At 42.4% G+C, this 144,179-nt stretch overlaps 5 protein-coding genes across 9 annotated transcripts in view; 4 read left to right on the top strand and 1 right to left on the bottom strand.

Moving 5' to 3' along the window:
- Positions 1–8,268, top strand: part of usp48 (ubiquitin specific peptidase 48) — a 22,106-nt gene extending 13,838 nt beyond the window's left edge. For all 4 annotated transcript variants that reach the window (XM_066690469.1, XM_066690470.1, XM_066690471.1 and 1 more), the window contains 11 exons: positions 446–568; positions 1,759–1,820; positions 2,145–2,255; positions 2,643–2,776; positions 2,934–3,040; positions 3,212–3,316; positions 3,529–3,711; positions 4,614–4,739; positions 5,441–5,489; positions 6,898–6,924; positions 7,510–8,268. In XM_066690469.1, coding sequence (XP_066546566.1) covers positions 446–568; positions 1,759–1,820; positions 2,145–2,255; positions 2,643–2,776; positions 2,934–3,040; positions 3,212–3,316; positions 3,529–3,711; positions 4,614–4,739; positions 5,441–5,489; positions 6,898–6,924; positions 7,510–7,532 — 1,050 coding nt within the window. In that variant the 3' untranslated portion in view covers positions 7,533–8,268. The remainder of the gene's footprint in view (positions 1–445; positions 569–1,758; positions 1,821–2,144; positions 2,256–2,642; positions 2,777–2,933; positions 3,041–3,211; positions 3,317–3,528; positions 3,712–4,613; positions 4,740–5,440; positions 5,490–6,897; positions 6,925–7,509) is intronic.
- A 7,992-nt stretch (positions 8,269–16,260) lies between these two features.
- LOC136713952 (mucin-5AC) lies at positions 16,261–21,216 on the top strand. Its single transcript, XM_066691206.1, has 8 exons — positions 16,261–16,437; positions 16,720–16,823; positions 17,415–17,586; positions 18,085–18,188; positions 18,416–18,596; positions 19,055–19,164; positions 19,992–20,169; positions 20,967–21,216. Exons 1-8 carry the CDS (start codon positions 16,337–16,339, stop codon positions 21,094–21,096), a joined length of 1,080 nt encoding a protein of 359 aa, XP_066547303.1. The 5' UTR covers positions 16,261–16,336; the 3' UTR covers positions 21,097–21,216.
- Positions 21,217–31,687: 10,471 nt separating this feature from the next.
- Positions 31,688–50,608, top strand: tmem269 (transmembrane protein 269). The gene is made up of 7 exons (XM_066690964.1): positions 31,688–31,741; positions 39,283–39,338; positions 44,713–44,860; positions 45,812–45,909; positions 47,721–47,864; positions 48,529–48,729; positions 49,825–50,608. Exons 2-7 carry the CDS (start codon positions 39,314–39,316, stop codon positions 49,932–49,934), a joined length of 726 nt encoding a protein of 241 aa, XP_066547061.1. The 5' UTR covers positions 31,688–31,741; positions 39,283–39,313; the 3' UTR covers positions 49,935–50,608.
- A 3,140-nt stretch (positions 50,609–53,748) lies between these two features.
- LOC136713874 (tyrosine-protein kinase STYK1) lies at positions 53,749–67,228 on the bottom strand. 2 transcript variants are annotated; one of them, XM_066691099.1, is made up of 10 exons: positions 66,906–67,228; positions 64,478–64,557; positions 63,462–63,602; positions 62,785–62,994; positions 60,848–61,029; positions 59,969–60,052; positions 59,019–59,236; positions 58,493–58,533; positions 57,989–58,085; positions 53,749–56,493 (listed from the first exon to the last, which is right to left on the bottom strand). In XM_066691099.1, exons 2-10 carry the CDS (start codon positions 64,524–64,526, stop codon positions 56,322–56,324), a joined length of 1,194 nt encoding a protein of 397 aa, XP_066547196.1. In that variant the 5' UTR covers positions 64,527–64,557; positions 66,906–67,228; the 3' UTR covers positions 53,749–56,321. The 2 variants fall into 2 exon arrangements, with proteins under 2 accessions (XP_066547196.1, XP_066547197.1); XM_066691100.1 differs by having other exon boundaries at positions 67,082–67,227.
- A 6,213-nt stretch (positions 67,229–73,441) lies between these two features.
- zbtb40 (zinc finger and BTB domain containing 40) lies at positions 73,442–94,207 on the top strand. Its single transcript, XM_066690854.1, has 18 exons — positions 73,442–73,556; positions 75,364–75,968; positions 76,732–76,859; positions 78,490–78,676; positions 79,413–79,555; positions 80,023–80,215; positions 80,324–80,460; positions 81,302–81,491; positions 82,874–83,010; positions 83,698–83,869; positions 86,476–86,883; positions 87,124–87,330; positions 87,435–87,599; positions 87,846–88,060; positions 88,509–88,671; positions 89,015–89,101; positions 90,720–90,937; positions 91,147–94,207. Exons 2-18 carry the CDS (start codon positions 75,371–75,373, stop codon positions 91,339–91,341), a joined length of 3,543 nt encoding a protein of 1,180 aa, XP_066546951.1. The 5' UTR covers positions 73,442–73,556; positions 75,364–75,370; the 3' UTR covers positions 91,342–94,207.
- Positions 94,208–144,179: the final 49,972 nt, after the last annotated feature.

Here is a 144,179-nt window from a genome sequence, read left to right as displayed (position 1 = left end):
GAAGTGACATGTTCTGAGCACATGCTTTGAGAACGGAGTACAATTCTGACATCCTGCAGAGCTGCACGATTTCTTTTCTGTTAAATACTGTTGTTATCCGATATTTGTATATTTGATTTTCTAATAATTCTCGGTCATGGCAGAGATTTGAGCACAGCTGCATGTGGGATAAAATCTAAATAAGCATACGGTTAACAAAAATAAGAAAATTATACGGAGTTAACTGTCCATTTAAAACACAAAGCAACCACTGTTGTCTTAACACATCTGACTTTTCCAAAGTGCGTCTCATGTTTTTGGGCCCTTAAAGATTTTTGGGGGGAGGTGTTCGATATAACCTTCCTTGAGTGACGACACATAAGTAACTGTAATCTTGTTATATTGGCTTGATGGTGCTGATATCCAATTTGTGCTGCTTACACGAGGTATTCGACTCTGTTTCCAGAGTCTAGAAAGGGAGGGGAAGGAGAATGAAGCCCTGAACAGGATGATGGCCCACGAACAGAAGACCTCTCTCCTCAACCTCTTTCATGATAAAAACAGACCGACGCTCCAGAAATGGCCTCAGGTAGGATCCCTTAAAGCCTCTTTCTGTGTCCAGTTTGAGTGTGTGTAAAGGGTCTACATAGATCAATCAATATCATGTGAAATAACCTTTGCTCACTTGGCCGGAACTTGATCTTCTGCAATGAACCAAATTTTCCTTCTGAGCAATTTTATAATCAAACATTAGGGTTTGTAATCTATCATATGAAATGACTGGGGAACATGACAAAGCCTGGACGTGTATTATATTGCCAGGTTGTTGTGAACCATGGGAATCCTCATTTCCATGTGCTGCTGTATCTTGACTGGAGGGTCAGTGCAAGTTTACAGGAAAGACTGTTTCCGTGAAATGCATCTGAACCTGAAAGTGACTGGGATGGGGGTCTCGGGAGGTCTCGGGCTGAGGTCACAGGGTTGTTTTCACAACATGAAGAATGAATGCTGTCTCTGTGCTGCAGACAACACGAACAATCGCTCTTTGTGTTAATACAAATGTCACAGGGGTTTTTATTGTTTTATGAAACATGAAACCTCTGTTAAAGACTTAAGTAGCATCAAATAGAGATACTGTATTCAGAGCACGAACCGAAAAATGAACCCTTTTCCAAAACAAACACTGATATTTTTACACGAGTATCGAGCGGCTTGGTATGAATTGTTGCTCGACGTTTTATTTCAGGTGTTTCTGTGCACGTCTGTATGTGGTCTATACTGGAAGTTTTGTGTTTTTAAGTGTTCTGCCTCTCATCAACCATTGAACCAGCATGTTGTTGAATTATGAAAACTATAGCGTTTTAACTCCCATTCCAGATTTGCAGAAACATGAGGACCAGAGCTCTTTTAGTGTATTTTTATTGCTCCCAGGCCGACCCCCATCGTGTCACAGGCGGCACAGAAGCCAAGACGTCCGTCGTCATTTAGTTTTTCTCCAGGGGCTGATGGTGCCTCTTCTGTACTGGCAGCTCAGTGTGTTACAGAAAACATGGGTGACTTCTTGGCACCTGCAATGTTTGTTTGTACGGTGACAGAATTTGGGGGCTCTTTAATTTGCAAACTAGTTTAAACATGGAGCATGTCTTAAAACTGAAACACCCTTGTTTTCTGTAGGTATACAGTCTCTCTCCGCAAACACTGCTTTGAAACTAGATTTTATCTTTTTTGATTATATTATTGTTCCTTTGTTTTATTTTATCGTTTTTTTCTTTTCTGCAGGAGACTGATGTTCTTTACATTGTTTCCCTGTTTTTTGTGGACGAATGGAAAAGATTTATTAGGTAATTTACTGCTTTATGCATATATACGTGTTTGAAATATGCTACAAGACTTAAGTGTATTGATTTTCTCATGTTTTGATTTCAGATTTAAATAAATGTAATACCTTTCTGTACTTGTTCCTTAGTTAATCCTAATTACATTTAAAATAATCTAAGGAATTCTCATAATAGACCAGACACACAACAGATATTAATCTTAATGCATGTATTCATTGAAACACCATATTTGTGTAATGTGATTTTTAATTGATTATTATTATTCTCCCAAATACATATCGAATATCATCTAATCTGATCCTGTATCTTGCGTTGATCCTGACACAGGAGACCGACCCGATGCAATCCCGTGTCCAATGTGGGGAACAGCATCCTGCTCTGTCCACATGGGGGCTTCATGTTCACGTTTGACTCCATGGCCAAGGGAGATGCCAAACAGTGAGTGTTTCATCCATCCGTGTAGCTTCAGAGAGTATACAGGCATCCACAGGGTTCACTTTAAAGCCCGCTTATGTCTGAATAAAGGCATTCATATCTGGCAATCTCTTTCCAGGCAACTTGTATAGTAATAATGTTCAGTCAATCTTTAGTGTTAACATCTCACCCTGAGCAGTTTAAAGTTCAATAGTCTGTTTTGTGTCCTTATTACGAGGGTGTTTTCATTAGTTTTATTTTAGTTTTGACTGAGTGCTGAGTGGATAAATGTTGGAGATTAATAACGATAGAACTTTGACATCGATTGTTGTTTTTATTATGAACTTCAGGTCTGGGTTTTGTGAATGTTGTGATAATGTCTGTCATGTCTTGCGTCTTTCCTTCGCACAGTATAGCTCTGTTATGGCCCAGCGAGTGGGAGGCCGTGACTAAGCACTTCCTCGTGGATGAGTCTATCCGCGTTTACAGGCTGGTAGAGAAATGCCAGGACGACACGGTGAACGTGGAATACAGAACGGATCCAGGTCAGTGCAGTTCCTCCGCCATTGAAGTGTAATGTACTGTCCAGGCATTTTACAGGTTTTGTATTCAATTCCTGCATTGAAATATGAGATGCACATCTAATATATAATAAGACTGGTTCTGTGATTTTTATTCGTGTTCGTTTGTGCTTAACTTCAGAGCTGTGTCTGGATTGCAGAGAAGGACTGCTGTTTCAGCAGCAGAGAGACATGCGTGAATACACTCAGGCCACGGTGTACGTGCGCAAAGTCCTGGACAACAAAATGGTGCGTTTGAAATAAAAACGTTCTTGTCCAACGGAGATTTAAAAGACCCGAACATCTCTAGTGTCTCTCTCTTATGCGGTTTCACTGCCCATATAATCATGATGTCCCTCCTGAGCGGTTTGGGGCCGTGCAGGTGGCTGCCTCTGTGGCTCTAACTCCCTCTGCCTGCAGGTCCTGAAGGAGGCCGCGCCGGAGATGAACGCCAGCGGCTCCGAGGCAGAGGATGAGAGGGAGGAGCCGAAGGTCGAGGGAGAAGGCGATCCTGATTTCAGCCAGGTTAGCACCTTTCATTTGTGTTCGGTACTTCCCATCACTCCTGCAGACACTCATCAGGCCCTGTATGCCTCTGCCCAGACTGTTCTCCTGTAGTCACGACAAAATGCATTAATATCCTCTCTTCACTGATGTCCTGTGAAACAAACTGAACTCGTTGCTGGTATTGAGAAGTAAATTTCTTTTCACAATCAACATTTATCTTCTGCACGCAGTCGAGCGACGGAGCGAAGCGTCAGAAGCTGTGCGACTCCGGCGTGGGCCCCGGTCTCCACCTAAGCACCTTCGTCATCCCTCAGAAACCCGGGATACGCAGGAGCACGCGGCACCGGAAAGTGCGCGGAGAGAAGGCTCTCATAGTGTCGGCTAATCAGACACTCAAAGAGCTCAAGATACAGGTAATGCGAGCAGAAACCCCTGGACTGAGATGTTTGTTTATTCCTTTTACTTCTCAATCTGAAATGAATATTGTGAGCAATGGCCTTTTAATTCTGTGTGGATTAATACGTACATAATGCAAAACATATATTTCTGTTAACAACGAGGATGTAAAACACAATTGCAAAATAACCTCCACTCACATCACCCTTTCTGATTGGACGGGTTGAGGATCACCACCAGTTTTATCATCATTAATGTTGCATTGTTGTTTTAAACCGATTCCCCTCAGCTTTTTTTTCCATGCAGTATTTTAGAAATTGTGGTTCATCGCTTGTCCTCTTGTGCAAATGACTTCACTGTCTGTGCCCAGTCGTTTGACAATGTGTTTGTCTTCTCCTTTTACACAGACGTGTAGCAGCTGAATAAAATGCCACTTTCCTGTTCTAGATGTGTAATCCTTGTTGCTGTGTCAAGTGCATCTCATTAATCAATTGAGTGTCAAATGGGGAGTAATGTTTTAAAGTGTTGAATCAAGCAATAATGATCATATCAGCTCTAGAAGCGGTGGGATCATTCTGATTCAACACTTACCGTGGTCTACAGAGAGGTTTTGTACCACTGCTCATTGGCTGCTCACGTTTTGAAAGGGTTATAGAACCTTCCTTTGCTCTTGGAAATTTAAATGTTTCTGCATACCTTCCCCTCGTTGGTTCGTGTTGTATTCCTTCCCTTGGGGCTCCTGTGTAATCTAATCAGTCTGTGTTATCTAAAAGCAAGCGCACTGCATTGTCATGGATGATAAAGGTGGCTCCTAGTTGGGGAAATTAAAATAACCCCGGAGATTGAATAACACTGGACTCCCAGCTATGCGTACGAATTGAGAATCAAATCCATGTGCCCGTTTCTGCTTTCCTTGCAGATCATGCACGCGTTTTCTGTGGCTCCGTTTGACCAAAATCTGTCTGTAGACGGGCGCTGTCTGATGGACGATTCGGCGACCTTGGGGAGCCTTGGAGTCATTCCTGAGTGTGTTATCTGTCTAAAGGTATGTGCACCCAACCCTGGGGTCTCAGTCTGGGGCCACAAGTTCCCATTTCCCATCCCAGTTGGTTTGGCTGTCTTATAAAGTGGATGAATTGAATGCGTCTCTTCAGGCCACAGATTGTTACAGGAAGCGCAGTTTGAAGCCATGACGTGTAAAAGACCTTTAAATAATGTTATTTGTGACTCATTGAAATAACTGCGTTAAGAAATGGGGCGTTCCAGTTGGAATAAACCCAGGAGACGTAGTGGCCCTCCAGGAAGTGTATCCTGGTAGGTTTCTTAAGTTTCCTCGCCCTGAGATGTGTATTGTGTAGCGCAGCTGTTGTGTAACATTGCCCGATCTCAGAAGAACAATGTGTGTAAGAGTAATCAGAGGTATTGTGCAGCCGGAGAATTGGAGAGCAATCACAACATGTTGAGGCGGAGGGCAAAAGGGTTCGTTTGAAATGGGGTATTGTTCAGATCCAAGACACAAATCCTGTTCTTTATTTAATCTGTTACATATATTATAATCCTTCTATGCTCTATTGTTAAAGTAACCCTCGTTTTCTTTGTAGGTCACTTCCTTGCATATTATGTTTATATGCAAATAATTATATTATGATGATGATGTTCTTGCATGCAATAGTAATACGATGTTACCCAGAGATATTTTGTACGAAGAAGGACATCATGGAAATCTGTCTTTGTGTTTTTCTGAAGGCTGATGAACCAATAGCTGATTACGCCGCCATGGACGATGTTTTCCAAGGTAAAGCCTTTCACTTCATATTGGCATTTGCGCACAAAAAGACTTCAGACTGGTGCTATGTTGATCTGTATTTCCTAGGGCTGCCACCATCGTTCTGAAAAGGCACTTACTGAACAGAGATGTGTACGTCAATATTAACCCTCAACACAGTTTCACAAACCTTCCAATTTTCACCTTTCTGTGGATGGTCACGGAAATGCGGTTTAAATGTCTGGCGCTCACGGGTGCAAAGTGCTGGATCCTAATTTCACTCCGGCTAACACAGGATTCTGCGCCACCACAGTCGGTCCAGATTAAAAAAAATACCAACTGCAGTCTAACATACCTCTGAATAAGTAGCGCAGCACAACAGTTAATAATCGTACACCGTTAATAATGCACAGAAAGTGACCTAGCTGTCGACTCGCCATTGGAGGTCCACAGAATAATCCAAGTCAATGAAAACTGTTTTTACTGCAGATTTGTCAAATTATGTAACGGTTTATACATTGAAAAGTCCAAACTTGGCAATGTTTACTTTTGCAGCACCATATTAAAACCGATATTCAGTTCCACTATTCATGTATTATGCCAGTTTTTGGTAATTAGTTTGAGGACTGTAGTCATTTGGTGATTTTTCACTGCAATTAGTACCCATATTATACGGTAGTATAATGATTTGAATTGTATTTGTCCAGCTGATATCAACCGTCAGCACTGTTTGAATGACAGCTGTAAGACTTCGTATCCAAACAGAAAGTGAACGATCTCAGAAGAGCCAGATTTAAAGAAGCGCAGCCGTCCCAACTCTCCCTTTTGCGCCACTTTCGTGAAGATAGACAAAATCTGTGCAATTGAACGGCGGGTTTGTTTTGTGAGTTATAAGGCATTGATGATCAATTGTTTTTGAAAGGATCCCATTTTAAAAAGTATGGGTTTGTGTTCAGAACTCCAAATAATATTATAGCTCTGAGGCATTAATCTGCATTAATTAGCTTTCAGCCTCGGTCTTTTATGGACGTTTCCTCCTGTTCTTTCATACCATGTCGTTGAGCAGGGATTACTTCAAACTACTCAATTTTACTCACTCTTTAATGTATAGACTATGGACATAAAACTAATGAAGTTACATTTCTGATTTCCTCCCATGACTTGATCTACTGTGTGACTTGAAGTACTGTCCCATGATTTTAACGAAATTAAAATAAATCCACAGTAAACATCACGTGACAGTCATTGTTTGGTGTGAGAAACAAACAACCCTTGGACCCGTGGAGTGTCTCCTGTTTCCTTGTTCTAGAGAATGATTGATAGAGGGCAATTAAACTGAGCCACGGCTGTTTAATAATAACCCTACAGATAGGCAGGAATTAAGTTTTATATTATTTTAATCCTCATTAATTTCTTGTTTCTGTTTTTCCATTTCCAGTATGTATGCCTGAAGAGGGGTTTAAAGGTAAGCATTTTAATTGATCATTTCCACACCTCAGACGAGATTCAGAGAGAAGATCATTGAAATACACCAGCATTCAGAGTTAGTGTTTATAGGGATTCCAGAACCCAGAACCCCAAGCCATCGTTTCATTTCACTCAATACGAATCGCAATCCTTAACGTTTCTCTCAGTGCCTCTGTGAAATAGTGTGAGATCTACTTCCTGCACTGCTATTGGAGACATTTGAGCTTTCCTTGTTGTTGTCAAGGATAATATTTTGTCTCCAGCAGGCAAATATAAGCCTCTGATCTCCTCTTTTCCTGTAGCTGTTTGCTATCAATATTTGAACATGTTTTTGAATTGTTCATTTGAAAATGGTAGCTCAGTCTCAATAGACTGATTTCAAGTTAAATTATATAAATTCATACTTCATTCATTCAAGTCTTCCCAGGTGACTTACATGATTGTCCAATACTAGCATATAATGTCGTGGATACAGAATTTGATAATGATGTATATTTAACAGACTTGTATATTGATTTTCGTGTAAAATGTCAAGACCTGTAAAACCTCTTCACTGGGTAAGACAATGCAATGACTCTTTTAGGTACCGGCCTTCTAGGGCACTGAGAGAAAACAGTCTGCAGCCGCGAGGAAGAGGAAGGATCGTCGCACAAACCAAAACGCTTGGCCTGGCTGAAGACGGCAGGACGCTTAGTTATTTTCATTTTCTTTGTGTCTGTATTTTGCACTCCGATTAATCACAACTTCATAATCCGCTCGCTTTTAATATTTAAAGACGTTTGTGCATTCTCTCAACGGGCCGGAGACACTCGCCGCGGCGGGACGTGCAGCGAGAGGGTCCTCGCTCTGGATCGGAAGCAAGCGAAGCAGTTTTTAAGAAGAAATCATGGTTTTTGTGTTTGTTCTGGAGAAACCGATGGAACACCCCCCCACCCATCCGAAGGTCAGACTGGCTGCAGCTTCTTGGAGATTCGGAGAACTTCAGTAAACTACGCATTCGCTATTAGTTGCTCATAGCAAGTGCTTCATTCATGTGACAAGTCAGAAATCTTCATTTTTTATGACACAGAATGCATGAGCAATTTTTAAATATTGAAAATGTAACTGTTTCTGGGGTCTAAAATGCGGGTTACACCCCCATCCCCAACTCGCCTTTTAGGAACTTGGTTAGGAAAAATAAAGGTATTGGGTTTCCTCTGTTCTCGTTCTCGTTTCCTTGCAGACATGGCGTAGACGAACACTGCGATCAACAATAGGAGTCGGGCATTTGTCTTCTGTTCTGTTTTTTTTTTTTCTGTAATTTCTTTCATATTGGCAATAAATTTTGTTCTCCAATTTTAAACGTATATCGGCTTGTTCTTCTTACAATAATCTCTTCTATTCCTGATCAAGCTGTTTATGGATCTCTTAGACCGCCTTCCAGTGAGGAGTAATATTTCACCGAGTATTTTACAGATCGTCACACCCCTGAGGATGGTAGGCAGACATCGCTGAGATCGACAGCATTTCTTTCGTGATCGTTTATTGTGATGGACTATGAATTATACATAATCTTAAGAATTATGACTTCATAAAGATTGACTAATGAGAGGCATGTGTAATATACTTAATTTATTAACTAAATAGCATGTTTAAAATTCACCGACAAAAACAAATTTGCCAAATTGCAGCCAGTTGGATGTGAATGACTGCAGCCCTGTCTTTGCGTTCCTCGGAGTGAATCCTTTGGTCTTAAATGTTTATCATTGATTGCGATTAGGAATGTTGCTTGTTGGCTTGAAGCCACTTTGAAAGATGAAGGAAGTCCCAATTCAATACGCTGTTGTTGTTTTCCATGTAACACTTTCACCGCAGTCTTTCCATTCACCTGAAAGTGAGGGATGATATTCCAGACCTTCGCTGTTTTCACAGGTTCCTCGGTACTTAAGTGGGGACAATAAGGGGCCTGAGTCAGTAATTGCCTGGTTCCATATCACGCTGGAAACTGGATGCTTTGACTGTGAGGTATTAAATTCATATCCAACGCCCTCTATTGTGAAGTATTGTGAATGCTTTTTTAAACCCATCTGTATCGATTTCCCACCCTGTTTACACATCAGTGTCCCTCGCATGGAGGTCGGGCAGCCATGCCAGCTGTGACATCGATACCCACGTCGGAAGGATGCGCTGTGCATCTCTAGGTAGGTCACGACTGAAGTCTCTCGTCTCTGCTTTGGGTTCGTTGTGCTCTTTAAATGACAGATCTGTTTGTTTTGTGGAGCCCCTGGCATTGGCTTGCAGCTTGTATTACTGGTTTTATTTGTTTATACATTTCTGGATAATGTGGAAAAAAATATTTAATTATTTACTTATGTATTACTTGGTTTCATTTTAAATTTTTGTAGCATGCATTTTTTCTTTTTTCCTTCTTGGTGCTGGAAATGCAGGCTGAATTCTCACTGGTGTGTCGTTCCTGTGATTCCATTTGGAATAGTTATCAAATAGTTCGCAAAGCATCGACTGTAGCCGTTCCTGGTAACCTGCTCATTAGGGACGGTTTGAATCCTAGTCAGTCCTCAGTCCTGTGTTCGTGTTGCACGCGTGCTTCTGACACATTTCTCTTTCCTAATGCGTAGGTAGTGGGTGACCTGATAAACGGGGAGAAACTTTATATTGATGGATACCAGTAAATCTTGACTGTAAGTCCACAAGCACAATACAACAATGGTGCAGGAATTTAAAATGATTGTGATCAGGCTTGCCCTTCATCAGAGCAGAGGCTGGGTTACAAAGCAGCAGAATGAACAAAGGGTGGATTGTACATGGATCTGAAATGAAGGTGCGGACACCCCAGCACTCGTGCACTGCTGTGTAGGACCCGTGTTTGATCACATAACCCCGACAAACTGCCATAGAAAATTAAACGGACAGACGTATTTCATAATTAAAAAGGAAATGAACAATCATAGAAATGAATCCTTGTTGTGTTTGTGTGGCATTATTTTAATCTGTTACCCCATAACATTTGTTTTAAATAGTTTTTTTTTTTTTTTTTTTTTAAATCCCAGCTGACTCTTTGATCCAGTGTTGATTTATCCTAAAAGGAAACCTTGGGTTCCAACAATATGTAACTGGTGGATACTTGTATGTACATTACTGCCTATCTGTGTGTGTTTGAATCTGATCTCTTAAATTGACTTAATCTTTTTTACTGATCCTTCAAACAAACTAATCAAAGTTAAATGAATAAAACCCTGAGCTTTAAATGCTGAACAGTCACTTTTTTTATTTTTTTATAAATCTATATATTTTAAGTGAAGAGCTTTTCTGAAGGAAGTCAGTCGTGGGACTCCAGGTTGGTGTTTGTGAATATTTGGCCTTTGGTAGATGAGATTGTGATCCTTGCTGGCCAGGGGGGCTTTTTTCTGAACCTCATGAATATGTAAATAAGTGCATTTTCTCTCTGCAGCCCTGGTCCCCTGGTCTGTGGAACCTCTGCACCTCTACTCTTTAACATCTCCAAACCCACCAGGTACATTAGCAGCCATTAGAAGAAACTGCGGGAGACCAAGTGAAACCAAACCGCCTCTTGATCTTCAGGGGTTAGTGTTTGTAGCGAGAGGCAGGTGAAATGAAATGAGGCCTTCCAAACGGCCACAAACCGATTTTTTTTAAAAGTCAAATGTTTTAAACCAGCCAGTTCTGTTTAAAGCAAGACTACATTAACATACAGTTAGAGTTGTATAGGAACCTGAACTACAGGAGAACTGTTCTGGGAGGCGATGATGAGAGGACTGAAGCATCCGTGTTAGAGGTTCCTCATGTCAGGGTGTGGTTACGAGCCGTCCATCTATGAGCCAGATCCATATAGAGTTACTCCCCCTGTAGCGCTCCAGAAATGTCATTGGTCCGCCTTGACACACAGAAATGTCATTGGTCGCCTGTTGACACAAAGAAACAAACCTCTATTAAACATTAGAATTAGCAACAAGATCCATCACAGGTTTGTGAAAAACTGCAAATAAGCTGAAGCCTTTATTTAGGTTCCACACATCTCTGGATCCTCCTATTTCTTGTGAGTATGAATCTGCAGAAATCAAGTGTTCCAACAAAATGTATCTTGTTTTTATTTAATTAAATATGCCTATAATTTGGAGTGTATTTTCTTCGGTTTGGAACACTTAAAATAGAGGTCAGAAACCAGCTATTTCGGAATGAAATTATATTCAAGGGCAATATATTCTGTCAAAGGGAAGTTAAATTCTCTTTGGAATGAAGTTATAGAAATATAGGAGTTTGTTTTTATTGGAAATATTGTTCTTAAAATCATCTAAAAATGTGAAATGTTTTTTTCCTAAAGGAAGTATTTTCCAAATTCAGTCTCTTCTGTGGTCTTGACATGGAAAATCGGAGAGAAACAAGAATATCTCCCAAGCCTGGGCTATCCTTCTAATTCTTTATTTTTCCTGAAGAGTAACTCGGTTAGTGTTCCAGTTTTTATTCGTGAAGAATATGGATTAAAATACGATATTGACATTCTTAATTCGGTGAGGATGAGCTGCATTCTTAAGTGCCATGTAAATTTGCTTTGACCTGTTCTTTTGTTATCTGAACTAGATTTGTTTGTATCTGAAGTCATTGCAGACTACTGGGACGTTCGGCACTAGAATTGTCGCCGATTCCTCCTAAATGATCAAATATGGTTTTCTCTCTTGGGTTGGGGTGTGATGCCAGCCTAACGGTTATTACAGATGAGCTGCAACAGAATTGAGACCTTTGAAACCTACTTCACGTTTCTCCTTCCAAGGGGCTCCTCGACTCTGCTTGTCCTGGACCATCCCTCCATCCCAGTCCCATTGTGTATCAGTGGGCAGTCCTTAACTGGTACCTATGAAAGCAAGCCTATTAAAATAACCATCGGGAAGCTTCCTATTATAGGTTTCTTGTCTGCAGTGGTCTACAGTCCTTCAGGACAGACATACAATCATCTGTTCTCACCTTGCTAAATCTGAAAGGCGAGAGAAGGCGAAGGAACCCTATTGAAACCCCTAGTGTGAGATGTTCTTTTCTTCACCCTTCAACTGTCAGGATCTGTTTTGCCCTTTTTCAGGGAACAGTGGTCCAGGAATCCCTGACGGCCATGATCGCGCAGGTAGGGATCCACAGAGCCGATATTTGTGCCATAATTATGCTCTGGTCTGTAACCAGGAGGGACGGTGTGAGAGAAATCCATTCCTAGGTATTAGATGGGTAGTAACGGTTGTTTTTTACAATTCGCTCCCTGCTGAAAGAACAACTGAGAAAAACTGAGGAAAAGTCTGAAACCAATTGAATCTCTTAGTTGTGTGAGTATTTCCCCAAAGCACAGTTGTTCTTAGTAAGAAAAGAGTACAATGGTGTCGGTTAGTGATTTTGTGATCTGACCTGCTGAGGGCTAGAATGTAGTTGCCAAAACTGCCCCCTAGAGATTTGTACAATTATATACAAGGTTTTAGGTTTCTTAGGAATTTTTTCATCCTGTAAATCTGGGCTCCACACTTCAAGAAAGATATCGCTGCTCTAGAGGCAGTTCAGAGGAGAGCAACCAGACTTATTCCAGGTCTGAAGGGAATGTCCTACTGAGAGACTGAGGACCTGAACCTGTTCACCCTGGAACAGAGGAGACTATGTGGGGACTTGATCCAAGTCTTCAAAATCATGAAAGGCATCGACCACATCAAACCAGAGGAGCTTTTCCAGATCAGCAGGGACACACGCACCCGGGGACACAAATGGAAATTGGGCTTCAAGGCATTCAAGACAGAAAACAGGAGACACTTCTTCACACAGAGAGGTGTCACAATCTGAACAAACTCCCCAGCGATGTGGCTGAAGAGACAATTTGGGATCATTCACAAACAGACTGGATAGGATCCTTGATCACTTAGTTATTAATGGACACCAAACGAGCACGATGGGGCGAATGGCCTCCTCCTGGTTGTAAACTTTCTTATATTTCTTAATTTACAATTAGTAACTTATTCAGGTCTTTAGCAGGTGGTGGGTTAAACTGAGCTCTAGGCTGTGTGACTTTTTCTTCCTACCTAAACAGCAGATTTCACCAGCTCTGCTCTGGGAGGATTACAGGGTCTTTGTTTCTGTTCAGTTGAGACCTTTATTACTTATCTGTTTACGGAACCATATACCGATTTAATTAGTTAAGATCAATATTATCCACAACCACTTCCTGAGGACGCTATTAAAACGCAAAGTAAGGGGTTTTCCATGGCCAGAAATCGAAACCATGCTAGACGATGGTCAACCTGGGCCAGATCTTGTTGTTTTCACCCATTTATTGAAGCTGAATATAGTTAAAAACTGTTATTAACTCAATAGTGTCTCATTTGTGTACTCTTAAAGCAAGTAGGTCCATGCCAAACTCTGTGTGTTGTAGTGTCACCTGTTAAGCATAGTTTGGGCACCTATAGGTGAGCAATGGATCCTTCGCTAAGCTGAGGACAGACTGAACTGGGTTTTCTTGTTTGAATTGTGTGTGGATTATGTATAATACACTAAGTATAGGTCGTGTAACAACAATATAATCATACTGTTAATTAAAGCAATACTAACAAAAGGTTCTATTCTGATGGTTAAGAAGAATGTCTTAACTGTCTTATATACGCAGCGCTTTGTCAAACTGGTCGTGGGTTTTTCAATGGAAATTCATTCATTCATTCATATTCATTGCCAAGTTCAAAATGTTTAATTGTAGTAATACTATTTGACAGCAGGGGGTGATATTGTACTTCTCAACAGCTACCACATAGTACAGAGCTGGGTTTGTTATGCATTTGGGATGCTTTGATGGGGGATAAATATGTACTTTTTTATGTTTTCATATGGGAAAAATCATATTTTGTATTTTCTATCTCTGTTTTTGCAGATTCTTTTAGTTTCCCTTCTGGTACCCTTGGCAAGTAAGTATAACTTTAAATTGCATCAACTGTTGAAATAAAACGGGTTTACCAAAAGTCTGGCCCTGGAAATGTGTGGTTTAGGTTGTGTAAGTCTCTTCAATCACTAGCAGAGATCTGTGAATAATGCAAATGTTAACCATTTAACTAAATAACTTTAGCCAGTTAATTGAACAAAATAACAAGCAGTATTTTTGCCTTGAAAAGTTCAGATTTTGAGAGTGCCTGATATAAAATCAGCCTTTTGGTTACTGGGAAAATGCTGATAAGTGGATACTGATGTAAAACACAGTGCCATGGAATAGAGAATACTGCAAAGCGTGCTTATAATGGGTGCGTAACTCATAGCATGGCTTTCTGTGCAGTGTTGCCTGTTGCTTGTTTACTCCAGTGCCTTTGTTGCATATCAGAATGAGGTCAACGGCACAGAGACGGCAGACACATGATAGTCACTTCAGTCTGAGCAAGAGAATTAAAAATGTAACGGGGGTGATTAACTAAACACAAAATGAATAAATGAGATTAAGCTGTTACAGCATTACAGCAAGACCCACATCATTTGACATGTTTCAAAAATGCATCTGTTACTTTTTATTTTAACAGATTTGGTGACAGTCAGTCCTGTGGAAGAAAGTAAGTATGATTCCCTTTTACAATGTTTAACTCTTCAGTATCGGTCTTAGTATTTGATATTCTCTCATCTCGTTTCTTGTATCCTGTAGGTCAGTGGTTCCCAAACCGGTCCTGGGGGACCGCCTACCCTGCTGGTTTTTGTTCCAACTGAGCTCTCAATTACATAATTGAACCCTTAATTGAACTAATAATTTCCTAAATCAGAGCCTTTTCATCATTTTAAACAGTAGGGGTTTTAAGTATAGAACCTTAATTGAAGTAACAATCTGCTTAGATTTTACTTTTTAAATTGTGTAAGAAAATAGTTTTCTTCAATACGTTTTTTTAATATAATTCTATACTTAAAACCCCTACTGTTTAAAATGATGAAAAGGCTCTGATTTATGACATGTAGTTCAATTAAAGCTCAATTAAGTAATTAAGAGCTCATTTGGAACAAAACCCAGGGCCAGGGCAGGGATCCACTGCTGTAGTACATTTTGCTGAATTGCTCTAACTTACAATTGTATTGTAAAATTGCAACTGTACACATGCGACTGTCCGTTTTCACAGCTCCTATGCGAGTCGAGTCCCGCAAAGTTCGAACGCTACATCCTTTAAAATGTTTTGTTTGTCTATTTCTTTGTGTCGTTCTATAGTTTTTCTTTGCTAACCCTTCACGCTGTGTAGTGTTTTACAGTGTTTGATGAATGAGAGATTCCTTGCAAGAACACATCAGGCAAATGTACTACTAATGTGACTCCATCCTCATCAAATAAAAGCCAGTTTTCAGAATGCTAACTTTCATTTACTGTGTTTTTGGAAATCCTTTATATGTTTAGGCTTCGGATTAGGGTTTTTCTAAAACAACAGGAACTGGAGCAGTCTGGGTACTGTACTGTTCTCAAGGGCAACATCAGTGTCAGCCGGGATGTGAACCCATGACAAGGCAAGCGCCCTAACCGCTGCTCCGCACTGTGCCAAGAAGGGGTCCAGCACATCATCTTGCAAGAGATGTTATCATCTGAGGGCTAGCTAATGCTAAGAGGATACTGATCACAATATTTTTAAAAGATTTTATAGGAGATGATGGAGTTCTGCCCCGTGCTGTTTTGTAGCGCATATGAACACACGATGGAGAATGAAGCAGATGTGGATCCCACAGCACTGATTGAGGGGAGATGTTTTCTGTGTCACAGGGACCCCAGATCCTTCATCTCTGCTGCAGCAGGATTTTTAGTCACCTATGAAGTCATTTCTGAGGGCTTTGAACATCTTACATTTGACCACCTGATACTTAAATTCAGTCATTTGTGAACAAAAACCTAACTAGTCTTCAAGGATCACAGCTCCCTTGAACGAGTGATTCATTGTTTAATTGATCACTGACATGCTTTCGCAGTCTTCAGAAACTCCTGATTCTGAAATGTGACCATTGGGGACCCATAAGGAATTGCCCATCTCACTATTGTAGTGTTTGACATCATCTGGTAACCCTTGAGGATTTGTTCAAACAGGTTTCATAGAGATTACTAAACCCAGTTCTGTAAGATTAAAGCTGTTGCAATAACACGCCTGAATGAGTGAAGTGTCTTTAAATCCAGGGGGGTATTCAAAAGAACATGTGAAGGAACTTGTTCAATTCATGGTTTGCATAATTCCAATCAGTTAAGTTTAGTTGTAATGAAAACCAGGAAGGGACCAGGATTGACAGATCCATCAACAGAGCTATAGTAAATTATCTTAAATGATTTTAAATGAACAGGGTCTGCACTAACTCACAGGATTCGTTCAGGTTGCCGGACAGCTTGGTTTGACGATGGGGACGTGACCAGTGCAGGAGACCAGGAGCTCCTGAGTGACCTGATGAACAACCACAGAGGTGGCATCTGCCAGCACCCAGTGGACATGGAGGCTCAGACCATCTCAGGCATCAAATCCAATCACACCAAGAACACCTTCTTCAGGTGTGTGCAGTACACGGTCATACATGCTAAAAATAAAAGACAATATCAAGAGCAGGATGTTATACAAACATGAGATACTGTTGTGAGGGGGCAGCACATGTCAACGACTCGAGGTTCTCGCCAGTAAGATCTCCAGACAGTCCTCAGACTGAATCTCATACACACCTCTTCACAAGTGTGACTTTCATAAACGTTGACGTTGGATTGAGTTAAATAATAACTTTTCTTAAGATGCTTGAATTCCTTATTATTTGACCGATTCTTTTCCATTTCATCTTCTAGTTATAACCACATCGTGGGCTTGGTGTGTCTGAATTCAGAGCAGACGAAGAGGCTGTGTGAAGACTATAAAGTCATGTTCACTTGCACAGGAGGCTTCTGCTCAGGTATATTCCCACTGATCTGTACATGCAAGGAGCAGCTCTTTATATGTGCCTGTGATTAAAGAAGAAACTTTATTGGCACCAATTGAGCTTATTTCTGAGGTGGGAGGAGGGCAATCTATACAGGCTCTGTGTGTTGAAGGGAATATCAGAGTATAAATCCTGCTTAGATGAGTGCTGTTGCTCTTGTGTAGACAGTAGCCTGATTTTAGTTTTGGCCCCATGATTAAGATCTGTTTTGTCAGAGTTCATTGTCTATCAGCATATAAACCTCATCAGTAATAAAGGTCAGTATATACAGCTATCCCCTAAAAATGATACAACTACTCTACTTTCATATATTCATTTATTCTGGTTGATTCTATTTTCTTAGTTTTTGTTTGCGTTTGGTTTTCTGTTGTTGCTTTTCCTAGTTTTTGTGAGGTTGAAAAATTTAATAAAAATACAAAATACATAATAAGAAAATGGCCAAATAGGAGTAGTTATGATCCCTCTGAAATCCGTTCTATTCCCTTAGACTCGAGCACCTCGCTGCTGGAGGAGGAAAGTAAAGTGGCTCTCATTGCTCTAACAGCTGTGTTGTGTGTTGTATAGACTGTCGGACAGACTGGTTTGACATCGATGACCCTTCGGGCAATGGAGACTACGAGCTCCTGAGTGAGCTCCTCGCTCTGTCCCCCAGGGAGGTCTGTGCCAGCCCCCTGGCCATGGAGGCGCAGACACTCTCTGGCACCCCCGCCTCCCTCACTGGGGACATCTTCCAAGTGTGAGTCTCCCCTTCAGCGGCTTTTGGCAAGATCAGGGGGTCTTACAGTGTGGCCGCCGGACCGCTTACATAAAACACTGTGCCACCCCCTTTATAGCCAGCCATGCTTACTGCTGGTTTCTGAGTCTGTCCCAGACGTGGCAGTCTAATGAGACAACAGAGTAATTGTGTGGATCTATAGATACAGGACTGATTTATGCAGGACTGCCGTTTAGTTTCTGCTTCCCTGTACTTCTTGATCGATTAATTTTATTTAGATTGATAGTCTTTCATTGCACTGTTAATTCTGTTTCCAGCCCAATTCCTTACAAAATCTAAGGGTTTCTCTGTGGGTTTTGGCAGGAATCTGCAAAGATTGTACCCCACATTATTTTGCATGTGTGTGTAAGGGGACATGCATCTAACGGAACAAACAAGACATCGATGGACGTGTTGAGGGATGACAGCCGGATGATTCTCGGTCCAGTGAATGATCGTGGTGTGTTTTGTGTTTTATAGGTATGATGCCACCTATGGGTTTGCGTGTGTGAACGCAGATCAAAGCAGTGGCAAGTGCAAGGACTACAGGGTGCGCTTCACCTGCCCGGCGGAGTTTTGCTCAGGTACTTCACGCTGCTTGATGACTACAAGTTTAAAACATACTGTGCAGAGACCAGACATACAAATCCCTCTTTGTAATGATCTTTTCCCCAGTATGAGCATCAACATTTCGGCTCAGGAGGCGGTGTTCACGGTGAACAGGAATGCTGTTTTGACAGGGGTGAGGTGTGACACAAAGAAACCATTTGGTAACTGACAATAAGGCTGCACTGTTTCTTTGGTCTTGCAGTTTCCCAGGAGTGCCGGACCGGCTGGTTCAACAGCGACAACCCATCTGGTATAGGGGATGTCGAGTCCCTTTCCCAGCTCCTTCAGACATACCCCGATCGCATCTGCCACAACCCCATCTCCATCTTTGTTAAAACTGTGGCGGGAATATCTGCCGAACACACGGGAGACAAGTTCCTCACGTAAGCCATGCGGTTAGGCTTCTTAATGAGAACTGGCATGATTGGGTGAGGGGGGTGAGGGGAATGTGTGTTTTAGGGTTGTGCTATTCTCAAAGGGACATCTGTTTTGTAGTGTCTTTTGTGTATTTTGCCAGCAATCATCCCATGTTTCACTACATTAAGCAACATATTTCTTAGTCGTATTGTTGCCATGTTTTGCTGCTGACTAGAGAGAACTGCAAAGATTGTACCTGACTGAACGGAGTTAAGACCTTGTCAGGGTCTTACTCAGTGGCATGAAACAATGTGTAAATACTGCAGGATGGGACTCATTTTGTTTCCCAATTGTATTTGACAAAATCAAGCTATTTTCTGCTTCACTCACAGCACCCTACATTGCAGTTGTGTTCCCTTCTCTAAACATACATCTGGAGTTCCTTAAGCTCTTCTCTGCTGCCACTGCATCTTTTCTTTTTAAGGAATGATGTCACTTTTGGATTCGCTTGCATCAACGCTGACCAACGAAAGCGCAGCAAAATGTGTGAGGACTACCAGGTGATGTTCGCCTGTCCTTCAGACTTCTGTCAAGGTAGTGCTGGCCTTCACAAAATGCCTTCCTTTTATCATGTGGTTTGATGCCCGTAGCATTTTTTTGGGCTTATAATTAAAAATTTGATCTATATCACAGAAGTTGGTTGGAAGCAAAAACACGTTACCCTAGATACCCTAATAGGAGGTTAGTAAATCTTACACAACAAGACTTACAGGGTACATGAGCCTGTTATGGAGCCGACAATTACCCTGACCTGGTAGACTGTTACCCCCTGTGTCTGAGGATTGGGCTTTTCAGACAGTCTCTGAGACAATGGGGTCTGAGCACAAATGCTACACTGACTCATTCTTAGCATGTAAGTTGTAACAGAAAAACATAATTAAGTGAGTGGGAGTTCTCCCTATCGAAGCTCTGAAAATGGGAGTAATAGAACTAGATGAAGTATCGCCAGACGAGCACGATGGGGTGAATGGCCTCCTCTCGATTGGACACTTAATGTTTCTGGTGGGGCATGCTGGCTGATGTGATTGACACTTCAAGTTCCAGCTGCAGGAGTCTGCACTGTGGGGAGAAAATTAAGGAAGGTGTCTCGTTTTCTGGGGGAGGAGAGGATTGTCCGATTGTCAGCCTGTCCGCGTGAATTGTGGCATGCTGGGTGTGGAGTCTTTGATCACGGCCGAGAAGTTGTTGAAACCGCGCAGGGCGCTATACACTTGAATCCCAGGCATTACAGTGCTTTGAGTCCCAGGCAGAACAAATGGGAGGTATTATGCCCCGAATGTTTTATCAAGCGAGCTTTGTGTACATTGCTCCAAGGGAAAATGTCGTTTATTGTTGATCTGGTCCCTGATTGTGCGGTTCAGTCACAGGCTGTAAGACCCGCTGGTTTGACTTTGACAACCCGGACGGGAATGGAGACTTCGAAAGACTGTCCCAACTCCAGAGCGACTTTCCCGACGAGATCTGCTCAGAGCCTCTGGGCATCGAGGCCGTGACCGTCTCGGGGACCCCAGCCCTGCAGACCAAGAACGTCTTCCAGGTGTAAGTAGTGCATTAAAGGTGACGGACCTGCGATTTCACCTGCTTCCACAATGGGAACGTCAGCCAATCCTCCTCAAAGGATCAAAAAGAAATCAAATCAATTGGATTTTCTGATTGGCTGTGAAACTCTGTACAATATTTAATTCTATTTCGGAGACTGAAATAATAGTCTCTTCCCCCACCAGTAGGGTTTTAGTGGCAAGCCGAGTTGACTGAACAACTGCGGTTTGTCATGCTCTTGTCATTATACAAGAACAGACCCCTCAAAAGAAAGATGGAGCGAATTATAAAAGGATAACACTTTACTTTAAGCATCATCTAACTATTAGGCATGTTTTTCTGGTTAATGTGTGACTGATCAGCGCCAGCAGTGTTAGGAAATCACCAACAGTGTGTTGAGTAAGAATTACATCTGTACAGGAAATGGTACGAAGACCGATCTAGATCAAAGTGATTTATTACAGAATACACAGTATACATGCACACTGGGCACAACACGGCAACGCTGGTACACAATCTTGATCGACACTCCCAGTATGTTTTGTTTTTTATTAACATTAATGCCTAGGAATAAGAGCTTAATTATTTCTACCTTTTTTTTTTTCTATGATTCCTTGCAGGTATTAATTCTTTGTCAAATGTGATATCAGGCCTGAAATATGACCTAGGAGATCGCAGTTCAAGTGAATGCCCAGCGCTGGGTTTATACGTGCCCTGGGATGTTTAAAATGAACAGTCACTCTGAAAGTGAAGAAGGCGGTCGCTTTCCCATGACGGCTCTTCTGGTTGTGTTGCAGGTATGACGCGACCCACGGGTTTGCCTGTGTGAACAGCGAGCAGCGACAGCAGCCCTGTGAAGACTATAAAGTGCGTTATACCTGCCCACCCCAGTTCTGCGCACACAAGCCCGGCCCCATGGCAGGGTGAGAACAGGTGACCCAAACCATGAGGGTCCCGCTGTGCTCCTGCAGTCCACACCCCCCCCGAACCACCCCCGACACCTCTGCATGTGGGAATGTGCATTAAAAAGGGACTCTTTACTCCTTCGCTATGAGCTGTGTTTTGTTTCAGTAGAGCCCCATTCCAGCAGGCTTGATCAATCGCCCTGCATTCATCCATTTCTAAAGAGCAGTGAGGTTGGGCCATTAGTTACTCATGCTCCTGAGGAGTGGATACATGCACGCCTCAGGAGAAGCACCTGCCTATCTCAAGCACTTCCTCTCAGTCCTGATGTGGATCACAGGCAGAGCAGTGAAGATTGGGCTTAGGGCCAGGGCCAGGGGTTGGGTTACAGATGGGTGTTGGGTTTAAGGCTTCTGTACGCGATCGGTATCAGAGCTCAGGTGTAAGAGATGATCAGGTTGTTCCTGGGGTTCACGCCTTCATTCAATCCATCCGGAGGCTTTGGCCATTTTTGTAAAGTTCTTGTTGTCAATTTTAGGTAGGAGTTTGGGTAAATTAGACACATGAATACACTTCACCCGTTGTGCACAAAAGATCACCCTTGTATCGAATCGGCCATCTCAGATTGACTTAATAAACTACATGCTTTTTATGAATGTTGCAAAATCAGTTTGCAGGATTTCTTTACAGATATGGTTTCCAATGTTTTGGACTTTCTCTATGGAAGTATGTGGTATATAAGCAGTTGGATGTTCCCACTGTTTACACTCATCTTTACATGACAGAGTTTCTCCTACATGCTGTTAAATATGCAACATGTTGCTCGCTTCCCGCTGGTCATTGGAGATCAGTCAAAGTGTGTTGGAAGTTCCCTGAAGCCCAATATGTATTGTTAGACAGACTGTAATGTCTTCTTCAGACATGGTATATCATATTTTTAAATATGGGGGTCTTCATTCAGGGTGATGCGTTGGTGCAGGCTGGATATTATTGGTCACCTCAAGCTGCTTTGTAATTTCACACTCTTCTAAAACCCTGAACAAAACTGAAGGCTTATCATCCAGTGACCGGTATCTGCTTTTCTTTTAACCTGTCATCATGTTTCAAGTCACACCAGGTCTCCTTTTACGGATGTGTTTTCATATTGGGAATATGCCGTTTACGTGACTCAGAATCGGGAACTAATTACTGTGTTAATTAGAATCATTGACTAAATTAATGAAACTATGCAGTTTGAAATAAATTTCTTCATTCCTTTGAACTCTGATTTATGAAAGAGGTTCATCCCTCCTGACAGTAACTAGGCGTCTCAGGAGCCGGACATTTCTTGGAAGAATAACTTGTAGCATCCTTTATATGATGCTGATCAGTTCTTCTTGTCTCTCGATCGTATGAAAAGAGGCCCTGGGCTGGGCTGAAAATCGTGTATATTTCTTGATTCGTATTCTTGTCCGTACCAGGGAACCGCAGTGTATTGACCCTGTTAGAACAGAGTAAACCCAACAGGGTAATACAAGATAAGACTAACTGTGGATTTTAAACTCACTGGAGGCTGGGAAATACAATTCTGCTTCCTTAAACAAAAGCTCATATAATCATGCAGAGTTTTATACATCACCCTTAAATAAACCCCTCTATAAAGAAAACTTTAATTCCTAATTGGTTTCACAGGTGTTTTAGTAAAATAAAATAGAGATAATTTGAAACCACTGCAAATACTTTCATCCCTCAAGGACCCGAGTTCCCTTGAACAAGTGAATTGCTTCTGGATTAGTTTCTAATATGCGTTCCTTGTCCGTTTAAGAATGATGGAAAGCTAACCGGATTGGACTTTCAAGACCAGGGTCGGAAACCACTGTAGTAATGCATACATGAACGTATTAATCTACAGTACAAATCAATGCAATAATGAATTGTTTATGTTGTGCCTTGTGCTAAAGCATCCCAGATGACATGATGGATTTTAAGCAGATGTTTTGAGCCTGATATAGCCCTGTCACCAAGCGGCTAAATTACAGTCCACTCAATAAGTGTCAATAAGAATATATAAATACAGGGGTGGCAGCACATCAAAGCTGTGGAGTCAAAGCAAAGCAACATGTCTTATGTTCAGTTACAATGTATATACAATATTAAGATATGCAAAAAATACATTAGATCATAAATGTCTTGTACAGGTATATGATCTCTCAATTCTTTTGGGAAACGTCCACATGGTGATTTTACTGCACCAGTAAGAGAAATACACTGTGGTTTCCTTTCCAACAACACTGGCAACTTCTCGCTGTGATCAAATGGTTCTTTTAAATAAGCAATGCGGTTGTTTGTCATTTCTTTTCAAGTTTAATCAATAACAGTCATTTTGTCAGCAAGTTTTGTCAGTAATTTCGGTGCAAAAACCGGAATGCAGATCCCACAGCGCAAGAAAAGAGCTCTAACAAGATAACAAGAAACCACGTTATCAATCCACCCCAACCCTGGACTTTCTCCAACAAAATGGAAAAACCGTCCACAGATGGAAAATACCCACCCCTGTAAACAAATTGTGAATTTGTACGAAACCCATCTACAACAATACAGGTGCACATCTTTGGGCATTTGTTTATTAAATGCACATTCTATGGCAATTTGAAGTTCTCCACATCCATATCTAAATACCATTGCTCTCAAAACTGGCTAATTAAAGGTGAGTATTGAATTGCTCACAGTCCAACCAGGGAACGGTAAAGGACCTCCGTGAAGTTGATTCCTTGTTCCTTATTTAAAAATAAGGGAATGGTTACTTATTCCTTATTACTTTCTTTAAAACATATATTAATGGTTATGTATTCCTTATTTCTGATATTTTCATAAATAAGTTATTACTTATTTTAGTTTTTCCAGGTTAAATAAGTAATCGATACTTATTTCTTGTTACAGTTTTCAGTTTTTCAGTAAAACAGGTTCTATGCTTCTTGTTTCTGAACCACGGTTTCCAAGAAATGAATGCCTACTCCTTTTTCATCTTTCCCTGTTTCTGAACATAAGTAATGATATTTTTAGATCTCACTATATGTTATTTTTTTGCTGTTCCCGGGTTTTATTTAATTAGATAAGTAATTGTATGGGCTCAACTTCTGACACAGTGCCAGACTGATATAACTCACATCATGTAGCAAGAGGCAAATGGAGGGGCATCGTATTCATTAAGAGCATGTGATGTCCCAGTTTGTTTAGGTAAGAAACACACACAAGCACACGCACACACACACACATATACAGACAGGTGACAAATTGAAGAAAAAGACCTGAATAAATGAGTGGAGGATTGATGCCTCCAAACAGGAGTACTGCATGATACAATTAAGCAATTAACATCCCATCATGCTCTGTGGCATGTATACAACTGCTGACCAGGTCCAGCTGACCTCGATTCTGGATCATGATGGCGAGAGGAAAGGATCTAAGTGACTGTGAAAGAGGGGTCATTATTGGGGCATGAATGGCAGGAGCTTCAGTCACAAAACTGGCTGGTGTTTCAATAGGAACAGTGACTAACGTGACATCTGCATTGAGATCTATGGGAGAGACATCAGTCAATTGGGTTGGACATTGAGGTGGAAAGTGCACATTCGATGACCGTGATGTTCGTGCATTATTGCGATATGTAAGGACAAACGGAAGAGCAGCTCTTTCCCACTTGACTGAGAATGTCAATGCAGGACGTAATCAGACTGTGTCAGCAAGAACAGTCCATCAAGAATGACACCGAGAGGGATATTATCGTAGGGTTGCAGTGGGTAAACCCTCAGTGGGTGGGATATATTAGGCAGTAAGTGAACATTTTGTCCACAAAGTTGATGTGTTAGAAGCAGGAAAAATGGGCAAGCGTAAGGATCTGAGCGACTTTGACAAGGACCAAATTGTGATGGCTAGACGACTGGGTCAGAGCATCTCCAAAACTGCAGCTCTTGTGGGGTGTTCCTGGTCTGCAGTGGTCAGTCCCTATCAAAAGTGTCCAAGGAAGGAAAAGCTGTGAACCGGCGACAGGGTCATGGGTGGCCAAGGCTCATTGATGCACGTGGGGAGTGAAGGCTGGCCCGTGTGGTCCGATCCAACAGACGAGCTACTGTAGCTCAAATTGCTGAAAAAGTGAATGCTGGTTCTGATAGAAAGGTGTCAGTGCGTCGCAGTTTGTTGCGTATGGGGCTGCGTAGCCGCAGACCAGTCAGGATGCCCATGCTGACCCCTGTCCACTGCCGAAAGCACCTACAATGGGCACTTGAGCATCAGAACTGGACCACAGAGCAATGGAAGAAGGTGGCCTGGTCTGATGAATCACATTTTCTTTTACATCACGTGGATGGCTGGGTGCGTGTGCGTCGCTTACCTGGAGAACACATGGCACCAGGATGCACTATGGGAAGAAGGCAAGCCGGCGGAGGCAGTGTGATGCTTTGGTCAATATTCTGCTGGGAAACCTTGGGTCCTGCCATTCATGTGGATGTTACTTTGACACGTAGCACCTACCTAAGCATTGTTGCAGACCATGAACACCCTTTCATGGACACGGTATTCCCTGATGGCATTGGCCTGTTTCAGCAGGATAATGTGCCCTGCCACAAAGCGAAAGTGGTTCAGGAATGGTTTGAGAAACACAACAATGAGTTCAAGATGTTGACTTGGCCTCCAAATTCCCCAGATCTCAATCCAATCGAGCATCTGTGGGATGTGCTGGACAAACAAGTCCGATCCATGGAGGCCCCACCTCGCAACTTACAGGACTAAAAGGATCTGCTGCTGACGTCTTGGTGCCAGATACCACAGCACACCTTCAGAGGTCTAGTGGAGTCCATGCCTCGACGGGTCAGGGCTGTTTTGATGGCAAAAGGGGACCTACACAATATTAGGCAGGTGGTCATAATGTTATGGCTGATCGGTGTATTTGATTTTGAATTCGTTACTTATGGTGCTAATTTGAGCCCATATAATTGTTTATTATTTTTGTATTTGTGTTTCTATTTTGCATATTTTTTTTATAAATAGTGGAGACCGGGGCTGCTTGTCACACTTTTAACTCAATCTTATATTTCTCTGGCCCCGTACATCATATGCCAATATTTTCAATGAACTCCTTTATTCTTTTACTGGATGTGAGCCGCAGCTAAACCTAGCAGACACTGGACTGTGAGGCAGCAGTGCTACTGTGCCAGCATGCCACCCATTTATTGAACATGTTGAATTTAATAACATTTAAAGTCAAGACTTTAGTGGTGCAACCACACCAGAACATAAACGGTGCCTTGTTGCAGGTGGGTGGACATGTTTTGCAAGTAAATGTAAATGTACCTTTTTCAAAAGTAAGTCCCTTTATGTAAATAAAATATCAAATTAAAGAGAGTACTAAACTTAGAGCATACCACAATTACGTGTGTTAAAATGTATGTCATAATGACAATTTAGGCTAGTTTAGCTAATCTAGGTTTGACAAACTCTATGTCATCAGCAGACAGCAGCCCCGTCTCCAGCAGAGATGTGCGCTGCTTGTGCATCGCACAGAGGCCATCCCAGGAAACAGGCTCTGTTGCCCTTCGTGGCAGTATGTCTCAATGATTCTTTGCTATAACATAGGAGAAATCTATGGCAAGCCAAATTATCATATATATCTAATTAATGTGCTTTTTTAAAGATATCTCTAAATGATTTGCAGATATCTTTAAATGATTTAGAGATATCTTTAAATGTTTGAAGATATCTTTCAATTAATTCAAGATCTCTAAATGATAATTTGGCCTGCCACAGTATTCACCTTCTACTGCCTCGCTTTAGAATCATTTACTCTGTCAATTCTGTCATAGTTTGCGCTTCCTTTAAAAATATTGGTTCACTTCCACAGTATAAAAAGGAAAATGCACGTTGTTTAATATTGTTTTATCTAATAATGACAACGTTTCAACGTTTCAGGGTGGCAAAAGTGCGAGAGCCGGCCCTGCCTGTATGTCCTACACTGAACTTTTTGCCATTTTTTCATGTGACAACTTCTCAAAAATAAGTGATGGTTGGTGTTGGGGTAAAATTGCCCCCTATGTATTGTATATACCCACTGTATAACTGTTAGAAAATATAAGCAGACTTATCTGTGTAGCAGATTTCTGCTGCTGTGGCCATTCTTTGGGTAAGGAACCGAAATTATCTATAACACGTTCTTATCAGTACAGTGTGTCATTGGTACCAGCGCTTACATGTCTGGACTAATTACAAAGAAAACCTTATGAAATATTTTTTCCCATGTCTTGGAACTGCCCCGGGACATATGCCAAGAAAATATCATCCAAGTTCGGGACGGCCCTGAAACTACTTTGAAATACCGCTTGTAGATGTATAAAAGGCTGTGTGAAACTTTCAATAAAAGTGTCGGTGACTTTTTCTTCCCGAATCCCCACCCCATGCTGAAAAGTCTCCACTGTAGCTGGAAGCACTGACTGGGGTGCCTGATTCACTGGGACCTGAAGGACCTGAAGTGTTTGTACCTTAACAGTTGGTAACTTAAAAGAACAATCGTCAACGTCAAAGAATAAGAAATTAGAAGTGTGTTTGCCATTGCCATTTTATCCATGCGTAAAGAAGGTGCGTGTGTGTACGTGTGTGCGTGTGTTGGGGTCCTCCCCATAAATTACATTTATGCTTCTTATACAGCTATCATAAATAGCCTAAGTAACCCTTATGTACTGAAAAACAGGGAAACAGCAATAAGGAATCAGTAACCATTACTTATTTATTAAAACAAAAACTAGGAACAGTCAATTGTTGAATCAAAAAACAGGGAAACAGATAAAAGTTACCAACCAGGAAACCTTTGAAACATAAGGAATCCACAGAGGTCACCAACAGCCCGATTCAGAGATCTTTATACTGATGACTTTCATTTATGAGAACTCCACCTCAAGGGCTGAAATTATGGAGTCTGGGGGCCACAAACTCAGTACCCCTATCCTGAGAGCCATTTTGAGGTGACCATTTGAGAACTGATTTAAGTGGCTCATGTCCACAGGCACAGGACTAAAGCTGCTGGAGCAGAACGAGTCCTGGTCGGGCACCCAGTAGGAGTGAAGCTTGTGTGATTACACCGGCCTAAAGCATCAGACTCGTGTGGGATCTGCACCTTGCCATCGGGGTGTCTAAAAATGGAAAGTTGTGTCACGTGCCTGAAATTCTTTGGAAATTTGGGGATTTAACAGCACAATGCGCTGACTTCATGTGCGGAATGCGTTTGTCTTGTCCCGTCCCGCTCCAAAACAATCGGGGCTTCCTGAATGGGTGTCATGCAAATTATCCTGTCATGTCATGTTTTTGTTGTTGTTTTGTTTTTCAATGTTTTAGCCATATAGCTGATGCAATGATTTCAGTGGGATCATCGGCCCGTGGAACAGCAGTGGTTACTGCTGAATGCTGGTATACGGCACAGTGTGTGTTTGTATGTGTGCTTCATGAATATTAGCGCTGCTTTAGAATAGCGATCATATTTCTTGCTCATCACAACAAAGCACCACATTTCTCTCATGCAGTGGAGAAAAGATCTAAAGACTGTGACTGGAGAGGCCTTTTTGTATCATCAGAGATGGACAATAGCTTGCAATCTTGACCTCTCAGAAGTGACTACATCTTGTTGAAATCCACTCATACAAAGAGAATTAGCATATGAATAATAATGAACACATGTCTGAGATGATTTATTACTGTTGTAGTTGTGTGTGAGGTGTTGAATGCTGTTTATGTGGCACTGGTCAGAATCAGCCTTTACTGCTGGTCAGCACACTGAGGTGAGGCAGCAGCCAAATAGCCTCCAATAAACTAATAAAATATCCACAGAAAGAAGTACAAACTAATGATTGCTTTATAAATGAAATAAAAAAATGAAACCATTACTAATATAAAGAAAATTAAACATACATTTTCCACTACACACTATACATGTATAAAAACAACATTTTCAGGTATAAATGGTGCAGATTGTTTTGTACTAATTTGACCTTGAAATAAAGGTTTTGCGACCCTCTTATTCCCTGTGGGTTTGTAGTTTTCACAGCAAAAGTTAATCACAGGCTGTAGCTACACAGGAATACTGAATTAAAAATGAACTTGTTTAAAATGAAGTACAGTTGCTTGTAGAGGCTGTAGATGTCAATAATATATATTATATATATGATCTTTATATAGTTGAAACGAAGTCAGTGTATCCTTTTGTGTGATGGCCTTTGTTTTATGAATGAAAAATGGACTGATACACTCACCTAAAGGAGTGCAGCAGAGGCAGCAGAAATTGTTTCCATCTGCCACACAGATAAGTCTGCTATATTTTCTAACAGTTATACAGTGGGTATATACACTCACCTAAAGGATTATGAGGAACACCTGTTCAATTTCTCATTAATGCAATTATCTAACCAACCAATCACATGGCAGTTGCTTCAATGCATTTAGGGGTGTGGTCCTGGTCAAGACAATCTCCTGAACTCCAAACTGAATGTCTGAATGGGAAAGAAAGGTGATTTAAGCAATTTTGAGCGTGGCATGGTTGTTGGTGCCAGACGGGCCGGTCTGAGTATTTCACAATCTGCTCAGTTACTGGGATTTTCACGCACAACCATTTCTAGGGTTTACAAAGAATGGTGTGAAAAGGGAAAAACATCCAGTATGCGGCAGTCCTGTGGGCGAAAATGCCTTGTTGATGCTAGAGGTCAGAGGAGAATGGGCCGACTGATTCAAGCTGATAGAAGAGCAACTTTGACTGAAATAACCACTCGTTACAACCGAGGTATGCAGCAAAGCATTTGTGAAGCCACAACACGTACAACCTTGAGGCGGATGGGCTACAACAGCAGAAGACCCCACCGGGTACCACTCATCTCCACTACAAATAGGAAAAAGAGGCTACAATTTGCACAAGCTCACCAAAATTGGACAGTTGAAGCCTGGAAAAATGTTGCCTGGTCTGATGAGTCTCGATTTCTGTTGAGACATTCAGATGGTAGAGTCAGAATTTGGCGTAAACAGAATGAGAACATGGATCCATCATGCCTTGTTACCACTGTGCAGGCTGGTGGTGGTGGTGTAATGGTGTAGGGGATGTTTTCTTGGCACACTTTACACCCCTTAGTGCCAATTGGGCATCGTTTAAATGCCACGGCCTACCTGAGCATTGTTTCTGACCATATCCATCCCTTTATGACCACCATGTACCCATCCTCTGATGGCTACTTCCAGCAGGATAATGCACCATGTCACAAAGGTCGAATCATTTCAAATTGGTTTCTTGAACATGACAATGAATTCACTGTACTAAACTGGCCCCCACAGTCACCAGATCTCAACCCAATAGAGCATCTTTGGGATGTGGTGGAACGGGAGCTTCGTGCCCTGGATGTGCATCCCACAAATCTCCATCAACTGCAAGATGCTATCCTATCAATATGGGCCAACATTTGTAAAGAATGCTTTCAGCACCTTGTTGAATCAATGCCACGTAGAATTAAGGCAGTTCTGAAGGCGAAAGGGGGTCAAACACAGTATTAGTTTGGTGTTCCTAATAATCCTTTAGGTGAGTGTATATCCTGTTATACTTTGTCTAAAATTATGAGCAGAAGTAGGAGGGAGACCAATTTACCTCTTTTTCAACACCCCTTCACGCAGTGCTATATTATGTTGACTGTTGGATATACAGCAGCGATTAGTGAGAAATACCCCGTGCTTGTGCTTGCAGAGGCTGTAAATCATGCTTTTGGGACGGCAGTTTATTGCTCTCCTTGCTATTTTGGAACAGACGCTGTAAAACTGAAAAAAAAGGCAAACGCAGAGAATAACGTTTTCGCTTTTTGGTTTAAGACGTTACACTATTGTATTAATTATTCCATTGTGTATATTTATTTAAATTGTACACTGATGATACGCAAATAAAAGTCAGTATTTGTATGCAATGGAGGTGTGCAGTGCACTGGACTGTGCCTTTCATCCTTCATGAGTGAGTGGTTTGATTTGTCTGTGCAGCCTGTGTCTGCTTTGAGTGGCTACCTGTGCCTTGTCTCCCTGATTCTGGGGAATTAAATGAATAACGCATTAAAGCGCAGAGAGAGAGAGAGAGAGAGAGAGAGAGGGGGGTTTGTGTAGTGGTGATAATAAAAGGCATTGGTTCCTTATTGAACCTTTCGCACAGTATTTCGTCGTCCAGTAGCCAGGAAGGAGCAGCACTGTGTGCTGCGGTAAACGCGTGATGAATAGTGATACCCTACGGTCAGTGAGGTGAACTGTGAGATGCCATTGTGCGCATCAGTCTCATCCAGTGTGCGTGAGCGGCGAGGGGGTTCAGTGCCAGGACTCTTAACAGCGACACCACTCAATAACAGCGCCACGTCCTGCCCTGCGGCCGGGACACCCTGCAGTAGCGGTGCTGCTGTGCCGGCGAGGCAGGAGCAGCGCGGCCCGAAGTCCCACTCCAGGCCGGCATGCCGTGCCGACGCGCAGGCGCAGAAAGCGCTGGAATCCTCCACGCGCACGAGAGCGCGTTTAAAAGCGCCGCCGCCGCCGCGCGCGCACAGAAGGTTCCAGCTCCGAGCTGCGCGCGCATCCCGATCCGCAGACAGACAGACAGACAGACCCTCTCTCTGCGCTCATCACCCGCTCTCATCCTCAGCAGGTAAGAGACGCACTCCGCTGTGGCGCTGCTGCGGCGCGTCCCGCACAGCGACCTGGCTGCAGACGAGCCTCTCCCGGGCTCGGTGCGGGGGTCCCGGGGCCCGTGTGGCCCTTGCACTCTCTGTAGTGTGTGTCGCTGTTAACGTCGTGCGGCGTGTGAGTTTGTGTGATGAAGGACGTGCGCAGCTGCTTTAGTGGCTCGTCTTTGGCCCCAGCGGTCAGGCAGTGTCGGCGGGTTGGGACAGCCGGGCTGAAGGCGCAGGTGTAGGTGAGCTGAGCCCGGGGGGCAGTTCCTTCACTGAAGCCCCCAGTGAGCTGCCTTTGAGCTGCCACTGACCACTTGACCCCTTCGTTCTGTATACAGTTGTGTACTTAAAAGCCCTCCTAGGTGTCATCATTAACGGGCCCTGGTTCAGGACAGGGTGAGTGAGGGGAGGTTAACGAGGGCGCTGGGAGCTCGGGGTGGGGGATGCACGCACTGTCCCGCAGTAACTGCGAAGGTCCCGCAGAAATACCGTCCACAGCGCCCCCTTGCGGCTGCGGGATCACAGGTGAAACGTTAGAGACGACAGGGGACTAGAGTCGGTCCATCTATCTATCCATGTGTGTGTGTGTCTGCACGGTCCTGCATCTCAAGTTTAATTGCAGTGATCCGATTAGTCATTGACTTACCGCACGAACAGCGAGCATTAGTTCTGCAGGGACGGCCTCTCCATCAGGATACAGTGAGCGCCTTCGTTTTACATGTCAGATGAGTGTCTGTTCGTTGGCAGAGCCGCTGTCCGTGTAACTAACCCGGCTGCTCTGCCAGTGTCGCCCTCTCCCTCAGCGCTAGCGCTGCGGGGTCGTGCAGCTGTCTGTCTCTCAGACTGACCAGACTATAATGTGAGCGCCCTCAGGGGCAGTGTCGCCGGGGGGGACTGAAGCGCACTGCCGATCTAGTCACACCTGGGCCGGACCAGGTGCGACCAGATCCCTGCGCTTATCAGTCCACCGGATTACAACCACCGTCCCACGACTCTGTACTGTGTGTCCAAGCGGACGTGCCGTACTGCGATGAAATCCTTTGTGAGACACCAGCCAATCACAGCCGCGCAGTCAGTGTTCGCACCGCTATCCGTGTTATCAGCCGCAGGAGAAGCAGGCGATGCGCAGTGATCCGGCTTCTGGACCGCAGAGGAACCAGGCCCGGGCGCCAGAGCCCAAAGCAGGCCCCCTGTTGTGTGCCTAACCCCACCAGAGCGCCGGTTCGCTCCTTCAGCCGCCAGCGACGCGGCCGCTGTGCTGACTAACAGCTACTTCGTGTGAATGAGTACGCGTGCGCAGTGAACACGCCCATAAATCTGCTGGTAATAATTATGAACATTTAGAATGATTTTGACCGTGTTATTTCATAGTGACCAATTTGCTATTTACGCATAGATGACAGGATGAGCTGCATAGGGTCTGAACGCTTCTAATACAGTAATAGTGTTGAAAAACGGAAGCCCATTGTGACGGGTCCCTTCTGTCCGACAGATGAGCTGCCCCGGATTTGAAGTGTTAAAATACAGTAACAGTGCTGAGAAACAGCTGGTAGCGCATTCAGACGGTGCTTTATGTGAGACGGGATGAGCTGCTTAGTATTTTCAGCGGGGCAGCCCATTGTTTTCAGACACCGGGCAGCCCATCCTGATCGGGAAGCGCAGTGTCAGAACACCGGCCGGGGGCTCCTGGTGCCAGTGTGTGCGGACGGGCGACTGTTTTTAATGCGCAGATTCGCCTGACAGCGAGGATACACGATGTAATACCGCCCGTGTGTGTGTGTGTGTCTGTACTGTGTGTGTGTCTGTACTGTGTGTGTGTCTGTACTGTGTGTGTGTGTGTGTCTGTACTGTGTGTGTGTGTGTCTGTACTGTGTGTGTGTGTGTGTCTGTACTGTGTGTGTGTGTGTGTCTGTACTGTGTGTGTCTGTCTGTACTGTGTGAGAGAGAGAGCCGTGTGTGTCTGTACTGTGTGTGTCTGTACTGTGTGTGTGTGTGTCTGTACTGTGTGTGTGTGTGTGTGTGTGTGTGTGTGTGTGTCTGTACTGTGTGTGTCTGTCTGTACTGTGTGTGTCTGTCTGTACTGTGTGAGAGAGAGAGCCGTGTGTGTCTGTACTGTGTGTGTGTCTGTACTGTGTGTGTGTGTGTGTCTGTACTGTGTGTGTGTGTGTGTGTCTGTACTGTGTGTGTGTGTGTGTCTGTACTGTGTGTGTGTGTGTGTCTGTACTGTGTGTGTCTGTCTGTACTGTGTGAGAGAGAGAGCCGTGTGTGTCTGTACTGTGTGTGTCTGTACTCTGTGTGTGTGTGTGTGTGTGTGTGTGTGTGTCTGTACTGTGTGTGTGTGTCTGTACTGTGTGTGTCTGTCTGTACTGTGTGAGAGAGAGAGCCGTGTGTGTCTGTACTGTGTGTCTGTCTGTACTGTGTGTGTGTGTGTGTCTGTCTGTACTGTGTGTGTGTGAGTCTGTCTGTACTGTGTGTGTGTGTGTGTCTGTACTGTGTGTGTGTGTGTGTGTGTCTGTACTGTGTGTGTCTGTCTGTACTGTGTGAGAGAGAGAGCCGTGTGTGTCTGTACTGTGTCTGTCTGTACTGTGTGTCTGTCTGTACTGTGTCTGTACTGTGTGTCTGTCTGTACTGTGTGTGTGTGTGTGTCTGTCTGTACTGTGTGTGTGTGTGTGTGTGTGTGTGTGTGTACTGTGTGTGTGTGTCTGTCTGTGTGTCTGTCTGTACTGTGTGTGTGTGTGTGTGTGTCTGTCTGTACTGTGTGTGTGTACTGTGTGTGTTTGTGTGTCTGTACTGTGTGTGTGTGTCTGTACGGTGTGTTTGTGTATCTGTACTGTGTGTGTGTCTGTACTGTGTGTGTTTGTGTGTCTACTGTGTGTTTGTGTGTCTACTGTGTGTTTGTGTGTCTGTACTGTGTGTTTGTGTGTCTGTACTGTGTGTGTGTGTGTTTGTGTGTCTGTACTGTGTGTGTGTCTGTACTGTGTCTGTTAAAGAGAGAGCCGCCCGTGTGTGTCTGTACTGTGTGAGAGAGAGAGAGATGAGTGAGGGTCTGTCTGTCTGTCTGTCTGTCTGTGTGTCTGTGTGAGAGAGAGAGAGAGCCGCCCCTGTGAGTGTGTGTGTGTGTGTGTGTGTGTGTCTGTGTCTGTGTCTGTCTGTACTACTGTGTGCGTCTGAGAGAGAGAGAGAGAGAGAGAGAGAGAGAGAGCTGCCCGTGTGGTGGATTTGCACGTTTACACCCTGAGAGACGCTGTGTCGCGCAGTCTGTGCCGCCGGAGCCCGTCTCTCGCAGGACGACCCCGGTGGGTTAAACGGCCACACCTGCGAGGATTTGCTGTCGTGCAAGTGTAACAGTTTGAGCGCTTTTCCAGGTCCATTATATCATATACACAGCTTTTAAAATTTCACATTTCAGACTTGCCTCACGCCACACTGTTGCAGGGATGCGCTTTCTCTGTGTGTCGTGTTGTGATGTCATGCCTCACTGGATAACAATAGAAACACAGGAAAAACTGCAAAACTGTGTCAACTCCAGTTATTATGTCAGTGATGCTGAATAATCGAGTGATTTATGTACAATCACCCAAACTTAATATAATGAACATAACCAATACATTTGTTTTTACCTGATTTATTGTATAATAACATTAATGGGATTCCTCAATGCCATGTCACTGCCCATCTTCCATACTGACCCATGTTTTCTTCCTTACGGTTTCTTGTACTGGTCTGTCAAAAGTGGAGCAAAGGCCTGCTGTTCTTGGCAGAAGATCCAGCGCTGCTTCACCCAGAGGCACGGAGTCTGCAATCTGAGAGGATTGTGAAATGCAACACATCTAGTGCTAGATATTACACTAAGAGCTGATGAAAACCCTCCAATAAAAACAACCAAAACCTGCTGTGGTTTCCTGTGTAGTACAGAATAACAACAAAAAAATCCTGAAAAAAGCATTTCAAAAAAGTTATAAATTGATTTGTATGTTAATGAGGGAAATAAGTATTTGACCCCTTCCACTTAGTACTTGGTGGCAAAACCCTTGTTGGCAATCACAGAGGTCAGCCGTTTCTTGTAGTTGGCCACCAGGTTTGCACACATCTCAGGAGGGATTTTGTGCAACTCCTCTTTGCAGATCCTCTCCAAGTCATTAAGGTTTCGAGGCTGACGTTTGGCAACTCGAACCTTCAGCTCCCTCCACAGATTTTCTATGGGATTAAGGTTTGGAGACTGGCTAGGCCACTCCAGGACCTTAATGTGCTTCTTGAGCCACTCCTTTGTTGCCTTGGCTGTGTGTTGTGGGTCATTGTCATGCTGGAATACCCATCCACGACCCATTTTCAATGCCCTGGCTGAGGGAAGGAGGTTCTCACCCAAGATCTGACGGTACATGGCCCCGTCCATCGTACCTTTGATGCGGTGCAGTTGTCCTGTCCCCTTAGCAGAAAACACCCCCAAAGCATAATGTTTCCACCTCCATGTTTGACGGTGGGGATGGTGTTCTTGGGGTCATTCCTCCTCCTCCAAACACGGCGAGTTGAGTTGATGCCAAAGAGCTTGATTTTGGTCTCATCTGACCACAACACTTTCACCCAGTTCTCCTCTGAATCATTCAGATGTTCATTGGCAAACTTCAGACGGGCCTGTACATGTGCTTTCTTGAGCAGGGGGACCTTGCGGGTGCTGCAGGATTTCAGTCCTTCACGGCGTAGTGTGTTACCAATTGTTTTCTTGGTGACTATGGTCCCAGCTGCCTTGAGATCATTAACAAGATCCTCCCGTGTAGTTCTGGGCTGATTCCTCACCGTTCTCATGATCATTGAAACTCCACGAGGTGAGATCTTGCATGGAGCCCCAGACCGAGGGAGACTGACAGTTATTTTGTGCTTCTTCCATTTGCCAATAATCTCACCAACTGTTGTCACCTTCTCACCAAGCTGCTTGGCGATGGTCTTGTAGCCCATTCCAGCCTTGTGTAGGTCTACAATCTTGTCCCTGACATCCTTGGACAGCTCTTTGGTCTTGGCCATGGTGGAGAGTTTGGAATCTGATTGATTGATTGCTTCTGTGGACAGGTGTCTTTTATACAGGTAACGAGCTGAGATTAGGAGAGTCCCTTTAAGAGAGTCTCAGCTCGTTACCTGTATAAAAGACACCTGGGAGCCAGAAATCTTGCTGATTGATAGGGGATCAAATACTTATTTCCCTCATTGATGCAAATCAATTTAACTTTTTTGAAATGCGTTTTTCTGGATTTTTTTGTTGTTGTTCTGTCTCTCACTGTTAAAATACAACTACCATTAAAATTATAGACTGATCATTTCTTTGTCAGTAGGCAAATGTACAAAATCAGCAGGGGATCAAATACTTTTTTCCCTCACTGTATATATGTATACACATACACACACCTACTAATATGTACGTGTGTGTGTGTGTATACATATATATATATGCCCAAACTTATGCACATGCCACATTTACGGTTTTATTTTTTCAATCTGTTAAATTCAGCAGATCAATAGTAACTGCATTAAAATGTGCAGGCGTATGTCAAGTTCAGGTTTTTTCGCTGCAGAGGTTAACATCTTTTCACTTAGAAAATCAACAAAACATGTATACTATAAAATGTTTATTGCATTTTTTGCTTTTCTTGTTTTCAAGTTGGTGTATTTTTTTGTCACTTTTTTGGTTATTGTAATATGGAAATTAAGTGTAACATTTTAAAAACAAATACATAAATTTGCAGCTGGGTAACTTCGTTGTGTGCTTTTTGTCTTTTTGAGTTCCTTCAGAAGTGAAGGTTTTTATTTCAGTTTGGACAAAAACACTAAACATTGATATCGACATGCAATAATGATAATCATGGTCAGGTGGCACATTTATTTTTAATTGCTCCCTGTCAAGAAAAGACAAAACAAACTACTTTGTGCAGATTGTACTGAAATAAGTTACTATTTACCTTGTGAACACATTTGATTCTGACTATTACATATTGTAACATACATCACTATCATATATCACTGATTCATAGGACCAGTGTAGGTGAGTGGGATCATTCAAGTGATGCCAGTGTTGCAATGCACTGCAATCAGAGTGATCGCTGCACATCGTTTTCCTTTATTTCCTTTACTTGAACAATCAGTCTCCACTACATACTGATCTCCTCTCTTTTTGGAAAGGAGAGAACTGTCTTCACTGATCGTCCTGCAGCCGTGGCCACATCAACACTTCATGTTTATGGAGTAAGACCTTGAAACACTAACACTCGATTTATTTGATAATGACTCGAGTTGCCGCTGGGAAGACAAATCCGGAGGTTTGTGTTTTTTCCTGTATTTCTGCACCCCAGGAAGTTAGGCCACCACACAGACTTGTTCTGAAAGAGCGAACATGCTGGCTTTTGACAGCTGCCATTATTTGGTAAGTTTGAAACGTTAGGTTTTATTAAGTTGCTGATATGATAGAAATGAACTGGAAAAGTGCTAAACACCTTACTTATACACGATAGCAACACAAAACCGTGGTGTTCCCCTTGATCAGAGTCTGATGGGCTTCAATCAGTGCCTGCTTCCACAGTTATATTTCAAAATGTGGAATAAACCTAACGACACTAATATAATGTTTTTGTTTTCCTTTTCTGTGCATGTGTTTAGTACTGCTTTGTTTAATGTGGTTTATTAATCCTTTCAGACCTGGTGTCCATTACAATGGACATCACATGTTTGAGCTTTTTTTATAGTATATTACATCACTGACTTCTGATTGGTCATTAGTAGACTCTGAAGACTCTAAAAGACCAATCAGAATGCAGTACTGCCTTACTAGTTGACATTTGAACAAATAACATTACACTAAGCTTCAGCATGGCAGCACAGCGCCCTAGCCGCCCAAGTAAGGAACATTTTTAACAGTTAAATACGTATATATAGACATTTATATCCTCATTTGGTTGATTTAACATGATGTTTAAACATTATATTTGTTAGATCCAGTGTTATATGTTGAGTTCGAAAATAAGTTTTTACACAGGATTTTTTTAGAAATCATTGTCCATTACAATGGACGTTTGGTCCAAAGAAATTAAATCTAACCAAATCTATTAGTATTGCTAAAATCTGCTAAAAACAGCTGGCTGGAGTACAGAAGAGATGCACATAGCAACACATTCCCTAAAAAGTACAGCAAAGCCCATCTAGACACTATGGTAAAGACCTGTCACTGTAATAACATTGCAGTAATTCAGCCCAGGTAAAGGAAACTGGTATGAAAGCTCAGTCACTGACAATTAACATGAGTGGCCAACCAGAGCACATGTGTCTTCCAGCTGTTTTCCATGTTTTAGACCGAAAATGTGCAAAATCAATGTGTCCACAGGAGTTGAATAAACTATAACCTGCATGGAAAACATCAGGATCCTTTGTGCCTCTAAATATGGACAGTCTTGGTAGACTTTAGTGCTTTCTTAACTGGATTTCAACCATTGCCTACATTGTTGATTCATCTCTGTATTCCTCTTTTTTGCAATAGCTGTGCCCAAGACGCACAAAAAGAAGCCGAGATGATAATGTTGACTCCCTGTTCTGGTAGGCTTCTTTATTTTATTTATTTTGTGTGTGCATTTGCTTGTTTTCTTAAGAGTAACTATGTTAGAGTTGTTCTTTGGGTCCCAGTTTCCTACCCAAGACTTTAATAATATGTGTTACAGTAGTCTTTTGCCTCTAGAGCACTGATTGAGTTATGTGAATTGAGACTTTGATATGCTTTTAAAGCTAGCCATTGTAAGATGACAAACTCGAAGCTGCGTTGTGCAGTTAGGCTAGATCCCAACCCCCAACTTTCTTGGTTGGCTGTGAAGACATATTGGAAGTTGAACAGTGACATAAAGATCTACAGAAAACGAAAAACATTTGACAACAGATCCTAATTTTACCTAACATAATTTCACATACTTTTCATTTACTCCTGTTAATTGCAACTGTTTAATTTGATGTTAATGTTCAGTTATGTTTTGATCTTGTTAGTAGAAAAAAATGCTTTTATTTAATAGATCTATGAATTATTCAGCTTAGTTACAACCATATTTATTTATGTGTATATATATTTTTACTTGTCTTTCATTGTTATATTTATTAGAAGTATTGCTGGTGTTTTTCCTCATAGATTTAGTATGCCTTCAATAATGATTCAACACACATTTTCCTAAAACATTAATACAAATTGTCTTTGACTTTAGAAAAAGGACTTGTAGAAACTCAATGCACAATTCCTGAGATGATGTCTGTCTTTGTTTCCCCCCTTCGAAACAGTTACCAGGTAGCCAGCAAGTGCCATTTTTGCAATGCAAAGCTATTTCTCTCTTATTAGCGGCCCTCCGGGAAAGATGTGCAACACATTCTTTTTAGCCATTAGTATTGCTGGCTGGCACTAAATCTGACGAGAGAGCAACTTGTTTGTACCTTGTGGAAAGACACAGCACGGCAGAGAACCAAGAACTAAGGACAAATAAAATGGCAGTTAACACACTGAGATCTCCTTCCTGCATTATTTAGGCAAATTTTGATTTATATATATTTTAACAAAAAAACTATAGAAATACCGTAAACCAGTTTAGACATCAACTTCAAATGATGTAATTTAATTTTTTGTGAGATCTTTTGGAATAAACCTAATATGGCGACGATATTTATGGTGATGTGTTTATTGCTAATCCACCAGAAACTGATTGACTTTGCTGAACTTCCTCAATCGAACAGCTTCACTTCTTCACGTCCTGTCTTCACTATATTACACTGACACCAAAACTCAAGGCTCTTCATTGGCTACAAACCTCACATTGATGCTGTGAAGTAAAAATCTCATCAGTTAGTATCACACCAGCAATGATCTGAGCAGTGCTGTGTTACAATAAATAGTCAAGTTGGATTTTATAGTTATGTCAATGCATGCAATATATATGTTTATATAAGTGGAGATATACCTAGACTTGCCCATCGCAAACTTGCATGTCTGTGGGCACAAATATCAACGGCAAAGGTTGATAAGTCTTTCTTTTGACCATTATTACGATGTATTCGGTTTGTTTTAAAAAATAATAATCATGTCTCTTTGATTGAATTAAATTGAATACAATTTAAGTTGAGGTAAGGCAACCTTTTTTCTTCACACTTTTCTGACAATATATTGAAGTTGTTTGTACTGTTTCTTTGCAGGTTTTCTTTAGGACTAAACAGTTTGGCCTTTTCCCCCACATTTGCAAGAATCAAGCGGTTATTTAAAGCTTTCATGATTAAATGATTGGATGTCTTGATTTGAGATTTTATTTTGTATTCTTTTTGGGGGTCAAATTGAGAAGTCTGCTAGGAAGTTGAGCAAGGTGAACATTCAAATGTTATACTGGTCTTAAATGTATCTTCTGTACCAGAATTGAATATTTTCTACATTTTAAAAATCTCCTAAGTAGTCTGAATTGGAATATAAATGATTTGACCCTAGACTAATCCTCCTCTTTGTTTTTTGTTTTAATCCACTGATTCAAAATGTTTCTTCTGAACAGTTTTCTGGATTGCACTTTTGTATCCATTTACTTATAATTTACTTGCTTTCCTATTTCTATTACAATTAGGCACATTCTGTTGTCCCTCTGTGAAGCTCAGCATTAAGTAGGCTCAGTTCAGAACTTATTTTGGGATCCACAGATTTCCTGAAGTTGCCTTAAGAGTTTGGCTCAACTGGAGGCAGCATTATAGGAGCAAAAGGCATGTCAGACATACAGAACGATTTACCCTCCCCCTTCCCTCTCTCACGGGCTACCAGGGGGACACATTGGCGCAGGGTGGGGGTGGTGGTGGTGGTGGTGGTGGTGGTGGTGGGGGGTACAAACAGTAAAAACAAACACAAGTAAAAATGACAACAGACTGAACTTCTAAAAGAGAAGGAAGCAAGATCTGTTTGAAGTGTCTTGTGCTGTGTCTCACCTGCTGTTTTCTTTCAGATGAAGAGACTCTTGCAATCGGTCAGCTATGGAATCGCGCCAAGTTCAGGGTGCAAAACAGAATAGTAGGAACATGACTTTAACCCTTCTTAACACATAGACTTTAGGTACTTAAGGCCCTCTTTGGGTTCTGCGGGGGGAAAGGGGGATCAGACATGAGCATGTTTGGTTTTATGTCCAGAATAAGCTTAGAAATAGCAAGTTAGGGTTACAGTTGGCCTCTGCGCCCACATCCCACTGCACACAGGGCTTCCAGGACAGGGTTCCAATTCCAAGCATTGGTTTATCAGTAACGGTTCTGGAACCAGTTTACCAGTAAGACAATGCTTCTTTTTCTCTGTTTCTCAGTGCTTTGGGTACATGAGTTTTGGGATGTTTCACTGCCTAATGATTTGGCTACACTTCTGTTAAAAAATAAAACAATTACAAATGAATACCTTCTTTCTCAGACAAAATCGAATTTAAACTCAGGCTGGCTTAACATTTTTTTGTACTTATTGGGTCCAACTTGAAAAATCTGTATTTGGTTTCTCCAGTAGCCCGACTCTGTTGCTCAGAGTCAAGTTTGTGGTTTGTGCTCAGGTACAATACTTAATGTATTTTGGATCCTATAAAAGTTAACCAAATCATAAAAACATGTGCACAGTGTTGAAACCAAAGCGCTGAGCAAATATTTTCAACCAACTGTTGCTCAACTGCACCTGCCTCAGTCCAACAGGGTTATGGATCACATGGCCATAAAACATAGCAAAAGTAGCAAAAGCACCGCAGCACATGACCTCTAGTACTGATTCAGTAATGGGTTAGATGGATGAGTAAATTTTTAAATATATTATACTGTCCTTCAGCTTCAATAATAGTAACAATTCATAGAAAGGTTTGTATCGGGAGATGCTTCTGCATTGAAGATCACAATCTATGAAGCTTTTGGTGCTTTTCAGGGCTGGTGGGCATGGGTTTCATAACAACTGAAGGAGGTCTGGAACACTGGAGATCGAATGGGTGGGATTTTTTATATCTATATAAAATGTTGTCACTGGCTGATGCATGACACTCAGTTTAGTCTACATTAAGGACTGCAGCAGAAATATGAATATGTTGACCAATTTTCTTTGTCTTAAGTAATTAGGAACAAATCCCTAAAGATCTTATCGGATATTCTCATTCAACTTTTCTTTACCCTCAAAAGTACGCTTTAGAGAAATGTGACATTCTTTCTTACCCCACGATTCAGTGTCGGAGCACAAAAGCTGCACTTTGACATGCTGATTTAATTGGCAGATGCCCCTGCATTGTAGTTTTATGGCCAGAGTTTGAAAGACGATTTGCAGGCTGAGGAGTTTTCAGTGAGATGGGGTTGATCCAGTATTTGCTTCCTTATAGAATGAGTGCATGAGCAAGAACAATGCAATGGCTAAAGCCTGCAGGTCATACAGGTTTTTGTTCCCAGTTTCCATGGCACAATAAGTATTGACCATTGCCTGGATATGAGGTTAGAGTATCACACCTTGGCCCATTAGCTATAACAGTTAGATCCGTGTTCACAGCTGTGTGGACTGGGGTAACTGGGACGTATCAATTTCCCAGCGATCACAAGCGTTAGGCTACTGTGTCGCCCCGTTCCAGCAGCAGCTTGAATCTCCTCCTGTCGTCTGACGAGTTCAGGCTTCAGAGCAGTATAGCAAATGACTAGAGTACAGTAGGAGACCGATTTGTGCCCCTTGAAACAAATAACAGGTGAATAAATGTAGCCAAACACAAGAGCCGATATTTAAACGGTCTCTGTGACAGACACGAGGAGAAATGCATTTGTGTTTATCGGTATCAAAGACTCATGCCACAGGAATGCCACTCACAGTGGCCAAAGCAAACAATAAATCTGTGTTCTGGGCAGATGATCAACTGAATCACAGGTTCCCAGCCCCGGCCCTGACGTTCCCCTCTATTCTCGCTACTGCTTCCAACTTAACTGTGAATTACTTCTGCTTATTGATGCATTAGATCAAAAGTCTGCTTTTTGTGTGATTTGTATTTATAATAATATAAATGTTTTCTCTCAGACCTTTGGTTTCAGAAAGCCATACTTTCTCAGTCCTTAAAGTAAACAAGCTGTTGCTTATAAATGTCAAAAGCTCCCAGTTTATTTATAGTGGTGTTGGACTCCCATGGTGCATTTTATTTGGGCCCAGTTTGTCCTGATGCCTGGTCATTGAAACAGTATATTTAACATTTATAACTTCTGAAACATGGGATAGTGTGAATTGAAAACAAAATAAAGAGCTGATAAGTTAATACAAGTCTTATCAAACAAGAAGTTGAATTACAGGCAAGGAATTAAAGATTAAGGTGGAAAAATGAAGTGACTGCTCACCAGGCTGAACCAGGGCTGAACTTGATTTGTTCTTTACATTTTATATGTGCCATTAGATTTGTGACATCCTGCAGCGATTCTTCAGTATTCACAAAGTAAACGCATGTTTAAAAAAAATATATAAAAATCTTATTACATGTTTTTAATATAATATTAAATCCACAAATCAGTTTACCTCTATCAATGCCTTTTTGGAAGCAAACTCTCGTTTAAATTAATAAATAGTTCCCTGATTCGCTTCTTTGTTTTTGTTTTATTTTTATTTTGCAGAACAGTCAATATTCATGATCACTTTTTTTCTGCAATACATCAAATTAACTGATGTGCATTATGAAATGCACAGAAGACTGAAACATTTTTAATTTTTTTTACACTGCTTTTTCTGGTTGCCATTTTTGTTTTTATTTTTTATGATTGTTTTCTTATGACCTTTCACATTTTGGTTAACGATCACCACTGTCATGTAGTCGCTTGACTCCCTCTCTTGTGCTGTCCTACCGTCATTATACTCTACAGCCTGGTGTTAGTCAGGCTGATCCCTACCTCCCACTCCAACCCCAGCCCCCCGCTGATCCCCGACTCCTGTTGATCGCAGGTGTTTTCCAGCTTGTCAAGACGCTGCTTCTGAGCGAGCATGCCGGTCAAGTCCAGCTCAAGGAGTTTGCCCGGAAAAATGCCGCCAATGCCCTGTCTATGGCCAACATGATCATGGGTCTGAGCTCCATCATGTGCAGTTTGAACGGGTGAGTCGGCTGATGTGGTGTTGGTCAATTCGACATCGTTTTAAGGGTTCAGATGAACCCACCAATCCGTTATTAAACAGTTTAGCTTGGGATACCAAAGTGATTGAATCCTATTTGAACCTTTTCCTTAAATGCACTCTGCCTGGAAATTGTAATGACTTGATCATTGTTTTATAATTGTAAGCATGCGCTTTTGATACTGGAGACTGGACACTGGTGCTGAAATGTCAATGACTTGCGCTCTTGATCTCTAGCAGACCCGATGGATTAGAATATGCTGGCTTCAGATTTCCTTCAGCTGCAGTGATAACGATGTTGATAATATAACAACAATAACAGTGGAGAGTGTAGATTTTCCTTTATAATTAGACTGGTTGTCTGTCACAAGGTCAAATGACCTACTTGCAGCAAGAGCCAGTGTCTCGAGTGTCTGCAATCACACGTGTATGTTTACATTTATAAATCAGATCAAACTGGTTTTGGGGAAGATTTAACGGATCATAACAAGCAAGTAAATGTCCTTATATTTACTTGCATTCCTTATCTGTTATCTTCTGGGATACACAGAGTTAACTGTTGTAAATAGGTTACTTATGACTGACAGTGTCTAAATGTGAGCATGTCTTCTGCTCCGCACTGATTTTATTAAGTTACAGAACTGTTACAGACTTTGCATGCATGACATGGAACGCCAACGGCGTTGGCTCAGTGATACATGGGCACTGTGTCTGTGTGTCTCTGCGTTAAATGTTTTCTAATGGTCCATCTAAGGTCAAATGCAGTTCCTCTACAGCAGGATTAATTGGGAAATCTGTTCTGAGGGGTGTCGTAAAGAAAAAAAAAAAAAAAAGGACCAGGATGGAAATGTCCTTCCCGAATGGCCGCTTTGTTCACAGGGTTTGTTTTGTTGTGACACAATCAGTTAATCTTTTCTCTCTTTCCGTCTCACAGCTACCATTACTCGGCATGCTGGCTGGTGCTCATCGGCTATCTGCTGGACCTGGCTGACGGCGCGGTGGCCAGGCAGCTGAACGCCTGTTCGGCTCTGGGTGGGTCAAGTGTTTTGCAGTTGGGCATCAACATGAGGAGACATTGATTTGTTTCCTTCCTCACATTCAGGAACTTGCTTTTATTGCTTCAGAATTAGATCAATGTCTGAAATGGTCCTGGTTAGTTTCCTCCTGTAGTCTGTAGCTGATGTTCCTGGAGGGTCTTCTGGAGCTCTCCATTACTTCAAATATTTTAACAGTAGTGTAATTATTGTAAGGGGGGGGAATGCATTGAAAAGAAACAATCTGAGTAATGTAGAACTACACCTATGAAAACAATTTGAAATGTAATTTAAGTCCAATTAATTTTCACCCCATTCACTGGAATCGAGTTCCTGAACTCGGCTCACCCTACGACACATTTGATGTGTGACATGTCTACACTAGCAGCCACATAAAATATTAATATTGGAAATAATCGTCTCGTACAGTCATTCACAGGGGCACTGAAACGCCCCCCGACCAGACGTCTCTCAGCGGTCGGACATCGAGTATTTTTGAACGCATGACTTTGTCAATTGCACAATCACTTTCCGATTAACCTGACTAATTCTGGGGGGATTACGTGTCAATTGTTCATGTAATACCCGTGCTTATGGCTCTCCACATATCTGAAATTGCTTAAATCTTTGACCCTGAGTTGTGGAATGTACCCTAGCCCCCCTCCCTTCACTTAGCGCAGGAGTTGGCGACTACCAGCTAGCCAAACCTCTCACTGCTCGGATAATGAGTTGCCAACACGGGGGAATGTTGTTTACAAAGCAAGATGGCCCGCTTCGAATCGAGGTGGAAATTTCCATCGAGTCTCCCTACTGTTGCCATTTTGATTTATGCTCGGTAAACACAAACAAAAGAGGAAAGAAAGAAATGGGAAAAAAAAAGGCAGGGGCAGTGTGAGGTAGGATATGGGAACTTCTTCACAAAGAGGGACCTGGACTCTTCCCAAGAAATGGAGCCAAAGCTCTAGTTTGTCCACAGGGGCCACAAGGATCATGGGTTTTATACACAGGCCTAGAATTGTCCAGGAATGTCGTGGCGGGAGCCCAGATTTCACCAGCCTAGAAAAAACGACTGTATATAAAATCACAGGCTCTGCACTCTCCAGTTTTTTAATGCTTAAAACAGCTGGTATGAGCTGCGTTTCTTTTGTGTGTTCTGTATAGAGTTTTGTGTTTTGGTCTCCTGTAACCAGGTGGCCACAGTATGGAGAAAACACTCAATATCTGTTAAGTGAATTTCATAAGCCTATAAGAAAGCCTACATACCTTCGCAATAAATACTTTAATGTGAATGCATTGCAATCCCCGGAAAAGAACATTGTGTTGCCTGTTACACTGTGTTTGAGTTGTGCTGTATCTATACTAGTGTAGCTGTATGAACACACACTCAGTGCCACAGGGGATAAATAACTGCTCATCGTTTTTACTGCCGACGCGTTTATCAGCTTTCAAGAAGTAGTAAATGGTTGTCTAATGTGCGTTACAGTGAACGGTCGCGCTGTGCGGCTCAGCTTGCCACTTTTCCACTGCTGTTTATACCTGCCTTTAATGTACTTTTTATAAACAATAAAGGGATCTGCTCTCAATAAGCTTTCCTTTTTTTGTGAAGGCAAATTTATCTGCCCTTTATTCACCTGATTATAGTTGAAAGGGATGAAAAGTAAATATTAAATTCCTGATTCATCCTCCGATCTCTGAGTTGTTTGAGAGGATAGATGTGGATCGATGACGTTAATCACAGCTTTAAAGGCAGGTAGGGAGCACTTCGTCAATTTGTGTCTATTCACTTTCCTGTCCGCTGCTTTGTTTCAGGAGCCAAGCTGGATGATTTTGCAGACTTCACCACCTTTGGCATCGCAACCGCACTGCTTCTGAAAACCAGCAGTTTCCTGGACAGCGCTTTGTGCATCTGCTACATCCTGGCAGTTTTCATCCGCCTCTGTTTCTTCTCTAGCGGTAAGAAGAGGCAGCTGCAGTGCAGTGCTTTGGTTAAAGAGTTCAGATAAACCTATCTATATATTGCTTATTTGTCAGAATCCCAAAATTACTAAATGTGATTTGGCCATTTTCCATCCATGTAAATGTGCAGCCGTCTTTCACAGGTCATCACACAGTCACTCTTTCCAACATTTATAACCACTGACCATGTGAGCGCTAGTGCAGACTAGAGGAGGACATCTCAGTACCGCTCTGGTGGAGCTGGCATAGACCATTGTTTATTAGCTGTCAGAGAGACCGTCAGGGCAGCCACCCTGCACATCTGTTTTCAGTTTTAGTTTGATACCTTACCAGCTCACAATGTTTTTAACACACGTTGTCATATATTGGGGTTTCTGAAGAGCAACTTGCGTGTTTTATTTTTAGCAAGCCATTCCAGTACATACATGCTCAGCCTGGAAACTTTTCCAACTTGTTTCATTAACAATGTAGAGAGGCACATCAACATTGCCTTGGGGAGTTTGTTCAGATTGTGACGCCTCTATGTGTAAAGAAATGTCTCCTGTTTTCTGTGTCTCGAATGCCTTTCTCTCGCCTGGGCCCGGCGTGTCTGCCCCTGTAAAGGCCCAGAGCCCTGAGCGCTGCGTCACACTGAGGCCTGGCTGTGTGTTTACATCCCCAGGCATTCCCTTCATGTACCGCGGACTGCCGTGCATCTACTCCTCAGCTATCTTGGCCTGCACCTCGCTGCTCACGGGCGCCAACATCATCATCCTCCGGGTTGCGGCTCTGGCCATGATCCTCTTCATGGTGGACAAAGGCTTCTACCCCCACGACCGCGTGCTGGAGTCTCAGGCCTGGAAGAAGATGGTCTATGTGGGAGGTAAGAAGCAGCTCGACTCGAATCCCGAGAACCGCACTTGAATACGACCCGACAAACGAAACAAAAGCACAGTCATCCAGTGCTGTGTTTGTGCTGATTTGTGCCGCACAAATGAATGTTTGTGCTGGTTTGGTGTTTGAGATATTAAGCATTATTTTTTGGGCTGTGTGACGTCACTCTCCACCCCATCTCGCTCAAATCGCTCCAAACTGGTGTCATTCGTTTGTGCTCGATTTGTGCCGGTTTGTGCCATTAAAATGAACACTTTATCTATAGAAATAACACAATTATCTCTCGGATCTGTCAGTCATGCATTTACCCCATCTCGTCCAATGCACTCATTTTCTGACTCGTTCGTTTGTGCTTTCGGTGCAGGTTTCTTACCGTTGCTGTCATTGTTTTTTCCTTTAAATATTGACAGTTTGATCATTGGCAGTAACTTCAAGTTTCAAATCCAAATCACATATGCCCTGTATTTGTACTCGTGTAGCACATAAAAAAATATGCTTAATATCTCAAACACCAAACCAGCACAAACATTCATTTGTGCGGCACAAATCAGCACAAACACAGAACAAATGAATGGAATAGTTTTGGTGATTATTTAATTATATGGGGTGCCAAGTTCACGGAGGTCCCTGGCCACCGTATTATAAGACCTGCTACAACAACTTGTGCTCTTATTTTTGTGTACCCTCGGTTCTCTTCCCTGTTCCACAGTATGTTAACCATAATTGAGCATTGAAGGATTGAGGACAGGCACCGCCATGAGATTGCCATTACGCCAGCCACTCTTAATTGATTAAATGTGCTTCCTGCTACGGGGCTACACCTATAAAGCAAACCAGGTCTTAATCGATTGCTTATTGATCTATAAAACCTGCGGAAATCAGGGCCATTGAGTATTGAATTGCTACCCTACCTTAAACAAATCAATAGATGAACACTTGCCTTTGAGAAACTTTGAGAGTGCGGAATGTGTATTTTACTTTACTACCAGACATAGAACGGCCCACTTCATTATTTGCTTGTGTTGATCTTATTTTAATTGGCTCAATGATCAATCCTAATTCGCCCTCTTGTTTTCCATTGCAGGGGTCCTCATGGTGCTGTGCTCCTCTTTCCCTCCAGCCTGTGTTTACTACCTGGTTTGGTCAGTCTCATATATTCTCTTTCCATCGGCCTTATGGAGCTCCAAGGTGTGATCCCAATGGAGGGTCTGGGTCTCAAAGCCACTTCCCCTGACCCCCCCAAGCTGGTTTTAACCTGGTGTTCAAAGGTGGTGTAGTTTCTTATTTTCTATGTATGTGAGGGAGTTATTCACACTTCTTTTAGCAGTGTTATATTCTGAAATGCAGTCATTTCTCTTTGTATTGTCAACATTCATAGGACAGATCCTCCATTGTTGGCCTACAGAAGGACATGTGATCACACCTGCTATGTTCCTGTATTCCTCAGTATTGATTGAATGCGTGTCCTGCTATCAGTGTGTGGAGTCTCCCATCTCTATGCAATAATTTCGCCTCTTCACCGCTGTTTCAGATTTCAGAGTAATGGGGAAACTAATGTCCCTTTAGGGCAAGGGTGTTTCTCCTGTAAACAAGAGTACATGAACCACGACCTTCTGACTTGCAGTTTGTCAATCCTCAGATGCTGAAGAGATGAGTGTTCACCTGTGAACCAGACTCGTCTCCAGTGTGCCGCAGTGCTTCAGTCCTGCGTGAGAACGAGTGTCTGTTGATCCTCATTTCCATTCTGGATCTCAAAAGACTGAACTGTTTACCCCAGTCTTTGCTTTAGACCACAGACCCTTAGGGACCTTAATGACCGCTTGAACTAAACTTTGGTTTGGTTTTGTATCTCCTCTTTATTACAAATCTGTCAATATATATATATATATATATATATATATATATATATATATATATATATATATATATATATATATATATATAGTGAGATAATGCATAGTTGCAATATACAATTGAGAGGTTATTTTTGAAGAGGTTAATATATTTTATAAATTGTGAGAAGGGAAGTATGCTTGTTGTTCTTTGAGGTGCTTTTTTAAAAACTGGAATGATCGATTTATGCAAACCAAGTCTATTGGAATCTTTTAATATCCTGTTGATTTCTTTCGACCATGAAAATGGGGAATAAATGTTCAAGGAACACTTTCAATGTTGATGGACTGAAGCTGTCTTCGGTCTTAGCCCTCATCCTGGAGTACATTTGTCTGTGGGTCTTTGGCCTAGCTGAGCTGTAAATTACTTAAATAATTTGAGACATTATCAAATTATAATTGCTTTATTGGACATTTGAATGGTTGATTTGAGATATTTCAGGTGAGTTTAATTTTGTAATTGAGAGCTCAGCAGGAACACAACCCAAAAGAGAGAGTTACTACAGTCCTTAATTAAAAAAAAAAATACAATTGTTTTATAGATGTCTAGAATTTAAAAGTAAATCTTGTCATAGAGGATTAGTACTATATAACTGACAGGATGGGGGATTAAATGGGACACTTGACAAACCATAAGACATGACTATATTGATGACAACAGCTTAACTGTCTAAGCATCGTGTCTTTCTTCCAAATAAAACAATTGTGAAATACAGCCATTCATTGCTATTGTTCTCTGTTTTACAAAACAAAACTAATGCTCATTTATTATGACTACCAGTGTGTTGCTGATTGAGCAGTGACTTCAAAGACCAGGTCTTATATATACATACACATACAGCTATGTATGCCAGATGATATATACAGCTCTGGGAAAAAATTAAGAGACCACTCCAAGTTCAGAAATCAATGTCAATTAATTTATTTCAGGGTTGTGTGTGTGTGTGTATATATCTATCATATGACACATGCACACAACTCTGGAAAAAATTAAGAGACTACTTATATATATATATATATATATATATATATATATATATATATATATATACAGTATATCATATCATTATCATTATATATTATATGGCGTACGGGAATCCCCCAGGATCGGAGCGCGATTCACCCCCACCCCCCCATTTAAGTTTTATACGGGACATTACCACCAGGGGATCGGGAAAAAAATATTTTAAAAATACGTTTTATGGAATTAAGGGGAAACATTATAATTATTATTATTGTTTTGATTTATTTATAACTTTTTTTATTAAATGTTGGGTGAGGCCCTTACATCTCTGTGGGCCCCCCCACACCACATGTCGTACGCCTCTGATATATAAAGATGTACATAGATACAGGATAGGTACATGGTTTGCAGCCTTGACAAGACACACCTGACAGCCGGAGGGAAATTATTTAGAAACCTATGAAGTGTTTCTTAAAGTGTGTTACAGCTTGTTTAGACTGTATTCACACAGTTTCACAAATAGTGTGAGGGGAGAACAGCTCAGTTTTGGGTATGTTTACAGTTCAGAAATCATGTGGGCAAATCATCAAAGGACACGCAAAGGGACTGTACCAGTTCAGTGACCACGTCATTCATTTCACCTACAAACTGATTTTTAGTTTTAGCGGTCTTGCAGTGTCAATGTCGACTGTTCAAGAAAGGCGAAAGAACTGAGATGTAAATATGTGATGATTATGTTGTAAGTTGCCCTGGATAAGGGCGTCTGCCAAGAAATACAAATAATAATAATAATAATAATAATAATAACCATAATCAGAGACCGAAGTGCGGAGAACTTGAGAGCCTCAAACATCTGCAGCCGAGGAGAGGGTGTGTTTTAGCTTGACTGGAAAGAGGCTTCTCTGCTGTGACGCGTCAGTGTTCCTTTGTACAGTAGCTTTACAGTTGTATAGTGTCTTGTAAAACCCTGAACAGGTTAACTAAATGCTAGATTTGTTTGCCCTAGTTAATCTAGAAAGTCCTCTTTTCAGGAAGAGAGTATGGAATAACTAGGTTGTCCAACTCCTTCCCCGTTGGCAGCAGTGTCTTCCTGTTGTCGCTGGAGCTCTTGTATTAAAGAATTGAATCCAGAAAATGGAGAGTCACTTCAGCAGAAACCAGTGTTTCTTATCTGTAGCGTCTAAGATCGGAAGTTGCATGAAGTTGATCTTCACTTCCAGTCGTCCAGTTCGGCCTTGTTTCACAGTTGAATGTGAAGTTGTCCCCAGGCTCAACTTTTTCCACCCTGTTCAGTATTTTGAATCCCTTTGATTACTACAGGTACAAGAGCATCTCTGTTTCAGGAGACTGCGCTCCGGCAACTATTGAGATATTTGATCAGATATTGGATGAAATGCAGTGACCGCAAACTAGCTTGATTTTGAAAGCTAGTCCTCCAATGTCTGGGTCGACCAGTTTGAAGTGTCAGTCTGCTCCCAGTCGCCCCCACTTCATTACAGACCATTACAGTTTCACCAGCTCTTAAATGGTTCGATTCATAGAGCATTCATAGATTTCTATAAGTAAAGAGCTGTTGTCCTGCAATTGTCAGGAAAGGCAGCCACGTGACCCCCATGCTGTGACACAAAGTGAGCACAATTTAAATGACACACTCATTTTTTGTGTTTTCTGTAATGTTAGCATGCTTTTCATAAGGTGGTGGTGGAGTGGTTAGTGTGCCACGATGTTTTTCATAACACAATTGTGCTGTTACAATTGTGCTCCAAACTTTTGCTAATAAAAGATGTTGCTGCTGACAGCTCCCTCTTTAGTCTTTACATTTAGATTAGTACATTGCATGTGTGTTTGTATGTGTGTGCTCATACAAATGTTTACAAGACGGTGGGCTTAAGCCTCTGTTAGTGTGATGTTGTGCCAAGTGGGCTACAGTGAGGGGGCCCCCCCAAATCAAATCCTGCTTCGGGCCCCAGAAGGTGAGAAACGGCCCCAGCGATCAAAACCTGTACTGTCAGACGATTTCCACAGCGCTCCTGTGTGGCAACCTGAGGAATCACTGGGCATGCTGGGTAATAACAGCATACACACAATATGCACCCAGTTGCATCGAAACAGAGAACAGATAAGTGCAATACATCTCAGACATCAACAACAATACTGGAGGATGTGTAAAGAGTCACACTTTTATTTCTGTAAGCATTTAAAGCTGAAAAATATACAGGCTTCAGAGCAGAGGAGAGTGTGCTAAGCAGCAGGTGCGTGCAGATCCTGTCAGGTAACACACCCAGCTGTACAGCCAAGACTGCAGCACCTCTAAAACATGAGGCAGCAAGACAGTGTTCAAGCACAATAACAACAACAACAAATCCTGCCATGGGTTGTTTAAATGCTACCAATCCTGCAACTAAATTATAGGCATCATTAAATTATAGGTTATCATTAAACAAAGTCTGTCATTTTCTGCTCAGAATAACCATATAACTGTCAAATACACAGATGTGTAACATCAACATGTGTTTCAATGATTGCCTGTTGACTAAAGTTACTGATTCATGCTATACAGACACCGTTGGGAAGGCACAGTAAACACCCTTCCTTCTGCACAGCTCCAGAGACTCTTCAGGTGCGTTGATTCAGTACAGGTGAGTTTTGAAACCCAGCCCTTCATACAGAATGGATGCCAAAGGAAAGTCAAAGCAAGAGCACGATTTCAACTAAGGGCTGTAGAGAAGAGCAGCAGAAGACAGACTGGGTGGACAGGTTTATGGCAAGTGAATGCAATTTCAGTTTGTTTTGGTGCCAGCTGGAGGGCTTGTCTTCCATCCAGCGTGCATCACGAGAGTGCCAGTGTAATAGTCTATGGTAGTAAGTCTCTGCGGTAATGGAAATGAAGTGGATTGTGTTGAGAGAAATGTATCATGAGTTAAAATCTACACTCACCTAAAGGATTATTAGGAACACCATACTAATACTGTGTTTGACCCCCTTTCGCCTTCAGAACTGCCTTAATTCTACGTGGCATTGATTCAACAAGGTGCTGAAAGCATTCTTTAGAAATGTTGGCCCATATTGATAGGATAGCATCTTGCAGTTGATGGAGATTTGTGGGATGCACATCCAGGGCACGAAGCTCCCGTTCCACCACATCCCAAAGATGCTCTATTGGGTTGAGATCTGGTGACTGTGGGGGCCAGTTTAGTACAGTGAACTCATTGTCATGTTCAAGAAACCAATTTGAAATGATTCGACCTTTGTGACATGGTGCATTATCCTGCTGGAAGTAGCCATCAGAGGATGGGTACATGGTGGTCATAAAGGGATGGACATGGTCAGAAACAATGCTCAGGAAGGCCGTGGCATTTAAACGATGCCCAATTGGCACCAAGGGGCCTAAAGTGTGCCAAGAAAACATCCCCCACACCATTACACCACCACCACCAGCCTGCACAGTGGTAACAAGGCATGATGGATCCATGTTCTCATTCTGTTTACGCCAAATTCTGACTCTACCATCTGAATGTCTCAACAGAAATCGAGACTCATCAGACCAGGCAACATTTTTCCAGTCTTCAACTGTCCAATTTTGGTGAGCTTGTGCAAATTGTAGCCTCTTTTTCCTATTTGTAGTGGAGATGAGTGGTACCCGGTGAGGTCTTCTGCTGTTGTAGCACATCCGCCTCAAGGTTGTACGTGTTGTGGCTTCACAAATGCTTTGCTGCATACCTCGGTTGTAACGAGTGGTTATTTCAGTCAAAGTTGCTCTTCTATCAGCTTGAATCAGTCGGCCCATTCTCCTCTGACCTCTAGCATCAACAAGGCATTTTCGCCCACAGGACTGCCGCATACTGGATGTTTTTCCCTTTTCACACCATTCTTTGTAAACCCTAGAAATGGTTGTGCGTGAAAATCCCAGTAACTGAGCAGATTGTGAAATACTCAGACCGGCCCGTCTGGCACCAACAACCATGCCACACTCAAAATTGCTTAAATCACCTTTCTTTCCCATTCAGACATTCAGTTTGGAGTTCAGGAGATTGTCTTGACCAGGACCACACCCCTAAATGCATTGAAGCAACTGCCATGTGATTGGTTGGTTAGATAATTGCATTAATGAGAAATTGAACAGGTGTTCCTAATAATCCTTTAGGTGAGTGTATATTACCTTCAGAAAGTGCCATGTGTTTCCCTCGGTGAACTACTAGCAATGCGTGTTTTTGCCGTAGCAGTCTACTGACAGGACGTGCAATGGATTGATCAGTGTTTTAATATTGTGTTTTGCTTGTTCCATGCCGAGTCCTGGGTAATAAAATGTATTTTTAATGCAAGAGGGACAACTGATTAGACAAATGTTGTTTGATTTTGTTTTTCACTTCCAATTCATGGTTAACAGTAACTCTGTCCATGAACTCTGGTGCTTGAGGACTGAACTGTATTCGGGTCCTTGTTATCGTTGCAGTCCTGACACACACCATCACACAGTTCATACGCCAGACTTGGCTGTTTTCATGACCGCAAAGCCCCGTCCAGGCCGAGACCCTGGTCAAACATGAGACGGACAACCACACTGCCCAGCTCGTCTCTTATCCAGCTTCCTTGTCCCTCAGAGTCGTTGAACTGGGTTCTTCCTCTGGACCCTGACCTCAGTCTGGGCCAGGACCGTGTCTCCAAGGCTGTGTTTGTGTGTGATGGCTGTCCGTGTGGATTTGCCTCCCGTGCGGGTCAGTGGACTCACGGCAGCACTCCTGCCAGTTTACTGTACCGGAGAATATCCATGCTGGCCTCGGCGGTGAGCGTCTTAGTGTCGGCCGAGTGCTTGTGGGAGTCGAGGTGTTTGATGACTCCAGGGAAAGGCGGTCGGTCCTCGGGGTGCCACATCCAGCACTGCTTCATCAAGTCATACCTGGAGGGGAAACAGAAAAGCCAAACAGGAGGCTGGAGACATCAGTGGCAGCCTGCATTCGGGCTGCACTTTTGAGTCTCCGTCAGCCTTTTCAAATACAGTACATTGATGCGGAGGCAGCAGTATGACAATGGTTTCAGGGCTAGTGGCTGAGCATGAGGGATTTCATGCATGAAAATGAGTCGTAAAGGCTTTAGACAGGGGTCTCTAACTCAGTTATTGGAGTTCTCAATTACTTAATTAACCTTATATATTTGTTTTAAATCAGTTAGACATTTGATATTGTTTTAAGGTCTAGAAACAATCTGAAATTGTTTAAATATGTAAAATGTGTGTACTGTCATGTACAGTGTGTAGAGAAGTATCACATGTATTCATCATTCAGCTCATCAGAAGCCCACCGAACAGTACAGAACATGTGTCAGCCGCTGCTTCAGTGATCCTGCCCACAGTTTGTCTTGTAGTTGGACTGCGACGCATTCAAAGGCATGCTACAGTCATACAATAGGGACTTCTGATGTACACAGAGCAGTCATGTCACTCTGAACACGCAGGGAACATGTCCTGTCATTGGCTTGTTGCATTCTGTGCGATCGTGTGCCGTCAGTGACGCTTTGCTTTGTCTGTTGATCTGGTGGTTGATGGCGTCTCTTGGCGTGATACTGCGGGAGACGTGGGGTCTTTTCAGCCTCTGTGCCTCTGAACCACGAGAGGTTTGTGTTCTGCTTTCTGAATGAGTCACTTGATGGGAATTGGATTTTGTTAATTCTCTTCAATGTCTTCTCTGCTTTTAATTCGATTTTTCCCCTTTCGCTCCACTGTGGGTTAATGACATTTAAATTGGCTTCATATTTGTTGGTGTTGCTTTGCGTTTTATAAGGGCACTTGTCTTTCTCTATAACCCAATTTATGTCCCTTCGCTGTTTGGGATCCAGACTATTCACAGGTACTGTAGATCTATGCCAGAGTTTACTGATCTCTGAAAGCTATTTACATTTATTGAGGATCTTTGTATGAGTTTCCCTTCACAGTGTATAGATAGGCGTTCCTTTATTTTGGGCTTTTGATATGGAGGGTTATTGATCTTCAGTATCTGGCTCTTAGAAACACACTAGTGGCCAAAACACACATATTCTGCTCAGAAGAGTTTCAATGTGTGCCACCCTGACTGATGCTAAAGGTTTTATATCTTTCCTATCATGAAATGTGATAAAGACGCTCATTCTGACTGCAATAGCACAGTCACAATATTCATTAAGATGTTATGGGGAAATCTACTTAATGGTTTTAGTACGTTTAGATCTTTAGACACTTGGAAGAAGTGATATTAGGACCTTAATGCATCACAGTGTAAGATCACTCACACTATATCCAAGCACAGGACACTCTTTGTGGACGAGCCATTGGAGAGAAGCTCGACTGAACTCCTATAGAGGCCGTTCTGAAGTCACCGCCGTGAAACAGTAGGAGGAAGAGCAAGGAACCAAAGACTTACAGCAGCTCCCCGCAGTTGTCAGGCCTCTTCATTCTGTAAAACCTCTGGATCTTTTTGAAAACATCCGGAGGCTCCAGTTCAGGATAAGGCGCAGAACCTGAGACAAGAGAAACATCCCCTTATCAGTCCCCCCCGAATCAAATCTATGGTCTCGTGATGTCCATTTAGGCCAAATTTCTCTCATTTGGGTGCTGGTTCACTAATATGAAGACATGATCGAGCTTCCTATGCAACTCAGTTGAGTTGGGGTTCGTCCTCCGTTCCTTTGACTCGCATCTCTTTGAATAAAGAGTGGGACACCAAGTACATATCAGATTTATAAATTAACTGAAACTGAACTTCAGAGAGTGAGGAAGTCCACAAAATCAGCACATACATCTAAACCTCAAATATCAAATACATCACACACACGATACGTTAGTGACCACAGTGGCTGTGTATAGTGATCGTTTACGGTTTCCTGGGAAAGCCATGAGCCCTGTATGTCAACTGCAGACATCTTACCTAGAGTAATGAGTTCATAAAGCAGGATTCCAAATGACCACCTGTTGAAAGAAACAGATCAAATACAATCAGACATGGATCAGATTGAATGCACTTTCACCTGCCTACCAATCGCCAATTCCACACAAGCCACTTGATGGCGCCTCTTTGCTGCCAGAGACTTCCCAAGGTCCACTGTTCCTACAGATCATATTTATGTCCATTTTAACCTAAACTATATCTGGCACCTAGACCAGGGACAAGAATAGTTTAAATATGTTCAACTTTTTATTTTAATGGTTTTATTGAGATGTCACTCTAGTATGCAATAAGGTGCAGTGTACTCTATTTTATTAACTATTTGCTGTGTTTAATTATGTAAATAGAATTTTCAATTGAATATTGTTAAAAATCAGTCTTATCTTTGCACACACCCACACTCCTCCCAGGCCTACTTCACCATCTGCCCCAGGAGCCTTGACACGGCTGTGTTTGGGCAACACTTCTTAGGCAGGTAAGGAAAGCAAGGATACAATCAAACACTCACACGTCACTTCTCGCTGTCATGGGCCGCTTCAGGACCCTCTCGGGTGCCAGCCATTTCAGGGGTACCTCTGCCGCCCTGTACCTGGGCACCGCGCCGGTCTGGTAGGCCTCAAACGCCAGCCCGAGCCCCGAGACCTGCACCGCCAGCCTGTCGGAGATCAGTATGTTTCGTGCCGCAACGTCCCCATGGATCAGCTGGTGTTCGGACAGTAGATAGTCCTGACCGCAATACAGAAGGCCAGGTTGTTATTATTGATTATTACTGATATGTAGAGTAATCACTTAACAAGTTCAGACCCTTCTAGATGACTCACTCACTGTAGTGACACCTATCATGTTCCAAAGAACGGGAACTTGATATATAAAATATGAATTATATCATCGGTATAATAAACAAATTGAATCAATTCAGGTGGACCTGCTGCCGCTATGTTTTGTTAATATTAATATGACTGAATCCGTTTCACAGATACCTTTATCAAATGCAGCTCACACACATTGTAATATCAGAACCAACTGTAACCATATTTCATAGCATGCACTGCCATCTATTGAAACATGTTGCTGTCAAAGAACCCAGTTTGGCAAAGACTTGTGACTCTAAATCTGAAAACTACTGTATAACAATTTATCTGAAAGGAAAAAAGGCCAGCTAAGTTTAATAAGTGAAGACGCTGGTAGCATCTGGACTATGTGTTGGATGTGTGTGTTTATAGACAGAGGGAAGAGTGGAGGTAGACTCCATTAGGCATGAGGGTTTTCTTTAGTTTGTTTAGTTTGTTGTGTGTCACCCGTCACTGTTTCTAGTAAACAGACTTCTGTGCAGCACATCCCTGCCCGTGTGAGAGTGTATCGCTCGACCCCATCTATCCATCGAGCCCAGGCTTGTGGACACCCCCTGCAGTGCCACACATGCTACATTCATAATAATGCTTAATAATGACAACTCACCAGTCCAGCTGCAACCTGCTGGGCAATTGAATAGACTGACTTCTCTGAGAATTGGTCCGCTTGAACGGTAGAAGCAGCATCGGCCTAGGACAGGCCAGAGGGACAACCACGTTTAAATGGCTTTAAGTCACACAGCACAGATACATTCTAGGTAGGGTGACCCTTTAGTTCTGTGGTCACCCGGACACCTTGAGACTGGAGTGCATTTGCAAGTTGCCCTTACTGTGAAAGAAATGAACACGTACATTAGGCTCTAAAGTTTCTCTGTGACGAGTATCTGAGCGTTATGACCGTGGGCAGCCAGACTGATCAGTATCCCTGTGGCTGAGTGAGCAACGTCACTGATTGGATTTGGAGATTGCACGCTGACAGGTTTAGGTTTATTAATTAACAGCAGATAAAAAGTGACTTTACCGCAGCCGAAAGCATGACAAAGTAAAAAAACAGGAGCGCAGCAGGACTCGACTCCACTGTTAATGTCTTTCCCTTTAAAGGTCCTGTTCGAAATCTGTCCTGTCTCAAAGTGTCCCAGTGAGCATGGAGTCATATGGACACCCTAATTATAGGTCACCACAGTCAAAAAGGTGTCTGGGTGTTTTTCAACACACTTGAGCAGCAAAACAGACACTGAAGTTAACTTTGACTTTCACTTATCTTAATAACTATTATTTGCTAAACTGGACTTCAGTCTCAATTAGATCTGTCCATTGGTCAGGCGAGAGAAAGCTGTCAAGGTTAAGATGAGGGGTGTGTAAATGTGACCCCTCCACAGCTCTGGAGACTCCTGCTAGGCGCTGACTGAGGCTCTGGATGGTGGCAGTGAATCTGTGGGGTCTGTGGTGCTGTTACTGGTCTGTCCTTCAGCTCTACTCCCTTTACCTTCCTCAGTTTCCACAGGAAGTGCAGCAGGTTCCCTGGGCTGCTGGCCTTCAGGACCAGATACATGGGAAAACACTGCGTCTGGCAGAAGAGCATCCTCACCAGGTTGTCATGCTTACAGACCTTGGCGTGAAAGTCCACCCTGTCCAGGAAGTCTTTGGCCTCCAGGTGTGTGGGGGAGTCTGGATCAAAACACACAAACTGTGAACAAAACCAACTGGGCAGGAGTTACTTTTAATTAAAGCACAGGACAGCTGGTCAGATGAGTTCAGAAGGCCACGTCCAATAGGTTTTTACAGGGAGTTGGGCCTATTTCTTTACCCTCAACACAAACCCATGTTCTTCATATTACATATGGTTTTCTCCCCAAAATGAATTTGATGCTAATTGTGGAATATGGGGGTGTGATGTCAGCACTCATGCTTTCATAGTAAGACTCCCAACTCCATCATTTGATAAAGCAGACTTCTTTCTAATGATGTGGCTTCCCTACAATATGACAAGTTTGGGATTTTCACATCAGGGCTTCATGCTGAAACTCCATCGATGAACAGACAAGTCTTGACACATCTCGTGAGACTATGGCTTACAATTTTGAAGCCTGACACTTTTTCCTTTGTTAAATAAAATAATGAATCAATCAGGTGAATTATTTTTAAGAGAACATGACGGCCCTTTTGGAGATGAACATGCGGTTGCATTATTTGGGAATTCACTAAGCGTTATTGACATTGTGCATTAAACTGGACTCATAGTGAGCTCAGGACAGGAGGCGAGTGTAAACCTGTGACTCTGTTGAGATCGGCACCGTGGCAGAGCGACGGTGACACACACTCCTGCCTTAACTGAGTGCAGTCGTCTGGAGTCTTTATGGTCTTCGGCAGGCTGAATAGGTAATCAACAAGACGAAGAAAAATCTATTGTTTCTGAAAATAAATCGGTGTAATTTAATAAACAATGTAAGAATCAGCCATACGTAATCCTGCTTGTAAGACTGCTTTTAACTCTCCTGATTAATTACAGTCGTACTTATTGCGTGTCTTTTTAATGTCTGGGGATAAGTAACCGCTGTACAGCATGCAGGCAGATCTCAGAGATATGCATTGCTACAAGACTTACAGTTACTTGGATACATCTAGTTTATATTAAGACGAGATGATGGTCCAGGGGTTACGAATGGGCATGGTCAGCAAGGACATAATATTTATGTGTACTGAATGTGTGGTTTAATGCTTAGGAGAAACTTATTGAAGTTTAAGGTTTTCAGGGTCACTCTGTGCAGTCAGTTCACTGTGTCCCAGGGTGCAACTGTGCACCTTTATCTTATTGAACTGATTTTGTAGAAGAGATGTAACAAAGTATTTTCTTTCAACCTGCTGAACCTAATTTAATGACTAATTCTAAGTACTTAGTAATGACTTGTTTACTTAAATGTCTGCCCTGAATGGCACTATATTATCCCCCCGAGGCATTGGGAGGTACAGCATCTTTGCTGTGGAGTCACTGATTCACAGGGCTCCCATGATTGTTAGTGGAATAGGAGCAGGAGAGAGAAATGGTGAACTTTTGATTTTAGACTTGGACTGATTCTGGACTCGAGACATGTTTGCTAGGTTTGTCTGTCTTTGGTTGTGTATGTGTTTAGAGAGGGACCTGTCTAATGAGTAGGTAGGCTGAGCCTCTAGGGGAGCTAGGCTTTTGCTCGGGTTTGGTTTGGTTTGGTTAATGGCAATGCTGTCACTTTATAATAAATTCACAACTTTGCGCCATATCCCCGCTTGTATCTGCCTAGACCCAACCTCTGCATGCAGAGGTACAGTGTTACACAGAGACGCAACGTATGTCATCTGACACTACTGATGCTGTTAATGTTTGTGCGTCTGGGTGTATATGTACAGAACAGTGTCCATCATTACACCCCCCCTTCCAGAACGTACCCCTCAGAGCTTTAATGACCACTGCAGTGGAGGAGCCTCCCTGGACCAGCTTGCCCCTGGACACGGCCCCATATCTTCCTGCCTGGATGAACTGCAGATCTTCTACAGTGCTGTCACTGGGCATCTCCCACTGGCTCAGCCCAGGGTCCCTCATGGACAAGATCGACTCGGCCACAGTCGCGATATATTCATTTTGGCCCGTCGGTGATGCTTCATTATCAATAGGAGAGAGAGAGAGAGAGAGAGAGCGGGGAAAGATTCTTATGATCAATACATTGATAGAAATGCATTTATTATAGTTATTATTTTAGCAGATGGCATACATATCTCACAACATAATAAAATATCATAAAAATACCATATTCCTCCTACTTAAGTAAATAAATAAGTGCAGTGCTAACACAATATTCTGGAGCACTTCAAGTGATGTGATGATAGTTCTATATATGCAATGGGGTCAAAGCTTCCAGTGACAGAATTAGCACAGATAGGATAAAGACTAATTATAGATTATATAGTATTAGGGGTATCAACGGCAGGAGCAGATTAGTGAGAGTTTGAAAGTTATAGATCATTTTCTCTGTGTCCACAAAAACATACCGAGCTTAATCCTGTTCAAACCCAGCGGCCTATCAATAGCCCTCATGCTGCATTGTTCAATGTCGTAGCGATCGTACCTTCCAGGCCGACGAAGGGCGCTCTATCCGGTTCCCGTTTCCTACGGCACGTCTTCCACAGGATAGTGAAGATTACGGCGACGGTAGTGACAGCGAGGAAAAGGGGGATGATTATCACTCCATACTGATCACTTTGGTTTTCTGCATTAGGAGGGATGGGAAAAGATATATTTGTTCAGCAAATGGGTACTTGGGGTCATTGAAACGTGCAGTCGAACACATCGGAGAAAGCACACACAAGGACCATGTGGTGCCGCCTCACTGTGAACAAACACCTGGAAGCCCCTGTGATCAGGAAATACCCCTGCACTGCACAGCCTGAACTAGTTTCTAACACCACCGCAGCATGCCTACTTGTCCCTTAGGCGATTAAAATATATTTTTAACTAAGGAACAATCTGCAAATATGACTAGGTGTTCACCCACAGTGCTGTATAAAACTGGCACGTGATTATGGATAGGGATGTATACGTGTGATTTGGCGCATTGGGATGTTTGCCATGAGTCCCAAGAAATCGTCTCGATTTCGTCCCGATTTAGTTTTCCACACAGCTGTGATTTGAAGCAGCAGTTGCCAGTAGGTTTACAGTTTAATCAAGATAAGCAAGGTGTCTGGTGTTTTTGTCAGCGGAGAATCCCAATTTCACCTCTGTAAGGAGTGGAACATGGCTAGGGCTGGTAAAAATCCATACCACGCATTGCATCACAAGCCAGTTCAGGTTCTGGTCAAATGTCACAGATCTTTTGCATAAAGTAGGGTGTCTGCTAATAGTAGGGATGAGTGAAAATCACAGCTAATTTGCACTTTGCAGTACATAATCTTAAAGGTGTGTTTATGTGATATATTTCTTTGTAGTTTTAGGAACTTTCTATTAATGGACTTTTGTAATTTCCTGAACCATTTCCCAAAATGTGCACCTGTTCTGTCTCAAAGTTTGGCATTATAGGGGACGGTGCCAACCCTAGTGAAGGGTATCAATGACACAGTTACACATAGAAAGGAAAACTTGACGTACTGTAGGAGTCCGGGGTGGAGTTGTTGTACCAAGGAGTTGTGGAGTCCATTGGAAATCATTAGATGCAGCATTACTTAAAGCTGGGGATAAGAACAGCAGGGCATTAGTTAGTTATTCAACATCAGGACCAGTACTGAAGTTGAACAGTCAGCAACTTGACCAGATATTCAGTGTCCAATTCAAATGAAACACCTCCATAATGAACTCCAATGTAATGTAGTTACTCAGTGAATTACTGGCTTCGATGAGTTCTTGTGCAACTGGCAGTTCATTCACACGTGTAAGCACACATTTTGAAAATCGCTTTGATGGCAAAAAGTCACCTGTGGCGCCCAGGTGCCAGGATGCCAGCTTCGATAGGGGTGTTAATAGAGTAACACCAGCAGAGACTTAATCCCATAAGGAACGGAAATGCAAAGAAAATACCCAGGAAATATAAGATTACATGAAATGGGCAGAAAATATATTGAAATCCATTTAAATACGTGAACTCATATTTAAACCTATCACAGGAACACAGGAGTGGACAGACAGAAAGCCTCAGTCCAGGTGTGAAGGATTGTGATGTGACGTCAGTGGGGGTTATTTAATTTGGGGTCCTCGAGAGCCCCGGTCCAACCAGGTTCTGTAGGCGACTTCAATCAGCATCTTAAAAATCATTAGGGCTGAACAGGTGCAGTTTTCATTTTCCCTTGTTGCTACTTCCCTTTAAATTGTAATCAGTTACTATGTATCTGCATCCTAATTTAAACTGGTAAACTGGATGGTAAATGTGGTAAAGTGAGAAAGAAAACCGTCCAGTTACAGGTTAGTAACAGAGATTTGTTGAGAGTTGTTTTAATTATCAAAGCCGCAATTGTAGACGACAGGAATGCGTGTTCAAATCTGGTCATTCTGTAATTGCATCATTCATCATTATTTTCTGTCTTGCTTTCTTTACATCTGTTAATTATACTATGTCTGTTGCCAAAAATCCCAGCTGCAACGTTAGGTTTCATGTAGCATCGTTGGTTTTATCTTTGCAAGATTCTGATTTACTCAATCTCCCCTGGTAATGAGTCTGCATGCCTGAAACAGATCATTTATAGGAATTGCTAAATTGTGCCTTTGTATTCATTAGAATACTGCAAACCATATGGTGTAAATCTTTATCTTGTGAAACCTGTTTCTATTTGTGTACGAGTCTAATGAACACCCTGTTATGATTACACATTACTTTTCGGAAGAAAGCAACACACATATTAAAAAACAGTTTACAATCATTACACCAGGCCTCCGGAGTTAACGAGTAGCAGAGAAGACAAGCCAACTCAATTCTCTCTCAAAGTCTTGGGAGTCAGCTATAGTGTATTGTTTGTGTTCACCAATTAGAAATCCGCCAAAAGAATAACAACACACGAATTATGGGAGGCCTTATCGGGATTTACAGGTGTCAGCTGCTAATCAACAGCAAAAGCACATTTGTTTTGGTCTTCTGAGTCATGAATCAGGCTGGATTATAACCACTGAACAAGGGGACGGGGGAGGCTGTCGCTGTGGCCAGCTGTCACCAACGCCTGCGCTCCGCGGCTGCATCCGCTTCACAGGCGCGGAGAAAGCAGCACTTATTTTGGCTCCTGAAGCAGGTGTAGTCTACCTGGATTCAACAGGGAATGTGTGTGACTACAAACCAGAAAGGGGAAACAATGAAGCATGAAAAGAAATCGTGACTTTCCTGATTTTGCAGCAGTTGCTTAGGAACACTATCTGGGCGCAGCCCCCGTGTTTGCTGTGACTGAAGGTGCCCCCGGCCCTCCGGCGCGGAACAACACGTTACTCTTTAACCTGAGAAACTGAGCTGCAGTATACTTAATGACCAACCATAAAGAAAAATCTCTGTAGTCATCCAAGCGCACATGGAATGGCTCTTTAAGGACTCCCGATTTGTGTTGTTTGGGGGAAATTATATTAATATAAGGTACTATATACTAAATTTAACAAAAGATACTTCCAATGATACTAATAATTTACAATTACAAAGGACGGGGGAGTTGGGGATGACATTTACCTAGAATAAATCTATTTCACTCGTCCTCTGCTTGCTTATACCATCGTCATACTCACACATGGATAGACACTTGCAGAAAAGTGATATTGACAATATATAGGACTGTGCATGTGTGTTGATAGAGCAGTGCACACACATCCCTGTTTTTGTTGACTCATATTGAGTTGTACTGTATTGTTACTGAAGACTGCAGAATTAAGACAAAGCAAAGCCAAACAACAAAGCTTTCCATGAAGTAACAGGTGTTCAACAGAAAAGGTGCAAACAGGTACCGGGGGAATATTCTTGAACAGGGCAGGAAAGAAAGGGAGAGATGAAAGTCAAATCCAGTACAGCCCAGAAATGGCAACCAAGAGGAAGGAAACTTTTTAATTACCGTACTTTGTTTAATGTAGACCGATCCCTCGAGTTCCTGCAGATAACCTGCTCCTGAATTCTTTCTTTCTGTCTGTGCTCCTACTTCTGTTTGGCTTCCCTTTTTTCCTACGCTGTTTGCTCAAAGCAGCCACACATACACACACACACACACTTTTCTACAAACAAAGCAATTAGCTCACATTGGAAAGCATAATGGACTCCCTCCTTGTCCAGTTTCAAGTCACCTTCAGGTTAATTAACCTGAGCTGGAATAGAATTTAAATCGACAGAGGCAAATCCAAGTTTACACCACTGACAGGGAAATAAACCTATTGAAATATTTGCAAGTGGTTTTTGAAGCAATCTGGACCAACCTGGAACTTGGACTCGGACTCTGGAGTTTTATTTACCAATAAAAGAGAACAACAAGGTGTTCTTATCACAAGAGCTACAGATTAAAACCTTCTTAATTGATTAAGCCAGCAGAAAAAAAAGGGTGGGCAGTTGGCAGACAATATACATTGCTCAAGGTATCAGGTGGGCCTTGAACCTCCTTCTGCTTTCCAGTGTGGATTAGCATTTGATCTGTGAGGAATAGACTGACTGTTCATTCACTGGCACTTGTTACTGAGGGGAGATGTGAGACGAGAGTGCCGTGATGTGGCAACTGAGGATTTTTGGCTGGAGGGTGTTGGCACTTGTCTAGTTGCAGCCATTCACATTTCAACTGTGCGCAGCTTTTGATTGTGTGCTGTTTGTAAATGTTAGTCTCTCCAGGCAGCGTGCCACCCATCTTAATCAAGAGAGCACTGACAGCGATGAAAAAAGCTTTTTAAAACGGCAGTTGACATGTATGAGAAGCATAATGTAAGCGTATTTTCATAACCCTGCCAGAGAATGACAACCATAACTGAATGGGAAGAGACCATCAGCCACTAAACAAATATACAGAGCAGTTGGTTTGCAACTGGGGACTAACTAGACTACTAGAGCACAATTCGCTCAACAGAGGAGTGGTGTGTGACTGTTGTGAGTGTGACTGGGTTAAGAAATCATTAACTTATTAATTATTGTTGCTTTGCTGTGCTTTGCTCAGATTCCTCCTAGTCACCACCTGGGGCTCTCTTCTTTATTTAAAGAGAAACAAAACTCTGCTCTCAGAGAAATGCTAATAACCCATGCGTGCCTGAATGCAATAAGAATAAACCTGTAGATTTGTGTTCACATCTGCCCACTATGGAGGGGGAAACATACACATTCTCCTAAACATGGGTAGACATTGTGCCCATGTTCATATGAGCTCTCCCTGGTGTGCAGTTGAATATACCTGCTGAGAAGTGTGTCACTCCTGCTGCTACAGAGTAAATCTTCGTGGCTTGAATTTGGTTTACCAATGAAGATGCCTCGCAGACCCCACTGAGCAGCTGTTCCTCCCAGGTGCCTGTGTGCCAGTTCTGTGTTTTTATACAGCTGTGACTTTTTCCTCTGCTCATTCAAGAGTTTTAAGTTATTGTTATATATTTATTATCTTGGGGGGATGTGTGTGAGAAACACAGTGCCCTGCAGTATTCGTTCGATTGGAAAGAAACCTATTTTACTATACAGAGCAGCAAGAAGGGGCTGTGATTCCTGCATACTTCTGCACCATCGCCTTTATATGGACTTCACTGGGTTTTCATTATTCATTGCTGATCACTCTGCTGGCGCGTGTTGGCTTTGTCATCTTAGTTCTGCTGGAGTCCAACATCAAAGTTGTTCCAGTAAATGACTATTATCGTGTTGTTGTCCTTTAACTGCTCAACCCCTAGTTTCAGTAGCAATGGGAGGGAGGTGTCAGTGTAGTGACTGTGGCTCAGTGAAGTATTTACTGTGAAATGTAAAAGTTATCTTCTGACTAACACCAGCTGTCTACCTGGCATTGCAGATGGAGAGTATTGTACATTGTTCATTTACTTTACTTTAGATCATGTAAACTGTTTAAAGGTCTATTTTTATTTTACTTCATTGTATTTATGCATTTTATTTTGCTGTCTGTTTGCTGTATGTTTACTAGTCTTTAAAGCGCTCTGTGGCTACCCTGCAAAGGGCTCTATACAAATAAAAATTGATTGATTGATTGGTTGATTGATTGATATATACATAGGTCAATAAAGGGGGAGGTGAAACAGATAAAGGGCAAAAATTGAAGTATCTTGGAAAACGAACAAGATGTGGCAAATGTTCTAAATTAGTATTTCACAGAGGTTTTTACAAAAGAAAAGACAGATAATATGCCACAGGTTAACAACCAGTCCAGTCAAACCCTAAGAGAGATCAGGATAAATGAGGAGGAGGTACTAAATGGACTAGCAGAATTAAAAACAAACAAATCACCTGGGCCAGATGGGATATTTCCAACAGTACTTACAACAGGACATTATTTTTAGGCCACTAACTCAATTATTCCAAATGACACTTAGAACAGGGGATGTGCCCACTGACTGGAAGACAGCAAATGTCATACCAATCCACAAGAAAGAGGACAAAACTGAGCCAGGAAATTACAGACCAATCAGTCTCACCTGCATCACCGGTAAAATGTTGGAGAAAATGATTAGACAGAAAATAGAGGAGCATCTCAATGAAAACCATATTCTTGGAGATAGTCAACATGGGTTTAGACGAGGCAGATCATGTCTTACTAATTTATTAGAATTTTTTGAACATGCAACTGCAGCTGTAGATCATGTGAAAACATATGATATGATATACTTAGATTTTCAAAAAGCTTTTGATAAGGTTCCACACCAAAGACTGATCCTCAAATTGAAAGCTGTAGGCATTCAGGGTAATGCAGAGAGCAACCAGACTTATTCCAGGTCTGAAGGGAATGTCCTACTGAGAGACTGAGGAACTGAACCTTTTCACCCTGGAACAGAGGAGACTACGTGGGGACTTGATCCAAGTCTTCAAAATCATGAAAGGCATCGACCACATCAAACCAGAGGAGCTTTTCCAGATCAGCAGGGACACACACACCCGGGACACAAATGGAAATTGGGCTTCAAGGCATTCAAGACAGAAAACAGGAGACACTTCTTCACACAGAGAGGCGTCACAATCTGAACAAACTCCCCAGCGATGTGGCTGAAGAGACAATTTGGGAACATTCAAAAACAGACTGGATAGGATCCTTGATCACTTAGTTATTAATGGACACCAAACAAGCACGATGGGGCGAATGGGCTCCTCTCGACTGGACACAAAGTTTGGTGTGCAATGGAGAATATTGGATTTATTAACAACTGGGATATTTTCTGGGAAAGACCTAGTAGGAGGGATTCAACTCTACTTGCTGAGAATTTGTAAAATAATTTTATTTCTTATCTTCCTAAGTGTTGACTACATTTCCCCAATCCTGATTTTCTTCCAGATTCTAAATACTTTTCTGTACAGAAAAAATAATATGTCAATATAATCTCTGAGCTTTCCTGTAATAATCATATTAAGATTATTAAATTAACATCCAGGCATTTTAGTAGTAGGCACGGTCGTTCAATCCAAAGGGTTAATGTAAATAATCTAATTAGAGTCCCGACCATCACAGCTACACCTTCAGTTGTTGAAGATGTAAAATTATGCCTTGCCTTACTCACTATTCGCTCATTATTAAATAAATCCTTTCTTATCAATGATTTAATTTCACATTATAAACTTCACTTTCTGTTTTTGACTGAGACCTGGCTTAGTTTAGATGATAACATCCCCTTGATTGAAGCCTCTCCTTTAAATTATACTTTTGTTCAGAAAGCTCGTTCAGAAGGGCGCGGGGGTGGGCTAGCTACCAATTACCAAAATGATTATAACTGCAGACAAAAAAAATTGGAGAAATGTTCTCCTTTTGAATCCTTGTCCCTGCTATTAGCTAGTCAACCACCTATTTTTATTGTAATCATTTATCGCCCACCTAAACCTAGTCAGTTTTTTCTGTCTGAATTTGCTGAATATATGTATATACTGTCAACTAATTATGATTGTACTTGTAACCTTCACATTGATACTAAAGCTGATTCAAAGGCTATTGACTTTTTAAGGCTCCTGGATTCTCTTGATTTTAGTCAGCATGTTTCAGGGCCTGCCCATAATCATGGCCATACCTTAGATCTTTTCATCTCTTGGGGTCTAGTTGTTAATATCTCATCCATAATTGAACCTAATATCTCTGATCACTCATGAATTTTATTTGAAGCCATTGTATCTGTACCCAGAAAGAGTGGGGCCCACACTATTAAAAGCCATGTCATTAATTCTTCAACTGTACAAAGTTTTTCTGAAATAATAAGTTCAGCTCCATCACTTCCTTTGCAGTCTCTGTCTACTGAATTACTAGTTGACAGATTTAACCACCTTTGTACTACTACTCTTCATACAGTTGCTGCAGTCAAGGTTAGATTAGCTTTGCTTACACATAATGCTCCCTGGATTAACAATACTATCCGTCAAATGAAAAGAGACTGTCGTAAGATGGAACGAAAATGGAGGGCTACAAAATCGCATATCTATTTTGAAATTATGAAAGATTATCGAGGTACAATGAAGCTATAAGATCTGCAAGATGCGCATATTTCTCCAAATTGATTGATGAAAATAAAAATAACTCCAGGGTGCTTTTCTCAACAATAGATACATTGATAAATCCTTCATTCTCACCCATCCGCAACATAGAAGTGTCTTCGTCCAAGTGTGAAGAATTTCTCAATTACTTTGAAAATAAAATAAAGATTACTATGGAACAAATTCCATCTTATGTTTCTAATTTAATTATTTCAGATAGACAGGGGAAAATAGTGATGGAATCATTTTCTTGTATTACTGTACAGGAACTAAACATGATTGTCATGCGCATGAAACCCACAGCTTGTATGTTAGATTCCATTCCAACAAGTTCCTGAAACATGTCCTTAGTTACTTGTGTAATGATATTCTTGCCATTATGAACAGTTCGCTGGAAAATGGAATCGTTCTGACTTCTTTCAAAATTGCTCTGGTTAAGCCCCTACTTAAAAAACCCAACTTAGACAGTTCACTTCTGGGTAACCTCAGACCCATTTCAAATCTCCCTTTTCTAGCAAATGTTCTGGAACAGGTAGTTTCTGATTACTAATAATATATTTTAAAAGTTTCCGTCTGGGTTTCGTTCAAATCACAGTACAGAAACTGCCCTGGTTAGAGTAATAGATGACTTATTAATGAGTGCAGATTCAAATGCTATATCCATTCTTGTTCTTTTGGACCTTAGTGCTGCCTTTGATACTGTGGATCATGCCATCTTAATTGATCGTCTTAAGGGATGGGTGGGCTTAGATGGTAAAGTACTAAACTGGTTTAGATCCTACCTTTTTTTTTCACTGGGGGAGTCTGTGTCAGGTTTAGCAAATATTATCTGTGGTGTCCCTCAGGGTTTGATTCTGGGTGCGATTTTATTCTCTTTATACATGTTACTTTTGGGTCACATTTATTCATAAACTTGCTGTAAATGTCCACCGCTATGGTGATGATACACAGTTATACATCTCTGTGTACATTTTTTGCAATTAAACTCTGATAAGACAGAAGTGTTGATAGTAGGCTCTCAGCAACAAATTGATTTATCAAAAATACATTTGGGGGACTTAACTCCTAATTTGAAATGTGGGTGTTATCTTTGATTCTACTTTAAGTTTCAAGTTGCACATTAAAATGTTTACAAAAGTATGTTTTTATCACATAAGAATCATTGCCAAAATTAGATAATTTCTGTCTTTATCTGATGCTGAAAAAGTAATCTATGCTTTTATTTAATGTAGACTGGACTACTGTAATGCTCTTTTCTCTGGCCGTACTAACTAGCCAAGCTTTATTAAGGCTGCAGCTTGTGCACAATGCAGCTGCAAGGGTTCTTACCAAAACCAGAAGGAGAGCACATATAACTCATGTACTTGCTTCTTTGCACTGGCTTCCAGTGAAATATTGAACTGATTTTAAAATGTTATTGCTTACATTTAAAGCACTACGTGGAATGGCACCAGATTACCGCTGAGCTGTTGTCTCTTTATCAGCCTCGGCGTGCATTGAGGCCTCCTCTGTATTCCGAGGCTCAGGAGGAGAGGAGAGGTTGCCTTCTGTGTTTCTGCTCCGCAGCTGTGCAACTTATTCTTATGTTCTTATATTTAAACTATAATAATACTATATATATATATATATATATATATATATATATATATATATATATATATATATATATATATATATATTGCCCTGGACAAGGGCCTCTGCTAAGAAATACATAATAATAATAATAATAATAATAATAATAATAATAATAATAATAATAATATACTTGCAACACCTCCCTCCCATAATTATAATGTAAATACACAGTCTGTAAAATGATAGTATAAATGTCAGGTCAGGTGCTGTTTCTTATATTTATGTATTAGAACACACATCATGTGTTATGAGTCTGAAAGGCGCAGTCACGCCTCAACCCTGGTCATGTGATGAAGGCGCGCCGGCCCCTGTGACGTATGAGGCCGCTCTGCGCAGTGTCTCAGGATGGCGTGAGCTCGGCATTTTGAAGATATCTTTATTGTTCTCATTAATTTGTCCACGGATGCAGTTTAAATAAAGAGCTGTGCGGTTTGAATCCGACTCAAGGTAAAGACTCAGCGGAGATTGTGCGGTTTGTGTTGCACCGGCGGCCCCGGGCTGTGTGCTGTGTGTGGCCGTGCATTGTGTTACAGAGCAGGGGCTGCGTTTCCCGCAGGTTAAAGCTGCGAAGAATCGCCATTTTAATGCAACTTTTGCATTTTAAATTACCTATAATAACGGTACAGTAGATGCATTTCGCAGCGTGCCCTAAATTGTTATAACTCAATGTATATGCAGGCTAAGTGAAGTGCATGCATGTATTCACGGCAATAAACGGTCCGAGTCCAAGACGTGTCTCCCCTGCATTCAGTCCCAGCAGTGCATCGGCTACTGTTGTCCTGGTGTTGTTATAAAACACGTGTCTGCCCTGTCGGTTGGGTTTAATTGATGTATTGTGTTGTATTATTGATCACAACGTTTGTGTCTCGTCTAGACGTAAAGATCATATAGAGGCCAATTGCAGCTGAGGTCGGTAGTTTGAGTCTTTAAAGCGGGATGAGTGTGCAGACATGCACAGCCGCAGTGCGCTGCCGGGCTCGTATGCGTGCTCGGGCTGCGCAGGGAGGCTTGTTTCTGGGCGCAGGATTGTGCGCCACTCGCTTTAACTCCTGCTGTCACTGCAGTCAGCCGTCCCTCGCCGCGTTTAGAAACCTGCACTTACACACACATCAGGGAGAAACTGCGCAGACTCTATTCCAGAGCACTATAGCGCTGCTACTGTCTTTTTATTATCTACCATGTGTAACTTTTTACTGTCTTGTTGAATGCATGTCCCCTTGGCCACGAAATTATTACAAAATACACACAGAAGACCCCTTCTTTAGTGCATTATTGATTGATTTATTAGCTGACGCACTTTTACACACTAAGCATTTTAAGAATTAAAAAGCCCAGCAATATAATCAATACAAAATCCAATTTTGTAGCCTTTATATTTTTTAATGAAGTTATAATAGCAGGTCATAATAACAACAATGAAATAAATAGTATCTATACAGTAAATCTTAAACTAATAATGGTTTCCTTTTACTAAAATAGGACACAATAGAATGTGTTTAAAATAAGACTGAACTTGGTTACATCATCATCATGCATTGCCCCCATATGAATCAGTCTTCCCATTGATGTATGTATTGTACTGGGAATGGGCGATGCCAGCAGTGAAAGTGCTGCTCGATTGTGTAGCAGTCTGAACCAATGCAAGCATTGATATCTGCAGGTTATTCTAATGTTTGTGCCAGTGAACTCTTGTTACCTTATGCTAAACATATGTGGGCAGACAGGCTTCTCCCTTGAACAATGACTCTGAATGAACTCAGATCATTCAAGGTACATCTAACACTGCAGGGTAAAGAAAGAAAGAAAGTAAGTTTACAAACGAGAGGAGGCCATTCGACTCATCGTGCCTGAACATAATGTGGTGAATTACATAGAGGACAGTGACAGTAGTCTCAGGGTTTTGATTCACTCTATCTCCATCCTGCCATCAATTTGGAAATACTTCACTTTCACTTCATTATCAGCTCAGCAGTTGTTTGGAGATCATTTGAAACAAATAGCCAGACTGAATAGCGCTCAGGCCTCCAGAGTTCCTCTTATGTCAACAGGTGACTCTCTTAAGTGACCAATAACACACATGTGGTCCCAGTCTGGGGACAGTAGTGATGTAGGGGTGGCCAATAACATGGCTTGGGGTCTTTGACTTGCCTATGAGGTTTCCAACTGGGCAGCCACTCACACAGTTATTATAGCACTTCAAACGTCGTGGTCTCCTTCCTCTTCTGACCGCTGGCTTGTTGTCTGCCCGGCACAGGTGACCCATGGAGCTGCCCAACTACAGCCGGCAGCTGATGCAGCAGCTGCACGCACTGAGGAAGGAGGGCCAGTTCTGCGACTGCACCATCCTTATCGGCACAGTGCCCCACAAGGCCCACAAGCTGGTGCTGTCTGCTGCCAGCCTGCTCTTCAAGTCCCTACTGGAGAGCTCTGACACCATCTCCATTGACCCGTCCGTCGTCACCTCCGCGGAGTTCTCCAGCCTCCTGGAGATGGTCTACACGGGCAAGCTGCCCCCCGGTAAGCACAACTTCACCAGGGTCATCTCGGCGGCGGACAGCTTGCAGATGTTCGACATGGCAGTCAGCTGCAAGAACATCCTCAACCAGCTCATGAAGCCGCCAGCCACCACGGCAGAGCCCCCCGTTAAAGTCCCCCGCTTGGAGCCGGAGGCGGACTCCAGGGTCCCTGTCGAAGAGCAGGTTTCTGGGCCTGTGGCTGATGAGATGGAGGAACACCAGGAAGAAGCGCCCGTATGTAGGCCGAAGGAGCCCCTTGATCGACCCAGGCGACCGGCTGAGAATGTACCCAAGAATGGCGGCGGTCCCGTTCCCAAACACACTCTTTCTGGTCCACTTCACGGTAAGAGAGGTCCTGAGATTGCCAGCACTGTGATTAAGTCTTATATTCCAGGTAATATAATCCTTGAACATTGAATAACTTTTAGAAGACTTGTATGAAAGATTCTTTCAAGATCCTGGCTGTTGTTTAAGATTCTGCCCTTTACAAGAAAGTGGAAAGAGCTGGAATCGATGATTAGTTTGTGATTTTATGTTTTGTTGTTGCTTTGTTTTTTGTTTGTCTTCAAGTAGTATTTCATCCCATTTAATATAAGCAATAAATGTATGCATTTTCATTGTTTAGGTACAATCATAACCACCAAGGCCGTTCCAAACTAACATCCCATCTTGTAATTTGTAATTCTTCGGTTCAGGTACAGAAACGGCAACTGTATCATCACCTGGTAAATCATCTTGTGTTATAGAGACATTGGGTGTTCATTTTGTGTATCATCAGTGACAAAGGAGCAACACCCAGATCGTATTACTTAATCAATCAGCAAATAACCCAGCTGGGGAACAAGTATCGGTGCTGAATGAAGGTTTAAAGAGGCAGGGACAGCTTGAAACATTGCATCAGTGAAGAAACACTGAGATGCTGAATTATTTTCACTGATTCACCTGTCATTGTCTGTTCTTTACACCATGAAAAGATGAGTTACAATGAGAACAGAAGACACACGGGAACATGACAAAGTCGCACAATTACGCTCCTTCTGTAGTGTTTATGCTGTGTGCTGTTGTTCAGAGCTGGTTAAACACGTCTCCTCGCCTCCTCCTCCCAGAGGACAGTGAGAAGGACCTGGCGTTCTTGCTTCAGAGCAAAAACAGGATTGCCGAAGCGATCGGAGACGTGCAGCCGCTGATCAGAGTGGTGGAGAAATGGGAAGCGATTTCAAGGGCGGAGAAACAGGTAGGAATTAGAAGAGATTGCTACTAAATGGGGCAACTGTCTTCAGTGTGTGCAAGTTCAGGATAAGACCTGTCTTTATTATAATCAGATTGATGTTCAAAGTGTAGAAGCACTGACTGTATCACGGCTGTGGTTCTGGAAGATGTTCCAGTCATCAGTGATATCATGACTAAAGTGCAGCCATGCTGTTATCTGAACGCACACGTGGAGCGCCATGGAGGCAGAGCTTTAGGGACATCTTTTATTTACTGACGCTATATTGAAAGGGGCACTCGTGATAAGATACTGTCCCACCTCAATAGATAGTCCCTTAGTCCCAACAACTCCAATCTTTGCACTCGTCTCTGGGCTGAACATGTTCTGAAAATATCTCATTAACAAGTATAGTTTAATTAACATTTATTTTAACTATCAAACACTCAATTACTGTGGCTTTAAATGAAAGGATGTATTAATGATATTTCTTATTTTTAACAATCATTTTAATATATTTTAATTAAATGTCTGTGGAGATTTGTCTGGAAACCATACAAAAAAAGCTTCCCGCTGACTACTAAAATAAAAAGTCGTTCCAGATCTTCTAAGGATTTAAGATTTGTAAATCAGTGGCCTCCAGACCTCGGAGATCCCCAGTCTATCGCGTTGTACAGGTGTCTTCAGTCAGTCGCTAAAGATCACATTTCCCTGTACTTTGCTGTGTAAAGATTTGTGTGAACTCTGGAGTGCAATATTACATCTGAGATAAGGCTGTGACTCGTGGTGCAAGTTCATCTGGATATCAGTGAAGACTTGACAAGTGTGATACGTATTGTTTACCCTTTTCCCAGAGGGCACGGCATCGTTGTGTCCGAGGTCAACTTGCTTGCAGAACCTGAACTGATTTGTTCTATGAAGACGACTCAAAATGACATATTACTCTAGGATCATTGCCAAAAACAGCTATGCCTTAGTTCTCCATTTGCATGTGCTGTCAATATAATAATAAAATGAGCTCTTATCTCTTTACACAAGTAACACCAATTATATGGATATTACTGTACATTGAATGTGGACATTGAACTCTTTTATATGTTTGCATTTAAAACGAGCTACATATTGAAGTGCACAATAATAATGAGGAACAATAAAACATTTCATCTCAGTTTAAGCAGATGATTGAAATCATTTTACCTGAGATTTTTAGTGTCTGTCTAAGATCACCAAACCCGCTTTAGAGAGAGCAGTTTATTTAAGCATTTAAATAATGTTATCAAAACATTATATTTTCAAATAATGTTTACTTTGAGGGTGAAATTGTTTTTGCAAATTTCTTCACAAATATCAAAACAATTATATTGGTCCTAATTTTAGATTATAAGAACATAAGATAGTGTCCAATCGAGAGGAGGCCATTCACCCCATCGTGCTCGTTTGGTGTCCATTAATAACTGAGTGATCAAGGATCCTATCCAGTGCGTGTGTCCCTGCAGATCTGGAAAAGCTCCTCTGGTTTGATGTGGTCGATGCCTTTCATGATTTTGAAGACTTGAATCAAGTCCCCACGTAGTCTCCTCTGTTTTACCCATCATGCATTATATCTGGTAACTGAACAACCTGATTATGGGTTATCAATCCTCCTTTGCTCTTCCAGATTATTTTAGACTGCTGCCAGGGCGATCTGGTGGGGCCCAATATTTTCCACAGGCTGCTGAGCAGTGTGACCAGCGAGAAGCAGCTGTCCGCCCAGACTGTGCTCACCCTGCTGGAGCTCTTCAGAGAAGTCAGCCCCCGCCTGGCCCCCGTGCTGCACAAAACGTCTCGCAGGGACGAGTCCAGAGGTGACGGGGTTTAGTCCAGGGACATGTCTGCTTACAGTTGTACAGTACCACTCACGCCCCACACAAAATATTATTCTCACAGATTGCTGCCAGACCCCAGAGATTACATAATCGGAGACAAATAAAGAAAGCACAAGATCAGTTTGTGAGCTCGGATTTTGTAATTTGTGAGCACGCTTTTGTATATGCTCATGAGTAAACTGTGCACAGATTATAAATGATGGCTTCTAATCCGTGCACATGGTTTGTTAACTCCATATTAATCTGTGGGAATAAAATTAACAACAATAAAGATTTACTGTGCTTACATAACACACAACAGCCTATATTCAAACAGCAGGCTTGCCCAGGGAGACCACAGATCTGATTTCTGTATTTTTCTTTTAACCGCTCCAATCAGTGGAATTTAATTGGCACTGCACAACGAACTGAAAGAGTTGAAGCCACCAGTGACTGCTCTGATTTGCACTAGGTTTACTTTCACCCGTCAGACACCAGATATATAGGTTTGATGGCCACGCATTTGAAAACTCTTTAAAGCAGAGTCTCCCATTGACACCAATAACAATCGAATGAGGTCAGTATCTTGCTCAGGTCTACAACTTAAACCTGTGTGAAGGCTTTCTGAAGTCCATCACTGAATGTCGAGAAAGAGAGATCGTCTCCTGAAGTTCTTCTGCCAGAGATTCTCACAGACACGGGAATCCTAATCACTCTTCAATTAATCGTGTGACAGATCCGGTTCCTGCAGAGAGGACGCTGTCTCGCTTGCTTGAGGAGAACGCCGAGCAGCTGATTGCCAGCGTCCCTCACCTGAGTCCTGTTGTGGAGAGCTTGGAAGCTGAAGCCAAAGGCCTTCTGACTGACATAGAGAAGCAGGTATGGGACGTGAACGCTCAGCTTATGGCCCCAGTGTGTTTTCACTGCAGTTCTGACACTTAAGAAGGTCGGTCTGTGACTGAGACCATGTTCTCACGTTCATGCTGGAGTGTTTGGATGAACATTGTGGTCCAGAGGGAGACGTGCAAGCTTCTGGTCCACCAAAACCACTTCCAACAGAAACCTGGCTCTCCTTAGACATCCTCCAACACAACTCAGAGCCGCCTCTTAGAAATTCTCCAGTGCCACACTGACCTGGCCCTTAGACGTCCTTCAGTGCAATTCTGACCCGAATTTCATTCCTATACGACAACACTTTTTGGTGAACACACACATGATTTACCTCAGAGCTTTAGTTTCTGCTGTCATGTGAGGGTTAGAGTGAGATTCGGGGACAATGCATTTCTGTTTGTATCACTGTGTGATTACAGTGGAGAGCCATATTGAAAGCTGCTGCTGTTTCTCAGGTCATCCTTGGCTGCTGCAAAGGGGCGTCTGCCAGCGAGGCCATGGCGGCTCTGCTGAGTAAAGTGACGCTGGAGAACGCGGTGGACGGGAGTAGGTTGCTGAAGCTGCTCCACAGCGTCAAGGCCAGCTTCCCCAGCCTGCCTCCCATCCTGGACGCCATCGACGCAGAGTGGGCCTCCATTCAGGGCACAGGTAGGGTCAGTCAATCATCTGGCATGGTTCTGAAGTACACACACAACCACCAGGCCCAGGGACTGCGAGTAACAAGACGCAAACAAACACGGTGGTCTGTCTCCCCAGAACAGAGGAGCCGGGAGGAATATGGAGCCGATCTCTTGAGGAGATATGGGAAGCAGCTCTCTGAGTCCCTCTGTGATGCCAAACCTCTTCTTCCCATCCTGGCTGCGGCTGAGGACCTGCCCTCTGCAGAGCGAGAGGTAAAATCAGCCACCAGAGTGTGTGTGTGTGTGTGTGTGTGTGTGTGTGTGATCAAGCAATCTCAAAATGCTCTTCAACTATACTTATTAATAAGGACAAGCAAATAAGAGGCAAACGAGGCTGATTTTGTAATCATTTCAAGTCATTTATTATTATTATTATTATTATTATTATTATTATTATTATTATTATTATTATTATTATTATTATTATTATTATTTATTTCTTGGCAGACGCCCTTAGCCACTTACAAAACATAAGAGCAATACAAAGTGCAAAAATACAGTTCAGTACAAGGCATCAAACATTACACATTCAGATTATAATACAAATTAATTCAAAGCATAATACATTGTACAAATTCCCATTCACACAAGTGAATACAATACTTTTATTAGTATTATTAGTATTATCATCCTCATCATCACTGTTATCTAAGCCACGCGTTTTCAAATTCTAACATCTGATGTGTTACATAATTCACAGCATTACGAGGGCCCCAGCATCTCTCTAACATCCACACATGACACTGAATAGCATTGGATTGGTCCAAATGTGTCATCTAAACAGATGTCTGGAAGAGGCTGCCAGCGAGCTAATTCCAGTCCTTATGACACCTGCAGTATCTGATAGGGCTGCTAAAGAACACGAAATACATTGCAGTACAGGAACCTAAGCTTTTTAATTGGTTTGCTGTTTTATATAATTATCTGGAGATTATAACTCACTGAGTCTAGTGTAGTTTTGAGGTGTTTTGTTCTGCTCTTCTCTGATCTAGCACGCTATACACATGCCCACTGGGCCATCGAGCATGACCGCTGGCTCTTGTGCTCTTTTCAGTGGCTGAAGGCCTGTCTGGCGGAGGACGGGGGTGTGGACAAGGCGCTGTCCGTGGCACTGGAGGAGCGATGCATGCAGGCCATGTCAGTGTGGAGACTGCTCCTCAGGGCCAGGTCGGAAATCCCCAGACTGGACCGCCTGATCCAAGACATCAGCAAGGAACCAGAAGATGACCAATTCATCCAGTCAGGTGAAGCAGTCTGGCAAAGTGGTTTCTCTGTCCTGTTTTTGAGTCCATCACCCTGATTGGGACCTGCTGTACCGCCTATATTCACCTTCTGTGACTCAATAGATGCTTTAAGACCCCATGGTCCTTCAGGACCTGCTTTTGAGATCCCCGTCCTGGGGGATATCACAGACCTCCACGGCGCATTGAAAGCAAGGGGATGTTGTGTACCGCTCCACCAGTTAGTCCTAAAGTCTAGACGATCAAACGTGTAAGCCAACTGAACAAGTGACAATTGACATTCGGGCATTGTGTGTAGTTTATTTCAGATTCGAGAATAAACTCTGACAACTGGACTTTGTGCTAACAGGCTGTGTTCTCTGACTTTGCTTAGGGAGTTATTTGTATTCTGGGATTTCTCATCAGTTACTCTTTACATTGTTCAACCTTCGGCTTGCTGTTTTCAGGATCAAATTGGGATTACAGCGTCATCAGTGTAAGAGGTGGCCAGCTGAAGGACCTGGCACTCGCTTGATTGGTAAACAGGCCTGAAAACGAGACCCTTAATTGCCTGTCAGGTGGAGAGCTTTTCTGTTTCGGTTGGGTTTTAGTAGAATCTCACGAATTAGGCTGCGCTCCAGTTATTCTAATTTCCCATATTCTTGATTGCTCTTTTTTTCCCCTCCTTGTTTACATCTGGGCATATCATCTGTGGCGTTGGGATACTTATATTTTCAGTAAGATCTATTTATTTACATATTGACCACATCAAACCAGAGGAGCTTTTCCAGATCAGCAGGGACACACGCACCCGGGGACACAAATGGAAATTGGGCTTCAAGGCATTCAAGACAGAAAACAGGAGACACTTCTTCACACAGAGAGGCGTCACAATCTGAACAAACTCCCCAGCGATGTGGCTGAAGAGACAATTTGGGAACATTCAAAAACAGACTGGATAGGATCCTTGGATCACTTAGTTATTAATGGACACCAAACGAGCATGATGGGGCGAATGGCCTCCTCTTGATTGGACACTTTCTTATGTTCTTAACAATCAGTTGTATACTTTGTCTTATTTAACTCTCCTTGACTGTTCTAACACAAAGGCCCTCGATTCTAGCTTCACCCCAGTTGTTATAAATGTGAGTGACTGTGTATTCAGGTCAGCACCGACTCTGTTAAGCGGTGAATAGGTTGACGTTTCAAGCTGTTTTACCCGCCTTCTTACACAGTCATAGTAGATAATGTTATGGGTTGTGAAAAACAAACTAGTGGCGTTTGCAATCATTCCCTCTGTGTTCCCTCTGATGGGCCCGTTGTGTTTGAATTGCAGAGATGATTTCCCTAAAATAGACATACTGCTGATGTGGACACTCTTTCTCTCTCTCTTTTCTCTTCTTCAGTTCTGGATGTAGAGGAACGGATGCTGGACATCTTATTTAGGCACAGAGATCTGGTGACACAGGTTATCAGTGACCTGGGAGTCTTGACGGGCAGAGAGACACAGGGTGGAGGCTGCCCAGCAGGAGATGTCTTCGAGGTAGGCTTTCATTTAGATCTGGATGAATCGCAGGATCTCCTTGGGTCGTAGTTCTGCCTCTGTTAGCGTCTCAACCGGAACTAGACAGACTGATTGCATGACACCCCACTCCAGGGTCACATGCCACACGATGATTAACGATGGGGGATTCTGAGCCGGGCAGGGAATAAATCAATACTATGTTACTCCCAATTAAAACCAATCTGGCACATTCCTCAAATGTAGGAAAATGTGTGAATATATCCTTTGTAAATGAGAAGCACAAACTCGGATATCTTATTCACAATCCTGCAGAACGTGAGAAACGCTCTGTGTGTGTAAGCCCATTTGATTGCGCTCGGTAAAATAGATACTCTTTCAGTAATCCCCAAAATCCCAAGGTCTCTGTTTAAGTTCTTTGTCTTTTGTGTTGAGACCAAAATAACTTTGAATCCCCTTTTTCCCAGCTTTGATCTCTTGTCATTATGAGGGTGATTTTCAAAAGGGACAAATTCAGAGGATTGTAATACAGTAGTATCATGTTTCCTCTTGCTGCACCTTTAAAAATGCGATTGAAGCAATTCCTGACATAAATTAGGGTTTTTACATGTCAATTTGCGCCTCTTTGCCCTTGTGCACCTTGGCTGTGTGTCCCGTAAAGACTGCGGGCTGAAGAGGATGTGAGTTTTGTTGTGGTTTTTTAATCAGTTCATAAGAAGCTGCTCAAAGATGGAAGACCCGGGCGAGGCAGTGAGGACTCTTCTGGACCGGATTCTGGAGGAGAAATCCCTGGCAGCTCAACCTTTCTGCCAGCTGTTGATCATCAGTAAGGAGTCTTTCCCAACAATGCAGCCCTTCATAGAAGAGCTGGAGCAAGCAGGTAAACAACAGCCAACCAAAACCATCTGATCAATAAGAGAGATGTTCTTATCTTTGTACCGTTCCTGTGTAATTACTCACATCTGGACGCTTAAAACACGGACCCCTGCACCTGTCCATTAACATCTGGAAGCCGTTTATTCGAGTGTGTTTGACTACTTACCTGTTAAGCACATTTGAAAATCAACCACAAGAGGGGGGCATTGCACACCTTATATAAGAGACACTGGTACGTACAGTAAAAAGTAGTTAACGGGTGGAAACTACATATTCTGTGTACTTTTGCAATTCTCTGCACAGCTGACCTCAGGGTAAGGCTTTTACTGGGGCAGAATTCAGTTCATTCACACACACGCTCACAAAACAACAGATCACACAAGCGTCTGACAGTAATCCTTTTATCTCTTCACGCCACGCATAAGACTGGCGCTTTGTGTCTTGTCTTTCTCCTGTGTATTCTATGACCAAGGTGGGTCCTGTCTGTGATCGGCGACTGAAAATAGGTTTGAGCCGTTCTGCTGAGAGGGCAGCATTTGAACATTCAGATATGAATGGGCCAACTCTAACATGAATCCAGTCAGAAATGTGGCGCTCGATACTCGGTGCAGTCTGGAGCAGAAGAACAGTAAACAAAGAGCAATCATTTATTAATGCTGCTGTAGGATTTGTTCGTAGACCTCAGCAGTTCCCCGATACTGGCACGAGGCAATTACAATAATAATGTAACCTCGCACTGTCTTCCTAGTTTATGCCGCGCATTGATCATTCAGATTACATCTTTCTGCCATTTGCATAATTATGACACTGCAGTCGCTACTGCGTCAGTCGCTCTGTAGATCTGATCCACACGATGCTGTTAAAATTTGCTTTTACTTTAAAGCAGATTCCCCATTCCCGTCACGTTCACCTAGACCCTAACTTCAAAGAAGGAGCATATTTTAATCTCCCTTTTCTTTCCCACACAAGCAAGTATGGAAAAGCATATTTAGCTTTTTTCCTAACCCACTGCAGGCTTATGTGAGTTTTTTTAGGAGCCACTCTGACAAGAGTCCTGGATTGTGTGACTCTATATGCCCATATTTATTGTCCACGTAGCGTGGGCAGTTGGCTTTCTTGCCCTTATTAGGAACACCCTGACCTCAGGGATTTCAATATATGTAGTGCGATGAAATAATTGAAAACAGTGCAGGTCTGTTCTTGAGTCCCCACATTTAGTACCAAAGAATTTGTCCAGAAACAAAATTGAACTTGGCGGCTTTGTAACTTTGGAGATGGCTTAAAGCCAGTGTGTGTCTGCCAGTGTGTCAGTTAGTGAGTCAGTAATTCAAAACAAACTAACAAAATGATCTCGACCCCCTTTACTGTATTTTGAAGTGTAACAGTGTCTGGTGCTGCCAGTGTACAAAGTCATGTTTTTTTTTCCGTAGCCCCTTTTCCTGCCCTTTTGTTCTGTCTACATAATGCAAGATATGATGCAGTAATTCACCCCCACATTAGTCATATACACAGAAAGCAGATTGCATTTAAACACTGTTAGTATAGGAATGCTTTCGCCCCCGTGGTTATGATCACAATAGCAGTTGATTATTACGTCAGTAATTCTCATAAGCAGAGTGCTATTTTCTTCATTTGTATTTATTTTTCAAAAAAAAAGTTGTCCACTGACGACGACACTAACTCACTAGGCGATCACCTTAAACATCATCATCAGAATTGTGTTGATTGTAGTTCAGTGTGCGGTGTTCTGCAGTTCACATGAACACAACCGTAGATTAAACTAAGGTATAAAGATTAGATCTAAATCTAAATGCACACTATGCGATCCTAATACGCCCTCTGCAGCTAATTCCCCCACTGTGGGGCAAGAACGGAGAGAGAGAGGCATCTCTGATGAATCCAATGTATGTCTGGTGATCGGAGGAACATAGCAGCGAGCTTCTTAAACCAATCCAGAATAGCAGACTGAAGACTGAACCAGTCAACTCCATTTAAATTCATCCTTCATTAATGTAAGGAATAAAAATATGGATCTACCTCAGAGTAGTATTTTAAATTTTTAACATTCACGTATTCACTGCAAGACGTACTGTTTTTATAAGCAGTACCACAGCAGATATGAAAGTGCGTTTTGAGAGCTGTGAGAACCTCTGACACGTTCCTCCCATCTCAGGGAACCACTTTTGTTACCCCTTTGTTATGGGACTGCAGTTTCAGAATGGGTCCCGCTCACTTTAAGACTGACAACACCACCACCAAAAGCAAGGTCTGTGCGAGGCGTGGACTCTCTCGACTCGCAGGGAAGACGGAGATTAGCCTGTTTAGGCTCTGGCAAATGAAGATAACAAATCCCCAAAATAAAATAAACAAAAAACTGCAAATAGTTTGGAGGACTTTTGTTTTAATCAACACGAGAGAGAGAGAGAGAGAGAGAGAGAGAGAGAGAGAGAGAGAGAGGGAGGGAGAGTTGCAGTACAGACTTCTTCTTCTTCTTCTTCTTGTGTATTTGTGAACATGTGTAATAACTAAATGCAGCCACACTTCATTTTAGCGGCCCTTGACAAGCCCTGCTGTTGACGCAGTCCCTGTCTGTGATTTGCTCCTCCTCAGAGCGAGAGGGGTGTTGGAAGGAGCCGCTGCAGAAACCCCAGACCCTGCAGGAGGAAGAGGAGGGGGACGTAGATGAGGAGGACGAGGACGAGGATGAGGAGAAGGATCCAGACGCGGGGGGCGACAAGAAGGGCCCCAAGAAAGCGGGGGTAAAACAGAGCTTCCCCTGCCAGTGGTGCGGCAAGGCCTTCGGGTTCAAGTGCCGCATGGACGTGCATCGGAAGAGGTGCCGTCTGTCCCGGGAGACGCAGCAGAAGTGTCCGCAGTGCCCCGCCGAGCTGCCCACCCCCAAGGCCCTGCAGCTCCACCTCGCCAAGAGCCACGGCAGCCCCCCCCGCAAGAAGAAGAAGAAACGCCTCGAACCAGTGACCTGCGACATCTGCGGGAAGACTTTTGCCCACCAGTCAGGTACAGGGAGAGAGGGGTGGAGATATGTGTACCAGGTGATCATCCAGAGCTGGGGAACCGGCGTCTAAGTTTGGGATCTGATTCACAAAATTAAGTGAAGAAAAAACAATCTTCATCATCATCATCATATATATATTAGCTACTGTGTATATGCGGAATCAATTGGTGAGAAATCAATTTCTTCTATAGGTGTGCCTGATCTACCATTTGTCCTCCAGCTTTTAGTTTTCTCCCCCATAGGCATGCTGTACCACAAGCGCACAGACCACTTTGACGAGAAGCCCTACTCTTGCGAGGAATGCGGTGCCAAGTTCGCGGCCAACTCCACGCTGAAGAACCACATGCGGCTGCACACCGGCGAGAGGCCCTTCTTCTGCAAGCATTGCGACATGACCTTCTCGCAGGCCGCTGCCCTCGCCTACCACACCAAGAAGAAGCATTCGGAAGGTACTGCAGGACGCCAGAGCTGTGGCACACTGCTGAGGGTGAAGAGAGAGGTTTACAGCGATTCCCAGCCTTGACCAAAATGTAGTCCGCTTGTCCCTTCCCAGGCAAGATGTACGCGTGCCAGTACTGCGAGGCCCTCTTTGCCCAGTCCATCGAGCTGACCCGTCACGTTCGGACGCACACCGGAGACAAACCGTACGTCTGCAGGGAGTGTGGGAAGGGCTTCAGCCAGGCCAACGGGCTGTCGGTGCACCTGCACACCTTTCACAGTGAGTACGGCGGCGGTTCGCCCTCCCTCTCAAAACATCTGTAAGCCAAGGTTTGTGTGTGTATTACACCCTGGTCCTCAGTGGGGCCCAGGCTTGGTCCCGGGGAGCCCCAGTCCAGTTATTAGGTCACCCCTAAATCATCAGTTTGTTGATCAATTAGGCTGAAGGACTGCAGACTATTGATAACGAATGATCTGTGCATCGAGAAAGTCGAAACCGGGAGCATACTTTGCTTTGTCTTCCCAGATATCGACGACCCGTACGACTGCCAAAAGTGCCGCATGAGTTTCGGGTCTCTGGAGGAGCACCGGAAACACATCCAGGAGTCTCACCCCAAAGAGTACCATCCCTGTGTCGTGTGCGGCAAGATCTTCAACACGGCGACCCTGCTGGAGAAGCACATGGTCAGCCACGTGGGGGGCAAGCCCTACAGCTGCGAGATCTGCAACAAGGCCTATCAGGTAGAGCTCTGTCCTGCTGAGACGCGTCTTCCTGATGCCCGTTCCATGACTAGATTCATGATGTACGTTTCATCGATTCATTTAATTTTGAATTGGCCGTCTGTAATAGATTGCATAATGTGATCCCTGCTCCTCCGTTGATATCTCTGATCAGTAAGTCTAGTTTAATTAACAGTATTTATTAAACTAAATGAATAAATAAAAATAAAATATGACTCTCTCTCATGATTATGGATAATTATAAACACTGCCTATGAGAAACGAATGACGTTGCTCTCAGCAGTCCAATAATGAGACCAGATGTTCAGTCATTCTCCCCGTGTTTGTGTTCGGAGGTCATGTGATCTACACATTATAATTTATCCTATGGAGAGAACAGGAAGTCGTTCTGTGCGGTCTGGAGATCGCGCCGTCCCACTCGGCTGACAGTGCCATCCCTGTTTTACAGCAGCTCTCTGGGTTGTGGTACCACAACCGCACCAATCACCCCGAGGTGTTCGCAGGCCAGAGCCACCGCTCTCTGAAGATCTCCCCATTCCAGTGCTCCTCTTGCGACAAGACCTTCCTTAGCAGCGCCGCCCTCGGCAAGCACGAGAAGACTGTGCATCCAGGTGAGTCACAGGGAGATGGAGGGAGGTTAGAGGGGCCGTCCGATTCCATGATCACTGGGACTCCTCTTCACAAGATGGAATAACAGTAACCCTTAAGATCAAGTGATAAATAATTCCAAATATGACCGTTCTTGCTTATGTGAACCCAGCATGTTTTTTCAGTGAGTTTTTCCTCTTATTATATGACCTTATCTTGCGCAGGGTAAAAGCTCACCTTCTTATAAAGTCAGAATGTGTTCGGTGTATTAACCCTACCTAGAACGGGCCGCTGGGAGCCTCACCACAGTTGGGACAGGGTGACAGCTGTAGTCCTTTACAGCCCTTTTATTTTTGTCCACTGCAGATGTCAAGGTCTATGAATGCGACAACTGCAAAGAGGCGTTTCCTAACCTGGAGTTACTGAAGATGCACACGAAGGACAAGCATGCAGGTCAGAGCTCGCTGTTTAATAGTCCATAGGCTGTTCGCCGTCTCACCTAGGTTCGTTCCCGTAATCGGGGGTTCAAAATTTAACGCTTGTAAAATATTCTGTTCATTATGGTGAATCTCAGTTCTCAGCGTGATTTCTGCCAGTACTTTTAAAATTCCGACTACAATGCTGGCAGAATCACTGTGCCGTCCTCTAGCCAATCACAGGGCTGTATTGATCAAGATCTCGTGTAGATCAGAGCAATGACGGCTGCGCCCGTGATTTCAGCTCCCGAGTTTGTGCTCTCGCTGCAGACTCGATTCGGAAGTGATCCCACTGCTATGGAGGACTGTCCATGCCACATTTAACAACTAATACACAGAGAAAACAATAAATAAATGTTGAAATAAATTAATGGACATTTATTTATTTCTGTATTAATTTCAAGATTTATTCATGTATTCTTCTCTCTGTTTATTTGTTTTTATTTGTGGCATGGATGGTCCTCCACACACTGCAGGTGTGACACTGGATAATAATAATTATTATTATTATTATTATTATTATTATTATTATTATTATTATTATTATTATTATTATTATTATTATTATTTATTTATTGGCAGACACCCTTATCCAGGGCGACTTAAAAAATATAAGCATAATACAAACTGCAAAAATACAATGCCAGTGGGGTGTTCATGCCTAAAGGCAAAAGTTTCATGCTCTCCACTTTGTCCATGTGTGGATTGTGAAAGTTGTGCAGATACTCCAAAGGAATTGTCCCTCAATTCTTTGGATGTGTTAATGAAATAGATGACTGTTGGATTGTGACTGTAAAATTGTATTTTTTATTAATAGAATTAAATTTGTTTATTATAGAATCAATAAGATAACTTTGTATTATGTGTTAAAAGTTGGACTTGTTTTCAGCAAGTTCTGCTGTAGAACAATATCACAGAAGTTTATATCATAATTGTGATATCATGATTCAGATAATTGATAGTTTGGATCGGAATGATTAATAGATTAGCAGGCAGTTTATTTAAAGCTTTAAACAAATGTAGGTAGATGGTACAGTGTGATGAAGTTTCACTTGTGCCTGTGAGTTACTTCCACGTTTTGCTTGATATTGTATGTAAAAAAAGAGTCTCCCTGGCATTTAGGCATTTGATAGAAAGGATCTGTAGGACTATAGGACCTTCAAAAAAGAGATAGTAAAGTTATGGGGTCATGAAAAGCAATGAAACTCCAAAAGTACAAAGTTTGTTACTGAAATACGTGGAGAACTTTTATTTCCAGCTTGAGTAGATATTTGAGATCAAGAGACCATTGATAGAAAGTCGTCCACCTTGGTGGAATGGAACCGTATTTCTAGCCACGTTCTGAACGACAGCTTATGGCAATAACCGGTGCAAGAGTCAGATTTGGGAAAGGAAAGAGTACGAAGACACATCCAGTGAAATGTGATCAGTTACAGTGTCTAATCGCTCGGGGCAGAGAGTGCCAGGACACAGCACAGCAAGGCAAGGTTGATACGCGTTCATGATTGGCTTTTGTGTCGTCCCTTTGTCCAGCTCTGTTCAGATGTTCGATGTCTCCTCCTCCTCACGCTAACGCCAGAGCGCTTCTCTTGCAGGCGTCCAGCTCTTTAAGTGCCTGTACTGCCCGGCCTCCTTCCAGACCACTGGGGACCTGCAGCAGCACCTGTGCAGCCGGCACTTCAACCAGGAGGGGGAGGCCTTCGGCTGCGGCCACTGTGACCTGATCTTCCCCCTCCAGCAGGAGCTGCAGGAGCACTACCTCACGCAGCACCCTGGGGTGGGCAACGCAGACGCCCAGCCCTCCACGCAGATGGTAACCGGGCCCCCCATACCGCTCCTCTCCCTCATGATGCGTATTTGTTGACAGCAGGTTGTTGGAAGCAGGTCACACCATTCCGTTAATCAGCGATCTTTGTAATTGAATTAGTTTTGTTCGTTCAACTCTGGCTGTTGAAACGATCAGAGACCCCCTGGTTTCCCCAGGTTTCTCTTTGCCCACATTGTATTGCCTTTTTCTTCCAGGTGATCCAAACCACGGAGCAGCCCGGAGACCCCGAGCAGCTGATCGCGCTGGACCAGTCTCACATGGCGGGCTCCCAGGTGTACGTGGCGCTGGCCGACTCCCAGGACAACGCCACGGCGCCGGAGATCGTGGCCGTCAACATGGACGACCTGCTGGACGGCACGGTCACCTTCATCTGTGGTGACGCCCAGTGAGAGCTCGTCCCGAGAAGACGCTGATCGGTGGCAGTGCCTCTGTTTTTAAATCCGATGGGAATTAAGTGGTTCGGTCCATTTGAATTTCGGTACCGGTGGCTTTGAAGAAACTATCAGAGTCTGCCAAGTATTAGAAGCTGCTGTCTGGATATTGGGCCTTGAAGGAGAGTTGGTGTTCGTGTTTCAGATTTCCTTCACATTAATGAGTAGCCGCTAGAAGATTTGTGTTTTTCCTCATTGCCGGGACGTTTTGTTCATGTTAGGCACAGACTCTGTCCCAACACATACAGTGTCGAGACGGACGCGGCTCTTCCTGGAGAGACTGTGGCACTGGTGGTCTTTTTTCCCCTTCTAGTGACCGCTGTCTCCCTGGCAGCCCTGTATGTGAGAGACGCTCTTCTATTGAAAAGGCGTTCGGAGGGAAACGGATTCAGAGTACTGTGTGCAAAGTTTGACAGCCATTCCTCTCACTAAGACTGCAACTGTGATGTGGGAAGCGGTGTCTAAGTGTTTTGTGTATTGTGCGTTTAGAGGCCCATGTGTTTTCCCACAGCAGTTGCCATTGAGGAGCACTAGGGCCTGCAATGAATGTGAATGTGCTGAAATGGAAGATGCGATCATCAGGTTTATGACTTTTTGTAATCATGTTGTGCTGTTGTTTTTGTTTGTTTCATATCTGTGATATCGGTAGTTCGAGTGGATGTGTATTTATTGATTCTCAGGAGGGCATTATGAAGTACCGCTGTGAAACCCAGCATTCTTGGTTTCATCTGCATTTTAAGGAAGAGGCAGAAATCCAGTCCAGTCGCCCGACAGCAGGGCTACGCTCTGCACAGGTGCCATTCGTGTCACAGAGAAATACGTCTGACTTGCATATGATTAGACTCGCTCCTTCTCAGCAGATATTGTAAAAGAGGAGCAGGTCTGACTGTCAGGCCTTTAAAAGTCCTGGCTCCGAGGTTATTAACGTGAACCTGTGCACTGTCCGATCCGTCTCACTGCTTGACGGTTTTGTGTACGGTGTGTGCCGGCGGGAAGCCAGCTGTGCCGCTTGTTTGGATCAGGAAATGCGAGGTCAGATAAAGCATCAGTCCTTTCTTCATACTATTGTTGCACAGTGATGATTCATGGGTCTGACGATAACAGCATAGTTTTAACAGTGACCTGAGTATACAGCGCTGAATAACAAGCTGACAGTTTTGATCAGATTGACAATGTTATCATCAGGTGTCAGAGCTGACCTTAAATTATCCCTCAACCGGGAGCCTTTTGTTCTAGTGATTTCTGCCCTTCTGTGAAACGCAGCTTTGAGGTGGAGTGTGTGTGAAATGGTAAAGGATGAAGAATGGCTTTTTAAATCCCTCGTTACGGTGTTACTCAAGCGATTCGCATGTGGGCTTTCCCTTGTACTGAAAGATGGAGGTAAAGAATGCAGACGGAGAATGTTTTTCTTATTGCTGTTATTATGAGCACTCATATTAAATTCTTACCTCATGTGATCTCTATGCAGCCGACCTCGTCCTTTCTCACCGATGTCCCTGTCGATCCCCTGAAACCCTGAATCCGCAGCCTGTTCTGCAGAGGGCAAACACACACACAGTGCATACCTTGCTGAACACTATCGGCCGTGGTTTGATAACCCAGGTCCTCGTGTGGGGAAATGGAAGCTGGATTACAGGGCGTTAGTTTGTGCTATGAAGAGATAATGTCTATTTGAGCTGCCTGGGCCTGGGCCTGTCCTAGCCTGATACTCCCCCTTGATGGGATTATCCAGGATGTGGCCGACTGAGACTGAGAGATAAAGTGCTCCGGCTGTTGGTGCTGGAAAAAGCCCTCTACCCTGTTGGCGAATTCGCCGTCCTGCACACCAGGTGCTTCCCTGGCCTCTGTGGAAGACGATGGATTGATAGGAGATGCCTAATAGCCCTGTCTGTGGCTCTGGCCTCTGAATGACTGATGCCAAAACAGCGGAGAGTGGCAGGAAGGCGTTTTGGTTCCTACTACCATATGTGCCTTTATAGGGGTGAGATAGTGAAGGGATAATTTCTAGGGTCCTTTTTCACGCTGACTGTGGGTGGATGGTCAGCACAGCCCACAGCTGCCACTCTGGGCTTCTTCAGGGAACCGAACACGTCCTCCGAAACACTCACTTTGGGACTGAGAGCCCAGGAGGCCCCCAGCCCAGCTCTTGCACTGATCTGAACACTCCGTGCAGCTGGAACAGCTGAGAGCTGAGGAAACTCCTGCCTGGAGCCGCGGTCGGAGAGAGCAGCATCTGAGCAAAAAGCTTTTATTGCATGTGCCATTTTGTAACATACATTAGGGAAGTTTTGATTTTATGTTTTTACAGCCTGCAGTGTGATCATTATGGTTGTCCGTCTCTGCTTCTGCAAACTTGCAAACTTGCAAGCTTTTTTTTTTTTTTTTTTTGTTCATACCAGCAAATTTCTTCACTCGAGTACAGGCAGCACTATCATCGGTGTCAGTGCAATCAGAGACGTGCCATCTGCTCATGAAATGCAACAGCATCATTTGTCCAAAAGCAAGATTCTTCAAACTGGGCTTGTGTGTATATATATAATGTGTGTGTCTCATACAAACAGATGTATTTGCTTTAATTTTCAAGTGAAGGCAGCTTGAACAGTCTTTTTCAGGCCGAAACTATTTTTTTTTAAGGCTCACTGCATCCCTTTTCAGTTCTGCTGTATATTTAGCTTTTGTGCGATTGTATGACTGTTGTCTTATTTGGTTGACATCACAATACCAGGCGACTCACATTCAGTAGGTTCTGTAAATACAACTACCGCAGTGGCAGGGTTACATTCGAGGATGAAGATGATTATTAAAATGATTGCTGTTGATGCTGTTATGTGTCTAGTGCCTTCAGCTCATGTCTTTCTCTGCTGATTGCTGTGGTTTCATTGTGGTAACAGGTGATTCCTATTCGGCCAGTAATGGTAAAACGGAGAGCTTAGCTACGACAGAAAATAGACCGAAATCCAAACAAGTTCGAACGGCACACTTAACCGCAATGCGGCAAACGAGCTACAAGACTGCGGAGCCTGAATCGGGGGCGTTCAGCACTAAAAGCAGATGTAGAAATTAAACCGTCTGATCTGAACTTTAGTAGCTGGCCAAGTCGAGCAACGCTGTCCCCATCCTGGCCGTGTTTGTTTGTTTTCTCTTGCATTTCCCACATTCGAATAGAGTCTGATTCCTTTCATTTTCTACTATACGCGTGTCATTTTCCTATCATTGCCAGAGACGTCAGCCGCTGTGCGTGCGGTATCTCGATGTCAGTGTGCGTACGTGTAGTTGTTAATGTTTTATGCTCCACGTGGAGGTGTCTGCTTATCTCTTGGTGTGAAAGAAAGAGCGGTATTAAGCCCACACCCTCAGGCTTGCAATCCACTTGATATTTAATACCCCCGATCTGACTCAAAAGCCCCTTCTTCCAGTGCATGTGCCTGTGTATTTTCATTTATTGTCTTTAAAAAAGTGAGAATAACTCTAATAAGCTCCCCGAAGTGAGGAGTCAAGTAAAGTACCATGGGTTCAATCCTCGAACACTGCCTGGGTGGGATATTTGATCTGTTTTATTTTCTTCTCTCGCTCTGCAACTGTCACAGCGCCTGTCAGGGGCTGCTACACTAAGTGGGCCGTCTGCCTTGTGAGTCAGTCTCCCAGAAAACAGGCCTCTTCAAAAGGGGCTGATGCGCTCGCAGCATTTGCCATTCTTTTTGAAATCCTCGCCTATTTCTGGATTCACAGTCGGCATGGGGAAGGGAAGGCGCTCACCAGAAGTTTATTTTTCTACTATTTTATTTTTGATGTCATCTGATGAATTAATGATCATTGTTTTTTTTCTCCTCAATTATGAATTATTAGCCTCATCTGAAGTCAGATGAACGCAGACAGGAGCAGGGGGGGGGGGGGGTACCGTCCCAGTCCAGTTTCCATGCCTGGGTGGGTTCTGCAGCCTGGGACACTTCCCGCTCTAATTTCACAGGCTCTGGGGACATGTTAGTCATATTGAGATGAAATGTGTGATTTGATCAAACCACGGTGGCCTAAATCGACCACAACCAGCGAGCCGGGGCGGTTCGTTTTTATATCATTAAACACTGAGATCCAGAGCCTGAGAGAGTGATCCGAACTACTACACACTTTACCTGATGAAGACTGTAGACTGTGACCCAAGAGGTGGACATAGGGGACAGACAGGACAGCTCTCAGCCTTCTACTGTCCAGCCAGGGTGGGACAGATGCGGGGGGTAAACACAGGAGGGGCCAGGGGACACAGGACCCCAAACTGAGCCGTCTATACACCACAGGACTATTTACCAAGGCGCTGTCCTCCCCATTGTCACGCCATGTCACCAGCACAGGCGTTACCACCTCCTGCGTCTGCGCGTGTCCCAACACACCGGGGACCCAGCACAGGGTTGGCGTGAGGAGTCTTTTCAGGTCTTTTTGCCTCTGACCCGACAACACACTCCACAAGAGCAGGATTTGGATTCTGAAAGTTTGCTGTCTAGCTTTGTTTTCCTCCTCTGAGCCCCGTCTCCCGTCAGGAAGCTGTCATCTTGTTCGGCATCTAGCTGAGAGGATGAAAGGAGGCGGGGGTGAGTGAAGAGAGGTTTTTTTTTTTAAACATTATTTCTATTCAGGTTGAACGAAAGGACAGAAAGTCAAAAAAGTATTGTAACAGCTCACATTTAGTGCGTTCGCTTCCCTGAATATATGTGTCAAACTGTCAGAATTTCCTCCCCTAATTCAAAAGCTCTTTTTCCAGATAAAGTGGAAAGTATATTTTGCTACAAAAGACAGACGCTGGCTTTTCTGCCGAGATCTAATTTCTTTATTAGACTGAGATGCAAAGAGCTGGGCTGTAACTCCACAACAACTTCTGTCTGAGGAAGTAAACGCTCTCTTCACCGAGTTTCTACTGCGGAGATGAGATCGGAGTCAGTGAGGATATGAGGGTGAATCAAGGGATTCCTTTATGAACTTTGAATATGTTTCTACAATATCCAGTGGAGTGTAAATAATGTGATTCTGGTGCATTTTACTTTTGGATTAAAGACAAAAAGCAGAATGTGTTGAGGGAGAAAAAAACAAGAAAAAGAAAGCATTTGATTCTTCTTTGCAAGGCTCAGGTTGTGGGTTTGTACAGTTATACCAAGTTATGTATTGTACATGTCCTTCCAACCCAGCTGTCGAATTTTCCAGTCCTCTTCACATCTAACAGTGTTTTATCCTTAGATTTTAAAAGCCTCCTAAGGATATTCACTTCTGAAGCACACAATCAGCACATCGGCTCCTGATCAGCACGGAGTGAACGTGAAGAGGAGGAGGCGGCTGCCTTTACTGTATTTAAAATTAAGTGCAGTTTGAAATTGAAACGCAGGTCTTGTTTTCTGAGTATCTGTGCGTTTGGGGGAGAATCGTCTAAATTGACTTCCCAAACCTGATCCTTTCCGAGTTGGGCTGGCAGTTAAAGAAGTCTTTCTGGGAAAGGATGCCGTGTAAAACCTGTTCTCCACACGCAAAGAATTGTCATTTCAAATACGGCATGTCTTCAAGATTGACTCTTGACATTACCAACATTGCATTCGGACCGTAAATATTATGAGCACATTTCTCCCAATTCTTCAGAGACTGCAGGGATCTAAAGTGGGTGACTTGTCAGCCCAATGCAGACGTCTAGAGATAAATAGGGTCAATAACAGTAATGCCTTTCATTGAGTGCTAAAAGCTAAGGAATCCGATCTTCTCCAGAAGGCCTTGGAACAGCCTTAAAGGATGGCACCTTTGGGGGCTCCTGAGGGGACTGTCTATTTAATTAGACTGATCCTCTGCACAACGGCGCCGCCCTGTGTCTCCTCAGGCGCCTGCAGGTTTGACAGGTCTGTTTGGGGGGATGTGTGCCGGCTTGCAGGAAATGGGTCAAGGAGCAGCCAGGCAGGATCCACTCGTCTGCACGTTTCGCTGGCTTGATCTGAGGAAACGTAATACTATTGTGAAGAAGATCGACCTGCCGCACTTTAGTCAGATGAGCAAGCTGAACATTTCGGATCATTATCTTGTATGACTCCTGCGATGATGTGTCTGCGTCTCTCCTGTGTGAAGTGAGGGATATGAGTGAGGGGGGAGCCAATCAATGGTGACCAATAACCCTGCGTCTGATGAGCCCCTGAGCTCCATGGTTTTGTAGGCCTCCTTGCTTGCATTTGTTTAGATTGTAATTCATTCAGGAAATAATGTGTTCATTTGAGCCAGAAATCAGTGGTCAGTATTGATACAGGTCAACCAGCACTTTCCAATCTGTAGGATACAGCTGATTGATTAATTGATTGAGGCACTTACCTGGAGTGACGTTTCAAGAAAGTGCAGTAAATGCAATAGTTTACATCCTAGTACAAACGAGAGAACAATTGCAAACATGACAGTTTTTATGTTGCTGGCGTGTGCTCAGGGGAGGCAAAGGAGAAGTTACAGTAAAAGTGCTAGAAAATACATAGGTAATCAGCAGCATGAGGGAACATAATTTAATACCAAAGTGCCTCCGAGCCGGAGTGCTGAGCTGTGCGGAGATAAGGCTGCTATTACAGGTCCAGGACTTGGACAGCAGGTTGTTCAGGTGTGATTACAAATGGATTTCAGCCACACACACAGCATCCTTTAAACCAGCCCTCGGGAGCAAAAAGGGCAGAACAGCCAGTTAAGTCACCCTCTCGGACCTTGTGTCCCCAGATAACCAGCAACTTGATAACTCGACTCCATGGGAAGTTACAGAACAGAACAATCTCATGTGAACTCGGGTGCTAAAGCCTTTAGCCCGGACCCTGGGTTCCGATGTTGTCATTTATATTGAACACTTTGCGAGCCGTGAGAGCGCTCTAACTTCATGTCATGATAAAAAGCAGACGGTTTAGTGTTTGATTTGTAGATGTCCATAATTTGAGTAATTCATATATTTTTGTTAATTTACAGATTTAACATATTTGTTGATTTACATTTTTACACATAATATCAGGTGAAAATACCGGCTGCTGATTTTGCTTTGCTTTTGAGCTCTCTGTGGTCCTAATTTAGGATCTTTTTAGTCTTTAATGGGTTTAAAAACAGGTTGTTTTTTTGCCCCAGTTCTCCCGTCTCTCTTGCTACTTCTCGATGCCCCTGTTCCTGACTACATTTCTCTTTTCTGTACTTTTTTGATACTGTATATCAGCCTATCAGAAGAGATGAGAACAGACCTGTGCCTGTCTGGATTGATTGGTTGCCAGTAGATTACTGTTGTGGATCAGCATCCTGGGGAATGTGCCGGAACAGTGTGACTGTCTAGCTTGCATTTCCAGAACTGTAAAACTGAATTGTTGGCCTTTTCTCTTCCGAAAGTCTTGATTTTGATTCAGAGGACCAATTGAGACTCGGATCCAAGCTTTTATCAATTAAAATTTCAGAAGCTTTAATTTTCTCTGGCTTTAAAAAGCCACTCTCTTTTAATGGACACAAACGAGGAGGCAATTGTATTTCCTTACGCATAACTTTGTTTTGATTGATTTAAGGCAATTTTTTAAATTACTTTTATTTATCTCTCTCCGCATAGATAGATTTTTTCATTTTGTGTTATTGATAGTTAAATGTGGAAGTTTATTTTAACCAGCAACAATTCCATTATTCGAATATTAAGACTCGCATTTTTCAATCCTAACAGAATTAAATAAAATTAAGTTTTATTATTGCTTTTGGCAATATTGTCGAAAGCGAGATGTATAAAGACCTCTAATATTGCTGTCAGAATGAATCTCTGGGTTTATGTCCATCTTGCTGTGTGTTGTACTGTATTTTGCAGTAAATCTTTCAGTTTTGTATTATAGTCTATACTCACCTAAAGGATTATTAGGAACACCTGTTCAATTTCTCATTAATGCAATTATCTAACCAACCAATCACATGGCAGTTGCTTCAATGCATTTAGGGGTGTGGTCCTGGTCAAGACAATCTCCTGAACTCCAAACTGAATGTCTGAATGGGAAAGAAAGGTGATTTAAGCAATTTTGAGCGTGGCATGGTTGTTGGTGCCAGACGGGCCGGTCTGAGTATTTCACAATCTGCTCAGTTACTGGGATTTTCACGCACAACCATTTCTAGGGTTTACAAAGAATGGTGTGAAAAGGGAAAAACATCCAGTATGTGGCAGTCCTGTGGGCCAAAATGCCTTGTTGATGCTAGAGGTCAGAGGAGAATGGGCCGACTGATTCAAGCTGATAGAAGAGCAACTTTGACTGAAATAACCACTCGTTACAACCGAGGTATGCAGCAAAGCATTTGTGAAGCCACAACACGTACAACCTTGAGGCGGATGGGCTACAACAGCAGAAGACCCCACCGGGTACCACTCATCTCCACTACAAATAGGAAAAAGAGGCTACAATTTGCACAAGCTCACCAAAATTGGACAGTTGAAGACTGGAAAAATGTTGCCTGGTCTGATGAGTCTCGATTTCTGTTGAGACATTCAGATGGTAGAGTCAGAATTTGGCGTAAACAGAATGAGAACATGGATCCATCATGCCTTGTTACCACTGTGCAGGCTGGTGGTGGTGGTGTAATGGTGTGGGGGATGTTTTCTTGGCACACTTTAGGCCCCTTAGTGCCAATTGGGCATCGTTTAAATGCCACGGCCTACCTGAGCATTGTTTCTGACCATGTCCATCCCTTTATGACCACCATGTACCCATCCTCTGATGGCTACTTCCAGCAGGATAATGCACCATGTCACAAAGGTCGAATCATTTCAAATTGGTTTCTTGAACATGACAATGAGTTCACTGTACTAAAATGGCCCCCACAGTCACCAGATCTCAACCCAATAGAGCATCTTTGGGATGTGGTGGAACGGGAGCTTCGTGCCCTGGATGTGCATCCCACAAATCTCCATCAACTGCAAGATGCTATCCTATCAATATGGGCCAACATTTCTAAAGAATGCTTTCAGCACCTTGTTGAATCAATGCCACGTAGAATTAAGGCAGTTCTGAAGGAGAAAGGGGGTCAAACACAGTATTAGTATGGTGTTCCTAATAATCCTTTAGGTGAGTGTATATAGTTTTTGTATATCAGTGTACACTAACCACCCTCCACTACGGACGTGTCCTGGTGCCATTTTAAAGAAAGTCCTACGTCACAGTGAAAAAGTCCTACAAATAAGATTATTCTCTTACGTATGATTTTACTTTTTAAAGTCTTATGTAGGAGATAAACAAGTCCTACTTAGAAGATAAACACATTTTATGTAGGAGCAAAACAGACCTACCTAGGAGATAAAAAGTCCTACGTAAGAGAAAAAGTCTTACGTAGGCGATAAAAAATAAATAAAAAGTCTCTGTTGTCTGGACTCTATCTAGAGCAGTAGAGACCAGTGACCAATTCTGAATGAAACACATCAGACGAAGGCCTTGTACCTTTTGAACATTATCTATTCATATATCTGTTTTCCCTCCACAGCTTTCTAACACCTCATTACCTTCCAGATTGTTGGAGACTTGAGGCCCTGCTCTCCAGCTCTTCATACGGTTTGTGTGAACGGCCGTACTGTGTTGACCTGGAGGAAAGGGGTCACGCGGTCATCAAGCAGGTATAATTGTCTCCTCGGCTCCGTGGTGCAGACGGTACACTCGGAGACTCGGCAATCAATAGTGCAGATGTAGTTTAAATAAAATCGGGGCAGGGGTGAGGGAAAGTGCCGCCTGAGGCTCATTCTCTGATTAGAAATTTTACCCTGACTTCATCTCTGCATTTCTCTATTTATTTTCTGTATTTATATTTCACAAGACGCGAGATGGATTTCGGCTGTCAGCGCTCGGGGGCTCCATGTGTCTGACAGGCTGACTTGCACAGCTCTACTTTTTTGTTATGTATTTACTGACACAGAAAGCTCTCCTCTCAGGTGGGGGGGTCGGTGCCTGATACTCTTGCCTCTTAAACGCTGACAGAGTCACGGGGGGTGTGGACGCGCTCTGGAGCAGGTGAAGCTGGAGCTTGTAGCCCTGACACAGCTGTGTTTCTCTCCTGTTGACTTGTCCAGGGTCCCAGTACCTGGAGGCCCACAGCGTCTTCCTTCCAGCTGAGCTCTGGACCGCCTGATTCCACCCATGACTGGTTTAGTAGAACCAGTCGAACCACTTGTCCTAATTTGAGAGTTCTGGAGAACCCGCTGGGCTGCAGCCCTCCAAGACCAAGCACTGGGGGCCCCTTTTACAATCCAATACCAACGCACTTGGCAGGGTGTGGCGAGAGGACAGTTTGTGTCATCTAGAGTGGAGGGCCTCGTCCTGCTCCCTACGACCCTCCATCCAGGACGTTTTATAGATCACTCCTTTCAGCGGAAATGGGCGACAAGTCGGTGGTCTCCAGACTCGCCAAGAAAAAAAGCTGATGCAACTCACTGTAAATATTGTGGGCAACATGGCTGCCAGCTTTGAGAAATTCAGCCAGGACTGAGTTTAAGACCAAACACCATATTTAATATGTATATTCAACTTGGAGACCACAAATAATGTGAGAAATTATAGTTTCTGCTGATCATATGATTATTTTAAAACATAATTTAGTCAAGTGTATGATATAAAATGATTTACAAATTTAAACAAATTAATAAAGCTATTAAAAGTACACAACAGATTTTAAAATCAGGCAAAGTCTGTAAAAAGAAGATGTTAATTAATTACACATAAACAAATGATAGCAGGAGAGAATTTAGTAGTTTTGAAGCAGACTCAAAATAAAGCATGTGTTCAAGAGATGAGTCTGTTTTGCATGTAAGCATATGATGGACTCAGTTAAATACATTCATACATGTCCAAGTAAATAAATGTTGAAATATATATGTATTTAATCATTTATTTATTTATTGAACTATTTCATCATTTATTCATTAAGTCCACACTATGCTTCCATAGTTCAGTGTATTATGAAGCTCATTTTAGTACCGTGCTAAGCTGCTCATGTCTGTAGGACTGCACTCTGTCGGCACAACACACTCCGCCTCCGAACTTGACTTCATTTATTTATTATTGTATTAGGATTTTATTATTGTTGTTATTAGTATTAGTATTATAAGCAGATGCCCTTATGCAATTAGGAGAGCAGTCATTTGATGCCATGCACACCTAATGTATGCATCAATGTAAGTTACATACCTCGCACCTCGGAGTTAATCGTATCTGTGTTGTAATAGACACTGTGTTGTGCTTCACTGTGTGTCTGTGTTGTTAAAGTGTGTGTCGGTCCTCCGGTCCCGGGGCGGGTAGAGCTCCTCATTAAACACCCATTGAACAATCATTAATAAGCATCCCATTGCATCGCTCTCATCATCCCAGCTACCATTCAATAACTACACAAGTACACCCATTCATCTGACAAATAACAGAATAGAGCTGTAATATGAATTGAATCATGGCTGTGTTTTTATAATGCGGTGTATTCAGTTTCATTCAGACGGGGAGAACACCAGAACCCCTTCCATTGCTCTGAAACCTTCAGCATGTGAGCAAACAGTTAACCGAGCTCCCACCACATTGCCAAACACACCTCTCCTCTCCTTCATTCATTAATTATCAAGAACAATCACGCTTTGGGACAAGTTTTAGTTGATGCTGATGCTTTTTCTCACCTCCATGACTTTAGTAATAGCAAACAAATCCATCTAATGATCTTAAACAGTATGGGTTCATAGTTATTATGGATGTCTATAGTACAGTGTTGTTTTATGTCTATATACAATATGTAGAAACATTATTTTAATGAATAGGTAAGTTATTGAAGGTTAACAGAAATGCAATGTATATAAAGTGAAAAGTTCATCAGGTGTATTTTTTATTGTATTTTATTGACATGTATATGGAAAATAAAATATAGCTTATCTGGCTTCATTCATTGTAATTAATACATTTTGCAGTAGTACTTTAAACTGCGTGCAGGGATCGCCGTCTAGCTGTCTTAAGCACTGGTTTATTGAAGGCTCACAAATACTCATCATGACTGCTTCTCCTTTCCTAATGAATCAAGTGTTGATGGGTTGAGTTCTTTAAACTATCCAGTGTTTAGTTGAACTGGAGTGGATTCAGAGACACCTGCAAAATGACAATCAATTACACTTTAAAAAAAGAATGGCAAATCCCAGGCCGTTTATATCATATCAAATGCAGCAGCAGTACCAGGCTGTATTGTGTATTGTGATCACTTTGCTAAACTGTGAGGACATATAAAGTCAATAGCTTTCAAAGCTGAGACAATGTTGTATCCTGTTAATATCTGTGTTACGTCAGAAGTGTGTGTTGCAGTACATCTGTTAATACATAATAACAATTAATAATAATAACAAATATGAATATGGAATAAAGGAAAATCGTGTTGGGGTTTCAGTCAACTTGCTGCCTGTAAAATCTCACTGAATCCTTGCCTCACACAAGAGGAATGAATCTGAAGTCAGTGAAGAGGAGGATGAAGCCCTGAATCATGAAGCAGCCCGTGTTTGAGCTCTGACGCATGTCCTCCACTAGGTGTCAGCTGGGTGCAGGACAAGAGCCTCGCTGCTGTCTCACAGGGCTGTCCTTCAGTCCTGCACCTGCACACCGCTCCCCCTCCCACTGCACTGCTTATATACACAGTATAGATTACACAGCATGCCTCCTGATTCACTCTTGTTGGCATTATTTTTTGGAAGCCAGTATCACTATTTGTATCCTTACATAAGCACAGAATAAATAAATAAATCATGGTGATACATCCAATGTAAGGTGTTTAGTTCAATTATGATTGCACTCTGCTGTCCAATTATTTTCTTAAATCCAGAAATAGATACCAGTACCTGAACTCAGTCCTGCAGCTGAATAGACAGCATCTGAAAATACCTTTGCGAACTGAACAATGGAGCTTATTAATATAAATGTGTGTATTAAAAACAACTTCGGGTGGTGGGGGGGTTGTGTTGTCTGCTCTCCCTAGTGTCACAATACTCCACCCATACTAGAATTCAAAATTCAGTGTTTTAGTCATCTGAAATCTGAAATCCAGAAGAGCTAGACTGCTTTTAAGAGAAAATCCCTGAACTAAGGTAACTTATGTTTTAAGTAAATAGTAGTCATTTAAAGATAATTAGGAACAAACAGTTCAGTGCCCTTCAGTCCTCAAGCAAGTGGTTGGACTGATCAATGACTTCTCACTTTCTGGACTGGATAAGAGTATCTGCCAAGAAAGAAAGAAACAATAAATAAACAATGGAAATGTGTGATTTGATGTTGCCCTCTAATACAGTCCAGATTGTGTGACTCAGGGTTGGAGATCTCTGACTTCACACAGGAAAACCAAACTGACATGCTGTCCTCAGATCTCTGAGGCTCCGACCTTGGAGTCCGTCCAGCGAATGTCAAGAATTCCTCGCACAACACTCGGAGGGGCAGCCATCGGAGAGAACCGCCGTCATCCTGCGGGTTCATCGATCGCTGTGTTTGCACTGAAGATCTGAACATGAGAACATGAGAGGAATCCGAGGTGAGAACTAGATCGGTTCCCTTTTCAGCCATTCCAGTAGCATCCCAACCAGGCTGAAGTTCTACTGGAGACATTTTAAAGCATACACAAAGCCTCCGAGAAGAACAGGGAGGTATGGCACGAGACATCTCTGCCCGGCCGTGGGCAGATGCACTGGCTTCTCTTTACTCACGGACTCAAGAACACATTTTGGGTGTTCGTGGCTCTGTGGGGAGATGCCCACAGTGCTGGCTCTTGATATAGGAGGGTCTAGAGAAGGCAGGGATATGGTGCAAGTGAATGCACATTCACGAGGTGCAGTGCTCGTCGGATAAACGAACCAAAACAAATCCCAGAACAGCTTCCCTGGAGCCTAACAATCAACACAACAGCTTCCCACCGTTATGCAGGAGCCGGGCCAATCCTTCTGCTCACTCAGGTGCTCCCCAGCAGTGATTCTTCCCTCAGGGCCATTTTGTGCCCCTCCAGCTCTGTCCCACAGTCCATATATGGTACTTTCACCCCATATGCTCAGGACTTTAATTCAAGCACTTCCTGAAAATACTCAGATTGTATAAGCATAGGACCAGGATCAGACAGCTTTATATGTACAGCTATGTTGGAGTCAGTTTTCCTCAATCCTCAGCTTGATATATTGCTTTTACAAAACGGCCTTCTATGATATCTACATTATTTTTCAGAATGCGTTAGTAGTGATACCAACAGACTTTTAGTTTTAGTTTTTGTTTCCCACCAATGATCCAACGAGCCAGTTTCCTAATTCTGATCATTTCTGGTCCGTGTCATTGCAATGCAGCCTGTATTCAGGGTTTAAATCACTAACTAAACAGCACAGTCAACTAGAAAATGACCCAGAGCCCTCCTAATTATTAATGCTTTCTGCCACCAAATGTAATCATTCCAACTCTTAATGTAGGCTGCAGGCAGATAGGAGTTTCGGGGGTAAGGTTAAACTCATAGCAAAAAAATACAAATAATAAATCAACAAAACAAATCACTCTGGAAAACAGAAGCACAAAAAAACAAACCTTAAAATAAACAGTTTCAGGAGCGAGAGAACTGTCATGTTTAAAGTTAATTGCTTTTCTAGTCGTACAAGATAGCAATACAATCAGTGTCAAGTTGAACAAATTGTAACATAGTCCCTCCGTGCCAAAGCATATCATTTTCTTTTTATTCTTTTTTTTATTGTGTACACAGCCAATTAGTTTCTCACATTCCTGCAGCTGATTCCCCCCCACAGTCCTTCAGTAGAGCCATTTTCATGTTGCAAAACACCTTTTAACAGTATGTTTTGCTACAGTAGGGTAAGACAATTGTACGTGTGCTCAAGTGGTTAAAATACAGACCCGTGGGAAGAGAAAAGAGGAATGGGAATTCTGACACCCAACACTTGCCCAGAGAGTTCTGCTGTTTTCTAATGTCAAGTTATTATATTAAGAGCTGGACCAATTTCAGCTGAAGATACATTATATAAAAGAGAATATAAAAGAGAGTTTTGTAATGTCTTGAAATTCTTCTCCACTGATGAATACCCATGTGTTAAACAAACAAATGAACAAACTAAAAAGGAAATCTGTATCGCCTCCACATACATTTTCACTTCAATGCCCCTGACTAACGTGTTTGGTAATTTTACTTGAAAGAGTTAATCCAGACTCTACTTTTGATCCTGCGAAGCTCTGCTCTCAATTCTTAAACAGCCTCCGCCTCCTTCACTTCAGACATCAGAGTCCAAGAAACACACAGAGCCGTGAGTGAAGCAGCCCGGGTGCCGGCGGGGGCCGAGGACCGGGACATCCCCCGGTGTGGCCCAGCGCCGCGACCCCCGTCACGCATGCTGCCACTTCAATGTCATGAAAGCGCATCTGCGTGAGAGAGCGCTGAGGCGAGTGTGCTTTTAGTTTCAGAAAAATCATTTCTCCGTTTGAAGGGTGCTGTCACTTCATTCCAGAGCCACAACTGTATCTGTAACCTTATCTGCAGGAAAGGACTGATTCACTGTCTCTCTCTCTCTCTCTCTCTCTCTCTCTGCCTTTTGACACAACATACCACAGTGATAGTCTTGAAGTCAAGGCTTTCATACATTGCAAAGGAATGCTGTCCACATCTGAATTAAGGATCCTCGTTTGTAATTATTAACATCCTTACTTCTCTGGTGGCACCCAATTGTAGTTCAGATCTTGCTCTGTTCTTTCCATTGTAAGTGTTTACACGTTTGCTTTCAAAAAGAGGCAACCAGTCCTTCACTTTAATTTCTGTATGCATTTACTGTCTCTTCAGTAGGCTAGTCACAACCCATGACTTTGAGCTGTCCAATCACCACGGACAAGGACAGTGTGGAAAGAGGCAAGCATTCAGTTTGATGCAGGGTTAACAAGCTTCACACACAGGTTCACGGGTTCGAGAGGTCAGAGATCCTACCGGCTCAGAACAGTTCTCGATTGAACCTCAGCTTCACACTTCACTCTTCCTCCATGCGCTGAACTCTGAACGTCCAGGAAATGCCCAACAATGTCAAACCCCTCCATCAACTGCGAGAACCATCCACATCAAAATACAAAATAAAAGTCAGCAGCCAGCCTTGAGTTACAGCGAACATTTGAATAATTCTTTTAAAAATAAGAGACACCCTTCCCACAAGGCATTAACTCGTATTATAAATGAATACAGCATATGAAGGGGGTCCTTCTTTGTATTGGAGATGTTATCTCATGAATGAGCTCTTTTACTTCTCTGCATTTGGCTGAAATGCAATAGCATTAGCAGATTCACAGATACACCTGACTTTGATTTTAATAGACTTAGACATCTTTTGACAAATAAAGGTGTGTGTGGGGGGTGGGGGGTGTTTGTTTTTCTAAAGAATTTTTGTTCAAAACTCCTAAAGGCTTCTCTAGTTATCTTATTAAATAGGGGGCCCTACTTCAATTAAAAAAAGCAAAACAAAAAACAGCAACACACCATCAATCATAAAAGGACAGCAATACATGAAAACCATCAGAGTAAAGAGTAAAGAGGAAGGTTATCATATACAGTTTGACAGCAGTGGTTTCCAAAGTTATTAATTTGGAGGATTTCATTGCTTTTTTGGTGTGGAATGGGCAATATTAGGAGAAATAAAGAAGGAGTTTGTTGCTATTAAAGAGCTGTAAGCCTCATTTCATCTGCAAACATATTAAAAGTAAGACAAGGTAAGCGTGGCTTCTGAGTGATGCATTGTTCTGCTCTCAGATTGGCATCCCATACATCACGGTTTTATTGCCACCCTCTTCTCTTCCAATTTCATATTCTGAGTCACGATTAGGGTGTCTGAATTTAAAGTACATTTCAGAAAACAAGCTACACTTAAAAAAAAAACTCACTGAAGGAACCACAGACTGATTTGTAAAGGTTTCAGCTTCTGAGCCCTCAGGGACTAAAGTTTCCAGAGGTGAGTGAGATAAGCGACTTGCTTAATTGATTTACTGGCATGTATTCCCAGGATTAAGAAACTGGTGATTAGGGAGTGACCTTTAAAACTAACCGGATGGCAGCTGAGGTACAAGTCTCAATCTTGCTGCAATTGAACAGTGGATTGCATTTGTTACACAGATGGAAAGAACTGGAAATCTGGAAAGTTACTCCAATCTGGATTAGTGAAGACCATCGGAGGACTTGATTCAGGTATTCAAAGCTCTGCAAGCTCCTGAGAGTCAAACCAGTTTCAGGTACAACTAGGTATATGAGCATTCAAAGCAGAGAACGGGAGTCACTTCTTCAGACAAAGTGGAATAAATTCCCTGGCCACATAGTTTAAAGTGTTTCTGTGCTAGCTTTCAATAATTGGGTTGAGGGACCCCGCTAATAACAAACTACAAACCTGTACTCCATATCAATTACATTTATGAGGAAGCATCTTACACAGAAATATAGCCGCCACCGAGCACAAGTTTGTAGATTTCTATCACAGGTGGGGTCAACATTTTTATTAAAGCCCCGTCTAGGTTAAGCTTCTGCTACCGTGCATACATTCAGCCCTGCGATTAAATGTCAGAAAGAGCTCTAGTATTGAACAAGCATGTTCCACGTGTGAAACAGATTAAACATTGAGACCAGACCATCCTTGAATGTGTGACACAATGGAATTATTTTAGTCACTTTAATCTTTTCAATACTAGAGGGGGAGCAGGAGGCTTTTTCAAATATTTCTTATCTCCCTGTCAAGCCTGGTATATCCTCGCAGTCCCATGCCATTATTGCTACTGTTTTAATAATCGATGGCAAAGGGCACACCCCCACGACAAGCATAATTTTCACTCTAATCTTGATGTGAATCCGTTTTTTGGTTTTGTTTTTTCACATCAAAGACGTTCAACTGTAGGCGACAACATGGTGTGCTGCCAAAGAGGGAGAGTGAAATAGGCAGCCACTTTTAGTGCTTTGGTTTTGTTGCTTTGTGTTTGTGTTTTTGAGTGTTTTGTTTTACACCCTGATGAAAATGAATGTGCAGGGTGGGGAAAGCAAATATATTCTGTTGCTTTTGTTCAGACTTGCTCTGCGTCACTTTACCAGACCTCACAAAGGTGCAGCCACTTTTAAAAACCAGTGGGCTTAATATAATGCACCTTGTACATTCATCATGGATTGATAATCCCAAATACAAACACACTGTTTAAAGCTTCATAATAGCGTATGACGTGTTGAATTATATAGATCTGACTGTGAAGATCCTTCTGCTTACCCAATTGGTGGCAACATTCATATTATTCCATACAAGTACATAAGTGTATATATAATCTTAGGCGATACAGACAATTAGCAATTAGATTAAATTATATGAAGTCTAACAAGCCATTTAAGTGTCAATTCAATGAATCTTATTTAAAGTAGTTACCTATTTAAAGCCCTAACAGAATATTTATAATATGCTGAAAGAGAAGTTAAAGTAACAGTAGAACTACTATGATGTTTATGGCTGGCCTATATAAACTATAAATGTATAGGATAAGAGGGAGGAAATGATGATTCCAGAACATGTGCATCTTGGAACCACTAGAATTATTTTGCCAAGTTTGCTAGAGAATGCAGTTTCAAACAGCTATACTCCTCGACAGCAGAGTAGAAACTTCACATTTTAACAGCCTAGTTTGCTGCCCACAAATGTAGAATCCATACTGTACGCAGACTCTAATGGGGGCTCGTCTTCAGAGTGTAGGATAAGTTATGGAGGGTCCTTCAAATGACTGATTTCCCTGTTGCATCGTGTTCAGTACAGCCGCCTTTGGTTAAGTTGGACTTGAAAACACCCAGAAATGCCTCTTTCTGTAAAATACATACTTGCCACATTTGTTTAAAGTACTTAAAGCTATTAGTGAGAGGAGCCATACACGACAAAGCCAGCTGAGGAATTAATTACAGTTATTTATAACAGTGACAGTAGCCCCGCTGTTTGTGTGTGGAAAAGCTGCACCTTAGCTTACACTCTAATGGGAGGTCAGACTAGCTTCCTTATCTAAATTAATTGAAGAAGCACGCAGGAGAAAAAAGTGCTTCGACATTGGAGGAGAGTGTGACATGTGTTAGGTCGTGTGTTACTCACTGTTGGAAAACAAAGCGGATTCCCGTGTGGAAAATTCACAACACTGCCTTCATGGCTCAGAAGACAGAAAGGCCTGCAGCAGGTCCAACATCTCCTCCCGTGAAAGGGAAAGCCAGGACTGATCCCAGCTTCCAAATCCCCAACTCTCGCCGCCAAAACAAAACCCCTCTGTCCTGCGAAGGGAGTGGAGAAACGTATCGATGAAATAAAACACCTGTGGGGTTATTCATGTCTGGGGTTTTGGCCTCTTTGAAGGGAAGAAACCAGTGAGAAAACAGAACTTTTAATTATTGCACCACCATTCATTTTACTGCATTCCTTGAAAGTAAAATAATGTGTGTATTTATGTTTTTTATTTGTTTACTTCAGAAGTATAAGTATAATTATACAGCACAAATTGTACTGTCCATATTTGCATGAAGAGCCAATATTGTAAAACTATCCTGTACAAGACATTCTTCATTAATGCCCTGCTGAACAATGCGTGCATACATTTCCATATAATGTGTACTGCACTGTATACTGCACTTGTAGCCCTGGACAGGGGTGTCTGCTAAGAGACAGATAATAATAATAATAATAATAATAATAATAATAATAATAATAATAATAATAATAATAATAATGAGACAGCACCCCGGCCAGCACGTGCAGCTCGACTTCATTTCCGGTGCCATAATTAACTGTCACATGACCACCACTCAGCCCCGCCCACTGCCAATTAGGCGACACGTCATATCCGCCTCACCGAGGAAGTGCCGGTGAAACAGTGAGTGACGGTGATGGGTTTGTACAGGAGGGCCGTGTGGCCCCGGGTCTAGCGTTTCTTTCCACCGCGCAGCTGTCCTGAGCGGTGCTGTGTCGGCGGCCTCAGACTTCATCCGGTCCGAGACAATGTCCGTGAGTTGCACAGGTCAGTGGGGCTGATTGACTGGGTCGTGTCGTGCGGCGGAGCTGCTTTTGCGCTGTACACTGACGGGATGCCCCTCTGCCTCTCGGGCTGACGTGGTGTTTATTGCTCTGCTGTGCAGGGAAGCGATGAATGAATATGTAAATGAGTTCATTAATTTTGCAGGGGAATTCCAGAAGGTGTGCGCGCGCAGCGTCCCTTCCCTAGTGAAACGCGCATGCGCACTGCCTGACACTCACACTCACACTCACAGCCTCCTGCCCACATCAGCCATTTGTGGAGATTGGGTAGACATGTCCGTTATGGAGCCATTCAGCAAGATACTTGTGGGCTGAGGGGTATTCAGGTGCTTCTCCCACATGATCTCTAAATGACCGAATCGACCAAACAAATTAATTTGAAATACCCTGGAATTGGGCTCCTGCTGACCAGGGCTGGACAACCTTGGTTTGGTATCAGACTCAATAACTGATATTGAGTTATAGCCTGACTCGTATATGGCAATGGAATAGTTATGTGTATGGTTAACAATACTAACATCTACTTAACCTTCATGTTCAACTTTATTTATGCAAGACATTACCAGTATTGATGTATTGAATAATCCAAACGTGAGAAGCCTTTCACAAAGTGATTTACATGCAGGTGAAATATAATCCCGGATTCTGCCTTTTTATTCAGGGATATATCCTGAATTTGCAACATTTATGTTACACTAGCAAGCATTATGAAAAAAAGGGGTCATGTTTAATTTGAAAAATGTCTGCATAATGAACCTACTGTACTGAAATCAAAACTATCTTGGCTGTATTGGCATCTTTTCCATCATGTTTATTTTAGAGCTGGGCGATATGACTTAAAAATAATATCTCAATATTTTTAGAAGTTTGGGCGATACACGATATATATCTCCATTTCTTGTTTTTATCCAATCAAGCCACAAAATAAGACCAAAGACATTCAAACTACAAGTATTTCGTTAATCCTTCAATAAGCAAAACTAACAAATACTACATACAGGCTGTCATGGTAAATATATGCAGAATGCAACACATTACAGGGCAAGTGTTGTGTGATTATTACGTGTTATTATTATTGTCGCACTCCTCTTTGCAGATCCTCTCAAAGTCATTAAGGTTTCGAGGCTGACGTTTGGCAACTCGAACCTTCAGCTTCCTCCACAGATTTTCTATGGGATTAAGGTCTGGAGACTGGCTAGGCCACTCCAGGACCTTAATGTGCTTCTTCTTGAGCCACTCCTGTGTTGCCTTGGCTGTGTGTTGTGGGTCATTGTCATGCTGGAATACCCATCCACGACCCATTTTCAATGCCCTGGCTGAGGGAAGGAGGTTCTCACCCAAGATTTGACGGTACATGGCCCCGTCCATCGTCCCTTTGATGCGGTGCAGTTGTCCTGTCCCCTTAGCAGAAAAACACCCCCAAAGCATAATGTTTCCACCTCCATGTTTGACGGTGGGGATGGTGTTCTTGGGGTCATTCCTCCTCCTCCAAACACGGCGAGTTGAGTTGATGCCAAAGAGCTTGATTTTGGTCTCATCTGACCACAACACTTTCACCCAGTTCTCCTCTGAATCATTCAGATGTTCATTGGCAAACTTCAGACGGGCCTGTTCATGTGCTTTCTTGAGCAGGGGGACCTTGCGGGCACTGCAGGATTTCAGTCCTTCACGGCGTAGTGTGTTACCAATTGTTTTCTTGGTGACTATGGTCCTAGCTGCCTTGAGATCATTAACAAGATCCTCCCATGTAGTTCTGGGCTGATTCCTCACCGTTCTCATGATCATTGAAACTCCACGAGGTGAGATCTTGCATGGAGCCCCAGACCGAGGGAGACTGACAGTTATTTTGTGTTTCTTCCATTTGCGAATAATCGCACCAACTGTTGTCACCTTCTCACCAAGCTGCTTGGCGATGGTCTTGTAGCCCATTCCAGCCTTGTGTAGGTCTACAATCTTGTCCCTGACATCCTTGGACAGCTCTTTGGTCTTGGCCATGGTGGAGAGTTTGGAATCTGATTGATTGATTGCTTCTGTGGACAGGTGTCTTTTATACAGGTAACGAGCTGAGATTAGGAGAGTCCCTTTAAGAGAGTGCTCCTAATCTCAGCTCGTTACCTGTATAAAAGACACCTGGGAGCCAGAAATCTTGCTGATTGATAGGGGATCAAATACTTATTTCCCTCATTAACATGCAAATCAATTTATAACTTTTTTGAAATGCGTTTTTCTGGATTTTTTTGTTGTTATTCTGTCTCACTGTAAAAATACACCTACCATTAAAATTATAGACTGATCATTTCTTTGTCAGTAGGTAAATGTACAAAATCAGCAGGGGATCAAATACTTTTCTCCCTCACTGTATGCGTGTATGTATATGTGTATGTACATATATGTATGTATGTGTGTATGTATATGTGTGTGTTTGTGTATATATATATATATATATAATATATAATGTATACATATACACATAAGTTTACAAATAGCTGGCGTTACAATAGTTATAATAAATCTTAAATGCGGGGTGCCTTATCCCAGGGATTTTATATAGAACAATTATCCGGTCAAGGAAGGACAGCAGCTCCCGTCTAAAAACAGTCCATATTCACCGATGTCTCAAAAATTATTTATTAGAGAAAAAGTGAACATCATAATGCTTACGCGATTCGACTTAACTTCCTCAGAGCACATATATACACTCAACTAAAGGATTATTAGGAACACCTGTTCAATTTCTCATTAATGCAATTATCTAACCAACCAATCACATGGCAGTTGCTTCAATGCATTTAGGGGTGTGGTCCTGGTCAAGACAATCTCCTGAACTCCAAACTGAATGTCTGAATGGGAAAGAAAGGTGATTTAAGCAATTTTGAGCGTGGCATGGTTGTTGGTGCCAGACGGGCCGGTCTGAGTATTTCACAATCTGCTCAGTTACTGGGATTTTCACACACAACCATTTCTAGGGTTTACAAAGAATGGTGTGAAAAGGGAAAAACATCCAGTATGCGGCAGTCCTGTGGGCGAAAATGCCTTGTTGATGCTAGAGGTCAGAGGAGAATGGGCCGACTGATTCAAGCTGATAGAAGAGCAACTTTGACTGAAATAACCACTCGTTACAACCGAGGTATGCAGCAAAGCATTTGTGAAGCCACAACACGTACAACCTTGAGGCGGATGGGCTACAACAGCAGAAGACCCCACCGGGTACCACTCATCTCCACTACAAATAGGAAAAAGAGGCTATAATTTGCACAAGCTCACCACAATTGGACAGTTGAAGACTGGAAAAATGTTGCCTGGTCTGATGAATCTCGATTTCTGTTGAGACATTCAGATGGTAGAGTCAGAATTTGGCGTAAACAGAATGAGAACATGGATCCATCATGCCTTGTTACCACTGTGCAGGCTGGTGCTGGTGGTGGTGGTGTAATGGTGTGGGGGATGTTTTCTTGGCACACTTTAGGCCCCTTAGTGCCAATTGGGCATCGTTTAAATGCCACGGCCTACCTGAGCATTGTTTCTGACCATGTCCATCCCTTTATGACCACCATGTACCCATCCTCTGATGGCTACTTCCAGCAGGATAATGCACCATGTCACAAAGGTCGAATCATTTCAAATTGGTTTCTTGAACATGACAATGAGTTCACTGTACTAAACTGGCCCCCACAGTCACCAGATCTCAACCCAATAGAGCATCTTTGGGATGTGGTGGAACGGGAGCTTCGTGCTCTGGATGTGCATCCCACAAATCTCCATCAACTGCAAGATGCTATCCTATCAATATGGGCCAACATTTCTAAAGAATGCTTTCAGCACCTTGTTGAATCAATGCCACGTAGAATTAAGGCAGTTCTGAAGGCGAAAGGGGGTCAAACACAGTATTAGTATGGTGTTCCTAATAATCCTTTAGGTGAGTGTACATATACACAGTATGATTTACTGCCACATAACCACAATAACACAAGTAATAGTGATCACGCAACACATGCTGTAAAATGGTACAGATTCAGGTAGATTTAGCACAGCTGGGTTTATAGTGGCGCATTAACATCTGCTAGACAGAGACATTTCTTCTCTGACTGTCGCGTTTCGATTCTACTTACAAGTACAGCACGATGTTAATACAAAATAGTTATAATTTTATTATTATTAATATTACTATTATTATTATTATTATTAATAATAATAATAATAATTGAACCACTTCACCATCTTAATGAAAAGAAAATGATACTTTCTGCATGTGTGTGCATTGCTTTCCAATTTATTAAAATGCAAACAAACGTTTTTATTAATTTTATACAAATTATATCAGTCTAAATTAGCGGAGGTGGGGGGTGCCTGCAGATCGAGTTCAGCCCGGCGACAGAGCGGGTCGCAGCGTGTGCGCTTGCGCATTAAAGAATCTCTTGGTTGTGTTGGTTATTGTGTGTCAGTTCACTCTCCTCCATGTCTGTCTGTGTTTTTTATTACTTCCAACATTTCTTGCCGTATCCGACACGTGTAAGAACCGGGAAGAACGCAAAACGTCCTAATGACGAAAAATACTGCCGTAAAGATTGCAGTTTGCGACACCACGATATAAACGATATAGCATAATATGAAAAGATAGACGTTTTTCTATCGTCATACGATATATATCGTCATATCGCACAGCCCTAGTTTATTTGTTTAAAAGCATAGAAATAAAGCATTTTTTAATTAATCAATTGCACTACATCATTTTATGTTGTTGAAAACTAGAAATATTCCAGTTTAGACCACAGATATGTAAACAATTGACTGCTGATTAACTAAAAAAAAAACAAAAATGGGAACCCCTGGTTTATAGGAATAAATGTACCGTAATTGCGGCCCCCCAAAGCCAGCCTTCAAACACCCCTTTTCTGAAGATTTACTATACTTTTACACTTGAACATTTTCTGTTACAAATTGCAGATGTAACTTGTGGGAACAACAATTAAAATTAATAAATGTTCCCTAACAGAAATGTATAGGAAATAAAATCGTTGGTTCACTTTGTACTGTGGCCCCCCATCACAAGGAACCTCGGGAAATTGGCCCTCCATCACCAGACATTGGGAACCCCTGTTATAAACTGTACCCCCCAACCCACCACCATAAACTCTAAAATAAAAATGCACAATTGTATGAATTCACATTGAGGGACAGATGTCCATTCATCATCCATTAAGACCTTCTTTGCTTCTGCAGGGCTTTTCCTCAGTTCCCAGGGTTTAGGGCCCAGTGCTTCAACACAAAGGGTTGCGTTGTATTTGTACCTGTTCTGGTGCCTCGTCTATAGTTCAGAGGCCAGGGCTGAGCTTTGAAGTCGGGTCGAGGAGCGTAACCCCACACCGCTGCGGACACGGAGCCGGGTTGATGCACAGAGGGAAATATTCCCTTCATTCATCTCGCCTCAAACGGACGCTTGTTGCCGAGGCCCGAGCGGCAGTCGCAGGGTCACGCAGGGATGACAATACCTGTTCAGGGCTGTGAGGTGGAGAAGCTGCTGCTGGAGTACATGTGAAGACTGTGTGTTTTATTTTTATCCTGGCCATTTATGAATCAGCCAGGCGCCAGGGTTTTGTTGGTATTAGCGGAGAGCAAAGGCGATGGATGTGTATGCATAGTTGGTGGCACCTGTACGCCCTCATTGATATTATATAACTCTGTCTTGGTTTGTCTGCGGCAGTGACGATTTGTGCTTAAGCTGACAACAATGAACTGCACCCAGGTGTCCGGGTCTGTTTGAATCAGATTCACTGATCTGCAGCACAAAGCCATTGGAAGGTGTTTTTTTTTTCTTTGTAGAAAGTAATCAGCAGAAGACATTGTACAGCTTTATAGATTTATTACACAGTCAAAATAAGTGCGGTTTATGCTGGTTTAGTGTTGATAATCCCAGAGAGGTATTCCACAGCACTTCTCAGTTAAATTATAAGCAATTACCGAGTGCAGAAGCTACGGCAACACGCAGTGCAATAGTATCTCCACATAATCCCCACAATTATGTACCCTGTATGCCGAGGCAATTACTAACAGGATACATGTAGATATATCCACTAACCTGTAACTTAGTTAATCCCCTCAATTCTGTGGTTTGTCATAAATACGTAGTAAACCTCTACGCCTTCGACATTTCAAACCGATTGTCTACTTTGACAAAGTTAACTTTGGATCAAGCCAGCCCTGATACTGGTCAACATTCTTTGGTAATTAAAATAAAGGTGATCAAGTACAGTTTTAGTCTGACTGTTTTTTCCAGTGTCTTTGATGGTGCAGTTTGTACCCCCCCTAGGGGTGAGTGACATGACGATATAAAACCGTGAATGGTAAAAAGCTATCAGTTGTGCTTTGATTGAATGATAAATATTTTTCTCCATTTTATTTTTCTGTATTGATTTTAAAATAACACGGCCCAGTATGGCTGCATGCAGTATTGTATGCGGTTGCCTATTGGTAAATGCCTGCCGGCCAATTTTAAACCAATCCACCAGTCTGATTCGTGCATTCACTAAAAGACACACAAATAAACCAATAATAGCAAAGAGTGGGTTGTTGTGCCTTGGATTTCATGTACTCCTGCTTTTCATTTAACAACATAGCGGCATGGCTGACAACACTGGAGTTGGTTCCCAAAAGAAAAATTACCTCGGTAAGATGGAAATACTTTGGATTTTCGCAAAGCGATATGGCGTAAATCACTGTAATTTGCAAAGTTTGCAAAGAAAAAGTAAAAGCTTCAGATGGCAACACCACTAATCTTCACCTTTTGAAACGAAAACACCAGTGCCTCGGCAACCACCATGCAGCCAGAACAAATGACCCTGACTAAGGCGTTTGACAGGCACTGCGTATGACAGAACGAGTAAGCGTTGGCTAGATATAACGGGTGGAGTGACATTGTACTTGGCCAAGGACATGGTTTCCCTTACTGTGGAGGGGTTTAAAAGAATATTTAGAAAGCTGATATGCGGTACGAGCTGACCACTCGCGAATATTTTTCTAATGTTGCAATTCCACGTCTGTACTCTGAATGCCACGACAAGATTAATAAAATATATATTGTTCTTTCTTAGTTTCCTGGCTTTTAGGGTTATATTTTTCCAAATAGGGAAATTAGTTTTGTTGAACTGTTCGGTAGAATTATAATCAGTCTTAAAAACCAACATGCAAAAGAATCGTGATAATATTGTGGATCGTGATCCTGCCTGAAAATATTGTGAAATTACATTTTTGCCATATCGCCCACCCTTACCCCACCCCTCCCCCCCGTAGGGTTTATTGAGTGAACGTGTTAAAATGGACAACAATACCCCCCTTCACAATGAAAGTTAAATCACAAAGTCAGCTCCCTCCCTTTCGTACGCTCTTCTATGAAGATGTGCTCAATGATCAAAAATGAGAAGCAGAGAAATTGAGATGCCAGTGATCTATCAAGCCTCTGGTTCCTCACAGATCAAAATAAAAGACCACTTTGCCAGTTAGTCCGTTTGATCTTTCAAGGACTGTGCTTTTCCCCCCACATCCATTTCAAAGGATTCGTTTTTTTGTTTTTTTTTCAGCATTCAAACAGTTTTAGGATGAGCAGGGAGCAAAACTGTCATATTTGCATTAGTTTGTGAGTTCATATCGAGGTTACTCATTTCTCAGGGGGACCCAATACACAGGCAAGGAAAATAACATCAGACACACACACACATACATACATAAATAAATAGCAGATTCTAAATGAAGCCCTTCCGAAAAGAAGACTTGAGTTCGTGCTCTTCAGATCTGTCACCCACCGCTCCGGTTTTTGGTCGGTTTTGCTGCTCCCCCCCAATTCTTTCGTGTGTAGTCTTTATGCCAAACATAAAGACAGGGCTTAGGAACATGCCATTTGAAAGACACCGCTCACTGAATGAAATGACAGCTGAAATAAGACTTGTCAATCTTGTATTCAGGCACGGGAAGTGCTTGGGAAGTCGAAGGCTTTCGATAGTGGGGAGTTAGATAGATGGAGGGTAACAACAGCACTTCTCTCTCCTCTAAGGTAAGAGGCCGTTTGTGTGAAAACATCAGTGCCAATTCCAGATGATTTGAAAGCCCTGTAGGTGTCGCATTAATTCATTCACGGCTAATTCATCATTAAAAACTATTTGAATGTACAGGTTTGATGATAAACTCTCAAATTGCCCCCTGAAAAGACTGACAATGTTATGTCAACGCCATTGGGTGCACAGATGGTCATCGGTTACACAGGTCAGTTGCACCCATTGTATGATTGTCTGATTTCGACAGTCAGCGGTCTTTGATCTAATATACAGTTTATTCAACATGGGATCTGTGCCACAGTGTTGTTTGATAGCAGTATAGTTATGGCAGTGTAAGATCCATTCTATTTTATGTGATAATTGTGTAAGAGCCAGCACTGGTCTGTTCGGGCAAGACTTGAAAAGTCAACGTCCAGCTGATCGGCTCCAGTCATCTGTTATTTCCTGAGGATGAGGATGAGGCTGCTGTGGAGAAATGGGTAGCCTGAAGATTGCAGTGCAGTTGGTTCTGTCTTTAATTTGTGTGGGGAAAGATTGTTATTTTTAAAATCACTTTTGCACTTTAAAATACAGTACTTACACGAAGGTGTATACTTTTGACTGCAGACTTATTTTTCATCTTGGTCTCCAATGGCTCAGATTATATCTGCGCTGCCCTGAGCTGTGGCTCTTCAGGAAAAGTAGTTTATTTTGTCTACAATCCCAAAATATACAGGTGGGATAATGCTGAAAAATGTCAACGCGTCTGAGCCAAATTTATATATGTCTGCCTCTGAAGTACCCAGTGTCTGCCAATTGCTGTATGCCAGGCATTTTTTATATGAAAAATGTAATGCATGTATTATTGAAAAACAACTAATGTTCTCATCTGTGTTGCATGTATAAGTTTTATTATCTATTGAAAGTTTTTCAAAATTCCACCAGTATAACAAAATAGCATTATGTATTGAAAGACCGACAGATTCTGTGGCACACATTATAAAGCATGCCTTCGTTATCTAACTTTGCTTTGATTCTCTTCTCTGAAGTGACATATCAGCTCCAGGCTATATGAACACCCTTGGCAAAGCCTACAGACATCTTACACAAGGCTTGACCTCTCTTTTGGGTTCCCTGCTTGTCTAATACAAACCAGAGACAGCCACTGTAATGACTTGAGTCTATTTCAATTGTTGATCACTCATATGCAGAAAAACATATACAGCCAGCAAAGACGAGTGTATCCATCTCCTGTGACTTATTTTGTCTTTTATTTTATTATTGTTCATCCCCTCTCTGCACTTTAATATGTGCTGCAGTGTTAGCTTTGGGAGGCATTCACTGGGACGTCTAGACATTTCTGCAGATGTTTGATTTCTCGGCTGTATTAGCTTCTTTTGGTTTAAATCCAGTAAATGTCTGATAGTATATGCAATCAGAGCTATTGACCTAGTCTGTTGGGACTTTAAGTTATTTTAATTGAATAATTTTGGCTGTTTGAGCCAAATTAGAATTAAATTACAGTAGCTAAGGTACAGCAGAGAGAAAAGGAAATTGGTCTTGAGCAATAAGAATAAGAGGTGATTCTCATGCCAAAGTGTGATTTGTTTACCCCAACTCCAGAGTGTTGGTTTTTCATTGCTTTTCTGCACCTGACCTCTGAATGTATAGCAAAGTCAATAAGGAGACAAAACTCCAATTCAAAGAAGATTATTCAACAGGAATTAGTCTCAATTCGATGTATAATCCACCAGTCAGTTTAAAATTGGGCCTCAAAATGACACCTTTTGCTGGACAGAACTGCTTCTTCAGAAGATTGTGGACAGTTTGAAATAATTTTAATATATAAGTACTGATTGCACATTGCAACACAAATCGGATAACTTTTAATTCTGGAGGGTATCAGTTATGTCCACTCCCTTGTAACGTGTCATAGACTTGCTAAGCAACTGCAACACCTTTCGACCCAGCAATTTCTTCCTCAGACAGCCATGCAAATGGACACGTCTTGCACTTCATTCACTTTATCTGGGCACATTAAAAAACAATCCCACGTTTCTGTTAAACACAGCACCGATCAATAGAACCGGTATCTTTTGTTTTCGTTAGATTGTTGACATTCTTATGAGTTACACATGTAATCGTTTGGAAGTAATTCGCTATGGAGATATTTACAGAGACGTGTGCTAGGAAAGGAAGAAGAAGGGGGAAGACAATTGCCGAATTATGCCCTGTGCAAATTAAATGGCACAGTGGGAATGTCCACAGGCAGTGAACAAAGGCCCTGTGTGAGGCAGTGTCAAGACCATTGTACACCGACACTGCCTCTCTGTGGGGTTGTAGTCACCTCCCTCTCTTTCACTCTTTGGTTTCTAGGCTAAAATAATGCTGCACTTCCTGGGCAAAAGCTGACAGTTATTGGTCTGGACTATTCGTGTTCGGTCCTGGAACTGCTCAGAAGGACGCGTTGTTGTCCAAAGCAATCGACTCCCCGCTCTGGGCTAATCTACTGGGACTGGGAGATCTAATCCTTTCTATCCTGTTCGCTGACACCAATCAGCTAACAATCCAGCTCATCCTCTCTCACTTCATGGGGGAGGCGATACGCTGTCATAAATGCCTGTGGTTCTTCAGCATTGAAAACCCTTTGGGTCATTGCTTGTGTGGAAAAACTATTTTGGGCCAGTTGGCAAACCTAGTTCCACACAGTTCTTAACAGTGCTAATTAATTATGATTGGGTATTATTGTGCAATATTGTGATTTTTCTTTTATGTTGGTATATCGTATCCATACATTTTGAGGGTAGTGTTGGCAAAGGTAACGTATTTACATCAGACTATTTGAGATATGACATGCATTAATACTGAGTAATGTCAAGGGAATTCAGGCTCTGTCTCTGCTGTTATTTAAAACAAGCCTAATCATCTTCTCCTCCTTTTGTTAATTCTCTTTCACTTCTTCCTTCTTTCCTGTAACTGACAGCTTCCATCCCTGCCTCGGGTTATTGCTCTGTCATTCTGCTCGTATCGCCCCTCAGACCATTTTTATAGAGACCCCATCATTGAAATGGACTGGGATTAAATGGCATTGGGAAACGAGTGCCTGAGCCACATCCTGTTATTTCTACAATGATTAGATACAGTATCTCTGACACCGAATCTCCAATGGTCTCACAGCAATGGAGAAGGAAGATATAGTCTATATATATTAAAAAAAAAAAAAAAAAAGCAGTTGGCTGTGATGCGTTTGTGTCGGGGATCGGCTGACTTTAGAAATGATCCCCAGCAGGTCTTCGGGACAGAAATCCAGTGGATCACCGGTTACCTCTCAACACCAAAGTTGTATTTTTATTGTACGTACTTGATCCAAGTTGTGCAACTACTTAGATTTTGAATTTTGAATCATCAATTATTTAAAATGTTTTTAATCACCTCAGTCAGTGTTCAATATTCTTCTTAAAAAAACGCCATCATAACCAATCTTTTTTTATGCTTATGTTGAGGAAGTTGAGACGTTAATTTAGAATACATTTTAATACAATATATGAGAGGTGCAGCATCCGAGAGCTGAAATGCGGCATAATGGAAAACCTTCCAGCGATCCTCCGACATCCTTCCCTTATAAACAGGCCTGGCTGGGTTTCATTAATGAATAAGAGCCTGTCCAATTTCAGGTCCGGGCCCTAATGAAGTTGAAAGGCTTTTTATTTAGTGAAATAAAAAGTGATCTGCAAGGCTGATTAGATAAAATGGGTTTCCTTTTTAGTCAATGGGGGGAAAAAAGTTTGACTTGGAGAAAAACTATTTAAATAATAAAAATTGCTCCCCCCCAAGAAAAAGAGCATGCCTCTTGCTTGTCCTGAAATGAAAAGAGCCTATTAGGGAGACAAAAAAGGCAGACGACACAGACCTTTTAATACATTTAATTAAAAACTTGTTCCAATGTAGCTGTTTGTAAAACGTGCTTTTGATAGCCTCCTTCCCGTTCCTGGGCGGTTTGAGTGGCGTTTGAGCTCCGCGTCGCAGTTCTAACCTTCTCATATGTAAATGCGCCACTTCCTATCAATTTATTTATAACAAGAACCAGTCGAAAATGATGACCACACTGACCTCACTCTTCAAAGATTCCCTTTGATGATATGAAGCATCTTCCAGCGGGCTCTCATTTATATTTTAGCTATTCATTCGGCTATTATCTTTTATGCATTAATTGCAGAGTTATCTGGTTTGAGAAATGGCTTTGCTTTGCCACATTTTTCTCTGCTCTCCTGCCTGTCCCTAATGATTTTGATAAGGAATGCGTTTCTTTCACTATTGTGTTTTTCCTCTCGTACTTTTTCATGTGAACCCAAAGTAATCTTTGTTTAAAAAATAAATTAAAACAATTCTGCCAGATTGAACATGTCTGTTAAAAGCATAATTTGGTTAGTCTTAGATTACCTGATTTCTTAGCAGACACCCTTACCCTTGTCTTTTTGGTCAAATGTAACACCCAGGACCCGGCGAACTAGATTTCCTAAGATTAAATGTTCGATACCTGTGAGTCTCTTATGGAGGTGTGTTCCTTATGCGATAATCCTTGGCAATATCAATTTGGCATTTTGCTTGCTCGTTCGCCCCAAATAAAGGCTCTATGCATCCGATTAGCTCTGAAGATGCCTTGTCACTATGGCTTAGGTCCGACTCCCTGAGATCGGCGATTTAGTTTGTCCTGAATCATTCATTTAAATTTTTATTGCCCAATTACTCCCAGCTCCTCCCAGGCAGAAGCTCTGGGCTCTGCAACAATATATACTTTCTCCCTGACCTGTAATTGAAGGGATTAAAAGGGATTAGAGAGAATCTAAACATTTTCCCCCCTCTTTTCTGCTTCTATTTGCTGTGGTAACCACCACTGGGCTAAATAATAACGATGATACCAATGATATATTGATGACTCCTCCGCAAACGTGGATGGATTTATTTTGAATTGCACCTTTGGTAGCCGCAATTACTGTTAATGACAAATTAGAGATTTTCTGACTATCCACAAAGCAGTCTGTTGACTGGAATCGCAATGGGAGAGGAATGGCAGCTCAGTATGTGTCGACTGACCCTGGCGTGCGGTGGTGTTTTACAGTGTTTTGCTGTGGCCAGTCTCTTGTGTAGAATGGAAATTCAGACCTATCGGAAAGATGGGTTGTGCTTTACTCTCCTAATCTCTGTCCACAGTGAGGATGGACAGTGTGTGCTGTGAGTGATTTCACAGAGACCCCTGTGACCTGGCACCCTGGCTCTCCAAAGGCCAGTGAGGGAATTCACACATTTGTACATGAACGTAGCATGAACATTTTAAACTGGAATCGGATTCCAAACAGAATTACTTTGCGAAAAAAAAATTGTTATAGTTTCTGTGACACCAGTTCTCTCCAGCTTGGTCCCGGAGAGGCCAAAGCCAGGGAGTTTCCTAGATCATTCGTTTCTTTAGACTGGCAACACGTGTTCATTATCATTCAATCAAGCCAGTAACGTGTCGAGTGAAGAGAAATCTGGTGATGACTGTGATGGGTACCACTTCCAAAAGCTTCCTCATTATGCTTAGATACTTAAAGTATGGGCCCGGCACAGGCGCACTGAGCTTCTGGGTGCATTGATACATTCCAAGGGTATACATCTTATTAAATTATTGAATTGCTCCCCATCCCTGGAAGTGGCTTTGGCAGTCAGTCTTTGTGCGTCGCTGAGTGTGCAGTCATGTCACAGACACCACACACTCGGTTGTGCGATTGCTAATGCATTCAGAGCGCCTGTTTTCCGGGTCACTTGATAACGTTGTACAGCTGTTGCAGAAATCATGTTCGGCACTTGAAACTGCTGTATCATTCCAGAGCAATTGTGTGGAAGTTGTAAGGGAACACCGTTTGCAAAGTTTTGTATTTTCTTTTTTTCTTCCATAGGCCAATACTCTGACCCACAGTCAGATGCATGTATTTTTACACTGTGTGTAAAGCGTGGGAGATGACCAGGTCCCTCATCTCCAGTGAGGAGAGAGGCTAAGAGTTGCTGAGGCACTGGGAGATAAAAAAGAAACCATTGTTGAGGACAAATGTTTTTTTCTCTGTAACAGAAACACATCCTTAAAAATGCATGTCCGTATTCTTGTGAATGTTATTTTCTTAGCAGGTTCCCTCACCCAGGCCAGCTAACAGTCCATTACAGACCAGGCATTGTTAGTCATGTGGTCCTTTTCCAGACTCGCTGCTACATTTACCCTCAGGGTCTTTCAGCAGCTAAATGAATTTCCCAGCATTTGTCGTTGACTGTATTTCTCAATCTGTGCACCTTCCTCTCTTCTCAAGATTTAATCTTTTCTTTCATCTTCATTTATTTTCTGACCTCTTTATCGCCCACTTTATTTCCATCTCTAGGTTTCACTCTTTCTTAATTTTCTGTCTGTCTTCATTACACATGCTGTCCTTTCTTCCTCTGTATCATCCTTCCTTTCCTCACCCTCTGTACCTGCTCTGAGGGACAGGAACCCACTGTAAACCCGCCTCCTGGCTGAGTGGGGTGTGTTGGTCTATCTGTCTGTGTAAATGCTTCTAGTTTGAATGGTTTCCTTTATTTCAGAATAAACATCGTGCACTGCAGGCCCAATATTATTTGTATTGATAATGGAAGTTGATACGCTAGTTAAGGGAAAACTATTGTGTAGGGTGTATAACATTGAAGTCATACAGTACTGTGGTTTATGTGACTGGTCACCAGGACCGAACCTTTTGCCTGCCAATCACACGTTGCAGTTCCACTACTAGATGGCAACTTTTTCTGACAAAAGGTTTTTACTTCTCTTAATTTTTTTTTTTTTTTTTTTTTTTTTTTTTGATAGACCGCTTTATCCAACACTAGATTTACAAGAGTCCCACCTCTCACCTTGTTGACTTTAAGGCAGTGGTCCCCAGCCCTGGTCCCGGAGGAGCCCCTAATCTAACCTGCTGGTTTTTGTTCCAACCGAGCTCTCAATCACTTAATTGAACCTTAATTGAAGTAACAATCTGCTTAGATTTGAATTTTTAAATGCTGTAATAAGGAGTTGGTTCTTTTATACAATTCTTTACTTAACTTAAGCTTTAACAGTTTAAAATCATTAAATGGCTTTGCTTTTAGGAAATTATTAGTTCAATTAAGGGTTAAATTAAGTAATTGAGAGCTCAGTTGGAACAAAACCCAGCAGGGTAGGGGCTCCTCTGGGACCAGCGCTGGGAACCACTGCTTTAAGGGATTATTGAACAGGTGAAATGGACCATTGTTTCCAGGTCTTTAGCCCACTGTTGAATTTGTAGCTATTATTAAACTCAGCAGTAACACTGCACTGTGTCTGTCAAAGACTTCTGCATCTCTGAACACACAGAGCTCTTTTTTTGCTGCTTGGGTATTGAGTGATTCGCTCTCTCTCTATCCTCCCCCACTCCCTGGCTCTTCTGGCCTGCGCTGGGAAGCCCAGTCAGTATGAACAGAGACGGCCCTCTCTACTCCACGGATAAATCCCCCCCCACCTCTCCTCTCACACTGACCCTGCTGCCGTTTGAGTGCTAATCCATCTCAGTGTGTGAAGTGATCTTGTTGAGGAAGAGGCCTCTATCTCCATTGAGCTGGCGCTGTTGAAGGGAAAACTTGTTTAGCACATAGCGCTGATGTTACCTGGAATGGGATGCTAATGTTGTAAAAAGAGATTGTATACTGTAGATCTTGTAAATTGTCTTGGATAAAACTGTCTGCAAAATAAATATTAATAGTAATATTATTATTATAGCACAGAAACGTGCACATGGAGTCATCATTTCTCACAAACCCGAGAGAAGGCGAATGAACACCCACCTAAAAAAAACTGGATTAATAGCATTAAAATAACTTCCTGCCTTGCAAAATGGGAGACACAGTACATATGTCTCTCAGAATATAACCCCAAACACACTTTAATGTGGAAGATCTCCAAACACAACTGAAGACCTAGAATAAAAAAAAGGAAAAAAACAAAACGCTTCCAAACACATTGATCCTTAATCGGCTTCACGACAGTTTCTCAATGGAGAAATTCAAAAGCAGTCGGAGCAAGTTGATCCTATTAGTGAATACATTATAGGGCTGCTGCGTCTAATCTTGAAGGGGCGAAATCACTAAACAATCCCCCCTAAGATAAATACAGGCCCATTGCAATAGCTGGGCTCGTGGTGAAAGTACATGTTTCAAACACACACAGGGAAACACGGCTCAGAGAATCAAGCGAATTCTAACAGTCATGACTCGGGTCGTTTCACCCGCGGCTTCGCTCACGAGATGGCAGTCAGGTGTGAGGGAGAGCAGGGGAGCGAGGGAGAGTAACGCAGGAGGAATGAACAGCTTTAGAGATTGGGTAGGCTGCCTTACAGTGGTATGAAGGCTTTAATAACATTATCATTGCCTTGAATTAACTTTACAATGATTGCGTATCACTGTGCAAAAGGTATTTAAAGTACAGGATTCATTAGCTTGCCAAAAAATAAAGACTTCAGCACAGCACAAAACATGAGCTTGACAACCTTCCTGGAAACAGTGGGAGATTTGTAAAAAATGTAGAGAACAAATGTTTGAGAAGGATGTTCTGTTTCTTCCACCAAAACTAATTTCTTCGCTTGTGTCACTGGGTTCTGAATTACTAGATTAGAATATGTATTTATTAAAAAAAATGTATTGGGACAGCACTATACACAACTACTGGAATAGCACTGAAGTAACAGTGGCTATGAATCTTTTAAGTGCATGTGTCCCAGTGCAAAAATGTTTTCTCCTTGAGTATTTCTTAATCGATACTGAAGGTATTTTGTGCATCTGGCCCCTGGTATAATAATATTTAACTTTGTTGTGATTCTAGTAGATCATGCATCGTGGGAACTGTGTACTTCTGTCTCAACAGATTTCGATCTGATTTCGATTCCCATTAAAATGTATTATATGCAGCAAATGATTGTAGTTGTTTTATGCTTGATACTTTGACTGAGACATTTAAGTATGATATCAGCAAAGAGACTTTTAATTTAGAGACTTTCAAAAACTGTTCAATTAAGATCTTAGCATTGAAATATTCCACTTGCACGTATTCATGTAGATTTGCTATTCTTTACATTTTGTGATGTTGCCGGTCCCTGCCTTTCAATGTACTCTACAGTACACAAAACAGGGCAAGCAAGCGCCCACAAAGGTGTTGTCACCCACAGAAGCCACTAGGGATTCTGTTAATTTTCTGTTAATTGTTATCCCCTCTTATTATCATGTATTTGAGTTTAAATCCCAGGCTTTGGTGATGTCAAACTGACAACGCTTAGATGCTGGAGACCCTTGGCATCACAACGAGCGGTAGATTCTAGGGAACACATTTTCTGATATGTTAAGATTTGAAAACCACATCAGCGGTGAATAGAATAGAATGAATAGAGTCTGCAGCTTCTGTAGACACGCCTGGTTTATTTCAGGTACGTTTGCGACGGGAGCTTATTTTGTACATGTTGTCTTCCCCCCCACCCCTTTAAATTCTGTCTCAAAGTATACTCCCAAAACCATTCGTTAGTAGTAGCCGCTGCCGAGTTAGACGGAGAAAGATGTTAAGTTAATGATGGTTTTATAAAGGCAGAAAAAGCCAAAGGACCCCCCCAAGGAAAATCCCCTAAACGCTGCCTCCGTGTCTCAGAGACTAAACTTCTTTGTATGGCTGATGATCTTGATGTCAGATGTCTTTATTGTGAAGTATGGCACATCAGCGTTCAGTGTCAGATAGGAATCCTTCAGGGCTCAATCTGGGGCCGGGATGTGTGGGGCTGAACCGCACCGACAAGCTTCCCATGTCAATCAGCAGCAACCAGAGGGGAGAAACAAACTCAATCTATCATTAAACAGGACAGGGAGATAGCAGGCTGTTCGGAGAGGAATACATTTCCATTCTGCTGATGGAAACCACAAGACATCTCCCTATCAAATACTGCGAAAAGCCCCCCCCCCCCCCCCACATACCACCTCCAAAACTGATTTTCCAGAGAAAATGATATGAGCCGCTACCAAGAGGAGAGAGAGGGAATGAAATGAACAAGATCTTGACTTTTATTTTATTCTTTTTTCATTTTCATTTTGATGTTTAGTTTTAGGCACATTCTGTGAGATTGTCGCTTCAGAAATGAAACTGAAAAAGCCTTTAAGCTTTTTTTAAAAAAAAAAACTAGTACACATGCCTGAGAAACTGTTCAGTAGGTTTCCACTCGTAACATTTCTGTACACTCACCTACCTGAATTCTGCCTGTAAGAGTGAATTACACGACTGTGTCATTAATAAGTTCCTACACAAACTGGAGTCAATCATTTGCATAATGTGTAATTTATTAAAATAACCCTTTAATTACAATTTTAGTTTAACCTTGGTACGTCATTGTAATCTAATGTATGCCACATAATGTATATAAATGGCCAATTACAGTTCAGTTATTCCTTTTTCTCTGCTTGTTGTTTTCTGAATTTTATAATCTGATCAGTGCAATCCACTGCTGAATGATTAATGCAGCAGTCTTGTTAGATTCATATAAGAAGTTTAACCTAATCGGGTCTCATGCTGTTGGCTAACAACAAAGGGAAACTATACCTTGATCATGTAAACCATGTAAATTACACTTGAAGCCAAATGTATGTAAACTGCTAATTATGAGCTCAGCTTAAGGAAAGACTTAATCATTTGCAGAAGATATAATGTTGAAAAATATCGATTTAATGTCTTAATTTGTTTGAACAAATGAAAGTATTTACATAAACTTTTCAGAATTTGGGCTTGTGATAATTAGTTATTTCCAATGAGGGAAATTAAATGAAAAGCAACAAAGTATTTAATCCTAGTTAATTGTAACTGAACAGAAGACTAATTGTTTTCAGTACCTACTGTTATTGTTATTTGCATTGCGTTTATAATGACACCAGTCTGATTGTTCAGCTGACATTGTATTCTACAATTCATGGTTTAGTCGTTGGTTGAAATATACTCTGATTAGGGAGCTGATTTCTTAGGTGATTTATGTGTTGCAAAACTCTAAACTGCTTTATAATATTGTTTTACTAAATGTTATACAGCTCTGTTGTGAATCTTTTGTTAAAATAACTTATTCCTAATGCTTTCTTAATTGAAGCTGGATTAACTCTTTGCTTACCGTTGTACCCAGCAGTAACATACACCAATCAGCCATTACATTATGAGCACTGACAGGAGAAGTGAATAACACTGATAATCTCGTTATCATGGCACCTGTCAGTGGGTGGGATATATTAGGCAGCAAGTGAACATTTTGTCCTCAAAGTTGATGTGTTAGAAGCAGGAAAAATGGGCAGCGTAAGGATCTGAGCAACTTTGACAAGGGCCAAACTGTGATGGCTAGACGACTGGGTCAGAGCATCTCCAAAACTGCAGCTCTTGTGGGGTGTTCCCGGTCTGCAGTGGTCAGTACCTATCAAAAGTGTCCAAGGAGGGAAAAGCGATGAACCGGCGACAGGGTCATGGGCGTCCAAGGGTCATTGATGCACGTGGGGAGCGAAGGCTGGCCCGTGTGGTTCATCAGATGAGCTACTGTAGCTCAAATTGCTGAACAAGTTCATGCTGGTTCTGATGGAAAGGTGTCAGAACACACAGTGCATCACAGTTTGCTGCGTATGGGGCTGCGTAGCCGCAGACCAGTCAGGGTGCCCATGCTGACCCCTGTCCACTGCCGAAAGCGCCTACAATGGGCACGTGAGCATCAGAACTGGACCACGGAGCAATGGAAGAAGGTGGCCTGGTCTGATGAATCACGAGTTCAAGGTGTTGACTTGGCCTCCAAATTCCCCAGATCTCAATCCAATGGAGCATCTGTGGGATGTGCTGGACAAACAAGTCCGATCCATGGAGGCCCCACCTCGCAACTTACAGGACTTAAAGGATCTGCTGCTAACGTCTTGGTGCCAGATACCACAGCACACCTTCAGAGGTCTAGTGGAGTCCATGCCTCAATATTAGGCAGGTGGTCATAATGTTATGGCTGATCGGTGTACAGTACACTTGCTACAGTCCTTTATCATGTGTGCAAGGACATCCCCCCCACACGCGATACATTACACAATGTATCTATTCGCATAATCTTAAAATAAAAACGCTCATTATATTTACTTATTTGCTATTTGGTATCATTTAAATGCAGGTGAATCGATCACAATGACAGCCCACGCACGGCGCAAACATCGCACAGCATTACATCGTGCGTCGATCTGCAGTGGATTCATGAGTCGGATACTGAGAAACACATCTGGAAGGGCCAAATAATTATAGCTTATTGAATGTTTTCTGCAGCCACACGAATCGCAGCATAACACTGTTTCAGTGTAAAACCTCGGGGTACTTCAAGACGTGTGCAATAGAAGCACTATTAGCCTGTCTTACATCTCCAGTGACAACCTGTAATTAGACGTGGGTAATAATGCCAAACGGCCAGAGCACGCTTTCCAGCCGCAGGTGCGCTCTGCTGTGGTCGGCGCACAGTGGCTGCTAATGCAGGTGCGTGTGCGAGTTGCGTCGCGGTTCCGTCTGCGCACATGGAAGCTGCTGCGCAAACTCCGCCCGTCGGCTGGGCTGCCGGCTCGAGTTTGCGCTATGAGCTCCAAGCACTCGTTTTGCAAGTTCATTACCACGGACACATTTCCAAACGCAATGAGCACCGACATAGTATGTCATGTATTGGAGGCATCCTTTAGACTCGCTCGCTCTGCATTAAAATAAAATAATACAAACACGGATTTCATTATAACAGCCGCTGGCCGGTTTGGAAGCTGTCACAGATAATTCATGTTTACAGGCTTTTAAACACACAGGCATTAAGCGAGTTTGCACCTGTGTTGTTTTTTTGCAGAGAAAATAATCCTAAATCTGGGCTTTATGTTTTGCGGTCAAACAATCGCAAAAAGGGTTGATGACGCAAAGTAACGACATGGTGCTGCACAATGATAAGCGTTTATCAGATTGTCCTTGGAAAAAAGCTAAATAAAAGGATAAGTATATAATGAAAATGGATTAATCATTGATAAGATTTGCTATTTTTTAAAGTGTTTAATTAGAATGAGACGTGTAAATATAAGTGGGTCTGAATCCGATTCAGTGCCCAAATGCGCTTCACTATTCATGTTGGCATGGGTGCGTTTAAAATCGACAATCTCGTGTGTTATAGGCTATACAGTATTTAAAAATTGTCCTTATACAAAGACTATATATTTTTTTATTCTCCTGCTTATCATTTCATTCAAATTTGACCTACAAAAATATCTTTATCTTTCAAAGCTGTTTTTAAAAGCATTCATGTAGGTGTTCTCTGTATTTATCCGTCTTTAATTCTTAATTGTATTTTTGTGTAATTGTTTCTCGTGTAGTTTTTCGAAACGTGAATACATGTGCTGGCTTTTTGAATCCGTGCTTTACTGAGCATTACAAAACCACTAGCATTGTGGACATCATTTTGTGATACAGCTGGAACCAGAAAATGCTTAAAGGGGCACTGTTGGCACATGCTATTGTACAAGTAATGTTTTTCTATCACACTCTTTTGCACAAAGACACAAAACATGGGGGTGAGATGTTTGAAAGGATCCGTCAGATTATTATAATTTTTTTACAGAGAGACTGTAAGGGAGAGAGAGCAGAGTATTGCAGGCAAAAGAAGCATAGCAAAACAACTAAATGAAGAATTAAATATTTGTCAATTTTCCTATGGCCAGTAAATCAATTAAGTTTGCCTTGTACACACACACACACACACACACACACACACACACACACACACACACACACACTTGTGCTGATTTGCTGCAGAGATGCATGCAATAATGAAAGGACCTACCTGTCGATTACATGTTACACAGAATCTCTAAAAGCGTCTTTCAGTTGGTGGTGTTGGAAAGACTTGTATTTGCTCGTTTTTGTGGTATATTTAATGCATATTGGAACAAAGTCCTGTAAATATCCCTAAAGCCTTTGTGCTCCAGAGGGAAATGTGTGCATCGTTTAATTTTTCTGCTTTCAACTTCGAACAATTACTTCTAGACAATCAAGGGCTTTATTTTCCAAAGGACCAACATGCTTTGATCAATAGCTACGATTTGAATTTGAAATACGCATGCCAGCCCGTAATTTACTGAACATTCATTTGGCAAATCATTACAGGAAAACCACATTAATGTACTGTACGATAATTTGGCATGTGGATTTCCCAATGTATATGAATGCAGAGAGCGAGCTGATGTAATAAAAACGGTAAGCTTTAATTATCCCATATACGTAGACGAAAACCTGGAGGAGGTCCACAGCGTAATCTTTATCTGCATGTATGGCTGTGCATAATGTTTTGTCACAATTGTGAAATTGACGCAGCTTCTTTGTATAGAAGTTACACTGTATTCCTACAATGAGCTGAGGTCTCATTCAGACAGTGCCAGATCGTATTTCTTTGCAAATAGGCTTGTTTTGTTCAGAACAACCTAACGATTAATCCAGTACATATGATTTGAAGTTCTATCAAACACAGAGCAGTTCAGATCCAATTATGTAAAATCACTGTGTATTAGTGCACTGTAAACAGAGTTTTCCATCTTGACATTTTGAGCTCTCTACGGGTGTGTGTTGCTTCTGCCAAGCCGTGGATGCTCTTGTTTTGATCAGTAGACTGTCTGGTTGTCATAATTGTCAATATTTTCTTTTCACAGCAGTGAAGAGTGCACGGGGGATTTAAGAGAAGCCACGGATCTGGCGCCTTTTAAGGGTCCCAGAGGGGTTTGTCAGCTTAAGAGGTTACATTTTGTTAGAAAAGAAGTCATGGAATCATTTTCTTTATTTCCAATTGTTTATTTGTTCTATTCTTTAATTTCAGAGTACATTGAGACATTAAACTGCGTACATTTCAGTAAAAACTGGAAAAATGTACGTGTTCTAAAACTTTTGAGTAGTGTATCTAATGTGGGTTTTTCCACAACCTTACCACAACGTTGTGTATAAGTTGTTAAAGTTGTGTGGTGGTAGCAACGTTTCCACAGCGTTTATTTGAGTCGTTACATTGCTAACGTTGTCGCTATTTGTCGCAACGTTGTGTTAGTTTGTAGTACTTATAATGCGAATTCGGTGTAATGACATTTTTGTTAAAATAAAGTACGATAGCGTCATAATAATCACTGTGTTCATGGTCTGATCTTAAACCAGCCAGCTTTACCATGTTTTTACAGGCTATTCCACAATCTCGGCCACGTCACAAGTAGGCTAGTAGTAGTTTAATTTTCTATGGAAGAATCAAACCAAAGCACTCTTGTCCACAGTGTATGCTTTCTCTTGTGCTGAGACAACCGACTGAGCGGTACAAGTGGCACGTTAAGCTTTAATGATGTTGTTACTGTCACCCGAATGGATAAGTGATCAAAGTTTCAGTCGCAATGAGAGAGGAGTGAGCGCATCTGAGGATACATTTATGCAGCACTTAAGAAGCAATTATCCGCTGATGTAAACCCGTGCTGCCAAGCAAAGCTCATCTATTTTAATGCATCGGAAGGGGCCGTAACGCTCCTGCACAGCACGGGGCTCCTCTGCAAAGCACGGAAACCCTGGCGTGGCCCGGCGCACGCGACGAGCGCCAGCTCTCACTTAACCCCTTTCTCTTTCTGGAGGAGCTTTTTTATGCACCGAATCTATAGCCCACAACGCAAGGAAGCCAACCATTGTAAATTAAATGCATAAATAAACGTACTATATTAATATGTGCGTGTTAGCGTGTGTGTAGTTACTCCATGTTTTTCTGCTGGCTTCACCTTCACTACTGGATGTCCTTGTTCTTCTGATTTTTGCTTTCACTGTTCAGTTTATATTGCAAAATTCTGCTTACTATTTGCACAGCCTTGTGAGTCCCTGTGAATAAAAAAATAACTAACAATAACAACACAAATATCTGCAGGAGTAGACAGTACACCTAGTAACTTGAAAGCAATGCAGATTTCATTGTGAAAGTTACTAAATGTTGGCTGACTATTTTTATTGCCACACAATTTAGGCTTGGTCATTTCTCTGACCTGTCGTTGGCTTGTGTGAATCAATTCAAAGAAGTGTTGGCCTACATGTGTGCAGCGTGCAGTGTTGCTTCGTTTGGGCCGCTATACTGAAGCTGAACTTCAGAAAAAGGTCCAAGTAGAGTGAGAGATGATACGAGCAACACTGACATTGCAGACCTTGGAGGGTTTTTGCATGATGAATAATCCAAGAGGTAAGACCAGTTACAGTTTTGAATCGCCGATTTAAAATTAATGTTTCAGATGCACAGTGGTCTACATTTTCTTTGGGTTGGTGAAATTGCTTCATTTGTACATCTGGAGTGATTATTATATGAAACAAGTTTGCAGAAACATGAAAACCAATGTCAGATTATTTAATTTTTAGGGCAACTCTAAAACTTAGTTTCTTCTGGGTTTTTGATCTATTCATTCCTATTGAAAGCCATGGTGAAATGAACCTGCTTTTCATACCAGAAGGATTGTATTTACTTCAGGAGGAACTTGTGCTTCATTAACTTCAGTACTAGGGCCCTGAGAGCCCATTCCTGCATATATTAAAATGGTACATCTGAAGCTAAGGGAGGATTATTCGGTGCTAGAAGGTTTTACAAAACCACAGTAGATTTCTTTTGTTCCTCAAGATCTATTTATCCTTTTTATATAATGTATTTTTTTATTAGCTTTAATTTAGTAAAGTAGGGGAAGTAGCTTTCCTCTTGTTACTTGTTGTCTGCAGATTCTCTACCTATACAAAGCCTAGACCATGAAGTACTTGATTCTGTAAGTCGTTAATGTAAAGCCTTCAGTAGCTTTATAAACGTAAGGGTTTCTTTTTGATTACAAAGTAAGACTCGGATTTCTAAATTGCAAACTTTCCTATCATAGTGTTAAAGCATGGAAGTTAAAGCTTTAGATGACGGCATTGGCTGTTCATCAATCTTCCTATTGTGCACTTTATTTAACTGCTTCTTTATGCTCCCATGTACTTATGTATTGTTAGCATTTCTATTGTTTTACTGTGAATTATCCTATGCCTTCCCCTCCTGGTAGCTCATACCTGGGACTTCACTGTACTCTGTCTGCTCTCGTTACCTCATTGTGCTATGTGTGCTTATTGTATTTTGTACTGATTGTACTACTGCACATTTGTAATGCTTTAAAACGTTTCTTGTGTAAAGTGTGTTTGCTAATAAATGAAGATAAATAAAAATACATTTTAGATTTGATCGCACGGAAGCTGAGCACCACAAAGTCCTTTTGCAGTTCTGCCGCCAATGCTTTCGCGACTGATTCCCAGCGTGAACGTTTGGAATCGTTTAATATAAACAGAATTCAGTTTGATTTTAAAAGGGACAAACCACAACTGCATACACTGATCTAAACGCATTCATTTTTATTCTTATTTTTTTAAATGACACTGGACTGCATGCACAGCGAAAGGCGAACACGAATCGAGCTCGACTTGCTTGTTGCCTGCCTGCTAAATGCCGCTTCCGCTTGATTAAGCCAACTTATTTGTTGTGTTAACTTCTGAAGCGTTCAAATTAGTGCTAACAGGCATGTAATAGCAACCAGAGCCTGGTGACAGGGTCTGCAGTCTCAAGTGTCATGCAAAGCCAAAGGCATTGCTTAGGTAACTCACTCTCAAAGATGCCATTCAAATAAGGCTTCTCCAAACCCTCCGTTATATCTCTGGTTGTTTCCAATTAACAGGAGATGATGCTCTCAGGCAGGTAGAGCCCAATAGCAGCCTTTCAGAGGATCCCAGTGCAGGATTGTTTAATAGTTAGTCAGTTATAACACTGAGGAGCTGAAGACCTAATTGTTAATTATTTATTAGTGCACGCCCTTAACCACAGAGATACTGGCATTGAGATGGACAGGTCTTTAGACATCCCTATCAGAGGAGGAGGAGTAGAACATCTGATATGAAGCACACGAGTGGAGTGACACTAGATTGATCTGGAGGATTTCTACTCATTATCGGTGCCGTTTCAGCCTGGCAGGGTCCCGATGCCCATTTTGGACTGAAAGGTCCGGAACATAGGCAAGGTCATTCGGTTGAGATTATGAAGTTCCTCTGGATCATTAATTGATGTCCTTCCAAGTCCGGGCCATGCAGAGATTATGCAGAAATTAATAGATGTATAGATAATGCAGCAGGTATTGAATATGTCAGAGGCCTTATGATTGTAAAAGTGTGTGTTGGCAAAACGGGGACCAGTATTGTCTGCTTCAAATTCAGAGCCAGTGCTCAGTGTGTAGATGAGACTTATTATCAGAACCAAATAAATTAAACCTACGTCATGTCTGCATTCATTTTATTTTATATTAGCAGAACAAACTAATTTCACAGAGGGAATTATTTTTTGTGCTTGTCAGTTTGAAATGTTGATCAGCGTTTACCTCCTCTTTCACACATCTCTGGAGTGAAGAACTGTAAGTTGAGCATTGAACTTGAAAATGAAATGAAAATGGAACTGGCTCTTGGACAAAACTCTAAGAAATATCTCAATTAGTAAATGTGGAATGTTAGATACAAATATATATATATATATAATTCATAGAAAATTTAACTTCCAGGTTAGCAATGCAGCATGTAAAGTGAATATTAAGGAATATGCTCTGAAGAATATATGTAATGCTTGTTGTGATGGTTTAAGAACCTCAGGAAGCTTAGAAGCAGGAGGAGATCTTGTTTGGTGGCGAGTGACTTGCTGATCTGAGGATCTCATCCAGTCCCAGGGAATCTGATCCAATACTAAGCCAGGGTTAAATTTAGTCAGGACTCTTGTTGCATTTTAGTAAACAAGGGCCTCCAGTTTTCAGCCCATTGCTAATCCCAAAGTCGTCCTCTTGGGTTGACGGTACCGATCAGTATTCAGAAACCTCCTCTTTCTGAGACTGAAGAGATTCTTTCTCTCCTGTCTTTCAATGTGTGACAATCCTTCACCGGTTAGACATCTTAGTCTTGATCTCAGGGCAGCAATGTTGTTCTTGAAACAAAATGTGCCTTTTCTCTTTTCTTCTAAATGAGGATATTGTCAAGTCCATATTAACATTATAATGAAGTTTGACTAGAAAACAAATAAATATGGGACATTAAATTGGACTTGGGAAAATTAGAGAATATTTTTTTTCTTTTTTACAGTCCAACACTTTTAATTAACTCTGACTAGAGCTCCCCTTATGAGCTTTTTAAAGTGCACTGGCTTCCCATAATAACTGCAGGAAGTCTTTCATAGGAAGAAACTGCCTCTTGGGGAGAATAATTAAAAATAAAATTGGAGGAGGTGGTGGCGGGGGGGAACCTGCTCTTGCTTGTGGAGTTTCTCTCCGACTTCCATTCCTTCACTTATAAATCTTAATCAGCTTTGCATATCTGCTCAACGAGACCCGCCTGCTACAATTGATGAAGCTGTTCTACCGCTAAGTGAGATAATGACACAACGCCAGGGTTAGCAAGTTTGATTAAGGGCATTTCTGTGACACACTTTTAAAAGCTGTGTGCGCTTCGCCGTGCTGTGGAATTAATCTCGGGGCAGGGGGCCTCTCGAGATCTTTGTTTTTTGTGGGCAATTATTTATATTCTCACATTTGGCCAATTTATTAAGATCCTCCCCATCTTTACTTCCCATCAGAGTCCAGGTTGGGCCATATTACACCTTAATCAAAGCCTGGACCAGATGCTATAATATAGGTCTGTCACCCTGGTGTGGTGTGTATGGAATCCAGAAGGTTGTCTAGGACCCTGTGGAGCAGTGACTGACTGTTTGATTACCGTCAGTTAATTGGTGGTTTTCTTCAATTCACTTATTGAGAAATCCCAATGTGCTCTCATTTGGACCTACACCTCTTAGCTAGTATATAATGTAAAATATATAAAATCCCTTTGTCTATCGATTTATTAACAAGTTCGTTCACAAGCATGAAGGTGGGAACCTGGTGGAGATCAGAACGCAGGAGGGGTTGTGTACAGCAGGGCCTGTTTGACCCGGCACTGGCTGTCGGGTTGGGTTTCCTGATCTTGATCAAACTGCATCGGGGAGAAAAGCTGGAGAACAGACGGAGTGCAGCTCATATCTCCCATCGCAGACACCGACTCTGTGAAAAGTGCTGAAGCGAGTCGTTCAAAGGACGCCTTTGTTGGTGAAGCTCTTTCTGCCGAACGCCGCTGTCAGCTTTCATTTGTAGTGACAAATGTTTGCTGGTTGTCCAAGGGAAAAGTGGTGCCGCACTCCCAGGACCCGCAGTTTGACCTGCAGGGTCTGAGGATGTGTCGGGGCAAACTGCCTGTCGCTGGCCGATGGCTCACTTGACAGCCCGCCTCACTCTCCTGTCATTTCCCAGAGATAGCCGCAGGAGTGAGACATTCGCTCAGGGAATAGTGAACAATAACGTATGCCTGTCACCAAAGCTTTTTTTTCTTGTTTTTCCACAGCTTGTTTTTTCACTTTGCTTCTCAGCTGTGGGCTATGAATGGCTTGGGTTATTGAAGTTCTTTTCAACTATTTTATGCCTGAGCTGCATTCGGTTTAATTATTTATTTTAAATGCTAGTTATTTCTTCTTTTAACAACTACCACGCTGGAACTGGCAATGGAGAATCAACTGGGCCTGCCACTGCATCACTACTGGAATGGGCCGAGGCTGAGAGCTGACCCGCATCCTCTGAAATTGGCCCTGCTGAGCCAACAACTTCTCCACAGCATGGGCCTCCTTATCGGGGGTCCTGGTCAGTCGGCAAAACCATCATCCGCAATGGAACCAGCACTTCCAGGACTCGATTTGAGTGGAAGGTTTTGGTCAGCTGTGGATCCGAACTCTTCGTGTTCTCTCTCAAAATAATTGAAACGGAAGGCAAGGGAAACCATAAACTCTGTGCTGAAGCCATGGTGCCAATTTCCAATCCAAAATTGGAAATGGGACATTACGCTTTCAAGAGCGTCTGTTTGTTCTGTGTGTGACCCCGTCACTACAGGGAATTTCATTTTGTTCATCTAAACTGTTATCTATGGGAACGGGATCAAACTGGGGCCCTTCTCAAATTACATTTAATCTTGTTCTGTCTGGGTTAACTTCACTTGGAAAAACCATGTGGGCTAAAGAAATGTAACAGTCAGAAATGCTTCAGCATATACTGATCTTCTCCTGTATCTTGCCAATCATTCAATCTACCCATGTGATGGTAGCGCCCTCGTTCTGATACCCCTCAGAGCTGTGTTTGTATATATTTGCCTATTCGTGTTTCACTGTAGGACTTGTTCTTGATCTAATCTGTTCTAGTGTATTCGCTCCATCACTCGATTCCGAAAAACACTCCAGCTTTGACCCGGACAGAAATGTGGCCGTTATCCTTGATCAAAATTCTTACAGTGTGTGGCACAAAAAAAACAACTTCTTTAGTTGGAAATCAATCTTCTTATCCATTCAAACAACATCTGATCACTTTAGTCGGCAATCTCCGTTCTGTGATATAGTTAGTGTGATGTGTATCTGTGGCTGAGCATTAAACTCCCACCAGCAGGAGGCTGAACAGTATTACCATGTGTTTCTCTCTGTGTAACCTGAGCTCTGAGCAGATGCAGCCACTTCCCAGCTTTGTGTCTTTTTAATATAAACCGTTCATATACAGTGGTTTACTGGTTAAACCTGGGATTCTCTCGATTAAACCGCATCGTTGGCACCGACAGCAGGCCCTTCACAGTGAACTTATACATAACAATTCAGTTTCTCTCACACATGACCCCAGTTCACTGCCAGCTCGTCTTGAGGGAGAAGTAACTGTCCTGAAGGCATGAAATCAGCTTTTCAGTGCAGGATCTCAACTGCATTCCCCTTGTTAAAAACATAAAGAGATGCTAGACACTTCACGCTGCTGAAGGGAGCCAGCCAGGTGAAGATGCTGATGATAATATGATCTTGAATGTATATATTCGTATACTTATCCTGAAGGACTTCGGATGGAGAGAGATTCTTCCCTCATCCTCCATGTACTGCACTTTCTGCTGTGGTGTTTGAGGACTAGTTAGAAAAATAAGACTCAGGCGCCTCGCTACAGTGCAGTAGGTTTGGCAGCCGTCCTCCTCTGTCCGGTTAGTTATCTTAATATTTCAAACCACTCGCACACGGCAATTCCCCTGCAGAGGCTTCCCTGCAGCTCAATCCTCAGTTAAGACATCTTGTCTATAGATAACAAGCAGTCCCACTGGGGCCTTTTAATAGAGTTTTTTTGTTTTTTTTTCCCCCCAGCATGAGAAGCCTCTCGGAGTCTAAATCAGCTGTCAGTTTCCCCATGTCGAGGTGCAGATACCGGTGCGGCCTGCTGGATGGCCAGGCTTGCTCTGCTGAAATGTTTATTTTGCAGACATTTCGGAAATTACCCTTGCAAAGTATGGGCCGTTACAGTCAACCAGACCCGTGAAGCCCGTTCTGAGACCTGGCTCCTTGGTGCTAGTCTGGCCAGGGTCAGACGGGGGATTCTGCTGCCCTGAAGCCGTATCTATAGTACACCTGAAAATACTGTGGTAAGACACTGCGGTATTTTGATTCCCAAGGGAGTGCTGCAGTAAGGTACTTCACCTGGTTTTAAGGCTGCAATAATCGTGTACAACTTCAGTGCGGAGGCCCCCATGATCTTCTCGTATCCCTCCCACCTAATCTCTCAGTAAATTAATTGAACTCACAATTTGTTTAATTGGACTGATTCTAATCTAAATGTCTGATGATTATGAGACCTTTGAAAACTGCCAGTTTGCACCCTGAAGCAGCACAATTCTGCTCTGCTGGCATATTAATACAACCGAGGTCTGTCACATTTAAATGAGTGCCGCAGAACCGCTGAAGAGACCGGTTTCCCCGCTGCTTCCATGCGTATCTGCATTATGTATGAATGCCTGTGTCAAGTCAAATAATCGAGGGTGTGTGTGTCTGCAATGTTGTTCTATGGATTATTATTTTCATTGTTATCCATCCATCCACTTTCAGTAAGAGCTTCATCCAGCACAGGGTGATGGACGCCAGACACAAACACAAAGTTGGAAAATTGCTCATTGCTTTAAACTCAGTGTATTAAATTGTTTGTGAAATCGTTAGTTGTTTGACTTTCAGCTACATATTCTGTCTACCCATCCTGGTGACTGGAATTTGCTTCACTGTTAGGATGTGTAGAATGTATGTGGCACCAGGTGAAACTGATTGATAGACATCAAGTAAATAAAACTGGAGAGAAGAAAGTTCAAGCAACCAAACGCCTTCATCTAGAGATACTACAGCAGCCATTGTGTGATGAAAGGCTTGTATCTGAATGTGGTCTAATGAGGAAATGTAACGGAGAAATGTGCCTCTCAGCATTCATCTGAGACGTTCTTCTGTGGGGTGATAAACGAATGTCCTGTTCACACTGGACTCCAAGGATCCTATGAGGACTTTTTTTTTTAGTAATGGTCGTAAACTCTCAGAGCAGTCTGTAAAATCTGACTTGCCTAAACTCGCACTACCTTTGGTGCAGTTAAAGTTTGATTCATGGATCACTCTCAGGCTGTCACTACACAATTGACAGTTCTGCTGTTTGTAATAGTTCGGAGTGCTGTTTGATAGGAAAGGTAGAAATGCTGGGGGCCAACGGGACCACGGGGAACCAGCCATCCAACATCCTATTTCTCGTGCAAAACCCTGGACAGACACAAATGGTGCTCCCACCGAGTTGCCCTCTGTGGGGTACTTTTGCTGTCCATTAGAGGGTCCCCCTGGTCCCATTTATATGTGTAACAAATGTCATTGCTCCACAGCGCCCGGTTTTCACTGTATATTTGAGGAGGCCAACTAACCTTGTAAGCCCCCGGTTAGAGTCAAAGAACAGTGCAGTCCTATTACAGCAGCTGTGGAAGCTAAACCACTATTACATAGTGACTCTCGTGTTGTTTTGTGCTATTGACCTTGACATTTGTGTCTTTTGCACCAAGAATCAGGGCCAGCCAGGTCAGGACAGACACCTGAAGTACCATTTCTCTTGCTGACCTCCAGCGTCTGCATCCTTACCTTAAAATAGCTCTGTCATATTTCACCGTCCCCGGCTGCCTGCTAGCACGAGTTTCAGGTGAATTTAAATTAAATCGATGAGGGATGGGACAGAACTCCCCACCTCTGGCCTTCAAAGACAGTTTTGCTGGGAGGAATACAGTTTTGTCAGAGTAATCATCAATTTGGTTATTTTTAAACAGTCCAGGGAGAAAAGAGTGAAAAATGCATAAGGTTGGGAGCAAAACTTAAATAGTTTGGTACAGGGGCTGGTGTCAGCTTCCCCAAACATACTTTCTGTCCCAATAGGCTGAAGTGAGGAAAAAAATGAGATGTAAACTTTTAAAACACTTTTGTTGTTGGATGGATTAAGTCTGAGGATAAAATGTCTATAAAAAATAGAATAATCCACAAGCAACATACCGTGCGTATTATATGCAGCCAAATTTAAAATATGTAATGGCTTGGTTGAAGCGCCTGCACTTTCCTTTTATTAGGTTTCCCAGTGTTGGGGAATCGTATTATTGTGTTGCTTTGTTACACAGTACAGTGGTTTCCTCGCTATACAGTGGCTTAAATGCAATAACGGATGCTAAAAGAGCTGGTAAACTTCTTTAAAAGTCTTTGCAAAGA

The sequence above is a fragment of the Amia ocellicauda genome, chromosome 18, assembly GCF_036373705.1.
Source record: "Amia ocellicauda isolate fAmiCal2 chromosome 18, fAmiCal2.hap1, whole genome shotgun sequence".
Taxonomy (NCBI): domain Eukaryota; kingdom Metazoa; phylum Chordata; class Actinopteri; order Amiiformes; family Amiidae; genus Amia; species Amia ocellicauda.
The sequence above is the reverse complement of the archived record's forward strand: the minus strand, read 5'-3'. Positions and strand labels throughout refer to the sequence as shown.

What these genes read in the sequence shown, in the direction of transcription:
- LOC136713952 (XM_066691206.1), top strand. Translation starts at nt 16,337, where the DNA reads ATGAACAACCACAGAGGTGGCATCTGCCAGCACCCAGTGGACATGGAG. An exon ending in ACTGGGGACATCTTCCAAGT is followed by an intron (nt 17,587 to 18,084) that starts GTGAGTCTCCCC and finishes TGTGTTTTATAG; the next exon opens with GTATGATGCCACCTATGGGT. An exon ending in ACGGGAGACAAGTTCCTCAC is followed by an intron (nt 18,597 to 19,054) that starts GTAAGCCATGCG and finishes TTTCTTTTTAAG; the next exon opens with GAATGATGTCACTTTTGGAT.
- tmem269 (XM_066690964.1), top strand. Translation starts at nt 39,314, where the DNA reads ATGATAATGTTGACTCCCTGTTCTG. An exon ending in ATCATGTGCAGTTTGAACGG is followed by an intron (nt 44,861 to 45,811) that starts GTGAGTCGGCTG and finishes TCCGTCTCACAG; the next exon opens with CTACCATTACTCGGCATGCT. An exon ending in GAAGATGGTCTATGTGGGAG is followed by an intron (nt 48,730 to 49,824) that starts GTAAGAAGCAGC and finishes TTTCCATTGCAG; the next exon opens with GGGTCCTCATGGTGCTGTGC.
- LOC136713874 (XM_066691099.1), bottom strand. Translation starts at nt 64,526, where the DNA reads ATGGACTCCACAACTCCTTGGTACAACAACTCCACCCCGGACTCCTAC. An exon ending in CTCCACCCCGGACTCCTACA is followed by an intron (nt 63,603 to 64,477) that starts GTACGTCAAGTT and finishes CTCCTAATGCAG; the next exon opens with AAAACCAAAGTGATCAGTAT. An exon ending in ATGACAGCGAGAAGTGACGT is followed by an intron (nt 58,534 to 59,018) that starts GTGAGTGTTTGA and finishes TTCTTTCAACAG; the next exon opens with GTGGTCATTTGGAATCCTGC.
- zbtb40 (XM_066690854.1), top strand. Translation starts at nt 75,371, where the DNA reads ATGGAGCTGCCCAACTACAGCCGGCAGCTGATGCAGCAGCTGCACGCA. An exon ending in GCACCTGCACACCTTTCACA is followed by an intron (nt 87,600 to 87,845) that starts GTGAGTACGGCG and finishes TTGTCTTCCCAG; the next exon opens with ATATCGACGACCCGTACGAC. An exon ending in CACGAAGGACAAGCATGCAG is followed by an intron (nt 89,102 to 90,719) that starts GTCAGAGCTCGC and finishes CTTCTCTTGCAG; the next exon opens with GCGTCCAGCTCTTTAAGTGC.